The sequence below is a fragment of the Cyphomyrmex costatus genome, unplaced genomic scaffold (genome assembly GCF_001594065.2).
Source record: "Cyphomyrmex costatus isolate MS0001 unplaced genomic scaffold, Ccosl1.0 scaffold60, whole genome shotgun sequence".
Taxonomy (NCBI): Eukaryota; Metazoa; Arthropoda; class Insecta; order Hymenoptera; family Formicidae; genus Cyphomyrmex; species Cyphomyrmex costatus.
Genome location: NW_017280156.1, coordinates 209,529 through 335,075, shown reverse-complemented (window position 1 = coordinate 335,075; position 125,547 = coordinate 209,529). Strand labels below are relative to the sequence as shown.

The 125,547-nt window shown below is 34.7% G+C and overlaps 22 protein-coding genes across 29 annotated transcripts; 9 read left to right on the top strand and 13 right to left on the bottom strand.

The window, feature by feature from the left end:
• Nucleotides 1-14,804: 14,804 nt before the first annotated feature.
• Nucleotides 14,805-21,184, bottom strand: LOC108779536 (dual specificity protein phosphatase 15). Its single transcript, XM_018546964.1, has 7 exons — nucleotides 21,112-21,184; nucleotides 17,563-17,679; nucleotides 17,304-17,428; nucleotides 16,761-16,932; nucleotides 16,323-16,501; nucleotides 15,955-16,155; nucleotides 14,805-15,083 (listed from the first exon to the last, which is right to left on the bottom strand). The coding sequence occupies exons 1-7, from the start codon at nucleotides 21,130-21,132 to the stop codon at nucleotides 14,840-14,842; spliced, it is 1,059 nt and encodes a 352-aa protein (XP_018402466.1). The 5' UTR covers nucleotides 21,133-21,184; the 3' UTR covers nucleotides 14,805-14,839.
• Nucleotides 21,185-28,046: 6,862 nt separating this feature from the next.
• LOC108779537 (transmembrane protein 42) lies at nucleotides 28,047-31,816 on the bottom strand. Its single transcript, XM_018546965.1, has 3 exons — nucleotides 31,155-31,816; nucleotides 30,180-30,326; nucleotides 28,047-28,321 (listed from the first exon to the last, which is right to left on the bottom strand). Exons 1-3 carry the CDS (start codon nucleotides 31,272-31,274, stop codon nucleotides 28,172-28,174), a joined length of 417 nt encoding a protein of 138 aa, XP_018402467.1. The 5' UTR covers nucleotides 31,275-31,816; the 3' UTR covers nucleotides 28,047-28,171.
• A 1,407-nt stretch (nucleotides 31,817-33,223) lies between these two features.
• On the top strand, nucleotides 33,224-41,492 carry MYPT-75D (Myosin phosphatase targeting subunit 75D). 3 transcript variants are annotated; one of them, XM_018547031.1, is made up of 9 exons: nucleotides 33,224-33,580; nucleotides 35,465-35,728; nucleotides 35,814-36,116; nucleotides 36,350-36,492; nucleotides 36,593-36,718; nucleotides 36,894-36,969; nucleotides 37,042-37,259; nucleotides 37,394-37,556; nucleotides 39,740-41,492. In XM_018547031.1, exons 2-9 carry the CDS (start codon nucleotides 35,500-35,502, stop codon nucleotides 40,057-40,059), a joined length of 1,578 nt encoding a protein of 525 aa, XP_018402533.1. In that variant the 5' UTR covers nucleotides 33,224-33,580; nucleotides 35,465-35,499; the 3' UTR covers nucleotides 40,060-41,492. The 3 variants fall into 3 exon arrangements, with proteins under 3 accessions (XP_018402533.1, XP_018402531.1, XP_018402532.1); XM_018547029.1 differs by having other exon boundaries at nucleotides 39,737-41,492; XM_018547030.1 differs by lacking the exon at nucleotides 33,224-33,580 and adding an exon at nucleotides 34,258-34,290 and having other exon boundaries at nucleotides 39,737-41,492.
• Nucleotides 41,493-44,097: 2,605 nt separating this feature from the next.
• On the top strand, nucleotides 44,098-48,187 carry MsrA (methionine sulfoxide reductase A). 2 transcript variants are annotated; one of them, XM_018546930.1, is made up of 5 exons: nucleotides 44,098-44,227; nucleotides 46,312-46,470; nucleotides 46,564-46,684; nucleotides 46,981-47,117; nucleotides 47,787-48,187. In XM_018546930.1, exons 2-5 carry the CDS (start codon nucleotides 46,313-46,315, stop codon nucleotides 48,019-48,021), a joined length of 651 nt encoding a protein of 216 aa, XP_018402432.1. In that variant the 5' UTR covers nucleotides 44,098-44,227; nucleotide 46,312; the 3' UTR covers nucleotides 48,022-48,187. The 2 variants fall into 2 exon arrangements, with proteins under 2 accessions (XP_018402432.1, XP_018402431.1); XM_018546929.1 differs by lacking the exon at nucleotides 44,098-44,227 and having other exon boundaries at nucleotides 46,043-46,470.
• A 2,163-nt stretch (nucleotides 48,188-50,350) lies between these two features.
• LOC108779508 (cytochrome c oxidase subunit 5B, mitochondrial) lies at nucleotides 50,351-51,458 on the top strand. The gene is made up of 3 exons (XM_018546931.1): nucleotides 50,351-50,537; nucleotides 50,740-50,810; nucleotides 51,185-51,458. Exons 1-3 carry the CDS (start codon nucleotides 50,453-50,455, stop codon nucleotides 51,389-51,391), a joined length of 363 nt encoding a protein of 120 aa, XP_018402433.1. The 5' UTR covers nucleotides 50,351-50,452; the 3' UTR covers nucleotides 51,392-51,458.
• A 331-nt stretch (nucleotides 51,459-51,789) lies between these two features.
• uri (unconventional prefoldin RPB5 interactor) lies at nucleotides 51,790-53,693 on the bottom strand. The gene is made up of 6 exons (XM_018546928.1): nucleotides 53,549-53,693; nucleotides 53,204-53,453; nucleotides 52,982-53,128; nucleotides 52,765-52,912; nucleotides 51,993-52,689; nucleotides 51,790-51,918 (listed from the first exon to the last, which is right to left on the bottom strand). The coding sequence occupies exons 1-6, from the start codon at nucleotides 53,606-53,608 to the stop codon at nucleotides 51,805-51,807; spliced, it is 1,416 nt and encodes a 471-aa protein (XP_018402430.1). The 5' UTR covers nucleotides 53,609-53,693; the 3' UTR covers nucleotides 51,790-51,804.
• A 511-nt stretch (nucleotides 53,694-54,204) lies between these two features.
• On the bottom strand, nucleotides 54,205-58,186 carry LOC108779547 (beta-catenin-like protein 1). The gene is made up of 9 exons (XM_018546975.1): nucleotides 58,016-58,186; nucleotides 57,438-57,817; nucleotides 57,022-57,353; nucleotides 56,690-56,913; nucleotides 56,427-56,609; nucleotides 56,218-56,365; nucleotides 54,678-54,844; nucleotides 54,401-54,584; nucleotides 54,205-54,310 (listed from the first exon to the last, which is right to left on the bottom strand). The coding sequence occupies exons 1-9, from the start codon at nucleotides 58,043-58,045 to the stop codon at nucleotides 54,222-54,224; spliced, it is 1,737 nt and encodes a 578-aa protein (XP_018402477.1). The 5' UTR covers nucleotides 58,046-58,186; the 3' UTR covers nucleotides 54,205-54,221.
• Nucleotides 58,187-58,393: 207 nt separating this feature from the next.
• On the top strand, nucleotides 58,394-62,147 carry LOC108779526 (NADH dehydrogenase [ubiquinone] complex I, assembly factor 7). Its single transcript, XM_018546954.1, has 6 exons — nucleotides 58,394-58,666; nucleotides 58,873-58,980; nucleotides 59,066-59,347; nucleotides 59,428-59,544; nucleotides 59,622-60,184; nucleotides 62,077-62,147. The coding sequence occupies exons 1-5, from the start codon at nucleotides 58,400-58,402 to the stop codon at nucleotides 60,129-60,131; spliced, it is 1,284 nt and encodes a 427-aa protein (XP_018402456.1). The 5' UTR covers nucleotides 58,394-58,399; the 3' UTR covers nucleotides 60,132-60,184; nucleotides 62,077-62,147.
• Nucleotides 62,148-62,204: 57 nt separating this feature from the next.
• LOC108779495 (F-box/LRR-repeat protein 3) lies at nucleotides 62,205-63,642 on the top strand. Its single transcript, XM_018546917.1, has 4 exons — nucleotides 62,205-62,303; nucleotides 62,349-62,626; nucleotides 62,759-63,001; nucleotides 63,324-63,642. Exons 1-4 carry the CDS (start codon nucleotides 62,205-62,207, stop codon nucleotides 63,493-63,495), a joined length of 792 nt encoding a protein of 263 aa, XP_018402419.1. The 3' UTR covers nucleotides 63,496-63,642.
• A 681-nt stretch (nucleotides 63,643-64,323) lies between these two features.
• Nucleotides 64,324-66,422, bottom strand: LOC108779552 (transmembrane protein 185A). The gene is made up of 6 exons (XM_018546979.1): nucleotides 66,152-66,422; nucleotides 65,671-66,016; nucleotides 65,294-65,593; nucleotides 65,072-65,195; nucleotides 64,462-64,687; nucleotides 64,324-64,360 (listed from the first exon to the last, which is right to left on the bottom strand). The coding sequence occupies exons 1-5, from the start codon at nucleotides 66,187-66,189 to the stop codon at nucleotides 64,476-64,478; spliced, it is 1,020 nt and encodes a 339-aa protein (XP_018402481.1). The 5' UTR covers nucleotides 66,190-66,422; the 3' UTR covers nucleotides 64,324-64,360; nucleotides 64,462-64,475.
• A 2,044-nt stretch (nucleotides 66,423-68,466) lies between these two features.
• Nucleotides 68,467-69,573, bottom strand: LOC108779557 (mpv17-like protein 2). Its single transcript, XM_018546985.1, has 4 exons — nucleotides 69,465-69,573; nucleotides 68,950-69,386; nucleotides 68,676-68,801; nucleotides 68,467-68,574 (listed from the first exon to the last, which is right to left on the bottom strand). The coding sequence occupies exons 1-4, from the start codon at nucleotides 69,490-69,492 to the stop codon at nucleotides 68,557-68,559; spliced, it is 609 nt and encodes a 202-aa protein (XP_018402487.1). The 5' UTR covers nucleotides 69,493-69,573; the 3' UTR covers nucleotides 68,467-68,556.
• Nucleotides 69,574-70,592: 1,019 nt separating this feature from the next.
• RpL37-1 (ribosomal protein L37-1) lies at nucleotides 70,593-71,986 on the bottom strand. The gene is made up of 4 exons (XM_018546977.1): nucleotides 71,925-71,986; nucleotides 71,285-71,420; nucleotides 71,086-71,170; nucleotides 70,593-70,725 (listed from the first exon to the last, which is right to left on the bottom strand). Exons 1-4 carry the CDS (start codon nucleotides 71,925-71,927, stop codon nucleotides 70,674-70,676), a joined length of 276 nt encoding a protein of 91 aa, XP_018402479.1. The 5' UTR covers nucleotides 71,928-71,986; the 3' UTR covers nucleotides 70,593-70,673.
• A 460-nt stretch (nucleotides 71,987-72,446) lies between these two features.
• Nucleotides 72,447-74,194, bottom strand: eIF2Bgamma (eukaryotic translation initiation factor 2B subunit gamma). Its single transcript, XM_018546963.1, has 4 exons — nucleotides 73,512-74,194; nucleotides 73,131-73,437; nucleotides 72,673-72,908; nucleotides 72,447-72,603 (listed from the first exon to the last, which is right to left on the bottom strand). The coding sequence occupies exons 1-4, from the start codon at nucleotides 74,186-74,188 to the stop codon at nucleotides 72,447-72,449; spliced, it is 1,377 nt and encodes a 458-aa protein (XP_018402465.1). The 5' UTR covers nucleotides 74,189-74,194.
• A 2,520-nt stretch (nucleotides 74,195-76,714) lies between these two features.
• Trmt6 (tRNA methyltransferase 6 non-catalytic subunit) lies at nucleotides 76,715-78,455 on the top strand. Its single transcript, XM_018546962.1, has 2 exons — nucleotides 76,715-76,778; nucleotides 76,860-78,455. Exon 2 carries the CDS (start codon nucleotides 76,917-76,919, stop codon nucleotides 78,360-78,362), a length of 1,446 nt encoding a protein of 481 aa, XP_018402464.1. The 5' UTR covers nucleotides 76,715-76,778; nucleotides 76,860-76,916; the 3' UTR covers nucleotides 78,363-78,455.
• A 501-nt stretch (nucleotides 78,456-78,956) lies between these two features.
• On the top strand, nucleotides 78,957-83,990 carry stc (nuclear transcription factor, X-box binding stc). The gene is made up of 9 exons (XM_018546945.1): nucleotides 78,957-80,587; nucleotides 80,699-80,872; nucleotides 80,953-81,345; nucleotides 81,519-81,800; nucleotides 81,873-82,163; nucleotides 82,228-82,691; nucleotides 82,803-83,333; nucleotides 83,406-83,512; nucleotides 83,823-83,990. Exons 1-9 carry the CDS (start codon nucleotides 79,339-79,341, stop codon nucleotides 83,923-83,925), a joined length of 3,594 nt encoding a protein of 1,197 aa, XP_018402447.1. The 5' UTR covers nucleotides 78,957-79,338; the 3' UTR covers nucleotides 83,926-83,990.
• Nucleotides 83,991-87,219: 3,229 nt separating this feature from the next.
• Nucleotides 87,220-91,520, bottom strand: LOC108779514 (uncharacterized). Its single transcript, XM_018546936.1, has 10 exons — nucleotides 91,396-91,520; nucleotides 91,234-91,296; nucleotides 90,660-90,870; nucleotides 90,377-90,587; nucleotides 90,039-90,303; nucleotides 89,671-89,829; nucleotides 88,994-89,593; nucleotides 87,893-88,299; nucleotides 87,599-87,806; nucleotides 87,220-87,494 (listed from the first exon to the last, which is right to left on the bottom strand). Exons 2-10 carry the CDS (start codon nucleotides 91,259-91,261, stop codon nucleotides 87,265-87,267), a joined length of 2,319 nt encoding a protein of 772 aa, XP_018402438.1. The 5' UTR covers nucleotides 91,262-91,296; nucleotides 91,396-91,520; the 3' UTR covers nucleotides 87,220-87,264.
• A 1,050-nt stretch (nucleotides 91,521-92,570) lies between these two features.
• Nucleotides 92,571-93,033, bottom strand: LOC108779517 (transmembrane protein 203). The gene has a single exon (XM_018546940.1). It carries the CDS (start codon nucleotides 93,031-93,033, stop codon nucleotides 92,620-92,622), a length of 414 nt encoding a protein of 137 aa, XP_018402442.1. The 3' UTR covers nucleotides 92,571-92,619.
• Nucleotides 93,034-93,128: 95 nt separating this feature from the next.
• On the bottom strand, nucleotides 93,129-93,902 carry Rpp20 (ribonuclease P protein subunit p20). Its single transcript, XM_018546939.1, has 3 exons — nucleotides 93,657-93,902; nucleotides 93,361-93,529; nucleotides 93,129-93,293 (listed from the first exon to the last, which is right to left on the bottom strand). The coding sequence occupies exons 1-3, from the start codon at nucleotides 93,822-93,824 to the stop codon at nucleotides 93,178-93,180; spliced, it is 453 nt and encodes a 150-aa protein (XP_018402441.1). The 5' UTR covers nucleotides 93,825-93,902; the 3' UTR covers nucleotides 93,129-93,177.
• Nucleotides 93,903-93,987: 85 nt separating this feature from the next.
• On the top strand, nucleotides 93,988-95,919 carry CstF50 (cleavage stimulation factor subunit 1 Cst50). Its single transcript, XM_018546937.1, has 4 exons — nucleotides 93,988-94,163; nucleotides 94,352-95,255; nucleotides 95,371-95,464; nucleotides 95,581-95,919. The coding sequence occupies exons 1-4, from the start codon at nucleotides 94,093-94,095 to the stop codon at nucleotides 95,823-95,825; spliced, it is 1,314 nt and encodes a 437-aa protein (XP_018402439.1). The 5' UTR covers nucleotides 93,988-94,092; the 3' UTR covers nucleotides 95,826-95,919.
• Nucleotides 95,920-96,785: 866 nt separating this feature from the next.
• LOC108779548 (chromosomal protein D1) lies at nucleotides 96,786-99,665 on the top strand. Its single transcript, XM_018546976.1, has 4 exons — nucleotides 96,786-96,965; nucleotides 98,040-98,147; nucleotides 98,688-99,334; nucleotides 99,496-99,665. The coding sequence occupies exons 1-3, from the start codon at nucleotides 96,909-96,911 to the stop codon at nucleotides 99,300-99,302; spliced, it is 780 nt and encodes a 259-aa protein (XP_018402478.1). The 5' UTR covers nucleotides 96,786-96,908; the 3' UTR covers nucleotides 99,303-99,334; nucleotides 99,496-99,665.
• A 3,509-nt stretch (nucleotides 99,666-103,174) lies between these two features.
• Nucleotides 103,175-110,622, bottom strand: LOC108779572 (uncharacterized). 3 transcript variants are annotated; one of them, XM_018547005.1, is made up of 15 exons: nucleotides 110,533-110,622; nucleotides 109,327-109,424; nucleotides 109,041-109,239; nucleotides 108,705-108,960; nucleotides 108,371-108,509; nucleotides 108,078-108,244; nucleotides 107,607-107,990; nucleotides 107,328-107,511; nucleotides 107,149-107,215; nucleotides 106,847-107,063; nucleotides 106,322-106,462; nucleotides 106,185-106,234; nucleotides 105,994-106,096; nucleotides 105,670-105,900; nucleotides 103,175-103,973 (listed from the first exon to the last, which is right to left on the bottom strand). In XM_018547005.1, exons 3-15 carry the CDS (start codon nucleotides 109,233-109,235, stop codon nucleotides 103,297-103,299), a joined length of 2,811 nt encoding a protein of 936 aa, XP_018402507.1. In that variant the 5' UTR covers nucleotides 109,236-109,239; nucleotides 109,327-109,424; nucleotides 110,533-110,622; the 3' UTR covers nucleotides 103,175-103,296. The 3 variants fall into 3 exon arrangements, with proteins under 3 accessions (XP_018402507.1, XP_018402505.1, XP_018402506.1); XM_018547003.1 differs by lacking the exons at nucleotides 109,327-109,424; nucleotides 110,533-110,622 and having other exon boundaries at nucleotides 109,041-109,250; XM_018547004.1 differs by lacking the exons at nucleotides 109,327-109,424; nucleotides 110,533-110,622 and having other exon boundaries at nucleotides 107,149-107,212; nucleotides 109,041-109,250.
• Nucleotides 110,623-112,444: 1,822 nt separating this feature from the next.
• cib (thymosin beta cib) lies at nucleotides 112,445-125,202 on the bottom strand. 3 transcript variants are annotated; one of them, XM_018547007.1, is made up of 6 exons: nucleotides 124,984-125,202; nucleotides 115,250-115,396; nucleotides 114,723-114,836; nucleotides 113,649-113,762; nucleotides 113,223-113,336; nucleotides 112,445-113,140 (listed from the first exon to the last, which is right to left on the bottom strand). In XM_018547007.1, exons 2-6 carry the CDS (start codon nucleotides 115,377-115,379, stop codon nucleotides 113,112-113,114), a joined length of 501 nt encoding a protein of 166 aa, XP_018402509.1. In that variant the 5' UTR covers nucleotides 115,380-115,396; nucleotides 124,984-125,202; the 3' UTR covers nucleotides 112,445-113,111. The 3 variants fall into 3 exon arrangements, with proteins under 3 accessions (XP_018402509.1, XP_018402510.1, XP_018402511.1); XM_018547008.1 differs by lacking the exon at nucleotides 124,984-125,202 and adding an exon at nucleotides 115,472-115,555; XM_018547009.1 differs by lacking the exon at nucleotides 114,723-114,836 and having other exon boundaries at nucleotides 124,984-125,188.
• Between the last annotated feature and the right edge of the window lie 345 nt (nucleotides 125,203-125,547).

The following is a 125,547-nucleotide window of genomic DNA, read 5'->3' as shown; positions in this document are numbered from 1 at the left end:
CCCCCCCCCCCTCTATTTCTATCTCGATCTCTATACGTTCGCACATTAATACGATATATCTTTCCTATTATTTTCTTTCACCCATCATGCGCGAGAACGATGAAACCGATGAGATCGTATCATCTAGACTGCAAATTATTCTCGATCATTTCCAACTCGAACTAGTTCATATCGCTTATAAAATACTCTGTCCTTTTGCGTATAAATTGTTATGACTGTCGCGTACGCGAACGGAACGTCAAACTGTCAGAGAAATGTCAAAGAAAATATTATAGTTGAACTATCCGTAAAAACCGTACCACCGTTTTATTTCGATATACTTTAATGAAAGATCGTGACATTTTCATTGTGACAACATGAGGAATTATGCAAAACTGGAAACAAAAAAATATAACAGCTCTTTAACTTTGCCCGCAAATGCTACATTTCTCATTTCCCGGAATAATTTCCAACATAATTAAATAATTGGGGAACAATTTCACGAAACATTAACTCCTCATTTACGTGACGTTTCTGTCGCACGAAATCGCCGTGTATTACACACTGCGAAAGCCACTCGCAAATGTTTCGTCGCGACTTTTCATTAATCGACTGAGATTACGCGGGTATAATCATGAAAGAATCAGAAAAGAGAGGAAAACATTTTATCTTGGAAATTCCATCCGCCGCGTTTAGGCACCACTGCGCGTCGCGACGCTATCCACTTCACTTCACTCGCGATCTTTACCGCGACAATTTAACCGCCTCCTCCTCTCCTCGCCACGGAGAGAATGGCAGAAGGGTCGCGGTCCTTTGAAGTACGTTTCCCCGATAATTTGATCGCTCCCGCGAGACGCGATCTTTTCTCTTGCCTCGAATCCCACACCGCGCGCGGCATCGTCTATATCCGTGGCTGTCCACGCGTTTCTTCCTTTCTACCGCGATAGATGCTTCTTCGGGACCGCCCAGCAAATCGACCCCCGGAACCACGCCAGAATGGTCGTCTCTGACCTGACGATATAGACGTGGACCATTACCATTGACTCCTAATGCAATTACCGATAGATACGTCGTTTCGTGTTCACCGCGATCTCATTTGGCCGGGTGCTCCGACGCGCGACACGAACAAATGGCGTTGTTAAGTCACTTGGTCTTTTCGATGACTCTCTTAATGAAAGTCGGAGAGAACGTACGTGCGACCGAGTGAATGAATGTATATCGATCCGAATGTATTCCGCGTCAAGGATTAAACCTACAAACCGACAAATGTCATAAACGTAGCGCGGTCTTATAACGTTATCTAAGCGCGAGGGTATTACTCACAACCTTACGAGATATACGACTTTTATGGCTATAAATCGCAGGCCGATAACGCTATTCTCCCGCACCGCGCTAAGGTCGTAGCTATTTCTGCAGTTGTAACTCACTAATCCGGATAGAGACTTAATAAAATAATCTTCCGAGAATCATATCCCCAAGTATTTCCACGCTCGCGTGCCTCACAACCGTTTCCCCAATCTCGATTCGACAGAAATAATTACGCCCGCGGCTCGCGGGCTTTAATGGAAAAATGTCATAACGCGATGCAGTTGCAAATCGTTTTAATGCTATTCAAGATGGCGAGGCTCGCCTGTCACGCCCCAATAAACGCCAGACTGATTTTCTATGTTATACGACGCGATATCGTCAAAACATAAAATATTGTGTATATATACCTACACGCATGCGATAGCCTTGAATTGACGTTCGCGTGCATGCTCTCGACATATCGTTATACCGCCTGTCACAATGCTCTAATTTTTGCGCTGTCGCAAAACATATGGCTCACGCTTGACAATAATACGACGCGGTCATCTACGATATGTCCGCCAAAGTATTTTCCGACTTTATAAATTTTATTCAGCGAGCCCGGCGAAAAAAAAAAAAACCAATTTGAACGTCATTCGATTCGATAGTCCCGCAGAAAAGTTTTTGACGTTCAATAAATTTCGACGCGCTTTCAATTGCATTTATACTATATGTGTATGTATATACACATACGCGGACTAATATTCAAATTTCATTCGAAAGAATCCGTACGACAGACACGCGAGTGTAAAGATTTATCACATCGATCCGCATTGGTATACGCCAAGAAATTCCCGTGATATGAAATCGCCCGTGCTATTTTTACGGGATTTGTGTGCGCTAAATGAACGCGCAAAACACTGGATACATTAATGTTTGTGTAAAAGTGAATAAACACGTATTGATATTTATACAAAAGAACAAATAATAATGGTCGACTGTTTTCGCGTTACATCAGCATAACGCACGCTGGAAAATCAACAACGCCCGTCCATTTAGTTCTTTGTTTATAAAAATATGTTTCAAACGTATGCGTATTCCCTAATTATTTTTATAGGAAATTTATTCAAAGCAGGATGCTCGTTGTTTCCTGGTTTGCCAGCAGAAACCGCTCTGCCGAATTAATGCGGTACACTTTTGCAAGCGGTGGACGCGACACAAGGCCGAGAAGAACGTCGCGATAATATCTACGTCGTTAAAAAAAGAGACTGGTATTTTGCATAATGTTCAAAATATCGCGACGCGCACCATACGAGCGCCATACGCGCCGCATGTAGATGTTACGTGGAACACACGTACGATGCGCGATGTGACCCCAAGCGTGAAAATTGCAACGCGCAATCGGTTCCGAGGCGACGTTAAAAACGTCGGTATATATACGGGCGAGGGGTTTATCTTTCGACGGCTATATATGTAAATTTCAAGGATAGATTCTACCGCGCGCGCGTCGATGAATTATGTATCGACGATGCACACACGCTTCGTTAGTTTCGTATAGCGCAATTTCAAAGAGCGCCGGTCAATTTGTCGGTGCGCGGCATCAAAAATGTATGGTCCCGCTGTTGTTACCCGATGAATACGAGATTGCATTTGTGGTTTACAACAAATGACGCGCTAATTATAAATTCACACATCCCTAGAGCCGGATAACCGGCACGAGTGCGCGCGCGAGCGCTCAATGGCGAGGGATTATGACCTCGCGTAGTATATAATTCCGCTTTATTTATTGATCGTTTAATTATGTATCCACGAGAGACGAAGGGAGAGAGAGAGAGAGGGAGAGAGAGAGACCAACGAAAGGACTATCAATATTTGACATTGCACGCGTTCTCTGAATTGAAACTGTCATCGGACAGAATGAAATTGCAATTGAATCTTTAAACGACTACAAATCAAAGACTCGCGGTATATCTTCCCGATTTAATTACACAAATATCCCATATAATTATGGCATCAAGTAATTATTATTCGATGAGTGGACAAACGAGCGGAGAGTCAAGCGCGAACCAAAGTTCGGTATTACAATCATCGCAGGGATGGAAAATCTCTCTCTGGTTACTGAAACGGTAGCGGTGGCGGCGGCGCGGCGTGCGTGACAATATCGGAGATATTGCTATCTAATTAATCGACACAGTTAATTAACCACGCGCTCGACGTGCAAAAATATCTCCCTCCCGCGCGAGAACGGGAGACGCGCGAACGCGAACGCATTTCGATTTCGACAATACCGCCAATCACACCGCAGAAAATCAATTTTGACATTCGATCGTTAACGTTCGGTTGTATGGCGAATAAATCCGCTATTGTGCACGGCGGCGTGACCGCGCGTATGGTGTCGTCGCGTGCATACACGCGGATAATAATTCACTCGTAAATTGTAATTTCCCATTATATAACGCGCCGTTTAATATTAACGCATTGTTCGCGTTACTTCGCGAAGGAAATTGCGAAATGGTAGCAGAACGGCAATCTGGGCCGCGCGAGGAGCGCCCAAGATGAACCCGGTTAGCATACAACTTTTGTCGTCGTCGTCGTGTAACTTCGCAGAATGTAAAGTGTAAATTTTGACGTTACCATACCCGTTCCCGCCGACAGCTGTATGTGTTTTCTGCATAGTTCCTACCATCAACTTTTCCACTAAGCACCCGACGAAAGTGTATATACGCGAAATATAAATCTCTACGGACGCGCGCGAGAACGTCGAAGTGAAGCTACGAGGCGGGAGAGGGTGAAGGGGGAAAAGTAGACTAAAAGGAAGAAGAGCGAGTGGCAAGAACTTTAGCGACTTAACGTTGAAAGCTTGCCCTCGAAAACAAGTAGCGGGAATGTTTTATTATTTATACAGAGCGTACCATTTAATTACCATGCCTTTGCCGTAATGTTAATTGAAACGAAACTTAGACCAAGTGAATTAAGAGTACATTTTCCCCAGAGGGGATTTCATACAGTCACATAAGAGCCGTTGTCTGTAAAGAAAGAATTATTATCTCACAAAAGCTCACAAGTAAAACGAGGTTTATTTTAATTAATTAAAGAGGATTATACATGTTTACCTTTCGAGCCATTATTTTTTAACTACTGAATCATCCCTTCCCCCCCCCCCCCCCGTCTTTGCTGCAGTCGAGTTATGGTCTGATAACGATTCGGTACATCGCAGCCGCGAAGTGGAAAGGTCAGAAATGATATCCACGTTTCGAGTTGGCCTTCACAATCGCCTAATGCGATTCCGATCTAGGACGCATGGTTGATCATGAAGAGGAAGCTCCGTGCAAAGCGTGTATTCAGCCGTGCCGTCAAATACGATCATTTTGAAGGTCGTTAGTTTGAAATTACATTAACTTCTCGCAGAGAATATGCACGAAAGGATCAACGCATGAATGATGAAGATATATAGAATGACGCGTTAAATATAAAATAAATAAGAATATTTATAGTTTATTGTAAAAATATACACACTCTCTTAGCTCGTATGTGTGTGTGTGTGTATTTTTCAAAGTATTGTAACATTCCTTTTTTTAGATATGTAAATAACGTTTTTATGTAGCAGGCTGCAGTTATAATCGCCAGTTCTTTTGTATCGCGTGTATACATTATTTCTGAAGGTCCTCGTGTATCGTATCGCACTTATCGCCGAATCAGATTGTGGCGGAAGGGCAAAGAGAGAAGAAAACGTTACGAGGGTGGGGGGGGAGGGAAGGGGATATCACGCGGGCAAATTACTCGACCACTGAGATCGGATAATTAATGTCGTGCGACTCTGTACTACAAATATATGAACTGCTGGGTGGCGTGTAGCCTGCGGTGCCCCTCCCATGTATATACACGAACATGCCGATATGTGCATAGCTATTCCAATGTGATAATTAACAAGGCAAATCGATCGTCCTCGCTGTCGTTTTCTCACCTTGTTACGCGTCTCTCGTGTCTCGCGCACCGATACGGTTCATCAATAGACACGAATCCACAGAGGCCGTTCACAGGGTGTCGCGTGAGAAGAGCTCTACGCCAACGCCTTGGAATACGATAGTGATTGCACGTTAAAATTCACTCCGATATTTATCTTGACGTTTGCAGGCGTATACGATATTTTTGGATTAATTAAAGGCGCTGCGAACGAGAGAAACGGGGAAGATAGAAATCGCGTTTGTTGCAAATAAGAGCTAAATTTACAGCTCACTCATCGCCATCGGCGGATTATCGCTTATAGTTAACTGAAAAGCTTCTTACGTTTCGTATTTCACGTTCGCCATTTCTATATAGCGACGTCGCGATTAATTGGCGGACGCAGGCTCCGTAGGTCGCGCGGGCAACCATCACTCGCGGAAACGTCTACATTTCCTCACGGACACCCCGTAATACCTGTATAAACAGGTCATCAATCAAATGCATCAATCGATATTAACATAATTTAGTTTCATCATACAGATACAGCATGTTTGAAGGGCTTAAGGTTAACTACAACGCTAACGATAATCTGAATCCTTGTTTGTAGTATCTCGGAACTACGAAAATTGAACTAATTAATCACAGACCTTCCTCTATATCTATGTATTCATCCCGTATATTAAACAGAAAAGGTGATAGTGAGCGGTTGGTATGGATGAAAAGTATAGAAACTGCTGATCAAATTACCTTCCAAGTCAGGGCAAACTCATTAAAGTTAAATTAACAGAACTTTCACTAGTTATCGTGGATAGTTATCATGACAATGAAAGGAAGACGGAGGTGGAGAAATACTGTCGGTGCGATGGGAAGAAATGGTGGCTCTCGCTCACCAGGAAGGTGAAATAACTCTTCGACCACTTTCAGCGTGAACCAAAACGTTTCTTTTTGCAGCTTACAAAAATATCACATGGGTGGCCTTAAAATAACATTATCGGTGCAACGGTAATCTCGCGGTACAACAATTTATCGTACGATTTGTACGTCGCTTTCGCTGATTCAGACGAAGGTACGAGTCAACGTACGTCTCGAACATCCGCGTTCCATCACCCGCGATCAAATTGTCGCCCTACTTCTCTATCGCGGTCCTCTCATGTCGCAATTGAATGTCACCTAATCAAATGGACGTTACTGGTATTAGAAAAATAAATGTCGTGAACCTCTCTAATGGATCTCTAAGTACGACAGAATACGATGGGCGCGCGATAGCGCGCGGACGAATCGCACGATTTAATTCGTAGCAGTGTTAATAACGATCAAGCTTGCTCGCTAACATCTACGAGCGATAACCGGCGTCCCGCGATCTTCTCGCGCGATTTGCCGGCTCGCGCGGGCGTCGATAATCTCCGCTTATTGCTAGAAAATCACGATTGCACATGCAACGCCGAGCCGACGCGATGCTACATGCGATTATTCGCCGCACAGTAATGACCAGATAAATAAAAGTGCTGATTGCGATTCCCGACCGTAGTAAGTGAACCGTATTATTTTTATATTTAATCTACGTAACTACGAAATATATACGGTAATATTACTATATACCGTGTACTTCGTGAGGAGATTCGCAATAGAACATCTTTTCGAGGACTCTAAATATGTCGAGAATCTCTCTCCAAATACTTTTGCAATATTTTCTCGTATCGTTCTCTTATTTCAAAAGTGACACGACTAAAAATGTGATTTTTCGAGCTGTTTTATCATTGAATTAAATAAACGATATTCTGTCAACCATAAAAATTGGATCGATTTAACTTTATGAAAAATCATCACAATTCAAAAAGATGATTTTTTTAAGGATTGTAAAACGCAAGTGTCGAAAACGACATTTGATTATATTAAAAATATATTATTTTTGCCCACATGATTCGATTAGTCGACATTTTTCTATGAGGTTGAAAAATAGTTTGTTTTCTTTTCTGGGAAACTTAATTTTTTATTGTGTCACTTTTGAAGCAAGAAAGCAATATTAAATTTAGATGGAATGATATGAAATATTCAAAAATTTGCCATCGCGGTGTGAAAAAGCAAAGAGAGACTAAGATTTGCCATTTGATAAACGGTTTCTTCCAACAATGTGTCGTATTTGCTGAATCTCGTGAATCAGACAGATGATGGTTAAATTTCACCTGTACGAAATCACTCTCACAATCAGTCATCACTGTTACGTCGCATCGCGTCCAGCGATTCTTTTCACATTTCTCGCACTGGTCGCTTATCGGCCTCGATTACACGTTACATGTCGGAGACTTAGCTACCGTTTTAGCGATGCTTCAAATCGATAAGCTACCGATACTTCACTCCCTCGGCATCGATACCACTTTCGATGCTGCCAGAGTGTATCTACCTAGCTATCTACCTACCTATCTACCTACCTACATGTGATCGTTAACATTGACGCTGTAAAAAAGTAGAACCAGCTACGTACGTCGCCTATAGAAAGTGTGCGAGTCCGAGTCACACGGAGCGAGTCTCCTCGTAGGTTTCTCAAAAATATAGCGATCACAGATTTGTGTATATTCTCTATTCCTCTTGGGCCACTTCGTACGACTAACGGGAGCAACGGGAAGGACCGGAGGTAAATGAAAATCCCAGTGAAAAATAAATTTCCTCTCTCCGAGTTGGGAAAAGTCGCCTGTTCGCTCCGTGAGACTGAAACACACGCTAAATGCATAGATTTAAATTCTTTACGGCTGATCGCCAGCTCTCTGCGCTTAAATACATATCGATCTCTCGCATATCGTGGCCTTAAAAAATATATGTGTGTGCATGTGCACGCATATACATATGTATGTGTGTAGGTACGTGGATTTAAATGCGGATGATATGTACGAACACATCCTCGATCGCCCTCACATGCGCCCGATCGGCAACAGCCGACCGATGTTAAGATGCTTATGATTGCGGACTAATTATCGCATTTTTATGGGAAACATTAAACGAATGCGACATTACGGGTAAGTTTACGATCGCGATCGTTCACGTCGGAGATAGGCTTGACACTAAAGCCAAACACATGGCGCAGCTGTTTCACGAATGCGATTTCAACGGCAGACGTTGCAGCATTTAAACTCGGAATATTACCCCATTTTCTATGCTATACTTTCTCGTAAAACAAAAACCCGATTGTGCGTTCACAAAAAAGCTTGTAACAACGTACGTTATGCCCATTTTCTCGACAATCTATCTGTATAGGATTAAAAATTACCCTCTGCTCTTTTTCTGATTCACGAACAGAGTTGTATTTAATTATTGATCCTCTATATAAATAAACGAATTATTTAATCTTTAATTCTATATAATTTTGAGAAATCTTAATCAATTAGTTATAGTTCTAATTACTTTGTTTATAATACAGAAAGTGTCTCATATTTATCGTATAATATTTCAATAACATGTTTCTGAAGGTTAATTAAAGTACAAAATTATATTTTACGAAGTTGAGATAAATACTTTTATCTCTTAGCACAGATAAATATAAAATTATTTAATTAAATAACACACAAAATAATTAAATCTCTTAATTAGTCGAATATGAAGTATATACTTAAATCAGCTTTTTCCAAAGATAATATTAAGTATTTTTATTACGAATATAAAAATTGTACTTGCATAAAATTTATATGTATGAGAATCAATCACTCTTGTCACGTCTATTGTTTTTTCATTTGCTTTATACGACATATCAATATTTCCAATATTTTAAAATAAAATTTTTGCGCTAATACAATATTGAAACTAAATTGCCCATTTAAATATCAAATATTGATTTAATACGCTTATAAAGATTATATTTAGAAAATAGAATTTTTTAAATTTTTATTAAAACAGGTAAACTATTAAATGTTGATATATGATACTTTTATATAATATATTGGTAAAATATTAGTAGAATCACTTAATATTAATAAGTATACAACTTAATTCTCGCCCATTTTTACCGAGTTTCGATGTAAAAATATAAAAGAACGAATATTAACCTAATCAAAGAAATCCCTTTTACTTTTCACACATTTTCGCCATCTTTCAGGTAACTGTCGGAAAAAGGATGGTTATTTTGAGTCGATGATGAAAAAAATTGAAATTGCCATCACGAAATCTTTGGAACCACTTGTACACGTACTGTACGACACAGAGTCTTCGCCTAAAGCCGAGCGAATCATTTCTTGAGGTTTCGCGACATTTTTCTTTAGCTGGAACGTGAAAAGGAGGCAGTGTCTCAAATGCTGCTTTTCAAACGGCATAGTTTTCACTACTATTTTTTGAGGCTAGATTCGCAGCACCGATACTTGTTATACTTTATTTTAAAATTTGAGGATGAAGCTTCAAAATGACTGTATGGCGTGAAAAAGATTTAAATTTAAACAAGTTCTGTAATCGATTGAATATAGGGACCGAGAATTAGGTTGTAAACCTAATATTTGACATTTCATTATTCATTGTTGCATTTTAAATATATCGATACGTAATTCTGAAATAATCTATATAAAAATTTTTAACTAAAAGAAATTAATGGTATTTTCGAACAAAACGGATCTTAATGTTTAAATATTTCGGTGTAAATTGGTAATATCATATATTAAATTAAAAAGCAATTTAATAATACTGATATCAATAAACATTTTAAAAACTGTAAACAGTTTATTGAGAATTAAAGAATTTTATTCTACAATGAAATAATTATTGGATACCTTTTTGTTTAATTTCAAGTGGTATAAAGTGATCAATATATCAATATAAATGAATGGATTATTGAAAGCCTAGGATATATAAAATTGGCGCTTTATAAGAACGGATACAATTAATAATTACTCACATGCGGTGTCTTTAAATAATTTAATTGAAATCTGCCATAACTATGACTTACTTCCTATTCTTTTATGCTTGTTATTTGTACTTATATCTTAAGGTTTCCTAACTTTCTTTTCTTTACACAATATAATATAATATTATGTACGATTCAATATTATATACCACCTGATTTTTCAGAAAAAAGAGTATATACACAGAGAGACCAAACGCAGATTTAAAATTCTATTTTTAAAATATATTAGGAAGGAAAACTAAGAAAAAGTACATGAAAGTAAATAAATATTAACAACTTTTTACTGTGCTTATGGGCATACATAGATTTATTTCTATTATACGTGAATATACACACACGTGTATATATTTATATGTAATAAAATATACATATTTACAGAAATACATATCATTTTTACAAAGATCGTTCTATCTGCATTCGTGAGAAAATACCATAAGAAAAAAAAATGAAATTAACGTTACATGTTCTATCATAGAAGATTACTGCAGTATTATTTATCGTTTTTTATCCAACTATTGCTATGTGGAATATATTATAATTAAAATATTTTCTTTTTTATCTTATTTATGAGAGTGTAAAATTTTCTAAAAATTTAGAAGAGATTTGTGTAGCACTTCGCAATTGATATTCCATTAATGGAATTTAATGCAACACTAAAATAAATCAGTAAATAATCGAATAATCAATAATGCGTTGATAACAACAAACTCTGTTCTATGAGCTGTGTATGTATATACATTCTTGAATGTATAATACACCTAAATCGGTAAACGATTATATATTTTCCACGATTAAATATTTGTATTAATGTATTCCATCCTATCGTATTTATCTAATACATTAATTGATTCATTACCAAATAAAGTAAAAAATAATTCGAATCTTACCGATGTAATATGCATACTAATTATAAGTTGCAAAGTACAATATATAATTAAAATATAACAATAGTAATTTCAGAATAAATTCAAAATAATTCAAATTGCCAAAAATAATTACGCACGTTTCATTTTCTACTTTTTTAATTAGATATTTAATAAAATAATTGTATAACATTGCCAAAAGAGTCTTCTTGAGCGTAAATCTTTATAAAATTTTATAAATAAAAGTCCTTTTTTCTCACATTCTTACGTAAATCACTTAAATAAACAAACCAAATAAACAGAAGTAATTGATTAATTCCGCAAATAAACATGTACTCACCCTACAGATGCTTAACCGTCATTTAATACCTCCAAGGCCTTCTTTCTCGCTTTCCCTTATTTGTTCGTTGTCACTTTGCTTCTTCGGCACCCACACAACTTTAATTCACAAAGACACAGTTAATTACAATTGCACGCACACTAATCACCGTAATGTAACGACCGTACGGCACTTAAGGCAGCACTTCTAACATTAACTGTTCGCGACGAAAGAAACGACGCGAAAAGACTCGTTGCAATATTGGTTTTAGTGATACCTTCATATATATCTTTTATTTTGAACAACAAATAATAATGCGAGCGTTGTAAAAAGCGATCTTTAAATAATATTATATAAATAATTAATATTTAAAATTATTAATTTATCGTACATTTTAAATGATATTTGAAATAATAAATAAATGTATCGATGGTGTAGGAAAAAAAATAAAACAGAAAGTTCAATATTGCACATATAATTCGCGAAAAATGTACATTATTAATCAGTATTCAGACACATGGCTTTCTGTTAGTTGAAATCTGATCCGCAACTCTATCCGACGTGTACTGTTATATTATTAATGATAATAATTCGGCGCGATTCCAATTACAGTACATGAATAATGATAAAATTATACCTAAATCAGAGAATTCAACGTTCGATGTAAGATAAAGGTATTTAATTTTAAATATTATTAAAAAATAATTATCTCATCCGTAATATTACCATGGAGCAAGTTCTGCCATATCGATTTCTATGTTAAATTAAATGAATAAATTATGCATAGATTATTAAATATTTGCTTTAATAATAAATAACCATCAGTAATTATATAGATAATGCAGAAATTAATTGCAATTTCTAATAATATCTAAAGATAAAACAAGTAACTGGCGTCTTCTGACAATTATCGTGATCGTGTATATATTTCGAGAAATAACACAACGATACGCAAAAAGACGCATCGTGCGCTATCATGTGGCAGCTCGGCCAGCCGATATGTAAACAGAGCTTTCGCTGTCCAGAAATATTTAATGTATTATAAAATAAATATCGAACATTCTATCCTTTACATTTTAAAATGTATATATAAATATATATATATGTCTATAGATATGTACCTATGTGATATCTATATATAAGAAACTAAAAACTAAAAAGTGAAATCAATCGAACAGCAAGAATCAATATCACGTGAAAATGAATATACTAGATGATGGATCGATTACCGCAAACGTGCAAACGTTGCAGGGTACCATTAGTCAACTTGACTAACTTACAACTCGAAAATTATTATGACCTTGACATTTCAATACTGATATTTTCTCAAGAATAAAAGCGATTAAAATATTGTACGGTGATAATGAGACACTCTACATATATGTTACAATACTTCTTTGTAAAATATTGCTTTCTCTTCAGTTATTTCGTAGATAACTATGACTCTACCTTTATCCAATTCAAATTCAATAAAATTTGAATTCAACGTTGTCTAGTGATTTTAAAAGTTCGCTATTAAAGTTAAACGATAATTTATGTCCCTAATTACTCTGTTCCTTTTAATATTATATAATACAATAAAGTTAATGTTCGTTAATATCTTTTTAAAAAAATATTTTAAGAATTTGCTATTCCCCTGTAAGAGAGAACGTCCTTAGAATACGAATCCAACTTTGTTCGTGGATAGAATGCATGTTTCTTTAGAAAATGTAGTAATGCGGTAAAAATGCGGGTTTGATAGAATCGGCTGGTATGACGATTGCTTGTACACCGAATAATTTGTCGCAATGCATATAGCTTACCACATGTACGTGAAACGTACATGGGAACGATTTAAAAACGATCTACATTACTTTACCGTGCACACTAGAAATACTGAGGGGGATCGAAGCGACGTTATCTTAAATCTTGACTCATTCGTAAACAACTGGTGCTCGTGCTGACGAGACAACAACAACGACTTTGCCTAATGCCCTTACTACTTTATATATAATAATATAATTGCGATCATCGACGCACTTATAAAATTATCTGAAAGCCCTTCGCGCAACAATGTATGTGTACGTTTCCAACATGTGTGTATGTCTATGTATGTGTTTGTATATATATATAATTACGTATTTCTCCCTTTTTCTTCAACAACTTGTGATAAAACAGTGCGATCTCGCTAGAAAGCCAACAATCATATGGACGGTTGCGAACGAAATTAATGGAACAGGTTTGTGGAATGAAGATCTCTCATTTCCTAAGAATGTATTCGCGCAAAACCATTCGGTCTTCATAGAACTAATCTTGAATCGCGTATAGATCTGGAAGCAAATTGACGTTTCTTCTTCTTCTCTCTCATTCTCTTGATACTCTCACTCATTTCCAGTCTCACATACACACACACACACACACACACACACACACACACACACACACGCCGCAAGTTCTATCGAAAAATAGTCTTCAACGATTCTTCACTTTGCGCGATCAAGTTCAAAATTATCGATCTACGTTCGAGCGCTCGCGCATTCGATTATATGTGCATATATTTTTTTCCATTTTTATTAATCCTTTGGAAACATTATTGTAGATATTGCATAATTGCCGTTTTTTGAGCAATTTCTTTTCACAACCAGTGATTAGTTGCTAACGATTCACGCATTATCGAGGAAAAAATTGCACGCGGTGAATCGTTAACGAACGTGATTGAACTACGCCATAAAAGCGCGAAATAACCTCTCGCACTTAATTGCACGCAATTATCGTTGTAACCGATAAAGCCCCAAAGGATTAATTCCATGTCCCGAATGTGTCAATCTTTCCAATTTACTACTTTACCTCACAGATCGATCCATACGCGATCGTACCAATTCAACCCCCGTGATTTATTGTATTTAAATGACAGATTGTCAGAGAGTATCCGTCGATGTCCATTGCTCGTAGATATTTCTCCGTGAGAGAATCTAATCAGGACGAAGATCTAATTGTGTGGGGCGCGAAATTAACTCACATAAAACACTTTGTGTTTCCGTACGAGAAGAATCTCATCGGTTCCCATCCTATCCGCGGTAAAAGCACTTTCTCGCTGTATATAAGCAACAACTTGTAACAATGTATAAGTCAATATCACCAACAATTTCCAGCAACGCGTTACGTGCATTCGACGTATCAACGTTTCCCTCGCCCGCCAGTCCGACGAGCTCAACTTGTGAGCCAACATATGGCATTATCTTGCAAAATCACATAAATCATTATTTACCCGTGATAGTTTCTCGAGCAATTATACGTCTCACTAAATATCTCAAATGTCCCAAATGTAAAAAACATTCGCAGGCACGTCTTTGTATAATTCATAGATAAATATACCTTCTTCGAAACCTTTCCGTTCTCTTTTACCGGAAGTCTCTCTCCAAGACTCATCCAAATTGCTCCCAACGCCAAAGAATGATATAGCAATTACGTAATTTAATCTGCCGACGATGAAAAGCGCGTAATATTGGCGGTAAAATCCTCGAGCGGTTCGCCGATCTCCTTCGGTTATTCCACCAAGCTTGACAGAGAACCGCGTGACTCCCGATGCTACGTCATCGTCGAAGGATGCGATTCCGGTGGTGCCGGTAACTGCGGCGTCTGCCGACTCGAGAATCGCCTTGGCCAGCGTTGTGGCGAGACCGGCGGCGTCGGTCTCGGCGTGTTCGGCGCGGAACCGGCGGTCAGTCGCCAATTGCTACTAGAAAACGCACTCGATCTGCCCACGGCGGAGAGACTGGTGTTGCTGCTGCTGCAGGCAACCGCCGCCGAAAGATCCACCCTCGACACAGCCCTGAATAATCAACATTATTCAACTTTCGAAAAAAGGGATATTAAGTTAGGACTGTTTTTCGATTAAAATGAAGAAAGTTTGAGATGTACAAATTATATATTATATTAAAAGTTTTATATTTAAGCGAAAACAAGTGATGTTCACTTATCTTGAAGAAATATTAGGAGCATGGGAGAAATCAGACACATATAATGAAAACTGATAGATCTAAAACACGTTTATTGATAAAAAATTATTGAGTAAAGTATTAGAATATCTCGGAAAATAAGCAATTACAAGCACTGTATTTATTAATTGTTACTTAAATTATTAAGTAATTGATGAGCGAGAAGAAGAATTCGATACAAATCGTTTGATTTCCGATTTTAGCTTTGAACAAATACGTTTATCAAATTATATGTATTTAAATACTAACAATACAGTTTCTGTTGTTGAATTTTTAGGATATCTTAATGACTTTTAGATTTATTATTTTTGTCAACGATTTCTTCTATGTTTCCGATGTTTCTCTAAGATAAGCGATACACTTGACTTCGTTTAAGTAGCCCTTTAATATGATCTATGATTTGTAACATCTCGGAATTGTTTCATTTTAGCAAAAAAAACAGTCCTAACTTAATATTTTCCTTTCTAATCCTCAAGAAGCGCGTCTCAGTTTGTGACATCCGAAAACACGTTTATTTTCTTTCCTTTAATAAATAGTTTACTTTCTCTTGGTAAAAAAATATTGTTTTCTTCTCAATCTCATATTTTTACAAATACGACATTTTTATAAAAATAAATATGACAATTGAAATATTATTGTAACTGTAAGTTGTAACGCTTCAATAAATTATTAAATTATACAATTACGAGAATTTCTAAGATTTACCTAGAAGGTGGAGCGGATCCTCCGGTATAAGAGTGCAATCCTGCAGGTCCACTCCTCGGTCTCGATGTGGACATAACGCTAGATGATCTGTGCAGAGCCGGCGATGGTGGCGCGGATGGTAGCATCCGTGGTGTTTGCGGAGGTGTCCTGCCGGATGACACACTTCCGATACTGCTGGTGGATGACTTCCTTCTCAGAGTCCTGCAAATTTATATACATTTATTCTACGTAACGCTGTCTACCATATTCGTTTAATTTCATTGTCTATAATACATAATAACTTTTTGTAATTCTCATTTGTCACATTATACTTGGACAGGATAAGGATGTGTACAACGCTTTACAACTAAGATTTTCAATGTAATTACCTTTTAGTTGCCTGACGGCAAAGCCCGGTCGGACAAGTGCGTCCCATGGCACATTTACCCTCGCAAACCTCTTTCGCTAGAGCCAGTGTTTCGTAATTCCTCAGGGTGGATCTGCAGGCTTCGGCGTCAGACTCGGCGAGAGCGAGGCTAGGGAATCGCTCTTTCAACCTATTACGCTCCTATATCAAGATACAATACAATAGAAATCTAATTTGACGATAACAATATAAAATAACATCAACTGAACGATGATTTCTGTTCCGATCGAATTTTTTCTGACGCAGAGAAAAGAAGAAAAAATTGTTTACGGGAAAAAAGAGAGCATTACACTGTGTTTCAAAAGAAATAGATAAAGAAAAAGAAAAGAAAGTACTGTCCGAATTTTTCGTAACTACAAATTTGAGGAGAAACATCCTGTTTGTTTATTATTATACTTACGTCTTGTAAACGGCTAGACTCGAAATCCTTCAGCTGTTGTTGAAAACCAACATTCGGATTTGCAATGGAACGACCGACTCTAACAACTTTAAGCGCTTCTTTCCAAGATAGATTGGTAGTGCTCATGATATAGGCCACCGCTACTGTCACGCTCCTCGACATTCCTGCCAAACTGAGAAAATAATTTTTATATTTATGAAAAAATCAGCTTTTATTTCCTGTTTTAATAAATTGCAAATTTGATCAAATTTTTGAATATTGCATATTTTTTAAATCACTGGATATTCTTCCAATTTCCTCGTTGGCCAAGTTACTTGTACCTTCATTGGTGTTTAATTTTTACATCCTTTTTTTGCTTCCATTTTTTACTCGTTAACAAAATTTGCTTTTTAACCGATAATCATTTCAGGGAAAAAAATCGTAGATTCGATACTTTCATTAAAGAAAAATCTATTTTAAAATTGATTAAAAAATTCTGTATCAAAAAGGACAATCCAGCGATTTTAAAATATCCAACATATGCAACAATAAACGTATATCTACCAATGGATCAGAACGTTTCCGCCGCGAAGACGGGCGGCATGAATAAAGTCATTGCACAGAGAAAAATATTGCGACAAATTCTGATCGGGACTATCGGCAGCCAAGATACATAGATAATGCTTGTCCTGAAACGCAACCGAGATGTAGTATAATTGTATTTTTGCAAAGAATATGTAAATATTTCTGATTTGCCTTTTCGATAATTATTCGGTTATTCATTCTAAGATCGGTACGTGCTCTGCACATTATTCGTACTCACGGAATGCAAACGCCGAGCCGTGTCGTGAATAGCCAGAATATGCGTAATTTCGAAACGCTCCAACTGATCAGCGTCCTTACTATCCTGATAATTACCTACATAAAGACCAGAAAGCACCTGCAAACGAAAGCGCGAGGTAATTATATTTCGAGGCAAGTCTTAATTATACTTAATACTTGATATTAGATATTCCATATAATCATAATCAACTCATAATCGATTTAGAGTGTTATAAAGCGCGCTTCCTAAATCGTGACTTTAAATAAGTCATTGTTAAAATATTCTTATCCGTCCTTCTCTTTTCGACAGCCCTAATTTAAAATATCGAGCCTCTCTCAGCGTTTGTTTGATGAAAGATCACTCGACGAAGAAATCCAGGTCAGACCGAAGGAGAAAAAAGCAAACCTGCGTGATGGATTTGTGATGGCCGTCGACGGCGCGGTAATCTTAGATTAACTTACTGTTTGCAAATATTGAATTTCGATGGAGGGTAGTGTTTAAACTATAGCCGGAGGCCTACATTAGTTTCAACGGTATCCGCACCGTTTTTCTCGTTCCATGATCAATATTGATATAATTTTTAACGTCGGTTCAATTTTACACCGGAGGATCATCTTTTCTTTCATGTAAATGAAGCTCAGGGGAGTTAACGCGATGGGCGATAGGCAAATTAAGACGTCTAGAAAAGCAATCTGTTACGGCAATCTCTCTTCGACCGTTCGCGTGTGTGACATTTATTTTCTCGTCGCAATAGGCTACTGTGAAAACATCCATTCTTTCCCGGCGCAGATCGTTAGTCTCAGTTCCCCCGCGATTTAATTTCATTCGAACTTTTTTATGCGCGGTGATTACCCTCCCCCGTACTGTATCGCTGGTTCTGCTCCCTCCTCCTCGTGCGTTGATTTTAGATGAGAAAGAACGACCGGATCGCCATGAGACCACATCGCAGTCTCGCGATCGATCGATAGATCGGGAACAAAGAGAGAAGAAAACGTATAGAAAAAAGGAGAGCAACATATTGGTGAAGAGAACGAGTAATATTAAACAGGCTGTCGTGCAGCCTTCATTGTTGGCGACAAAAATGCAATTTCAATCGCTGGTGGTTTGGTGTGTTTGCGCGATTTACTGCAGCGTGCAGATAACATCGGGAGATCGATCGCGATCCAACTATCATCCACCCGGTGACATAGAAACCCTTCTCGTACATTCTCCGAGAAACATCTCGAACTTGACGTCATCCGTCCTGTCATTTCCGGCGTTCCGACTGCGGTCTTCATCGAGAAATATCACGGACGCGATTTTAAAGTCAGGCGAGATCGAAAGAATCAGACATCGAATGTTATTAAAGTTAAAACAGGCGGCCGAGAGTATCATCGAATCTTCAGTGATACATCATAAACGAAGAAAGAAATGCAGATGCCGAAAACGGGGCAATCGGAGAAATAGAAAATTGTCGTTGTTTAAGAGGAAAACAAAACCAAGAGAACTGAAAGGATCACCTATCGTAAAAAATCTATCTATTTCCGTTGACGTCAAGAGTGACAGGAATGTCCCTGCGAGTACTCTAAATCATACGTCGGAATCAACAACGGAAACTTCAACGATGCAGCAGCATTTCACGGATATTGCCTTTACAACTCCCATCGTTGTCCCATTGACGATTAACGCGATAACGATTACGGAAGCTACGAAGAACGCAACCCATCGGAACTTCTCCCGATACAAAATCAGATGCGTAATGAAAAATTGTAAAAGGAGAAAGATGAACATTATCGACGTACTCGATCAGGCATTTTTTCAAGATAATCTCCGGAATGTGACAGCTTCACGAACGGAGGCGACATCGAGTTCGCTGGAGAACGTGGATCATCGACCGATCGTGGAATAAGACGAGATAATTACAACGAGATATAATCACGGTATATCAGATGTATGAGCGTGAAATATATAACGTTGCTGTGTGTAAGATATATATTTCAAAATGTTGTATCGTAAATTTATAAGATTGTAAAAGAAACTTTGACACTATCATGCAAGACGTTTCGAGCAAAATATATCACGAGATTGTATATTTCGTCTTAAGTAGTTGAACATTTTGTAATGGAAAAAATAAAATTGAGACAATTGTCGATTATAAACATTAACTATATTTTAATTTGTTCTCTTTTGTTTTATCGCAACCGTTTTATACAATTTTGTATTGCGTCATTCATTTTGTATTGTGTCAAAAATCTTGTGACTAAATAATTGTATTTCTATAAATAAAGTTCTTATATATAAAATATTCTCTGTTCAATATCTGTATGCGGATCAAAAGGATTATTGAAGTTCATTACGTTTAGTATATGTAGACAATTTATATTAAAGCAGAATAAAATTCTATAAATTGGTTTAAAGAAGAAATTTGCATTAAAAGTTGCAACGAGAACGTGTAAGTCAAATTATCGACTGATCATTTATTTAATAATCCTCATCCTATATTTTATAAATCATAATCAATAGGGATTATCGCAAATGAAGTTTCATCTCTCCGCAAAGTTTCTATATCAGATTTATTCCTTCCGTTTCGCAATTACGAGCCGTATGATCGCGTCCGTTACCGGACGTAAAATTTTATTATTATCAAGCGTATTACGTCGGTCGTTATACTCGCGGTTACGACAGCGCTAGTAAGTCGTTATATTGAAACGCGTTTAAACAAGTTGTCGAGTAAGTAATAAAGGCGTGAAGTCAATCCTTCGGTCAGAATAGAACTTATAGTCACTCTATAAAAAGGAAACCCTCGTTGCTCCGAGAAAAAAAAGATACGTTTAACAAAGATCCATTGACTATTGTTTAGTAGTATTTACAACTCAAAGCGATAACAAACATATAATTAGCTCTTTATAAAGAAAAAATCACTTTGAAAGATTTTAAAAGGAATTATTAATAAGCAAAAAGCTAATTGAATCAGTATCTCTACAACGTCTTTTGATTTATTTCGTTTTGTTTAGAAATATTAATCTTTTAAGAGAAGTTTCTTCAGAAGATTGGATATTTTTATTAAATCTTTTGTACGAAGTGGCCAATTAATTGCTGTCTATTAATAGGTTAAAGAAGACGATACGAGATGAGTAGTCGAGACGACAGAAAGCAAAAGCGAACATTTTAAAACGCCTCGTGCGTCCGCGATAAAAAGCGGAGCTCTTAAATATTCTATCAATAGATAATAAGAAAGATTGATAACTAAAAGTGCAGGAAACAGAATGCAATATTATCGAATAAATTATACAAGGCTAGTTAAATAAATGCAAATTGAATATTAATAACGTTTCAATTTCTCTTTAGAATTTACGTTCATCAAAAAAGAACCAAAGTGATAAATATTTCATATGTTTCGCGAGAAGTGAGACGTCCTGTACAATTTCGTTTTAGAGACTATTCTCGAATAGAAGAGAACTTCTTGAACCCGATCTACGTTTCTGCCATGAAAAATGCATTCTCTCTTTCAGCTAAAAACTCGAGTATCGATCTGAAAGTATAAGTTTTCTTGATAAAGCAATTTCTCACCTTGTTCATGCCATTCCCCATGATGCCGGCGCAATGATGAGCGCGTTCTTTGTATTATCGTTGTTTAAAAGCGTGAGTTGTGCATAAATCCTCGTTCGGCCACCGTCATCCTTAGCCTCTTGAGTTTATTTCTCGACGATCCGATTCGATCCTCGTCGGCAAGGTGGAGATACAATTTGTCAAGCAACATCCTCGACGTATCGCGATCGAGTCTGTTAAATCGCCGCGTATTCGCTCGTATCATTTATACGCAGCGCGAAATTGCGTAAACCACGTGGCTCGATCGATCCTCTCTTTCGGTATTCGCAGAATTATCAGTCTCTCTCTCTCTTTCTCTCTATCTTTGTTTTTTTTCCGTCGCCTTGGTAATTTATTACCCTAGCACGTCGGTAATCATCGGTGATTTATTCCAGCTCGCTAACATTGTCATGCATGGCGTTATTCCGAATTTTCCTCTGCATTTGGAGAGTCTCGCCTATCGCTTTTGCAATCGTGCCTCTCGATAAGCTGCATCTGCCTACGTAACGCGAGGCTGCATTTCAAAGAAGAGAAGCACGTTCTGATTCTCAAAGCGCGAGCGCGCATTTATATTCACGTCTTGCTTTTTGCGGCCTCTTTATCGAACTCCCGTATGGTCGTCCCAACGGAGAGGATTCCATTTACATGCGGATTCAGTCTCGTCTGGCCTCGGGCGGCCATAGGAATCGAAAAGGGCTGCGTTTTAAGCAGACCTTTGGCGCGCCAGCGGAAGCGATCGACTTTTCAATACAAAGCGGTGTGTTGCGTAAAAAATAGAACCGTCTTTAAGAAGTTACCTGCTACGACGCCCTGCAAGAGAAAAAATATATCGGTTGAAAAATGCGTGGATTAGATACATGGCCGGCGCAGCGAAAATAACGATAGAAGGAATTTGTCTTGAGTATCGATTAGCGATACATGAGGCACACGACTGCCTCGTTCGAAAGAGGAAACGTGCGCTTATTCTTTCAAGAAAGTGGGACAAGTTATTGATAAATTGTCGTTGCCGCGTTTCTGACGTATGTCGCGTGATCTCGTCTTAAAAACAGGCAAACCGAGATTTCTCGAATGAACAACGACGACGCGCCTTTAAATTATGTGCGTCGCAAGAAACAGCTGCGTCATCGTATAGAATAGAAATAGCGGATGTCCGCAAAAAGTTATTATAAATGGCAATGAAATCCTTATTAAAAACTGCTGGCATTGTTACAGAAAATGGATAGGGGACGGGGGTTTAAAGAACGCGAGTTTATCGATTACCTAAAGATCAATAGATGGATTATAAGGACCTGGCAGTACGTTAACCCACTTTGCACAGCACAGTAGTATAGCCAGGTGCGCATATAATGCTGTCCGAGATTTAGTTGCCTTCAATGAACAAATTTCTCCGTACAGTATTTAAGTATAATAGAGACATGGTGCGATTGGTCGCACAGAGAAAATTCTGTTCACTGTCAGGGACTGTCGAGTCGAGACGACGTTTCTTGGCGGAAAAATAGCGCTTCCGTGGCCAAAGTGGCGCATATAGGAATAGACGTGTTTTGCTTGCACACACTCGGATCTGACAGAAGCGCAAGGCTGCATGCGTTTATGTAAATTCGAGCCCAATATATATTGGCTTGACGCTGACACGACGTATTTTGCCACATAACGGTGCAAAACATATTTTACGATGCAGCATGCGTTTTGATTCCGCTCGCCAAGGCGAGGCGGAACGCTTTGTTTACTCGGAACTGTTTGTTTTCGATGAAAATCGTAGAACGCAATAAAATATCAATGTAATATTGCGGTACTATACGATGCCGAAGAAATTTCGTGTTCCAAAATTTGAATTAATTAATTTGGTCGTCCGCCAAGAAAGAAGCTAATCGACGTGGCTGAAAGTTATATTAATTGCAACGACAATTCACGGACTCTTTACGACGACCTCGTAACTTGATACCACATCGCTAGTTAGTAAGTGAGTTAGTATGAGTTATCACTATATTATGAGTTTTAATTTATTGAAGCGCATGACCACACACAGGATATAAGCAATCTCAGAGTTAAGGAGTATAAGAGGAACTTGAATGTTAAAGAATTCTTTTTAATAAAATTTTGGAAAATATATAAAAATTTTGATATATATATATATATAAAAAGAAATCATGTTTGAAAAATATTTATTTATATTAAAACCTCTAAGAGATCCTTTTAAACGTAATATTAAATATCACAATTGCTCTTGCCGTTTTTTAAAATCTCGAATTAATACCATAAAGCTGTTAATTTAATATTTGAAAATTAAACACAGAAAAGCATCAAGATATATTATTTTCACTCTAAAAATATCATTTTATACGCATTAAAACTGTTGCCTCAAAAATAAAACATTGGTCATAATAGCTTAACACTCCATCGTGATGGGAAGCCAGAAATTAGTGATTGCAATATCGAAACAAAGTAATAATTTTTCATTATTTATCTACGTTATTTAATCTTTCATCAGTGTTCATATCAGTATTACATATTAGCGTTCAGTTCATAAATCTGTACGTACAAAGAGATTTACATATTAAATAGGTATATAAAATATGTGTAAAAATGCGAAAATAAATAGATATAATAAATATGTAAAAATGCATATTTTAATTTATTATAATAACAATTAAAGTTTACAAAATTCCCGTATCAGTTTGATCTAATAATAATCTACATATATAAAACGTAATTTATTTTAAAGAGAGTATCTCCATTCGGAGGGAGCGGAATCGATATTACAATCACTGACATAAATATGAATAACCTTCTATCAGGATATTCGATATTATCCAGATTTGTGGATATTTGCAACTGGGAATGCCGCTATTTTGCTACTGTATGAAAGTTATCAATTTGCCATTCAGATTCAAATGCAATTGCATGCGAAAATGCAGTGCATCCTGTGACGTTGACCTACTCTTAAAATAAAACTGCGAGCCGATACGTGTAGCCGGTAAATCTAACAAAAAAGTGTAAAAATCCAATCGAATTCATATCCGAAACGGATACCGTCATTCAAAAAGTTTTTGCGAAAAGCTCTTTTCCTCGTGCAGATCAATTGCATAAATTTAATTAATTATTAAAATAGGAACGTGTCAGAGACGCGTACCATAAAATCCTTTCGTCAATTATATCTAGATCAGCTGTTGGATTCCCTTTGATCTCGATCTTTGATCTCGTATAAAGCGCATATTGCAATTAGCCTGTAATCAAGCTAAAAGCTGTACGTATTATAAATGATGCAACAAATTTACATCTAGCTGGCTGATATTTCTCTCAAAGGGTCGGGACGAATGCTTTAATGCGAGAACGAGACGATGTTAGAATACTTATTTACGCACGTAATAACAGGGCGAGCTACGAAGATTAATAAATGAGATTTCATCACACAACACTTGGTTAAGAAACGCGTCTGTCCAAAGGGAAAGCTCCGAAAAGAGAAAAGATGAAGGAAGCATTTGATTCGAGAAACGCACCTGCACAATTCCACACTGATATCGCAAGAAAAAGATGCCGGGGAGAATCCCTTTGGGAGAGATTGCTCTGCGTTATCGCGGATTAGCTCGTTGCACTCGCGGGACGTTATCTCGTCTCTTTCTCCCTCCCTATATCTATCTCATTCTCTCATTCTCTCTCGTTCTCCGAGAGCAGCTGGTATGAACGAGAAATCGTTTGCACTTCGCTCAACTGCTTCCGCGAGGAGAAATTCCCGAGGCGGCCGATCGTAGCGGATCGCGCCTCTTTAATTCCATCGTTCGGTTACACTTTCAGCCTCGTCTGTCACACACCATTGCAGTAGATTGCACCGCAATTTGTGTGTATTCTCATCTCCCTCTCTTATTTCTCTCCCTCTCTCTCTCTCTCCCTCTCTCAGCAACTCGACGGAAGGGCGCGTCGTACGAAAACTGCCCCGCTCTCGGCGAGGTGCAACGTGTGAAGAGCGGACGCAGAGCTTTTCCTAGTGGCAAACAACGAGGGGTGAGAGAAGAGTGGAGAAAATGAGAAAGAGAGAGAGAGAGAGAAAGAGAAAAAGGCGGGGTGCACGCAAAGTGGGGGAAACTGGACTGCGACGACGAGGAAGGAACGAGGGAGGATGGCAGAAGAGCGGCTAGAGCAACGTGCAGGATAGTGGGGTAGATCCTATCGCCGCGCGTGAAAGCCTGTCTCGAATGCGCGTTTCATCAGTTCCGACATGGTTACAGTTCGTCCTGAGACAGGACTTCGCATCTGATACCCGAGGCGCACCTTCTACCACCGCAGACTTCAGAATCGGACGGGTAAAACGAACGAACGGGACAGATTCGTCGCAAGAGAACACGAGAACAGTTAGACACTTGGAGGTCGCGCACCTTGAGCTCTCGTATACTCCGAAGCACTATATTGCGATCGATTGCGGTGGGCAACGACTGTCCCGTCAGCGGGCCAGATCGGCGCGATGTTTCGATAGAGCCAGAAGGGACTATCGCAGGTCGTTCTTTTAAAGAGCTGTTCTCACCCACCGCACCGGATATGGAGGTGGAGATACGAGCGTCTAGATCCGCCGCCGTAACAATAAGCAAGGAGAATCATATCACTCTTTCTCACCCTTTCTCTTTCTCTTTCTTTTACGTAGGAGCCGACGCAGACGCCGCGAATACCCGACGTCGTCTTTCTCACCCCGTCCGCGGGAATCTGCGTCCCGTTCAAATTCATTGCCATGAGGTGGGCGAGGATGAAGGTGGAAATCTCGTAACAGATTTGTCGCGACGGAATAGGAAGGGGTAGAACGTGCGAAACGCGGTGGGGATCGGCAGGACCGAATTGAGACAGCTCGGATCCTAGCTCGAGATGAAGGGACTTCGGAACTTTGTCTTCGCGAGAGTCTGACGTCGTAGAGACTCGTGAGGATTTTTTTGGAATTTATAAAGATAACATCATCTTTCTTCCGGATCTAACCAGATCTTAGACAAACGACCGTATTTACAATCTTATTGTGAGTCGGAGGATCTTTAATTAAGAAGTGGATCTCCGCACTCTCAAGGATTTTAAATGAGAGTTTCTTCACCGGAAGATTAACGACTTCTTTGTCCGACCAAGGGCTGAAACTCCTCGTGATGTCCTCCTAAACTAGGAGACAGCAGCTACGCGTTCCGCAAAGTTACCGGCGACGCGTCGGAGGGGGTAATCCGCCCCTGGGGGTGAAAACGTCGAGAACGACGGCGTTGGGGCGAGCTCGCGCAGAAGCCGCTCGATAAAGGTCGTTCTCACCCCCTAGCTACCCTTCTCTTTCCCTCTCGTCCCTCGACCCTGCCCTACAAACGGGAAATCTAGTGTAGTAGGACTCGCACACGCCGGGCTACTGGGCTACGCTTGCGTCGTAGAGGGACACCGCGGTGTGTATAGGGCGCGATGCAATCCTGAATGAGCTTGCATCCCGACGAAACGCATTCTTTCCGCTGCTGGTGCATCCCGAAAAAGGCGAGGAGGTGGCATTGAAAGCGAGCGAAAGCGAGAAATATTTCAAGCTGCTTTCCATCAAATGAGAGATAACAATTTAATATAATTTCACCTTCCATAATTTTCTCATATTTATATATAATTACAATTGCAGTAATAACGTTTCCTTCCACAATCACGTATTTTCTTATCGATATACGTAAAGTAATATTTGCTTTCTTTTTTATTCGATATTTATCCTGTATGTTTGCTAATTGATGATAAAACTCAATATTCGCTCGTTCCAACATAATCCCGAAGAGAATAATGTTGAAAATCACGATGAACCATGTTGTACGCGAAAAAGCCAACGGCTCTCAATTTTGCGAAATTGGCGTGCGTGTGCGATATCATTCTGATAACTATCTCGATACCCGCGAGCGAATTAATGTCAACAGGGATCGATTGGTCCAGCGTCCGATTATAGCCCGCTATCACTCGCCGTATATTCATTCGCCGTATATTCATAGTAAATATATTTACATCCCGGGACATAAATATCCATCTCCGTCTTCATTACGCGTTACATCGACGTCGAGACCGCCACCACGGGCGTAACGTAATAATAACGATGTATAATTTGCTCTCCGCGTTAATTTCACCACGTTAATGCGTCAATGTGAAACATTACCCACTTGACAGCTCGAACGGGGAAAGGCTTCATGTTAGCACGTTTTAAGGGTGGAACAGGAGAAATATCTACTTCGTCATGCCTTCCTCGTCATCGTCATTTTACTTATTCATCGTTATTGTAGACATAAATATCCATTTCGTGCTAAAAGTGCTAAAACAGATACAGCTTGATCGTGGATTTTTCAAACTCATTTTAAACTCTGCGTAAAATCTATCCAATCTGCGTAAGTCTATCCAATCAGAAATACAAAATGGTTGGATCGAGCGAAAAATTAATATTTTACAAAATTTCTAAAATATTTTTCTTATGTTACTGCACTAAAAAATAATCTATTAATCTCGCGGTTCATTCTCAAGATTTTTTAAATTGATTGATCTTTCTGAAATATAATTTTAGAACAGAAGAGAATGGAAAACAATTCTCTTTATAAGTCTTGTAGATAATTTTATCCTCCTGAGTGAATTTCGCACTGCTGCGTTCGATGATCGATCTAATAATACATTACGTGGATACATGCATAATTGCATATTGTACGTCATCTAGTGTTTGGGCAATTATGGTACGTCGATACGCTCCAAAATTATATCTACTATTTATGCAGAAAATCACTATAGAAAAAATTGAAATATAGAATCTTTTATTTACAATAAAGATATATATATATATATAACTGTGCTTCACACATGTAATTATAATACTTAATAACGCCCGTAATAAATAATAATTTATCTACCTGCTCTTTGATACTTTCATTTTATATATAAAAATTTTTATCTTTCATAAATAATACAATGTATTTCCGACATAATAAATATATCTGTCGATGTCAATAATACAAAAATGGAAATAATCGTACCGTTGTAACATCACTGCAATCGCTTTTGCTTAGAATATAAAAGCGTCCATTGTCAGCTATTGATGTTTCAATTTTTCCTCGATGACGGAAGCGCTTTTTTCAGCGGGAACATTGCAGATCAACATCAAGCCGAGAAGTACCAAGGAAGCTCCGCACCACCAGGTCAATGAAGTGGATTCGTCAAATACGATGGAGCCTACGAGCGCCTTCGAGAAGGATATTTATAAAATTAGCGTTTCATAATCATGCGATCGGGATTTTGGATATTTTTATGATTGAAACCTGTGCCTGAAATAATACATTTAAATTTCAGCTTCCGAGTAGAAATGAAAAAACATAATAAGTGTACGAAACGTGGTAGATACAGAATGTTATAAAAAATATTGTATAAAAATATATTTCATATTTTTCACTAATTTTAGCCAAATTTCTTTTTATTATTACTATTACACCAAATTGGATTCATTGTGTAAAAAAAGTCTTCTGTTGTTTTCGCGCTTGAAAATTGCTTACGAAAGAAATATAAAATATTGGAGATCAATGTAATCAGCAAGCCACGTGTTTCATATTATACATATATATAGAGCAATATATAGGACAAACTATAAAATACAGATATAACTGCGTTTTTATTTCTCGAGGATCACCAATTGATGACGTTCTTAAGTTTAAAGCTCACCTATGTATATCCTCGCAAACCCAAACTTAATCTCATAAATACTTAATTTCACGCCGACGTAATCAATATATATACATGTCGTTTTACTTATAGCTATCGCGCGAACGGATTAAATCAATTTTCACGGAGAATTACAAAAGCATTCTGTCGTGTGACGTGTAGAATGATATTTCTACATCTCCGATCATTTCTACTTAACAGACTAATAAGACAAAATCTTGTTTAATATATGCTAATATTATAATATAATATTTCGCGTTCAGAAAGGGAGAGAATAGAAATAGCGAGTTTTTTTAATTCATCGATTGATCAATCATATTGTGTGCAAATGCAACTTTCACGAAACGAAATTACATTTGCGCACAATGCAATTGATCAATCGGTGAATTAAAAACTCATATTCGCGAAATGGTGAACGTAATTATTTCTATTATTCTAACAATAATTCTGGCGTAGCGCATTGTGCGGTGTATAATATATTACTATCGAGATTGCATTTCAATAGTGTGTATTATATCATACAATTCTCGTTCAATCGCCACGTACCCGTGCGCATATAATTACTATGGCCGCATTGTACACACTCACGGAATTGCGTCTAGTTTGCGAAACAACTTTCACTCTTTGCGAACCGACTCTCGGAAGTGTATCGGACCAGCGACTATAGACAAGTAATCGCTACCGACAAATGTCCTTCTGCAGATTATTTCCCTTCGCCATTTCATTCCATTACCGATGTTAAAACTTTCTCGAAAATATATATCTAGCCCGATGTCTCACGGCGATCTTATTTCTTTCTACGATAAACACGATGGATGATCGTCCTGACGCGACTTTAATTTCATCAGTGATGGATTCTCCAATTTGAAGCAGACATTTTCTTTAGAAAAAGGCTATTTATGTATATTATTGATCTTCAATTTCATTATTTTTATAAATTAAGAATTAAAATTTCGTTGAAATGGAATTCTATTAAAATTTAATTTAAAAATACTATTATACCATTTATTTACAGTTTATTAATGTAATTCTTTCAATGATGAATTTCTCAAATTTGAAGTATTAAACTTTCTTCTCGATGAAAAGTCATTAATGATATAATAACTATTTTGTAATTTCATTATATATTATATTATATCATTATTAAAATTGAAATATAATAGAATGTTCCTTGAAACTTCATTTGGGGAGAAAAACTATATTCTCTTTTTTCTTTATTTATTATTATTTTTAATTAATGTCTTGGGATTTTCGTTAAATAAAGTTTAAGTTTATTGAAGTATTTAATGTGAGAGATTAAAACTGTGAAAGGAAGGCCGTGTTAAATCGTGTTACCTAATAAAAAATATTATTTACGAGATTAATTATAAGATTTAACCACTCACCGAACAAATATAGTTTGTAGCTGCACTGGCGACCGTTATCGGCAAAGAAGATCCACTGGTATGAAGCGCTTTGACAAAAAAAGTGCATCCCACGGTGTTGCACACGAGCATAAAGATGAGAAGTACTCCTTTTAGAAACAACGATGGCTACCGCAAAAAGAAAGTAAACATGTAAACATTATAAACTTATTTTATACTTTTAATTTTAATTTTTTATAATTAGTTTATAATGTTAAATTTTTAAAATTTGATTTATTTTTAATTTCTTATTATTGTTTATAATCATTTGTTATTTCCACTTGTTTATCAATTTTGTTTACATAAATGCATGTACTTTTTTCTTGTTTCTATTTTCTTCAAATATATTGTTTAAATTTAATTTATACATTTATATAAAATAATTAAAATTATGTTATTGTTATCGTTATTATTATTATGACGTATAATGTACAGTTAAAATAGTTTTATAAAAAAAAAACACATTTCTTATTATTATATTAGATTATATCAATATGAATGAATGAAGAAAGCGATATTTTCGATGAAAGTGATGTTCATGTCTAATAACATTTTTGAATAGTGTGAATTTTACAACTTTCAGTTTAAGCATATTGTTGCACGCCAAGATCTGCTTTGACAGAATATGACCTTCGCTCATTTGTGTTAGATATTTCTCGGTGAATTTTTTCTTAAATATTCTTATTATAATTATACTTTTGCTATAAACACGTAATACAAATTAAAGATATTCTAAAAACCGCATTAATTTTTTTCTTCTAAAAAGTAAATTTTGCAAATAAAGATTCGCAGTCTACGCGAGCAATTTGACAAATCGATGACTTTTTAAAAGAAGGCTGCTGAAGAATAAGTCGAATTTTGCTAAAAGGAAAAGTAAAAAATAAAAAAAAGTGTCACTGACCCGTAAAGTTATATTTCTCCCTGTTTACCGACGATTCGAATCGACCGCCGACTCACCAATGACGATGCATCAGCGCCACCGGCGAGTTTGCCGAGAAGACTGCCACTGGTCGCAAAAATACCAGCGATAACCGCGAGATGCGCCCCGCTGCCGGCGCCACCGCCGCATTCTTCCATATCGATAAACAAAATGCACGTGGACGTCCGGGAATGTCCGGATGTCGCGGCGACGAGATTAGACAAGGTTGGACAAAAATGACAAGATCGGTGAGAGCGGCGTCCAAGGTCGTCGTTCGCTGAGTGGTACCACGCGGTACCCCGCGGTACCGAGAGTACCGTGGATGGAGACAGGTGGAGAACGGTACGGAATGCCGTCACGAATGATAAGATTCGTTCTTATCTGCTCGCGCCACCGCGTTTGAGATCACTTTTGTATGCAATGATGAGGCGAATATCGAGCGCGATCGTACGGTGTCACGGCCAGGAATGACTGTGAATCCCATCGATGTATATACTTACGTCATGATGAATCCGTGGCTGAGTCATCGGAGCACGCGCACCGATGATGAGGGCGCGCGTCTTCGGACGTACAAATCGATCTTAATTTATGAAAATGAAAAAAAATTCACGTTTTCTTTTTTATTAACGTAAAACTTCGATTTTAAATACATACGGATTTCATCGTTCCGAAACTCGAATCGCGAAACAATTACGTAATTAACGCGCACCTCTCAGTCGGCAATGTCATCCTTAACATTCTGACGTAATAAACCGTCCTACACGAATTGATGTAAAAATGCGTGTTTAATACCAGTTTCTAACAATGTGTAGTATAATGTTTTTATTTCAGTTCGACTACAATGATAGAAATGTTTATAACCATTGTGACTGATAAAGTTTCTTACTTTTGTTCATTAAAAAATTGTATTGTTTTAAATCAAATTTTGGTTGGAACAACAGAATGTTTGCTAACCAAATTTTTGTTTTAATCAAAATTTACTTGAATAAAAAAAATGCACGAATAATTTAAGCGTTTTTCATACGATATTAGAATTCCATTTGATTGGCATTAATTGTGTTTTACAGGAATGTAGTTGCAAGAGAAATAAATAGGACTATCGCGCATTATCATCTGCACGCGTGTGGATATGACAATATATTTCTGCGACGTTGATATCATACACATGTGACAGTGATAATTTCTCAGTAATAGGAAAACGTTCGTCTCATTCGTAATTAAAAACTGGACACTATGTGGAGTGACGAACGACTTGAAGCTTCGTGTGTCACATTATACGATGAGAAGATTGCGAGTTGGAGATAAAAATTTAACCAATCAAAATGAAATGAGATGAAATTAAAATTATCCGACTAATCAAACTTTTAATCTCTAAAATGTAATCTTCATTTTTACCAATTATAAATTATCTTTAATCTTGATTTAACTTGTTATATAATTTTTTACCTATCTTTTCCTCCGTTGCTAAAAATCAAATAAAAACATAAACTCGAGATTAAAATTAATCTACATTCGTCGAAACAGAGATCTAACACGTAATCCGTAATCTCGAATGCCGAATGCGCGTAATGTAATCCGGGGCTTAAAGTATGACTTTTAAGAGTTTAAGCCAGTTTGAAATCCAGCGGAGCGCGGCCGACTCACGCTTCGCCGATCAGTTCATCCGCGGACCGAGAATTCCAAACGATGTGAGAGAGCATCGGGAAGACTCCCCGTTTATCGACCAGCTGGCGCATAACGCAAAACGGTTACGCAATAACGTTATTCCACGGGCGAGGCGGAAGTGGCGCAGCGTGAGTATTGAGCCGATCGGCGGCACCGCCGCCGCGCCACGCCGCGCGCGTTCGCCGATGAGCATGCGCGCCTTCATCTCGTTCCCTCGTTCGCGATTCGAGCGAGCCGGAGCGAGCCGCGAGTTGCCGCGAGTCCGGTCGCTCGATCCGCGGGGGAAGGGCGGCGCGCGACGAGGCCGGCGAGGCCAGGCGAGACCAGCCGAGCGAGGGCCGCGCAGCAGGTGAGGTGAGGCGAGGCGTGCGCGAGCGCGATCTCTCGCAGGTAGTTTAAAAATGGCGACCGACAGGTAGACGTTTCCGCGGCTGCACGCGCTGGCAGGCACGGTGAACGCGCGCGAGGCGAGCGTATTTTCGCCACCGGCGGCACAGTATATATCCTGTCCCGCGAGACACGGCGTCAACGCGCGCGCGCGCCGCGCGTCCAAGGGATTATCGCGCTCGCTCGCGGATTATGCCGTAGATTACACGTCGCGGGTAGGCGCGAAGCGCGACGTGAATGAATCGCCCACCGCCGCCGTCGCTGTCGTGCGTCCGAGCGCCTCGTCCTCGCCGTCGTCGCTCGTTATACATTCCGCTGCAGCGATTCCGATCGCGGAGCAGATAAGGGGGAGAGGGAAAGCGGACCACCCGCACCGCGACCACCGCGTGTCGTGCCACGCGTTTATACATACGTAAGTAAGACCGAGATTTTTTTTAAAACAGGAGCTAGAGAGAACTGTGCGCTCGCTCTCTCTCTCTCTCTCTCTCTCTCTCTCTCTCTCTCTCTCTCTCTCTCTCTCTCTCTCTCGATTTTCGGCGCATCGCTCGATCGCGCTGATCCTCGTGTCCGTCCCCCGCGAGAAAACCTCTCTCCCCTTCCCTTCCCCCCCCTCCTCCTCCTCCTTTCTACCCGGAGCCTTTCTCACGTTCCCGTGAGATCCTGCGCGATACGCGCCGCGCGCGTCCTGGCCTTGATCGCGCGAACGGCTTCGGTTACCCTCCGAAAGCCGAGCGATGTAATTGGCAGGAAGTGAAGACTATCCTGCCTCGACGTGCTCTACCGCGTTTCTGACAGTTTCTGATTATCTCCGTATGTTGAACACGGTGACACGAGGAGAGGAAGGTGCGAGATGGATTCTGACGGAACGGAATATCACTTTGCGCCGAGCACCTTTCAACGGTGATTGTGCGCGAAGTAACGTGTAACCATATAGACGTCAGGCTCGATCAACAATCAGCAAGTCTTCTATATGCGTGTCTTACGCATCTTCCGTCTCATTGGATTGATTTAGAAATCGTGCGGTTGATTCGAATTGGAGTTCGCATTGGAAACTATGTGCTCCTTTATCTTAACAGTTTTCTAATATAAAAAAAAAACTACGTCGTTTTAATCTCTATATCGGTAAACAACTTCGGTATTTATTTCTTCCCGTTTATGATTGCTAGCGACTTTCTTTCGAGGAAGGACAAGAGCATGACATTTACGCCCGTTTTTACCAATGTAGTTTAATCTCGGTGCAATTAACTCTTTATCTTTTTCTAGTTCTAAGAATTAGAAAAAGATGAAAAATTAATTGAACAGAGATTAAAGTTAATCTACATTGGTAGAAACTGGCGTTATTGACACTTGTGTGTGCTAGGCTTCTGGTTTTTTTTTTATAAATTATTTCTGAAGTGTAAAACTTGCTTTGTGTGCCGAGATTGTAGAATGTTTAAATATGTACATTCTTGATCTAATGACGTAATGTATTACCTGAGATTAAGAACAGAATTTATTGCGGGTGTATGGTGTGTTACAGGCACATATAATCTGTACACCTAACAAAGATTTTCATTACATTGTGAAAGCAAAAGCATTTCAACAGTTTGTTTTTGAAAATATTATATTGTTATTCTATCTACAAGATATCTTTTTATATTCTCAAAGTAAATATATCATCATTTTTTTATGTATTGGGAAATATTTTTAGAAATACAGTCAAGTTTTAAAGGAACACATTGAAGCATTTAAAGTAAATCATTGCTTATTATTATTCATAAAAAGCTTTTTTAGCAGCAATTTTGGCACGAACATTTGTGTAAATATTGTATGTTTACTTACTTAATTACTTGATAAGTTATTGAAAGAACATCTGCAATAAAATATGCTATCATTCCCACCAGATAACTCAGGAGAGATCAATTAAATTACATGTGTTATTGAAATAAGGGAAATCCTAAATACAATAGAATGACATTTAACGTTTAAATATTTAAAAATTTTTAATTATCTGAAAATGAGACCTTGGCTTTGTAAACGTAAAGGTAAAGTCACTGGAATTGCATTATTTTTTCAGTCTTTCCTCTCAAATATCTTAATAATATGTTAATAAAGCAAAGAGCTAAATATATACTATAGTTAATCAAATCAAATGTGACCTACATTTATAACTCTTGTGTTTATTTTGAAACAAATTATTTTATTCTTTTGATACATTTGCAAAAAAAAAACGTTATATATCTGTGTCCTATATAAAATGCTAAAATGCTACATTAACATTTCGTGATGTTTTCTTGTTTTTTTTTTGTATGGACAGGTAAATATACCTGTAAAAATCACAAGCACGTAACAATGGAACATTCCGAGTTAGTAGCAGAGATGGTACACGTTGAAAGACTGACTACGCAAGAACGATTACACTTGGCACGTCATCGTAGACTTCAACAGTTAAAAGTATGGAGACAACGTGAGAAGGAATGGCTGCGACATCAAACTAGGCATACGAGCAATAAACGTCATATATACTTTAGCGATAGTGTTATGTTGTTAGAAGCTGCAGCGAGGAATGATATTGATGAAGGTAAAGAATTGTGTACATCTATTGTAATATTTGAAACATTTATACAATGTTGGAGACTTACCCATCAATATTTATCTCTTTTCAGTAAGAAGACTTTTGAAGAAGGGTGTAAATCCTGATTCAACGAACGAAGACGGTTTAACAGCACTGCATCAGTGTTGCATAGATGATAATGAGGAAATGATGAAGCTACTCATTGAATTTGGTGCTAATGTGAATGCGGAAGATAGTGAGAAATGGACACCGTTACACGCTGCTGCTACGTGTGGTCACTTGCATTTAGTCAAATACCTCATTGCCAGAGGTGCGAATTTATTAGCTGTTAATGCTGATGGCAACATGCCGTACGACATTTGTGAAGATGAAAAAACGTTAGATTGTATCGAAGGTAATAGACTTTATTAAATTATAATATTTTATTAATGATTTTACAATGTGTCGCCAGATGGCAAAAATTAAGATGCCTTCTCATACTCTATTCATCTTAATTTTACTTACTATACTAGATCTTTTCATTTCTTATCAAGAAATATGTATAATAAGGACTGGAATCGAACCCGAGATCTGCATATTACTAATCACTGGCATCATATATTTACATAAATTATATTTTTAACGCAGGGGAGATGGCAAGGCGAGGAGTCACCCAAGAATTAATAGATGAAACGAGAGCATCAACCGAGGTTCAAATGTTACGCGATTTACAAAAAATTGCTTCTTTGGGAGGCGACCTTGAATATAAAGATCATCAAGGTGCTACGCCTGTATGTATACATTCTTTATATAGATCTGTTAATTTAAGAAAAAATAAAAATTAGTAAATTATATTTGCTATATATTATTATATCGCAATTTTTATTATAGCTTCACATAGCAGCGGCAAATGGGTACTTAAGAGTAGTAGAATTTCTTCTTGACCAGCATGTATCTACAGACGTGGAGGACAATGATAAGTGGCAGCCAGTTCACGCAGCTGCATGTTGGGGACATGTAAGTTTAAATCTTTCTATTTATGTCACTATACAAATCACGGAATTGTTATAAATATAAGATTAAAATAGCAAATCTGTTTTCTCTTAAATCTTTTTTATGTAACGGTTATATATATTTATAATATTTTAACGTTTAAATATCGTTCTAAGTTAGATGCAATTTTCTGTTGCAGTTGGAAGTACTTGAATTATTGGTGCAAAACGGAGCAGACTTAAATGCAAAGAATAAACATGATGAAACTCCCGCGGGTAAGTAAGAGACTTACTCATCTATTTCGATTGTTTTACTTCTATGTATTTTAATATTTTAATATGTTATAGATATATGTGAAGATCCGGAAATTAGAGAGAGGATAGTAGAATTGAAAACAGAACAAGAGAGTAAACGACTTCGTGAAGCGCAAGGACGTAGGGTACGCAGATCGCAAAGCATAAACACACGAACACAAAGTGTACGTCGAACATCTATTCGAGACAAAGTTCTTACTACGAAAAAAGATGCCCAGGAAGAAGCTCGTTTGAGGTTACAAGCGCAACAGGTACGACAAAAACTTGAAAAAGTATATCTTATATATATTTCTCCTGAGAAATATATATAAGACCAGGTCTTTTAAAAATATAGTAAATATAGTAAAGAAATATCAAGATATATTATGCAAGATATTTTTTCCAGTATGTTAGCGTTCCTGCACCTAATATACCGCCGTTGGAGAACAGTACGCAGGAAGTAGGGGACCACGAGACTGATTCCAGCGCGCTGACTTCAGCGGTGCGGAAAGGTCCCGAAGGAAAAGATAACGAGTCTTTTCTTCACGAAGATGTTGATAAAGATTCAGGTACATTCCAAATGTATTCTTGCTTGCATTGGTTGTGGTTCGGTAGACTATTGTGGTAAATGGTAGCTTTGTGCGAAGAGACTTCCAAAAATATGTACCTCGATCGATCATGTAATTCAAGAATTGCACATTATACTTGTACGCATATACGTGTACATCATGCCTATTTATAAATCATAGTGCCAAAAATAGGAAAATTAACGCGAGCATGATACTTGAAGATTTTATATAAATTCTATATATATATGTGCCATATTATTCACTAAAAATGATAGAAAATTATTGTGACGAAAGAGGAGAAAATAATTGAAATTATTATATAGAACTATTGATCATACCGAGAGTATGCGGACAGTTTCTTGTTTAGTCTGACAAAAGCACATCTTTATATTTTTATATAATAAATAATATTTTATACAACAGAATATATTAAATAATCCTAATGGGTCAAATATACATATATATACATAATCTGCTAATTGCAAAATCCCATAAATGTATTCTCTGTCAAATTCATTGTGTTAGCTCAATTATTTACCAGCTTTTTCTTTTTTTTCCACTACTGCGTGTTCCTGAATAATTGCGAGGTTAGTTTTCTACGTCACTTTTCTATTTCTTTAATTATTATGATCTATACGATGCATTTAATTATGTTATCTTTTTCGTATCATACATATCACACTACGTCAAAAGTTATTTGCTCATGATGTACGTAAAACGTATATCTATGTGTGTTGCGCATACACAATACATTTTTTCTTTGGAAGTTGTTCTCATGTTAAAACGCATACATACACGTACACATTCGCTTAACATTCATATCGAATCTCTTTGGCAAGGCCTAAGTATGTACTGGCTTCCTTAGCGTATCTTTGTGGACCGTTTTAGCAAAGCTTAGCGGCCACTGAACGCAAGATAGAATAATAATCAAACGGATTGTGGTATTTATTGTAGGTATGTCAAATCGTTTCTATAATTTCTTACATAAACTGGAGCCTAATGCCCTAATCGATTTAGAGAATCGTATAATTATATTATATATCATGCTAGTAGGACGCACAATAAGTAGAATCGACAGATATTATTCTACATTCTTTATACATATTGTACCATGCGCAGGTTTCCTCTAGAATAAAAATATACAGGACGATTCTTGATTATATCATAAAAGCTACACCGAGAGATTACAGAAAACGTATAAAAAAGATATTGATATGTAATTAAGAATCGCACTATATATTTAGATAACCTTTTGGTAAACATTTTGTCGAATAATATCCTCGTAATATAACGGGCGGATTTTGAGCCTAAAGCATGACCTAAAATTGATCGCAGCTCTACAAATTTTTTTATGTATACCTGTCGTCAAGTTTTACACAATTCGTATTAAGATTGATAACGAATTCTCTACTAATCGATGAATGCTTCGTATCTATTGTATTATGTGACAGAGTAAGTAATGAGGGATCACAATACACTCCTCTTATTATTGAAGTAGTCAATTCGAAAAGTATATAAAAAGAAAAACATATCAGATATAGCGAAGACGAACCATTGGTGGTCAAATTACTAATGGATGCTTACATTTTTCTAGACGATAACAGTGCTCTAGATGAAACATATAAAATTATCATACCGTATTTCATTCACTAGTATATTACAACGCGCAAGTACAGTTAGATCAGTCATTCGTAGATTCAAATGTCGAAAAAAAGTTCCAACTGTAGTAAAATGCGAAGACGTACAGATATATCATAGTCGTTAAACACTCTTGTTCTTTGTGACAGCCGTGTTTATCATATTCTTCCTCTTTCTCTGTCTCTTTGATCTATCTCTTTCTCTTTCGTATTCATTGATTTTGCTTGCGTAAAACTCTCAACCGTTAAATCGTTTAGTCTCAATACTGTTTACGTACACACAGATGTGCACATGATGGTCCTTCTTGGTGCAATGTTTCCGAAACGCTTGGTGCTGAAAGCATGTCAGGCTTGGCGCATGAAACTCATAGTTGACACCTTTGGTTTTTTCTCCCTTTTTTTTTTTTAATTGTAATCGCAGTGCGCATAGGGATAGAAAATGGGGTTGAGGTGGAGGGGCGAAAAAGTGGTGATCGCGTCGATCGAAAAGTCGGCACGCTTGACGAGGAAGTAGCACATTGGATTTACGTGTTTGCCTGACAGCAGTGACAGGGTCTGACCCACTGGTCGGCAGCCAGCAGCAGTCACCGATTTACTCTACGGACGCCGACACCAACGGCAAGATCAACATACACGTGTCCGTTGTTTTCGTGAAATCCTTGTCGGATCTAAAGAAGAAGCGGGCGCAGAATCGGCATAAATCCAGCGGCTCCTTAGACGCGAACGGGAACGGCATCCAGATGCCAGTCTCGTCCATCTCCAATTCCGATCTCAGCACTGACGATTTCACCCAGCGCTTCACTGGGAACACCAGTGAGATCGTGAGCGATAATCACTCGGAGAAGAGCTGCTGCACTGTCATGTAACGCGCTAATTATATACAATCTCGTTTTCCTTGTCCTTGCCTACTGTTGTCTATGATGTCATCGGAGCTCACCGAAATCTTTCACACGCAAATATATATTTTCGCGATTATCTTCCAGTATTTTTTTGAAGACTCAACGCTGCGTTCTTGTACATAATTGTTCGAGTCGCGCGTTTAATCCGAGCCCGAGGGTCGTGATATTTTTTATTAGATATATACATATATATTTTCGTAGCACATATAGTGACATTATGTACATCACAGATAATATCCGCGGGAAGGCGTACTGACAGCTAAAATCAAAACAATTATCGGTTTTGATCGCGTGAACGTGTACTTAAATCAAGGTGAAACGTTTTTCTACGATTGTTACGAATTGAATCGCAGCGCTTGAACAAGCTCGGTATCAAGAACACCTTGTTACGATGACTAGAACGTGTACTTACATTTGTAGAAATATAATTGCATTTTCAAATTGTTTACAATTATCCAGCGCCTAAAGCGTTCAAGTATTGTACAGACTTTTATTTTATTTATTATTATATTAAAGACAATGTATAGATTATACTAGACAGATAAGAGATGAATGTCACAAATCGTAGATATTACACCTAGATTCGAGTTTTTCTAGTATCTCCGCAGACAGGTATAAGACTATCAAACATCTTCCAATATTTTTTATGAGACTCTAGGCTGTAAGGATTGAGTAGAAACTGTTTTTTATATCGATTTAAATATTATTTGTAAATTTTGATATGTAATATTTATCTATCTATTACAACTTTAGATCCTTCACTTAAATTCCTTGTTCCACATATAGCAAATCGCTATACATTACTGATTTACAATTTTGCACCTGTGTTGCGTCTTTGGCAACGCGTGAGACGTTCGATTTTAATTCGAAAATGCGTGCTGGAGATATTCCAGATATAAATACGTAAACTTTACTTCTTTTTTCGAAGTAGAGTTTACTCATCCTCGTATAACGAGGGAGAAATTTAGTAAATCAAAACGGTATAAAATTTTATTCGAAATCACGCATGTGTACGGGACCGTATATAAAACAATAATCTGTCCTGCCGAATGATCGTATTTTTTGTATACTTTATGTCAAACCGCATCCAAATTAGAAATACAAAAAGGGATCTTCGAAGGAAATAAATAGTACAAATAAAAGCTCATACATTCCTTCCGCGATGCATAATAACGTTGCCAAACTTTGTGCGGCTTCCGGCCTTACGACGACTGTCGCGTGACTCGTTCCGCGTCTTGCAATTACGTTAATCATGAAATTTCTAATAATAATCGCCGCTGATTATTCTAATTAAAAGTACGTAGCACACGTGCGATTGTTCATGCATGATTTGATTGAGAATGTCTATGGCGAAAGTTGATTTCAATGGCTGTATTTGAAATGAATTTATGTGACGTCTATCACCTGTTTATATTGTATTGTAATATAGTAACATTATATAAAAATAAAATTACTGTATATGTTATCTTTTATACTTTATACACTTTATATATCTTACATAACCCGCAAAATAATAATTTATTAACTTTTTAAGCTCAATTTGAGAACTTCAACGCTTTCCCAAGAGAACTGCTATTATTATATACCTATAAAATATTGACTTACGTTTTACATTACGATGTGATTTAGAAAGCGCGAATTAGAAAGGCAACAAACTGTTCGATAAAAAGCTGATAAATCATTTGCGAATTCATTTAATATTTATTTATTACTGTTATTTACACACACAAATTTTTCTGAAATCTACTATTTCTAACGCGCGTACGACTAGTCGTTTTTATCGAAGATGGAATTTTTATATATATGTATACTCTCTATTACGTAACGATTACGGCGTGTAATTATTCGCTAAAACGATTTGGTCTATTTTAACTACACTTTTCACGAGTCATTTTACTATTATCAATATAGAACTCTACTTGTGTCGAGATACATAACAGGTCAGGAACTCCAGAGTGACTGATAATGACAGTGATGGTGACACCAACATCTACGATGGCTTAGCGGCAACAAGAGAAGATTACATCAGTCAAGTGCCAATTGAGAACTGATTTAATCAACTGTGCATCGCTCGTCTTTCTGATGCAACCACCGCACTTTATTGAGCCTCATTAGAACCATAATTGGCAATAAATAAAGACATGATATTAAATGCTTAAATTTTGTTTGCTATTTGTATCTTTCATGTATTAAGTTTATTCCTCGGTGTATTATATTAATTATATTAAATTTAAATCATTCGCACATATTTTACCTCTTAAAAATATACCGTTCGGTGAAAGATAAACGAGTGGCAATCTAAATAAAAATTTTGAGATAATTTTACAATATCATAATATTGCTCGTGTCATTGCCATTACTCGATTGCTAATCTTTTAATTAAATGTATTTTCTTTATAGAAATTTTATGTATTATTTATATTTAATAAATACAGCTAAATGTTTGTTTCTCTAATTCGATATTAGATACCTCAAATAATCTTATCACATCAGAGAATCGCGTTATTTAAATAGAAAATTATATATTTGTACAATATCAATTCTCTGTGCAGGATTCACTACATATTGCGATGAAAGACATATAATTTAATACATATTTATATATAATAATTTCTTGATAGAATCTTTAATTATCGCTCATATAATCGTTTAATTAAATATACAATTTATCAAACCGACATATATGTATGTACATATGTATTTTCTACATATGTATATGTGTATGCATTTATACTTCATATATCATCTGAAGTATTTAATGTCAATCTAGATCCTTCAAATGATTGTCTATTCTACTTTTTTCTTAATACCTGACGAATCAAATTTGATAAAGCAAATCACGAGATCCAAATTTTTAAATTGTCTAAAAATATATGTTTGTCATGTTAAGTTCTAATCATTCACATTTATAAGAATTTTATCTTTTTAAATGATAATGTATGAAGAATCGAAAGAGAACACGGGTCATTTCTTAGAAGTCAGTAGGTACCTGTGAGAAATCACAGTCCGACGTCCTCGATAAAAAATATGTAACAGTTACGGGGTCATAGCGTCAATAGGTAATCGTATTCTAATTTAAACATGACAAATTTACATCAAACTATGACTTAAAATTCCTTTTTTTAAGTTAAAAAATGTATTTCCATAGGCATCAGGTTTATCAGATCATTTTATACTTTTATTTAACATAATAAAATTTTTGTCCCATATATTTTTGTATTATAGTTTATTTAATCTTTAATTGTGCATATACAAATATTTTATATTAATTATTAGCGAATAAATTACGTGATGAAAAAAATTATAAATTTACAATTGTAATAATTTTAATCTATCAGGATATTATAGACAATTTAAATATTAAAAAATTTAAAAATAAGAAATATTTAGTTATTATTTCTGTGACTATCAAGTAAGACTAGAAACATTCATATAACACTGTGATTATCTTTCTTTACATAAAAACTTATCTTGTATAATGCTAAAATATTTGGCTAATAAGCTTATCGATTTTCTTCTATTATCCTTTTAAAATCCATTTATATGTATAAATATTGAAATATATATTATATTTTATAACATTCTAACAAAATGAAATAAATCGACGATTACAAATTCCAGAATAATGAACAATAATAGCGTTTAGAAAAGTTTTTTAAATTTGGATATTGTACATATTTAAAGTAATAACAATGCAATATATTATAATAATCTTTACTCTAAGTTATAATATATTTATATTGTCATTTTTAAGTTGACAAGCTTTTGATGTTATTCAAAAATATTGTATTATGTATTCATTTTTGTCAAGTCTTTGTTCCGACATACAATAAGAGGAATGTAAGTTTATTCACATCTATTAAAACGCACGAGCGAATTGTACATTCGTCTTAGCGTTTACGAAGTGGGAGAATAAGAAGATGAGAGATGTAGCGGGGAGAGACATGCATACTCGAATAAAAACCGAATACCGTCTGTAGGACACGACAGTCGGTTTTACTCCAGTTACCTCGAAGAATCTAGAACTACTTGTTCCAGAAAGAAACATCATCGTATAAATCTGCAATCGACAGTGATTGTCCGATAGATCATCGCCTGAGCAGATCAATCACTAACATTCGAGTTTGCCGTTCAGGTAAAGTTAAAGTATTTAAAGGATGAAATTTAAAAATTAAATTTTGCTCTATTTTTCTGAAATATTTCGCAAAATTCCATGTAAAACGTTTCAAACACAATTGAGGGGGTAACCACTTAATAATCATGGGAGTGTTTCTCACAGTGTTTCTAAAATTATTCTGATCTCACAAAATCCTCATGTCATCATTTTGCAATCAGATGAAAGCGTTGTGTAATTAGATGAAATCAATTATAATTCTATAAAATCACTTGAAACCGTATGAAATCAAATGAAATTTGTAATCAGTGGGACAACATTTCAGTTAGTGGTTACCCTCTCGGAATGTTCGTTCGAACCCCAAACGGAGATCTTTGAAACGGCACGACGTTCCCTAATTAACGCGAACTTTTGTTTTATTGTATAAAATTTGATCAATTTATAAGAAGTACTCACACGTTTTTCATTATATTTCCACGAATCTTCTGCAAATAGGAAATATCTTCTCGAAACTTCAGCCGGCGAGTGAAAAAAGATAGGGACGGTTAGATCACAAATTTTGATTAACATGGGTAACATGTGTAAACCATAGACAAAGAATTCCAAATTATTTTGAGATTTTAGAATCTTAATTGTGATTTTGAATTCTTTCATCTTGAGCTCCGTCAGTAAGTCTTTTTTGAAGAATGGGAAGATGAAAGGAGGACGCATTATCTGGTCTTAAATATGATGATATTACTAATTGAATGAAATCTCAAGACACACTACACACTATCTGAAATCAGATTTGAAAGAATCTCAAGTAATAAGGTCATTTAAGAAATTAAATAGCTAAAGATTAAATATCTGTTGTGTTGTGTGATACGTGGCAAGTATTCATAACGTCAAAACTGGAATGTATACAAACGATTTAAGTAAAGATAAATAATTATTAAAAAAAAATCGCCTCTCTTGTTCTATGCAATTTTAAATTTACATCAAATTTTTACTGTCAACACTAGAAAAATTGACAAAATAATTCTCATAATTTATTTTATTCATTACAAGATTTTTTTTAAATTAACTTCTTTAATTCTACTATATATAAGTCTTAATAACAGTAGCGATATATCGCGATATACTTTTATCATTGAGCAGCAATTATATGGCAAAAAAATTACATAACACGATAATATATCTAATATACTCACACGCCGCGTCGTTGAAAGTTGTAGAATAGAAGCATTGATCTTTCGAAAATATTATTTGCAAAGAATTTCCAAAAGCCGAAATAAAGGAGTAATGATTAATTTATATAACAATTAAAGTCTAATATAATATTATCATTATTCAATATATATAAATTCATTAATTCAAAAGATATTATAATTTTGCTTTAAAAACCAAAATACTTATACAAAAATATTTTTACAAACTACATATACATTCGATAATAGGCTTTCAATAACCGATCATTTGGCTTAATTTTACATTTCTAAAATTGATTTTAAAAATTAGCGGAATTTAGACGAGTGAATAAAAAATCCATCTTGATCTACGTATCAAACATCCAAGTCACGACATTCGGAGAATTTATGATCCGTGTTATTGATATTCGCCATTTGATCCGCGAATCAATCAATTAATTTAATCAGTCGAGCAGGGAATTAGTCTTCTGACCTTCATTCTTCGCACGTGCACTCCACACGATAAGCCGACTCCCTGACGTTTCGCGCAATCATAGACACCCAGCACGTGCGCGTCCCCCTCTCTCGCACTCGTCCGCTCTAGTCCGCCACCATCCGCCACCTCTGGTGGCTCCAGGCGGCTCTGAGGCGAGCTCGTCTCTGTTTCAACTCAATATCGCTCGTCCGCGATACCGGTTTAACGCATGCCACTGTGCAAGCATTACAGAACGTGGCGTCGAGTCCATGAAAGTGGGCGGCGTATCAAACGAAAGCAAAATTGTCGAAGATGTTGCGATCATACCACATGATCACCGTTATGTTACTATACTTAGTCCGGACCGTTTTCGCGGACAATTGTTCCATTTTATCGTACCAATGTGGCACACATTTCACATGTCCGAGCATCTTTGAACGTAACAATATTTGTCCATTCAGCAGAATGCCGGAACAACTGGAGGAGATCAAAGGCAAGCTTGCCACTTTCGGCATGGGCTGCTTCTGGGCAGGGGATTCTCTCTTTGGAGTACTGCCAGGTGTCATCAGAACCTGTGTCGGCTACGCCGGTGGAACTAAGGAGTCTCCAGCATATAAGAACATGTTAATATTCCATTGCTATCATTCAATAGTTATAATAATGCAATTTGAAAGGTTCATAACATTATTTCTGACATTCTTTGCTTCTACTTGTAGGGGAGATCATACTGAAGTCATTAACATTGAATATGATCCAGAGCTAATATCTTACACACATTTACTGAGCTTGTTTTGGAACAATCATGAATATAGTCTAACAAAGAAGATTAAAAGACAGGTATATTGCTAATACACATTAATTATGTTTGATTACATTATCACTTTCAGTAAAAAAAATAGAATGACTTAAAAGTAATTTATAATTTAAAATAAAAATATTATTTTGGAGTTTGCGCGAAGTTATTAATACACCCTTTACAGGACCTGATTTGACAAACTTAATTAATTTATAATATAATATAATTCTTAAATCACTCTATTTTAGTGAATTATAAATAATTAAAAATATCATTCACACACACACACATGTCATTTGTGTACAAACTAAATACTAAATATTAAATTAATTTACAGTACATGTCCCTTATCTTGTATCACGACGAAGAACAAAAATTACAAGCTGAAAAATCTCGCGAGCAGGAACAAAGAAAGTGCGGGGAAGTCTTTGTCACAGAAATTCAGAAATTTTCTAAGTTTTATCCAGCCGAAGAGTAAGTGATATTGTCATTTTGCTTGTGCCTATATGTTGTTACTCTCTTCTATTCAATACTAATAGAATTTAATTCTTTTACTCTTACTCCATTACTCAACATTATTTGCTCTCTAACTTCTTGGAGTGAAATCTCTAAACAGTGAAAAAGTTGAGTCAATCTTGAGTGGTTCAATTTTCAGTTTTTAAGAATGAGCTTTTACTCTTCAGAATGGGATTCATTTTAAAAGTTTTAGAGTGTGGAGTATTCTGACAACGTTCATATCAGCTAATCTAGACTACTGATAAAATACATATTTATATTATTGTTGATTTGTTGTATAATATGATAATTAGATAACATAACAAAAATATTATAATACATATAATAGTAATATTAATTAAGTTATATACTAAATAATTAGCTAAAAATAAATTCAAAATAATTATAATTTTGCAATTTTAAATATTTCTAATATGATAGCATTTAAAAAATATTTTTATTGAATTTTCACAGATAGGCACTAATCAATTTATTGTAGTTGCATATATATGTTTTAACAGTTTTACAGACAGATAATATATAAAATTATGTAAACAATAGAAAAAATAAAATAATAAAATTAAGTTGCACAAACGTACTAGAAGACGAGACATGTCCAATTTAATCAAAAATTATGTATCTTTCTAGTTACCATCAGAAATATAGACTGCAGAATCATCCATGGCTGGTTGAGACAATAGGCTTCACACCAGAAATCTTGTGTGCGTCTCCACTAGCAGCCAAGTTGAACGGCTACATCGCAGGAGCTGGTACCCTCGAACAATTTGAAAGAGAGTTACCGAACTTAGAATTAAACGAGAAATCGGTACAATATTTAACGAAATATATTCTTGAAAATCAAGGTAGTGGTTTGTACTGCTAGCAAATCTAGAACAATGGGAACAAGGCAAATAATATTTTTTCCACTAATAGACATAGATTGGACATTTTCGATTTCTTTGTAAGAAGAATACGCACAGCCTGATATACACACGTACTACATACATATATTATATACATTATGTATTTATATATATATATATATATTATTCAACAAAAAATAGGGAACAAGATTGAAATCTTTACACACGAAATCTGTAATTTAAATGTCAATCACAAATGCCTTAAATATTTATTTACTTAATAGTTCATAAATATTTAATACCGCGATTGTATTTAATGTCCACCTACAGGCACTCGATTTTTAATATTAATAGCATAATATTATGATTACTGATTTGGGATTCAACTTTTTACTTGGTACCAACTTGATTTTTTAATATTATGGCTTAAATAATGAAAATTTGAATAAAATGAATAAAGATGGCTTTCTTTATTCATTTTATTTATTTCTTAACATAAACATCGAATCACTGACAATTTATTAATTATAAATTTTATAATACCAAATAGATAAAAGAATCAAATCATTTAATTAATGTCTTTCCAAAGAGAGACGCAATGTTCTTATTAGTCAAGAAGAGCAAGAGCACAGTAGTCCCTCGTAAAAAAGTACTACTAGTGTCACTATTAGTGCAATATGCAGAAGTAAATTCGCAAAAAAAATAGGATATAAAAAAATTTTGATTGAAAATACGAAATGATTAAAATAATTGATTAAAACCGATTTTTTAATTCAAATTTGTATTAAAATAATTTCCGCAAGTGCGGGAATGTGATTACTGTAAATTGCACTACTCCTAGTAGTGCCACTAGTAGTAAATTTAATACTGCACTTCTATACTACTAGTCATGAGTAGTGTTACTACTGATTACTACTCGTACCAACAGTGACACTAGTAGTACTTTTTTACGAGACGTAACTTTAAGAATGTATAATTTAACGATAGTACTCACTGAAAATTAAGCTATCTAGTTTCATCTATTGTGACAGAACGCGCTCAAAGGCAATTAAAGGCTGTGCGTTAATCAAAAATTCAAAGCTTTATTATAAAAATATATGATGTTACAAATGAATACAAGCTTCAACTTCTTTCTTCATTTTTATAGAGAGAGAAGTGGAGAAGAACTGCCTTTAATAACATCAGAAACAGTACCTTTTGTTTCGCTCTAACTTATTACATTAGTTCAAAACTTTTCGAAAAAGATCAGGCCTAGTGTCACCAACACATGTGCTGACTTATGCCTTTCTAGGAGTGGTTCAATTGTACACTGTTACAATTGCACACTGCCAATCACAGCGACTTCTGCGTAGAGAGTTTTTTATTTTTTTTTTTCCCAAGGCACTGTAATTGGCTTGTATGCAATTGATACACACTCTGTCCTTCTCGTGCAAATTTCAAGTTTTATTAGATTTTATTATAAAAAAAATTTTAGATGAAAAAAATAAGACTAAGGATTTTTTCACTAACTTTTGATTAAATTAATTGATGATCAGTTCACAAAAGTAACAGCAGTTTAATATATCAGAATATTTCTCTCTCTCTTTCTTTTTTTAGATAAACTGTGTTTAATTAAATTGGCAGTTGTAATGATTAAGTCAACCATCAATTAGCATTAATCGGAGTTGGTGAAAGAGGCTCTAAATAAAATTTCTATTCTGATGTTACTGTAAACATAAAAAAAATATATTTTATATGTATACAATTATATATTATATATATAATAAAAATATTCTTTTTTAAATAAACTGTTTTTTCTTTATTTAAATACTAATTTAATTAAATACTGTCTGTACGTCTTTCACAATCGAATCTTTCTATTTTTATCACGTTCACATATTTTTAATATTTTTCCAGTTCAAATTAAAACAATTATAATCATAAGAAAAAAGTAAATTATTTGCTCTTAACAAGTTAACAAAAATAGAAAGATATCTAGAAACTTTTCATTTCTTAATTCGTATAAATTTAGTTAATAATTGACTTCTTTAAAAAATTTCTGTTATTCGTATTTTGTATGAATTTTTGAATGTATTTTGTATGAATTTTTGAATGTGTGTATTACAAGACTCGATAATCGTTCAGATAATTTTAATTATATACTTTTGTATTAAGTAATTTATCAACAGAAATAAATCATAATTTAAAAAATTTAATAATTATTCGAATAATTTGAATATTTTTAAACAATATAAGTATCTGACATATCGGCTAAGTTCATTCGAATCACTCTTGTCAATTGTGCATGCTGCAACGCCCCTCTAGCGCCTGTCGCAGCTTGGCAGAAGCAGAACGATGGTCGACGATCTGCATATCGTTCGATTCGAGACTGAGATTTGACGACTTAACCCAGTCGGAGTCGAGCCGAGACACGGCTAGTGTAATATCTTCAGTTCTTCGGTATTCTGAAAAATGGCATGGTTATGCGCTCGTACCGTGCTCCAAACATGTCGACGGCGAATCTCTTATAGCCTCGCGTGCTCCCAAAAGAACGGATGTAATTATCGTTTCCGAGACGAGCTGCCGAATTGTCCATCCCGCAATAGATTTTTCACGTTTTCACATTATCTACATTACGTAATATTTTTCGTCCATCGATTTTGACTTTTCGGTCCTCAGCCGACGTATTGCGCGTGAAGAGAAAGAAAAGAAAATCCGGTCAACTCGTATGTATATCTCTATTTTTCTGTTTTTGACAGTTGCCGATCCGCTCGATCATGCTACAGGTTTGGAGAAGAGAGAAATGCTCGCCTATTTAGCCGGCAACGATGTAAGTTATGACATTTCCAGTTTGACTGGTACGCCTAAATATGCACGGGCATATTCCTCTGGCTTTGCTAAGCTATTGATATAATAATTATTAACGATATATAATAACAATTATATAATAATTATTAGCGATATAATTATTATGCTACAATATTAATGAAATGTTGTATGTGATAAATTTGGAAAAATAAACTCCTGATAAAGATAGTTCAAGTACCAAAGATAATAAATTAATATTATAATGAAACCATGTTTCTTTCATGATCATTTTTTATAGACTTGTGTATACTTTATCATCTTAATGTTTTTCAATAGATGTCACTGTGATAAATGTTAATATCTTATTGAAATATATGTTAACTTGTATCTTTTTAGGATCCATATAATATGTCGATAAAGCGGCGAGAAGTTAGCACAAAGGAAAATCCCAATATAGTATATAGCGCATTTGAAAGTCGCATAATGGGATGCATATGTGATGAGGATGCATTACACGTAAACTGGATGTGGTTGCATCAAGGTCCTCCACGTCGTTGCGAATGCGGCCACTGGTTCAAATTGGTTGAGAAAGCACCTATATAATATCTTTAAGAATGTGCGAAATAGTGGATTGTTTTCAACATAGAATTAATGTTACATTAGACAGTAATTATGTCTATTTCATTTACTACCATGTCCTGCCTCCATCCTATTGAAAAAATTAAATGGCTCATTTATTGTATGGAAATCGCAGAAATAAATATATTGTAAATATTATGTACATTATCCTGCGTTTTTTTTTTCTTGATGAAAATATGAACTCGTTACTCAATTTCGGAATATCACCGTATTATGTAGATTAGATTATAATCTTTATAAGAATAATAATCAAGATAGTTTCTTAAATGGCCTATATAATTGAAGTATAAATGTAATTTTGGAAAGTTATGTATTATAAAAATAGTTTTTAATTTCAATATATATATATATATATATATATATATATTTACAAGTCATCACTTTCGTCCAGCTCGTTCAAGCTTGAACTTACTCACAATTCTTTTTTCGTCTTTCTTTGTTGAAACATTTATAGGTGAAGTTTTACTTTCTTGAACTTTCTCTTTAATTACCTACAAAATATTTTTATTAGTATATATAATATATATACTAATAAATAGTACAGTATGATTGAATTTGCACTTACAGAATTATATGTAGAATGTTCAACATATTCATCTTCATCTTCTGTATCTGTACTACTCTCATTTAAAGGAGGAGCAACTTCATTGAAAATCATATCATTTGGAGATCTTTTCAAAATCGACTTAGGAGCACTAAACATTTTATAAATGTCTACTGGGCTTTGTATTTCTGTATTATTTGATTCAAGTAGATCTGGAGTATGGGATGAATGTGAAAATTCAATCCTAATGATATCATTCTTGTCTTCAGAGCTTTCATTACACGTATCATCTTGCTTCAGAGTAGAACAGACTTCTTGAGATATTGATTCTTTTGTATTGCTTTGGTCTTCTATGACACATGGCTCAGCAAATGATATCCTCCTTTGTTCCTTTGTATTTGTGTCTTTAGATACTTCCTTATGTTCAGGTGAACAACTCTCCTCCCTTATTTTCTCTTGGATAAAATTTGTAGAGGAATCAGACTGCTCATTTTTTGTAGTACTTATATCAAGAATTTTATCTTGAACTATATCAGAATTGTTACTTGATGTATCACTTGTAGTTCTACCCATTTGGATATCTTTTAATTTTTTCAATTCTTCTTGAATTCTCTCTGTTGTAATTTGATCAGAATCAGATTCGTCCTCCTCTGATTCATCATAAACTTCACCATCTTTCAAGTCATCACCATAATATACTTTTCGTTTGGCTTCCAATCTGCAATTGTATAAAACAGTGAACAATATAGATTATGACTCTCATTAAAAATAGTTTTAATTGTAACTGAATAACCTGTAAATTTCATCTTCTAATTCTTCTTCCACCTCTAATTCATCAAGTCTCTTGAAAAGATCTTCCTCAGTATGAATGTCAGTCTTTTCCTTTTCTTTTAACTTTGCTAATTTCTGACGATACTCCTTCTCACGTTGTCTATGTTGCACTACAAAAAAACATTTTAATTTTAATGTCTAACATAATGTAAACAAAGATATGACAAATTTCTAAATACTTTTCCACTCATCAAGCTTATTCTCAGTCCAATGTTCAACTATATCTTTTTTGTCTGCGCCAAAAATATCATGTTTCAATGGAACATATTGTCTCATTTCATACAAGTTTCTTTCAGTTTCTAAACTCTTCAGCATTTCATCCGCCCCTAACATAAAAAGCATATAACAGTTGTAATATCTAATAAAATTTTTTTTCCTACAAGAATATATATAATATTTACATGCTATTCTCCTGTTGCATAATGCAATTGCTTGTGATGCACTATACTTGACAAAATAGCCCTCTCCCAATGAAACCAAGATTTCATTAGTATGAGTTAATTTTCCTTTCATAAATGCTTGCTTGCCAATGGGTACCATACAATTCTCAGAAAGTGATAATGGATACACTTCAAGTCCCTCTATTACTTTTTTGTGCCTCTTTTTATAATCTGTTATTGCCTTGGTTCGTTTTTCATTTTCTTTAAGTTTCTGTAATGTATATATGTTTTAATTTTTTAAATGTAACAAATAAGGAAATCAATGTATAAAATTTAATTGAGGAACATAAGTTTATACAATCATACCTGTGCGATCACATTGTTAAGTAGTATGTGTTGGTAATTTTTTATTAGTTCAGACTCCATTGTTACATTTATGTTTAAACAACTTTTTTCCTTTCACTGTTTACTCGTCAAGTCGTCACCAACTGTTGCCATCACCTGTTTTGTATTTTTATTAACCTAACCTATTTCTCAGGGGTGCCCAGCTGTGATTGGTCAATTCCGTTAAGACTTCAAAACTTATAGAAGAAATACGACCAATAAATGAATGTAGCAAAATTAAAAAAAATTTTTTAAATAACGTTTGATATTAGAATTTTTTAATGTTTTTTTTTACACGGAAATAGTAATTTTCTTATTTTATATATTTATTATATTAATATTATATTTAGTAAATGATATAATGTTCATTAATCTTTTTTTAATTCTAAAATAGACTATATTTTTATATACACGGAGATTACATCCTGGGTCTTTTACAAAATATTTTTATAGATAACACAAACCTATGAATGGATTAGGATTAATTTCAAGAGTTTTTCATAAATAAAATTCTCTTCATTAACATACTTTAATGTATAATGGTGTACATGTATTTATTATGATTATTGTATTGTACATTACATAATAATATAAAGTTATTGAGTCTTATTATATTATTACATATATAACATTATATTTTAATAGAAAATACATATCAAAATTTATCAATTAATTGCAAGATATGTTGTTGCTCTGTTTCTTTCCATTCTGTGTCACCAGCATCTCCTAAATTACCAGCGTACTCTGGTTTTAAAATTAAAAATATGTAAATAAACACATTATTGATATAGATTTGTGATTAAATATGCCGTTATATAGATATACGTCATTTACCTCTCATGATGTGTCGAATTGCTTTAAGGGATGCTCTTCTTTGTCCCAAAATTCTTGCGACTCGTTGTTTGACTGCAGGTGGACAACCAGTGCAAGCTTCCAAAAGTACATAATCTACTAATTGTAATATAAATAACCCGCCGTCTAATCTTCTCAAGTAAGATTCTTCTTCGTCTTCATCCTCCTTGCGATATAAGTAAAAAAAAGTAAAAAACACAAGTTTTTAAACATTTTGTTTTTAGATATCTCTGTTAAATATTTTTAATTGTGTATGTACCTTTCCATTCCTTTCCACGTCTTCTACTTTTTCAAGATATTTAAAATGTAATTCCATTAATCTATCAACTTTCTCATAATCATTTTCCGTAAATTTACTAAGTAATCTTTGACGCTGTTGTCCTTTACAATTCTTCAACATGCTTGCTATGATTGAAATAACATGTTCTGCAAAATTACTTGGTTATTATTTTACTATAAATAATTAAATTAATTAATTTAAAAATAAAAAATACTAGAATCTTTTTAAGATCGTACAATAATAAACAAGAAGAAGGAAGCCAATAACAGTCAAAGCTGGATCACAGTGCTTATTATAATTATGTGAATTTCATCATGCTCCACATGAGGAGATAAAAGGAGTCATCATCAATAAGAGTACACTCGCTGTTATTGGTGCGATAAAATATAAGACATATTATAATAAAACTGAGAAACATATAAATACAATACTAGACGTTTCGGCCTGCAACCAGGCCATCTTCAGTAGTAGAATCGCAAAAATATCAAGAACGCCATGGGTGGATGGAACCAGTAGTCACTCTCACTGAAACGTCTAGTATCGTATTTATATGTTTCTCAATTTTATTATAATATGTTTTATTATAACACATTATATATATATATATTTATATATTATATATATTATAATATGTCTTATATTTTATCATACCAATAATAAGTGTACTCTCATTAGCCTCCTTATTATACTTGTTATTTGAAATTTTCGAGAGTCTATTTTTTATACGTCTGTGAAGCTGGCCCCTCATTGTCAAAATTTTGAAAAAATAAGCAGAGTTCTAGTTGCACCCCGAAGAGTTCTAGAGTTCTTTATCAAATTTTGGAAGAGTTCTATTGATTAAAGCAGCGAAAACACCATTTGAAATTACGGGGAGGCCAACTTCACGATTCTGCAACTTTGAAGAGCTATAACTTCTAAACCGTTCATTTTAGCACGTTGGTCTATAGAGGACAATCGATAGAACTCTTTGGGGGGCTATCAGAACTCTCAAGAAATCACCGGATTTCTGAGAAAAAAATTTTTCGTCTGTGGACTTCGAAGAATTAATAATCTGTAACTTCAAAGTACTATATCTTTCTAAATATTGATTTTAGAGCATTGGTTGTTAAAGATAATCGTTAGAACTCTTCGGGGGGTTACTAGAACTCGTATCAGATTGCCGAATTTCTTTAAAAAAAAAAATTTTGGAAATTCGGTGTTTTCTTGAGAGTTCTGATAGCCCCCCAAAGAGTTCTATCGATTGTCCTCTACAGACCAACGTGCTAAAATGAACGGTTTAGAAGTTATAGCTCTTCAAAGTTGCAGAATCGTGAAGTTGGCCCCCCCGTAATTTCAAATAGTGTTTTCACTGCTTTAATCAATAGAACTCTTCCTAAATTTGATAGAGAACTCTAGAACTCTTCGGGGGGCAACCAGAACTCTGCTTATTTTTTCAAAATTTTGACAATGAGGGGCCAGCTTCACAGACGTATTTTTTATTCATTTGTTTAATATATCGAGACTATGGATCTTCTAATACCTTCATGTTCTTCTGCAGTAAGCATTTTTTTTCTATTTTTTGTTGGAGTTTTCATAAACAGAGGAAATATAGTTCGCAATCCAAGAATATCTACAAATTTGCTACAGTTATCTTTTCCATCTGGGCCATTCATAGCATGATCTAAAACCTACAATATTTCAATTATAATAATTTATATAAATCCAACAAAACGTGTTGCAAAAACCCACTTTGAGAGATCCATTTCGTGACATCTTTTTTTCTCGCAACATTAAGTTCATAAGTTGAAGGCCTTCACCACGTAGAAATCTATCACGATTTACAGTAGCCATTAGGCTTGAACATAAAACGTTAAATAAATTTTCCATCATCTCTTGTTCCTCTGCAGTCTGTGGATCGTGTCTCTTATAATACTGTAAATAATCAGTTTTAAGACATTCAACTTGATAATATTACATGCAATACATAGATTTAAAAACATATAAATACATACAGCTAATTGTTGTAATAAAACATCAATTCCATCCAGATCACCTAAAAGAAGTCTATTTTCTGGCGTGTGTTGCAAAAGTATAGATAGAAGTTCACTAGCATAAAGTTTGTTCGCATCAAAAGGTGTTTTTGTTTTAATTCGGCGCAATAACCATTGCATTAGACCCTGTTTTCCTGCATCTGCACATAGGTCTGGTCTAAACTCTAGCAGGTTTTCAAAAATGGCTAGAAATAAAAAAAAATCATTGTTGAATTAATTCAATAGAAACATTGTAATTTGAAAAAAAAAACAAAAAATAATAAACAATATGCATTTAAATATTAAATAATTACCAAGTGTGTTGTAGACACCGTCGCTCTCTTCTTTTACTGTTTCATCGAGTCTCTCGAGATTTTGTACTAGAAGAGCACAAACTTGTTGCTCCAACAAAGTATAAATAAGTATGTCTGCCCCTTCTTGACTTTCGTGTAATATGTCTACATCAGTTAATTCCTGCAGAAGATCTACCACACCAACTGCTATGTCAGTATTTTCATGAGATAACAATTCTAATAAAGAAGGCACTGCGCCTAATTCTACCATCAATCCATACAGATCTGGATTGGTCGCTATGATATGAAGCTCTTGCAGAGTTTCATGCAGTTCTACCTCAGATTCCATAAATCTGCAAAGGTTCAAAGAAAATAGAATTATATTTGAGATTTCCTCGTGACACAAATATTTATGTAGTTTTCATGTGTTTACATACTTTTCTGGTTGATCTGGGAATTTAACTCTCATTTCCTGATTTCTCAGAGCTCTTTTCTCAAACAAAAGGATCATACGTTTAAGCGCTGCTTCGTCCAAAGCTTCAACTTCGGGAGCTTCAGTTTCCACATATTTTAGTATATCTTGCTTCTCTTTCTCTGTCAATTGTGGTTCAACAACATCGTTAGTCGGCGAAGGCAAAGCAGCTCTAATAGGCGTAGCAGGTTCATCGTTTCTAGACGGTATCACATCAAGTTCCTTAGGTTGTCGTTGACGTGCATGGTATGGCGTTTTTATCACTCTCTTTGGCTTTTTCGTATTTTCCCATTCATCCTCGTCGTCCTCGTCCCCTGCTGTCGGTCGTTTTGGTGTATTTGGAGGCTGTACATATTATCACCATTTAATTACTGTTATTTATAGCAAACGAAAAAGTAAATCGCAAAGTTAACAAAAAAATTGTTATAAGCCAAAAATTATGACATATAAATAAGAGGTTAAATTAAATATATCTATATATATATATATATTATAGAGAGAGAAAAGTATAAATTATACAAATTCTCTAATTCGATTATATACCTTATAAGATAACAGTTCTCCGATATCCATTTGTCAAAAATAAATCACCTATGTTTTAAAATTACGTTCAGGAGAATGTAAAAAATTTAAATTAAGTAGTTTTTGCGTCACTTTGATATTCACACTCAATTCAATACAACAGTAGCGGAGTTTTCTCAATAGTTCTCTTGCAGTTTCACTCTCTACAATTATTTCTTATTTCATGGGAAAAGGCATAACTTACCCTAACCTAACCTAACCTAATTGATAAACCTAACCTATACAGTTTTAAAAAATCGTGATAAAAATTTATGAAAATAATTTTTATACAAAAATCTATTATTGCAATTACATGAATTGTAATTGCATAAATAATTTATATACATACAGCGCAAGGTATTTAACATGATTGCGCTATCCCGATTAGCGCGAACTTCCTGTCGTTTATCGCAATTGATAAATTTGATTCGCTCGTCGAGCAGTTTAGAAAAGAAAACGGATTTGTACCGTCAATTGTATGCAAAAATCTTAGCATGCGGGCCCATAACGCTCGCAGAGTACATGAAGGAGATCTTGATTCATCCCACTGCAGGTTATTACACAACTAGAGATGTTTTCGGGCAAAGAGGCGATTTCACAACTTCTCCAGAAATCAGTCAACTTTTTGGAGAAGTATGTAACTCTTCGAACTGAAAACGATCTGTATTTATTTATTATATCAATGTTCTCACAAGAAATTATAAAATTAGCATTAACGTCCTTGTTGAAAATAATTCTATCTCCTCTTTTCTTTTACTCTATTTGTAAAAGACTTTAAAATTACCAAGAAATTATTGCTCAGAAATAGCTTACACAATTACATTAATTATTATTGATAGATTATAGCAATTTGGATAATTAATGAATGGAGGAAGATTAGTAGGGATTCTATTCAACTTGTAGAATTAGGCCCAGGAAGAGGTACCTTGATCAATGATATCCTACGGGTATATTTTCAATGTTACAAATCATTACAAAACATTACAAATCTAACATACATCTGTAAAAATTACAAGATGTCTCTTATTTTAGGTATTCAAGAAATTGAATCTTTCAAATAAGATATCGATTCATCTAGTAGAAATTAGTCCCGTTTTGTCTGCAATTCAAGCAGAAAAATTGTGCACAAAAAGCAAAAGTATTGAGCCAAGAGTCAATGAAAACCAAAAGAATTCTATTACGCATTATAGAGAGGGTGTTACGAGAGATGAAGTAAAGATATACTGGTATTATTCTATCAATGATGTTCCTAGAAAGTTCAGTATATTTATTGCACAAGAGTTCTTTGATGCTCTGCCAATACACAAATTCCAGGTATGGAAATATTGGACATTAATATTAATGTATTAAACATACAAAGCATAATTTTTACAAAAATCATATCTTAATTGTAGAAAACTAATAAGGGCTGGAGGGAAATCTTAATAGATATAGTTCAAGACTCAAAGGAAGAGAAATTTCGATATGTACTTTCGCAAATGCCAACAGCTGCTTGTAAAGTATACCTATCTGTGAGCATTTATTTATGTCGTTCTATATAGCAGCATTTAAGTTTAAATAGTAAAGTAATAAAAACAGTATTTTTTAGCCACACGAGAAAAGAGATCATGTAGAAATAAGTCCACAGTGTTCTGTAATAACAGATTACATGTCCCAATTTTTGTGGGAACATGGAGGATTTGCACTAGTGATCGATTACGGTCATGAGAGGGAAAAGACTGATACATTTCGCGCATTCTGCAAGCATAAATTACATGATCCCTTGTTAAATCCTGGAACCGCAGATCTGACTGCGGATGTTGATTTTTTATTATTAAAAGAGATTGCACAGAAAGATGATAAATTAATCATGTTTGGTCCAGTGACGCAAAGAAAATTCTTGAAAAGTCTTGGCATTGATTTACGGTTAAAAATGATTTTACAAAACGCTTCTAGTAATCAAAAAGAACACATTGAATCAGGATATCACATGATAACCGATGAAGATAAAATGGGAAATTGTTTTAAGGTGCTATCCCTCTTTCCTTTTGTTCTAAAAGACTACTTGAAAAAATGGCCTGTAGCAGGATTTGAAGATGATGATAAAACCAAATCTTGAACTTTTATCTTCAAATATGAAAGAAAAAGAGAATTGTATATTGTTAACTACAGGTAATTGATACTGTACAGAAAATAAAAATAAGTTTATATGTGAAAATAAAAACTGTTTAAATTTATTATAAGTACTATTAATTATTAAATAAGTTTAATTTTTCCAACTATAAACATTTTTATTATAAAAAATAATACATGATAAAGAATTTTTTTTCCACACAAATTTGTATTCTTTACTTTTTTATTTAAATCTTTACTCTGTAAAACTTGTCTTTCTAATTTTCATTGCTTATGGGTATTAATAATTTAGCATTTTTATTATATACGCAACAATGATATTTTTGACGGTGACTGTAACGTACGATTATTAATTATACATTGATACTGGAATAATCTGTCCTCTACGAATGTCAGAAAGACGTGAAGGGGCGCAAACGATCCATACACGTGAGCTTGGTAGCACGTGAACGGTTAGTGAAAGGAACGTCACGTGCAAGACGTTGATAACTAATTAAATAAGTAAACTGTTACCGGTTTAATAGTGATGATATTTAAAGAAGCGTCATTGCTGTTTAAGAAACTTTATCGATTCAATATTCTCATGCAAAACTCCATGGCGTGAATTAAAAATCACATAAAAATTTGATTTACATCTTTCAAAAGCGTGAATCTTTACCTTTAATGGCTTTAATTTACGTACGTACTTAATGAGTGTTATGCAATTTTTCTTTACCGAGTTATTCAACATTGAAACAAAAACAACTCCTTTTACATCTATATTGAATAATTCTATGAAAAAAATTGCACGAAAGGCAATTCGAAAAAAGGTAATTAAACGTAAAAATTCACTTTTTCGAAAGTTGTAAATAGAATTTGTTTGCGATTTTTAATTCAGGCCATGGAACTTTGTAAAATTCGTACAAAGATTTTAGATTTGACGGATTTCCATTTATATCCATATAGCTCCGTAAAATGGCAATAAAATCGAAGTATCAATTGCTATTCGTAAAAGTAGAGATTTTAATCTTTAAAATACTTTTTGAATTTTTTTTTTTTACTTATTTTATTGATTATTTTTGAAGAAGTTTACTCTTTTGAAATTTACCTATTTGGGGGTGGGGGGGGGAAGGATATAAAATAAGTGATGCTTTAATTTTGCTGTTGAGTGTATAATTACATCAACTTTTTTAAACTCCATCGGTTGGTTAATCACACAAGTTTGCAACTTGGATCACGTGTTTATCATGCTTTTCCCGTAGAGACCTCGTGTATAAGAATTCACATTTTTGCGTAAAACACGTGAACAGTGCGCGAAGAACATACGCGAGCCAGCAATCTCGGAAAGTCCTTGACCCTTTTCTTCGCGATTTTACTTTTACTTAACGTACCTCGCGTGCATGCCCTAGTCCCCACTTCCGCAAACTCCTTTCGCTTGTTCCTAACACTCATCTCAGTGAGTCGAGCTAGACCGTTTCACGGGGGATCATGGTTCGCGGCAGAACGAAAGAACGTATCTTCGGTTTATTATCGAAAACACTTATCGCACGAATATTTTTCCGGTGGACTCCAGAGTTTCTCTAATTACGACAGAACCGCTCGAATACCGCGTAAGATTAAACGCATTCTCTTAAATGAAATTAGTGTATTGCTATTGAAAAGCAGTTAAGAATATACAGCAGTAGTTATAAGCTAACGCCGCATTCAATGAGATTTTACTGGAAAGAATCAGTTAATGTGATAAATTATTTTAATTAATGATATTAAATTCTAAGGATGACTGCAAATAAAACATTTAAAAGTAAAAATGTACAATATATAAACGTCTCAGAAATTAAATTGCCCAGTTTTACATAACAAGATGAAAAGATTGAATAAAATACTCATTGATTCTCAGTGAAATTCTGTATTGTTATATATTGTTTTAATTGACGAAATTTTCATTGATTCAGTTTGAAAGAGTGGTGTAAAACTAAACGTCTCGATTTATTATCGCAAATGTTTGCGGTGACGAGCACGGAGAAGCTCGGGATCAACGATGAGCGTTTTAAATCTGCAGTGACGATTTCTAAGGCTAAAAATGTCAAATCCAGGAAGGATTATTATTGCGGTGACGAAAACGATCCCAAAGCATTACATCTTGTACGATTTAAAGGATTTCCGCGGCTATTGCCCGAAGGTAATTCGAAGACTACATGCTGTCATCGTTGGCAACGAATAAAAGTTAAGTTTGCGGTTTCATAAATTGCACATACATGCGCTTAGGAAATTCGATGTTTTAGGCATCCTCGCTTTGGCCAACTATTGTCGATGGCTTCGCGAATTATCTTTATCGTACGCCCTGCTGAGCGATGAGCTACTCTTAGCATTGTGTTCGGTAAAGAATATCCACTTGGAAACTCTGCGGATGGAAGCATACCCGGAAGCGAAGCCTTTTCCACTTGTTAGCGACAAAGCGTGGTCCGCGTTTTCAAATCATTTTCCTGACATAAATCTTGCGCTGTAAGTAAAAACAAACTATATACATAATAATCTTGATTAAGAATTATTACTATATATAATAATATATACTTGCGCGATGCGAATAAGAGTCAAAATAAGATCGCTGCAACTTTACTTTTTATTTTTCGTTAGACTATCTTACATGACCGACGATGATAATCAAAAATTACTTTTCACATCGCATATTCCCTTAACGCATTTGTATCTTGGCGACGCAACATCCGAATCGATGTCACGCATAAGCAAGCAATGTCCACGATTGATAGAATTAGTTATCGCCACATATGAATCCGGTCCGATCGATCGATTCCTGATTTCCATGGCCAAGAGTTGCTCGCACCTTAGTGCCGTCAGTTTGGGCGATTGTGAAATCACGTTTGTACTCATGAATATGCTATAACATTACTTTAATTTAATACTGAAATATCTTTATTAATTCAAATATATTGTAAATTAAAATTTTTTTTTTCATAAAAATATATTAATTTAAAAATAATAAAACTGTTACCTTCACTTTGTTCATCACTAATGTTTAATTTTACATTATCAATTTGTATAATTTGTCAAAATATATCAAAATCTCTATAATGTATCATTATTAATAGATATTTCAATATTGCAGCAATGATATGTATCAGAAACCATGCATTGCGTCTCTCCAACAAAATAAGAAATAATATCTTTATTCATTTTATAGCTGTTCTGGATTAGCGAAATTCGTTGCGCTGTGCGCACATCGTCTGCAGGTATTATACATTTTGGAAACATCACTGATAGAAAATGCAGACTTTGATATCGCTAAAGTGTCGACGAACTTATCCTCGCTCCTTGGTCGGACATGGGTACCGGAATATGTACCATTGTGGTAATTTCCTGAGAAGTGAAAAAAAGAGGTTTCAACGAAATTTACAGCCGTAACAGGATACATAACGAAATAAAATATTGACGACGTACTTTTCTATTTTTTCATAAATTACATGACAACTTACAAAGATTTTGTAATGTCGAACAAAAAATTCAACATATTCACTTTTAATGTTTATAATGCTTATAATATTTGCAGTAAAAAGCTGTTGAATAATATTACTAAAGTCAGAAGTCTCGATATTTCACATGCAATATTATTAAATTAGCAGAATTGCAGAAATTAATTGATCGTTGCTGTTGATACCAAAAAATAGAAACTTTATTAGATTATAATAGTATTTTTTAGACGTAGTATATATATAAAATAATGTAACGTTACTAGTACTTGTCTACCACTGTCGCGTATGGTAGACCCGTATAATATTCAATATCCATCATATGCAATATTATGATAATGAGTAACAGTCTGTATATACATTATTTCTACATTATAATATAATAAATGATTGGGCATTTAACATTACAATGTCCAACATTAACAGAAACATCACTTTTCTAATTTATAATTTGTCCAACCGCTCTTTTCTTCATTTTTTGACGTTTCCTGACAATGCTATTCTAAAGATGCGAGGTGTTCAGTCTTGTATCCCAGCCGACATATATAATCTGTGTAATTCGATCTCTGCTTAATAAGGCCTAGAATAAAGAAAAATAATGAAGGGAAAAATATAATATAACAATATTCAATTATGCATATTTAGTATTTAATATTTTAATAAAGTATACCTGACTATTTTATAATATATATTTGGCCTCTTTTAAGTCAGTTGCATTAAAAATAACAATTAAAAAATATCCGAGCTAACCCTGAAAGATAATAGAACGAGGAATTTTGAACACTGTCAATTTGCACTAAACATTGCTGTATGATGTAATACATATCTCAAATATATTTTTGTAACAAATACCTGTTTTGAGCCAATCAGTCAGGCATGTCTATAGAGATAATAGGCACAACAGGTTTCATTAGGTCGATTTTCTTAATAAGTTTCTCGCCTTTTTCCGTAATCATTGGCTCATTTGGTGGTTGATCGCGTTCGTCTCTTGGTTGATAAGAAATATTACCATATTCTTGAAGCAATGGACATAAACCTAGCAGGAAGTGACAAAAGTCTTTTCTGATACCAAACCACCCTAAACAAAAATTTCATCATAATAATGAAGTAATCTTATATACATATATTATATCAAAAGAAACAAAATAATATATCATTATCCTTTAGGATAACTTTAGTAAGCCTATTCAAAATTTAGCTTTCTCTCTTTCTCTCTCACTCACTCATGAACTAAATACTTCCATCTTTCTAATGTCTTGTTAAATGATAAAGATAGAAAACAAAAAGAATAAACACTAGAGTTCTGCCTAACAATTAACTGCTCTAATGTTTATCCTTTTTTGTTTTCCATCCATCTTGCTCAACGAGATGTGGGAACGTTTTATGTTTTTTTGCACAAGCTAAGTTTTGGACAGACTCTCTAAACTAATATTAAATAATAATCTACAAGATTATGCCTTACATCTATTTCCGCCTTTTGCACCAAAAGACATAAAAATAAGTGTCATGTGCGACAGGAGAAGTGGCATTGCCACCGTTATATAATTTATTGAAATATCTCCGTCTAATTTATTCGCTAGCAGTACCTAAAGCAGAATAATTTTTATCAAATAACGCTATAAAAAGAAAATTAAAATAATTACGATTTATTTAAGACATTCATAAAAAGATACACTAATTATACCTGAAATACTAAAATGGGAACAACGAGAAATGTATACGCTACTGCTGAGTGCAAGGAAGTCCGCCTCTGACGGGCATTGATCTGTGGAGTTCTCAATAAAACAGCAGCGAATACTATCGCATATAAAACAGCCACCAAAGATAAGCAAAGGAGTGCCCATAATGGCACAAATACAACTTCCCAACTCCATGTTATAAAACCATCTAATCTCAAAGCCAAAAAGATAAATTGCAATACATTCACTGCACAAAACAGTTCCAGTTCAAATGATCGATCATGTTTTACAGCCCAGATGCAAACCTAAATCACACGAATCAGAAAATGAAAGTATTCATTGATATAACTGCCAGTAGCAGTTCGAAGACATAATTACTTACAGCAATTGATACTATGGAGATAAAAATCAAAGGTATGAATACCAGTATCCATAAGTGTCTCTCTGATTCTAATTTGTCGCATACTAACAATTCAAACATCAACAAGATCAAATGCAATGCTAGAGTAATCAGCATTGCTTTATAATGTACATAGGCATCTCCTTCTAATCTCGCATGAGGATGCCTCCACCAGACATAGCTTCCAACTATTGCTCCTAGAATCACCATGCCTTTCCAAAACCATATTGGACTGAATATCGACCAATAACTCCATTCAATAAAACCGTCCAGTCGAAGAGCAAATAGAGATGTGAATATCATCAAACATGTGTGTACCAGAAATTTACTGAAATTTAAAATTAATGCATATGACAGCCATGTATAAGTATTTAGATTCATACTTATGTGAATAATTAATACGTCGTTACAAAAGTGTCCGTAATGAGTTGCCGAGTATTGTATTGAATAACATGGAAATTACCTCGGGTTGAAGTCTTGAAAAAGCGTTTGCAAATTCATAATTGTCGGAGCGGTTATGTAGGCCAATTAAACGAAGAGAGCCTTCAGGTGACTCGTCGAGTGGAGATGCATGCTACGTGGAGCGCACCGACCTCATTTGCCACGGGTACCGTCACGGAAAGACGCAAACGATGCCTCGTGCATCTGTATTCACGAATAAAATAAATCACTATTCGATATAACCAAAATTTCGAGCATACTGAAGTCAGCTAATAATCATCGGCTATTCCAAGTTCCCCCACTACTTTCCTCTTCCTTCCGGGCTCACACACTCACACTCTCTCTCACTCGCTACACTCACAGTTCACTAGGTATTTATATCTATATGGGAGATTCTTCGACTAAACTCCGATCAACTTACAAATTAATCAAATAATAATAATAGCAGTATTATTTTATTAATAATTATATAATGGAATTATTAACTTTTTATTGTTTAAGGTTTAAGTTATACACATTTAATCGCTTTAGACAATTTTGTCAGTTAAATTAATCGCTGATTGAATTAATTAACTTAATTATCAAATATTTTTATTAGCAAGAAGCATTAATTTTTTTATTAAAAACGATAAATTATATGTTGTTGAAATTTTATCCAAATTGTATCATATTTAATATTAATCGCTGATTTAATCGGAATTTAGTCGTCTTTCAAGTCGTCCTTCTTCATTTATTTCTAGTTTTTAGAAAAAGATGAAAAGTTAAAGTTGAAGTTAATCTACTACATTGATGGACACAATCATTCAATGCTCATTTCATTTAACAATAAGTATATTGATTAGTTAATATTTAAGACGCGATTCGAAGATTATATTGATGTAAGTACGAAGGATATTTATATATTGTTATCGCGGTGCAAAATTTCCAATCATATATTGATATCGCAGATAATTTATAGAAGTTGGAAACTACAATTAATTTATATATCATTGCAGAAAAGTGAGTGAGACATAATAATAATAAGTGACAATAAAAGAGCTGCATATACAGGATAAGTATATATGATATATCTTCTTTTATTTGAGATAATAATAATTATCGGCATAAATAACTTATTTAAAAAATGTAGATATCTTTACAATTGTTTTCTATATAATAATAATAATTTTATATATATCTTTATTTTATACAAAAACGTAAAGTTTCTCTCTAAATTCTTTGGGATAGATTCTCAGTCTTGAAAGAATGTGTGGTTCAATTTTCAATATTTAAAAGTCAGATTTTACTTTTCACAAAGTGAGATTGACTCTAAATTCAAGCTTTAGAGAGTTGTAAAAATCGTATTTTAATTCCAGGCTGTCTTATATTGTTGTTAGCGAAACAGAAAAAACAAAGGCAATATGCGAGTATAGCGGGAAACGCCAGCGAGGTCTGTTACAAAATCCTGTACTTCACACGCAAAATATTTTCGTCAATTATTTATGATTTCGTATCGCACGACGGTTGAATTTATTGTTTGTGTTTATATCCGTTAATCGTGTTTGCTCGTGACGACGTCCGACTGGTTAGAAGACCGTATAATCCCACTGTCGCCGAATGTCAAACAAAAGCTGCTGAACAAATAAATAAACTCAATGAGAGATTATTGCGCGTGATAAGACGATCTCATTGTGGATATGCGTTTTAGGATATGCGTCGTCGCGTGTCCAGAAACCACTTCAGTCGTCATTATTTCGCAACCATACGCCGCATTAATTCTCTCCACGCGCGTACGAATAAATTTACAATTCAAATTCAAGCTTGAATGTCACCAATAAATTTCCGAGTTCTCCATCAGATTTGTTCGTGTGTGAATTAACGGCGTTATGAGGTAAGAGATATCTCGCAAAGAATTCTCATTCTCACAGAAAAATAAACAATATATGTAACACGTTTAACAATTAATGTCACAACGTAGTTTCAAAATTGAATTTTTTTTTTCAACTTTAAGATAGTCACGATGAGCCAAGCAGAAGTTGCCATTAATAATAAAACTATTATTTCTTCGAAGAAAATCACCGCAATTATTGTAATTAATAAAAACCATCTTAACATTAACAGAATTTTAATTGTTATTGAATTGATAGTTTCTTGCACATTTGAACCAGGAACTACAATGGACGATTACTCGCATTTATTTGTCATTCTGATAAAAATCTTAGAAATGAACAAATAGATCGAATCGATAAGACATCGGAATGGGAAAATACGGTAATCTTACTCAGAAATTCTTTCTGACAGCATTTTATTGAACATTGTTATGATACAATTAGTAAAGATAAACTTATATATGCTTCCTAATTATTATTTACATAGTCATATCTTTTGTTCATACTGTCTCAGACTAGCCTTAGTCTGCGAAGAATTAGCCATGAGATGTTTATTTTGTCATTCGAAGTGAGCGTCCTGCGGATAAAGTAAATAATTATTACTACTTCATTGAGATAGCTCATAATTTAATAATATTTGTTTAATTGTAACTTGATAAACGTATAGGTAAAACTTACATATTTCATATATGATAGGAAAATGTCATAGACCATCGTCATAGCGTTTGTATAAAGTACCCGATAATGCAGAGGCACAAAGAAGAAATTAATGCATTGCGTAGGAGGCCAAAAGCAGCAATCGACCTGGCAGTACAATTTCAATAAGTTATTATATACATTATATTTTAAAAAGAAAACTTTCGATAACTGTTTTTGAATCTTAATTATTATACAAACACGCTCTTTACAGTTATTGAAATATTGATTAACGAGTATAGATTACATTCCTTACTTTCCACGTTTCGCCGAACTTTAACTTTAGCTCTTTACAGATTTCATCAATTTTGCGGCTCTCCAGAATCCCGAGGCCGACGAAAAATATCGTTAAACACGTGGGACTCGCAATCGATTGGTCTAGAAACGTTTTTTTGAGGACCGACTTTGCGTTCCTGCCTGGCAAAACCTTGTCTAGGAGCATATAGAACCAATGATGAAACGGACCTTGAAGCAGTCCTACAATCATCATATTCCTAGTCCTTATATAATCGTGTCCGTACGTGCTAGAAATTGCCGCCACCTTTTCATCTTCTGGTGACGCTGCTACAACGCTGCTCGGAAAGTATTTATGAGAACAATGCTTCTTCCAATGTTCGCTGCGCTGCTGGATCACATCTCCTGCTGCCATCATAAAACCACAACTCACAGTGTTGGTAACTATTAGATATTTACCTGCACAGCCAAAAATTCAAATTTCAGACAATCGAGCGGCTATTATTTCTATTATAAAAATAAAAAATGTGCACTTACCAAACAATAGCTGACGCAGAATACCCATTTGTATACAGAATTATACTATGTAAATCTTGTGAAAATTCGTTTGGTATTGAAACAAATTTTATATATGTAGTAGAAACGTTAATTAAATCGTTCTTTTTTTTATCAATTTAATTTATTAATGAGATACCTTTTCTTTCCTTTGATCAGCTACTTGAATTCTAAGTACGTTCTTTTTCTTTACATTTATTATTATTGAGCGAATTATCTTCTTAATTCCTTGGTGCTTGTGGAGACAATTAATTGATCTACCTTCTCAATCACATTAATGACATACCTTATCTTTCCTTTGATCAATTATTTGGATTTTAAGTGCGCTCCGTTTTTTTTAAATTTATTATTATTTAATCGAGCAAATCTTCTTAATTCTGCGATGCTTATGGAGACGAAACGTTCGCTGAATATTGTTTCGTGGCATAACTTTCAAATTGGCAAGTTGAAGAACAACGGTCTTCAAGTGCAGTATCGGCTGATGCCTAGATGCACAATGAAACTACACCAATCATCCGAGTTATCATCGTGTATCAAACGTACTGTTTGGCGAGATCGGTGGCTTGCTGAATATATGGGACGCCGCGATAATTAAAAATTCCGCGAAGATTGTACAAACGATATATAGACAATACACCTTATCTTTCTGATCGCGTATGTCTTCAAATTTTCTTGTCAGAGATGATATAACACGTAAGAATATGTATACAGTTTTATCAGAAGTTCATGTTTACAAATACTATTCGATGTATTAATAGAAAAAAAATTAGAGAAAAGAACGAAGATAATATACAAGAATGTATACTTTATTTTAAACTTTATCTTACTTATTTATCCAATATAATAAAAAAGCCTTTTAGAGTCAATAGAAGTTCTTAGTGTGTATAGAAATCAAGTTTATTTAACAACACAAAATAAACGTTTAAATTTATCCTATGTAGAATTCCATTCAAGAATGAAACTATAAAAGAATCACAAAAGTTTTGGATAATGTAATAAAAAAAAGTGCATGAAATTTAAAATATTTATAGTTAAAAATACTTTAGCAAAGTAAATAATTAAATAATACAATGTAATTATAATTATTTAATTAGAAAGAATTCTCAAATGTTAATTTTATGATTGGATTTTTTTATTGATAGTCAAAATTGTACAACTTAATTAGACAATAAGACAAAGGGAATCGATGTATTACTTAGCTGCAACAGCTTTGGGTTTTGGCAAGCCTTCCCTGAATCCATTCCTGTAAACACAAATAAAATTATTTATGTATATTGTATACATAAATTATAAAAAAAATTAGATATAAACGAAAAAAGTTAAAAGGACGTTGTAAGAGTCAAAAGAAATAATTTAAAACAACAATTAAAAAAGAAAAACGCATATATGTAATACATTAAAAATTAACAATATAAAAATATTTGTTTAAAATTCGAAAATGTACATTAAAAAATAACAATATTAAAAAATTAGATAATGTTATATCTCTTATTTAATAAAAAGATTTTTAAAAATATAAAAAGATGAACAGCTATTTAAAAATCTATAGATTTTTAGTTCAATTTAATTTGTTATCACATTTCTAACAGCCATTGTAGCTTACTTGAATTTACGGCGTACGATTTTAAGATGACGCATGCGACCAGTGCCAGTGGTCTTCCTCCTCTTTGCCTTGACTGACCAGTTATCTGTAGTCATCAAACATCATCAAATTAATATTTCTACATTAATATTAAATATTTAAGTAAACATAAGATTGTTCTTCTATGTAAAATATGTTATTTTACACAGCGGCAACTTACATGAACGCATTTTCTTAGCTGGATAGCCACATTGTGCACATTTGGACTTCTGGATGTGATAAGAGCTACGTCCACATCTTCTGCACAACGTGTGCGTCTTGTTACGCCGCTTACCAAAACTGGATGTACCCTTCGTCTGTGAACATTAACAGCTTAAACTATAACATCTGACTCCATATTATAAATTATAGAAAGATAAATCAATAATAGCACGATATAAAAAAGAATGATTTTAAACCATATTTATGGATAAATAAACGAAAGATAAATATTCGTCTGTGAACATGAAGAAAAAACTGTAACATCTGATTACATGTTGCACTTTATAGGAAAAAAATGAATTAGTGACGGTACGATATAAAGAAGGGCTATTTTAAATTATCTTTGTGGATAAATAAGTGAAAGATAAACATACTTTAGGAAATAAGTGATGTCAAAGTGTTATCACGTAAACATTATTATAACATAACCTGTAAACCGGTATCATGTCAGTATCATGCGTAACATTTTTCTTGTCCGATAATATTTAATTATGTCGGTTCTATGAAAATTAAGAACATCTTTTCCGCACCGATCAATCGACCGGCTATTAGGATCGCTACAAAATAAATCGATTTAAATAACATATATCCATGCTCACCATTTTAGATGAGAAAGCACTCCAAAAGAAGAAATAAGGGTGTACTGTTCCAAATCCGAAGTTCGGAGAGGTTCGGAATGTTCGGATTCCGATTTCCGAACGTTTCTTCGTTCAATCAAAATTCAACCAATAGGGAATGAGACATTTTTAAACGACCTCTATAGATGTCGATTGGAACTACTATAAAATTTGTACTCAAATGGTAAAGTTATTCAAAACAAATATAAAAATTAACTAAAATTGAATTAATTTTATTTATTTAGTAAACTAAATATTAAGTATCGATAAAATTTAAAATTTACTTCTCAAAGTATAGGAAATAAAATTTAACTATCTTGCAAAAAAATATTAATCTAAATGGTTACTTTAACAATATAAATATGAAATTACTGCTTACTTAGACACATTTTTATAATCTAAATAGTGAATTACAAAAGGCAACTTTGTACATTAAAATTTTTTTACAAATAATATAATTTAATATTTACAATAATGTATACAAAATACAAAACAAAAATTAAATTAAATTTCTATAAGTCTATCTGCATCAGTGAGTACTTCGTGAGAATGTTGACTACTAGATTTCACTACGTGTTGTGCTCCAACTACGCAATTCTTTAATTCAGTGCCTTCCTCGATGGTACAGCCATTACACAGTATGCAGTTATGTATAACACATCTGTAAAAAAAAGAAAAAACGACTTGTAAAATATATTAAACAAATAATTTCAATAACATTTTGACTTACCTTTGCTTAATAGTTACATGTCCCATTATCACGCTCTGAGATATTCTTGTTTTTGATTCCACGGTACTGTTAGGCCCGATATGATTACTTTTCAACCATGTTTTTTCCTCGATCAACGAATTATCGCCTATGCGACATTCTTGCATCTGTGTACTACGCACAGTCGCTGAGCTCGAGATACATGGCAACAACGGTAACTGATCAATATTTTTATCATCATTCCACCATTCTGATATCTGTGTATAGAATATTTCTTAAATTAGTTAAACTTAAAAAAATCTCTTAATTTATAATATAAATAATAAAACATAAACATATTATTTGCGATTCATAATCTACGAAAGCAGATGAGAGTTTTAGTAGATGACTCTCGAATTCTCGACTCTCTTCCGTGTATGTTTTTAATATATATTATTGCTTTATTATGAAGATTTATAAAATGAATAACACTACTCAACCTTAGCATTTGCAAGATGATACATTTGTATAGTATTTGCTCTAAGACCGAACTTTTCATTCGATACATGAGCATAACATCGAATTACATCCCCATTATATGCATCCTCCAAATCAGTATTATGATCATTGAAGGCTGACATCTTTCTTATCAGCTCATCTAACGGTTTCTCCAATGCAAAATGGAAAATGTCATCCTTCAAATCCATTTGTACCATAGACGTTTTATCATCTATAGACTGTTTAGGTCTAGACAATTGTTTACCGACTATATATGGCAGAAGCTCACCCTTCAGTGTTGTAAAATTTCTGAAAAACATTTTTACATTTGATTAGATTTACATTTAGCCTCTTCAATGTTTTGCCCTAATAAAATTACTGACTTGTTATATATTAAGAAATCTATCACCCATTTGTTAATGATATACAAATGTGCGTCCATTAATTTGGAGTGAATAGTGAAGCTAGCATGCTTTCTTAGCAGCCTCTGCGAGATGTTAATTGTTTCCTCAAAATCAGATGCAGAAGCCAAGAATACCAATCGTCCTGTATTATTGTCGATACCAATTAAGTCTGTTTCTGGTTTTTGTTTGTTTTTTAGACCTGGCGTTACGAAGTCGTCTGGCATTTTCGGCACAGGCAACATAAGAGCAGTTACACTCGCATTGTGTTTTCTGTATAAATTCAGAATCTCTGATAAATCCACATTTGTGATCAAATCGCAGGATATCACCAAGATGTCTGTATATATTTTTTCGTGAATGAGTCTGATAGAATCGGCCGTGCCAAGGTCCTCGGCTCCTGGAATTCCTACAAATTCTATCTTGATTTTCAGACCCAATTTATCCAATGACATTAACACATCGGATTTTGTTGCTTCAGCAATAACAACAATTGCTTCTTTGAAGCCCGAACGCTCAAGGATTTGTAAGGGATACCAGATCATAGGAACATTTGCAATCGGCAATAAACATTTTGGTTGGCCTGCTGTAAGCTCTGTCATACGGGAACCTTTTCCTCCCGCAAGCACAATAGCTTGGAATTCATTATGACGATTCATTTTTATTCTCTGTAATCATTAAAATATAAAACACATCATTAAACACTTTAAGAGTTTTGTTATAATTAAAAAAAAACTGAAGATTTTGTTAAATGTTAGACTTTAATTATTTTTCTTTTAGGAGACACAATAAACACAAGCATGTTATTCCATTATGTTTATTTTGTATTTTAAATAATTATATTAAAATTAAATTAAAAAATTTTATTTTTATTATTTATTCATTGTGACCTGATTCATGTTTATAACATTCTTAGAAACACTTTATTCTTGTTGTTTATCAAAATTAATTAAAGAAATTAGACTGAAGAAATTAATTAAGAAAAATAATTTTATTTTCAATTAAAAAGCAGAACTTGATGCTTAATAATATTTATGTAAATTTTTGCAAATATATTTTTCATTAGTTTCATAAACAGTGCACCAATTCAATTTGTTGAACTTGAAATCCTGTTTTCTAAAAGCTGGTATCATAGGGTACTTTGCATTTAGTTATATAGTAAACACAAACATTATTCTATCTTTCTTGATATTCCATGAGTAACAAAGATTGAATATCATCTTGTATCAAATAAGAAGCACCTTTCATGATACATTTATATCAAGCGTATCACTCAGAGTATATTTTGAAGGTTAGTATTAATGACAACTACTTACGATTTCATTCAGATTATTTTACTTCAACGCTTTAGGCACATCACTATGCAGAAGAACATAAAAACATGACAGGAATATGTAATTATGCGAATTGTATAATGTGACTACACGATTTTTAAAAGAATACAAATCAAACGATTGTTCCAGATTAATTCAATACAGTTCTACTGAGTTCTACAACCAAACCAGGACAAACCATGTGCTCATTGCTTACCTAACCTAAAATTGATGGCCGTTGACGACAATACAATGTATAGTGGAACGATTTGATGTTAGCCTGCATGTGACTCTACAATGCGCATGCGCAAAACATCTTTTTTCTTTTCTCTTCTCCTCAAAGTGAAAAAAAAAAGAAAAAAGATGAACTGGTGCAAAAGTTTAGTCAAAAACAAAGACATAGAGAATGGACTGCGCGATCCCGTATCTATGTAGTATCAAAATGTGTCGACGAAAATGAGAGAGAGGGTCCGTGGAAGACGGCCATCTCTATCTTTTTTCATTCCATGGTGTAATGGAAGAGAGAATGAGAGGGAGATGGCCGTCTTCCACGGTCCCTCTCTCTCATTTTTGTTGACCATTTTGACACAAGGATCGCGCAGTCCATTCTCTATGTCTTTGGTCAAAAAGAACAGACCTTATGTATGTACTATATATTAAAACAGCTAGTCCCACCTCTACCACTACCACTATAATGATCAACATGCAAAGACGTTGGTACAGTTTGATATACTTTGGTTACCATACTAGAACCACGTGCTAGAACCACGCTAAAAAATCGCTTTTTAGAGTTTTTATGCTTTGTGAATATTTTACATAAATACAGAAAATATGGAACACGTATTTACTCGTACAATTGAACCAAACGGAAACCTCATCACGGATCCATTGGGAAATATACTGGTTCAACAAAAATCTTGTAAGTGCTTTTACTTTGTCGTGCAAACATACATTTTTATGATTTAAATTATATTATAGCTTATGTAAACGTGTCTTTGTTTTTTATTTTTATACACATTTTAGCTATAATTTTAGATATTTTGGCCGTTTTTGTTTATATATTTAAATTATGTATATAAAACTGACGGAATGTAAACATAATCGAACTATACTCTGTTCAACGAGAGAACTTTAATATGCGCATAGGAGATAATATAAAGTCGTAATCACACTACAGACTCTCGATTCTGACCCCCGACTCCTGACTCAAGAGTCGATCGAATAGAGTAATTTCTATTCTCGAGTCGGCAATCTTCCAATGCAAATCTACATATATTTAATCATCGCGTTTTATTAAATTTGTCGCGTTCTGCGCATGCGTGACGTTTCCAGACGTTTCTCGTCATTTCTCGTCGGGTCGGAGGCTACGTTCGGGCAATGAAAATAGAATGACATAAATAGCGCTAATAGCGTTTCCCCGAATCCAGCCGGAGTCTCGAATACGACGAAACGTTGTTATCCGGCGTTTGAAAATTGTGAAAACAACGCGGTTATGACGTCACACCGTGAACGGAATGGCTCCCGCAGACAGAACGCACTCCTGTAGTAAGCAAATCAGCCAATCATAGTTGAAAATACGATTAACATTTAAAATTTCTTGGCTGTGGGTTGGTCATTAATCATAATGATCATACTGCCACTACTATTGGTGTGCTGCAGACCTATAATGGGCGCATTCAGCAGAAAAGAGCGCTACGAGAGCGCTCGCTGTTATTGGTATATTCTTCCAGATTTTAAATTCTGATTGGATGATCTAGAAGAATACACCAATAACAGCGAGCGCTCTCGTAGCGCTCTTTTCTGCTGAATGCGCCCAATGCAAGTAGACTTGAAGCATTTCATGCACAAACCTAACCCGAAAAAGATGAAAATGGCGGATAATGCGGATAGTACATGTGGCAACAGTTGAAGAGGGTGGGGTGGAAAACATTGAAAGGTGATATACTACTTTCTCGCTTATAGAAAAATAATCTGGAAAAATTAATAAGAATATGGTTAAAAAATGTGTAAATTATAGGACCAGACATGCAAATAATTCAAGAAAGGCCTAACCTGTAGAACAATTGAGAGTACAATGAATGCTGTCGTGGAAGACACGTGCGAGTCGGTGGAGGATGTGATCACAGTGGGCACCCACGTGATAGTCAAGAAACAAGATTTCAGCAAGATATACAAAGTGTCTGAGAATGGTATTTTAATGTTAGGAAAAAATCAAAGGGTAGAAATGCAGGAAATCATTGGCAAACCATTCTGGAGCACGTTCGAGATGATACCCTTGCTGAGCAACAAGGGTACTTTCACCTTGAAACTGACAGATGAAATAGAACCATGGAACGATTTAAAGGGCGAGCTGAGTGGTTGTGACAATCGTTCCATCACAGATGATGGTACATCCCAACGGCTGTCGAAGGAGGAGATCTTGCAGTTGCGGGAAGCCGGTAAGACTGGCAAGGAAATAATCAGTAGCCTCATTGAGAACAGCAAATCTTTTTCTGCCAAGACGGAGTACTCCCAAGAGAAGTACATCAAAAAAAAGAAACTCAAATATTTTAGGTTCCTGACAATACACAAGACATCTATATTATTGTTGCATGAAGTATACTTTAAAAGAAAACACGAGAAAATCGGAGGATTGAGAATGGATGCTCTGGCACAGATGTTGTCCTACAGCGATGTACAATCTGATGGCTTGCACCTATTATACAGCAATGGATTTCAAGGATTACCTGCAGCGGCTATGATCAACAGAATAGGTATGAACACTAGTGGTTATCTAATCAACTTACATCCTGGTAACATGCCTCAAACTACATTCATTGAAGCCATGAACTTTCCCGAAGAATTAAGAAACAGGCACCTTGCAGTAAATATTTATACTTTTTTGAGATTACATTATCAAGGTGAATCAAGCATAATAGACAATATTTCCAAAAAGATTGTTAATAAAGGCATTGAAGAACAAGATACTGAAAAATCGTCGGAAGAATCTGAAGGAGAAACTATGAATGACGAAGTATCCGAAACGGACATGGAAGTTTCAGAACTAGAAACTGAAGCAAAAGAAAATGGTACGTTTCTTACAAACGATACTAGAGAAGATACCAATACTTTGAAACGAAAACTCGAATCTGAAAAGCTCGGGATAGAAGCAGCGGAATTGAAGAAACCGAAGAAATCTACAAATCAATTAAAATGGTTGTTAGAAACAAAACGCGCTGTGGATTTATTAAGCAGCACGAAAGCCCGTGGTTTAACAATCGTAGCGAAAGAGCATCCTTTACAAATCGCAAACGCATTGCTGCCCTTCTTGGGAATCTCACGGCCGTTTGTTATCTTCCATGCGCATCGGGAACCTTTGCAGGAAACTTATGTGGAACTCAAGCAGAAACGCAATGTAATAAATTTGAAATTGTTTACGAACTTTTTACGTTCGTATCAAGTATTGCCCGACAGGACACACCCCGATATTTTGACGAATGATACCGGTGGTTATATTTTAACGGGTTACTTAGTTGAGTAACACATAAAAATTGTTTTTATCAAATTTTGACATGAAAAATTGATCCGTTTAGACTCGCATACTCAATACCAATGAAATACTAAACAAGTAAAATACGACATTAGAAAAAAATTTATAAACGGATTATAATTTTTTTACGCAAATATAATTCTATAATGTACATATTTTTGCGTTCATATTATTTTAGCCTCTGAAGCATTATAATAATTGCTCTTTTATATTTTATATCTTTTATTTTAAAAGAAAATTGTATAAGGATTGTAATAAGAATTATTAATATCTGTAAATTAAAAAAAATATTTTTATTGCAGTTTTCTTTTTGCAATAAATTGTAATATTAAATTTTAAATTCTGTAAAATTAATTTATCTTCAAACATTCAAAATTTTTTGCTCCTTTGTTTCTTTGAAGTGAATAATAAAATTTTACTTTGAATTTTTAGAGTATCTATTTTTTTTCTCATCTTTTCTATTATACACAAATCTAAATTTTTTAAAAATCTTATCGATAGAGTTAAGAAGATACATTTGTACTTGGATACGTAGTTCCGTTAATCGCAAGCTTCCATTAAGAGAGTGCTGTAATCGCTGCTAGACAGGAGAAGGTTTGCCAGAATTTCGCTCATAGCTATACTTGACTTTTTGCTGTACAGTGATTTGCAGTCTTTGATTTTTCATAGTGATCAATGGTGATTAACTTAAAATTTGCAAACGGTTGACAAGCAATAAAACACATGTCTTACCTTACGCGTAAAATATCTTTCAAATTTTTTTAGGTTAGGATAAGGTCGTTCTGGAAAGTACTTATTGAACGCGCGCGATCTAACGTAACATATTGGAATTCGCCGAAACAGTAATTTTTAATTTCCCCCCCCTTTTTGCGAGAAGGTTGTTCTTGGTAGATAAGAGACCCGTGTGCTTATCGCCATTCCTGACCCCGCGTATCGTGCAGTTTCGCATTACTGTGCAATTGCGGCGATGGCCACCTGGAACGGTTCATATCCGGAAGATCCAGGTTGCTTAGTGTACGCCGACCAGAATGCAACAGACACTACCGCAGGAAACTGGTCGTACTTCGTTGATAACAACACATACCTACAACGCAATGTATCTCAAATATCCGCGGGAAGTTACTATCCTAGAGCTAGGGGTGGTCACCAGGTCTATGAACAGAACGAACCAACAACGTCTTCTCACCAGGATGGCAGCCAGTATCCGTCGAATATGGTGTCTTTACAGAACAATGCCTATCAGAAACGTGTATTACCAGACACCTTGTCCGCAGATAATGCAGGAGCGTCGAACAGCTTCATCTCGACGTCGCACAACGCATCCTCCCGTGGCGGTTACAGAAGACCCAGGGGTAATCGGGTGGCCGGCAAGCATCCGCCACTGTCATCGTCGACGGGCGACGTCGTTCAGTCCACTGTAGTGAAGAACTCCAATTTACATCTTATAGCCAATGAATTTGTGCCGAATAATCAGGGCAGATTCCGAAAAGATAACAAATTCAAGAAGTACGATAACCCGAGTGGTTTCAATACCTTCGGGCAAGAATTCAGATCAAAGTCATCCCTGTCAGATAATAAAAGCGAAAGACATTACGACAACAGAAAAGATGCAAATTATAGACAGAGGAAGTCACAGGATATGCAGGCTCCATCGAGATCTAGCTACAGAGATATTCCTAGGACTTACAACACAAGAAACTATAATAAATTTCAGAATGGCAAGTATTACAATAGAAAGTATCAGTCAAATGTACCTTCTACTGAACAGAATGCTGCTAGAGAAGCTCGAACAACTATGACTAATGCCATTGATTCAGCTATGTCTAATAGTCAGGAAAATAAGTCTTTTGGTGAGGATATTCAAGAGGATGACTCGTTTTCGAGTACAAAAATCAATAGAAGCAAGGAAGAGGTTTTGACACAAGAAGATAACAATTCAGAAAACATGTCTTCAAGAAGTCAAGAAACATCACGAAGTGGTAGAGTTAAGCGATTTGCTAGTACATCCAATTATCATAGATATATTTCAAACGATATGCAATTTGAATCTGGTACCAGCCGTAAAACAACAGCAACGACAGCAAAGTATACACAAAGAAGAAACAATGAGATAAGTTATAAGGAGAAGAAACTAACAAATTGGAGAGATAAGTCAGAAAGTAATGAGACAGTGCATACATTTCAAGGAAAATATTTCAAGAAAAAAAATGATATTGGTATATTTAAACAATTTATCAAAGAGATCACATTATTATATAAAAAAAGAAATTCTATAATAAAGAAATTCTATAATGAAATAACTGTTACTTTTTGTATGTTCTTATTAGATGATGACTCGAGCCAGAGGGAAAGATTAACTGAGCAGTTGAACAAGGGAATATTGGAATGCCTGGTTTGTTATGAGCATATTAAGCAAAGCGATTACGTTTGGTCATGTAGCAATTGTTATCACGTATTGCATTTAAAATGTATCAAAAAATGGGCCAAGTCCTCTCAGAGCGGTAAGTAAACAGAACTTGCCATCATATATGCTAAATTATCGAATGTGCATTCTGATTTATCTATTTTTTTTCCTTTTTAGAGAATAATAGTTGGAAGTGTCCGGCTTGTCGAGATGTTAGTTTCCTCGTGCCTGAGGATTACTTCTGCTTCTGTGGAAAGATGAAGATGCCAGAGTGGAATCGCAGAGACATAGCACATTCATGTGGCGAGATTTGTGGCAGACATCTGTCCAAGAATAATTGTACGCACAAATGTATTTTGCTCTGTCATCCTGGCTCTTGTCCGCAATGTATAACAATGACAACCAAGTATTGCGGATGCGGGAAAACGTCGAAGATGCTTCTATGTAGCGCTCAACAACGGTTAATATGTGATTCAGTATGCGGCAAGGATTTGTCGTGTGGCAAACACACCTGTCAGAGAATATGTCATCAGGGAGAATGCGGGCCTTGCGACAAAACTATACAACAAAGTAATATTTTAATTTCTTTATTGATAACTAATATTAATTTTGAATTTAAGATAAATATATTTATACATATATTTATTTTAACATAAATATGTTGACAAATATTTTTTCAAATTGTAATAATTACAGTAGATAGCAACAGTATAATTATAATGGTTTTGTTTGATTTTGTTTAGTATGTTTCTGTAGTAAGAAAACTCAGGAGATACCCTGTCGAGTCAATGTCGCAGATACATTTTCCTGTGATAATACTTGTAATAAAATGTTAGACTGCAAGAAACATTATTGTCAGAAAGTCTGTCATCCAGGGTCCTGCAAACCCTGTTCTTTGACGCCTGAAAATGTTACTGTGTGTTGTTGTGGTCAAACACCATTAATAGAGAAGAGAGAGAGTTGTACGGATCCTGTGCCGACCTGCGATAAAATCTGTTCAAAGCGCTTGAAATGCGGCCAGCCTAGTAAGCATAATCGAGCTTCAGGTTTTATCATTACATAGACACATTAAATCAAATTTTTGTTCGTTTATGCAGGTAATCCGCACATCTGCAAGGCATTATGTCATGTAGGGGAATGTCCGGAATGTGACTTGAACACTGATGTCAAGTGTCGTTGCGGTAACATGGATCGCGAAATTGCTTGCAAAGACTTAATGAGCAAGGCCGATGATGCACGCTGCGAGAAACGCTGCAAGAAGAAAAGAACCTGTGGTAAACACAATTGCAATCAGTTGTGCTGCATCGACATCGAACACATCTGTCCGTTACCATGTTCAAAGACTTTGAGCTGTGGTCGGCATAAGTGCCAGGAAAGATGTCACATAGGTAAGTACATATCCACGATCAAAATTAGACAATATAAAGTGAACTTTTTTCTTTCCTCTGATAGGAAGATGTTCGCCTTGCTTGGAGAGCAGCTTTGAAGAATTGTATTGTGAATGCGGCGCCGAGGTGATTTATCCGCCGGTACCATGTGGTACGAGAAGACCCACTTGCAATCGACCATGTTCGCGCGAACACCTCTGCAACCACGAAGTATTGCACAACTGCCACAGCGAGCCCACATGTCCACCTTGCAGCGTCTTGACTCAGAGATGGTGCCATGGTAGACATGAACTCAGGAAGGCAGTGCCGTGCCATGTGAAAGAGATCTCGTGTGGTCTGCCGTGTAATAAACCATTGACGTGTGGACGGCATAAATGTATCACAATGTGCCATGCCGGACCCTGCGAGAGAGCCGGACAACAGTGCACTCAACCTTGCACTACAACGAGAGAACTCTGTGGCCATATTTGTGCTGCTCCATGCCACGAAGGCAGGTGTCCAGATATGCCTTGCAAAGAGACGGTCAAGGTAAGAACAATCTTTATCTTAAGCAATCATGTACCTGCGAAAGCCATTATCATCACTATGAAATTTCAACAAGTTTCGTATTCTGGGATTATATTTACGGTTACGTTGCAGGTTACATGCCAGTGTGGGCATAGAACTATGAGTCGTGCCTGTGCAGATAATGCACGAGAATATCAGAGGATAGCAAGCAACATTTTGGCTAGTAAGATGGCGGATATGCAACTTGGTCACTCTGTTGATTTGGAAGAAGTGTTTGGACAAGGTGCAAAAAAGCAGAATCAGTTAAAGACTTTGGAATGCAACGACGAGTGTAAGACAATAGAAAGAAACAGAAGACTCGCATTGGGATTGCAGATTGTCAATCCGGATTTAAGTGGCAAACTGATGCCTAGATATAGCGATTACATGAAACAGTGGGCTAAAAAAGATCCGTACTTCTGCCAAATGATTCATGACAAATTGACAGAGTTAGTACAGCTAGCGAAGACATCCAAACAGAAATCCCGGAGTTATTCGTTTGAAATTATGAACAGAGAAAAGCGTCATTTTGTGCACGAGACGTGCCAGCATTTTGGCTGTGAGAGTCAAGCGTATGATGAAGAGCCAAAGAGAAATGTTGTTGCTACTGCTGTAAAAGACAAGGTAAAATCTTATATGTCATCTTAGAACGATTAAAGCATATATTATCTTAGTAACGAATGTATCACATTGCAGTGTTGGTTACCAAGCTACAGTTTATTAGAAATGATACAAAGAGAGAAAGGACAAAGAAAGGTTCCAGGCCCGGTACTTAATACTTCGAAGGGAAATAACTCTACAAAGTAAGTAATATCTACACGGAAAGAATAATTTTACTAAATTACTTAAAAATTTAGCTAGATACAGATCTGAAAATAATTTTGTGACAACTAAATAATTATGTAGGACGCTCAAACTAATTGTTAAAACTTTTTGCAACATTAATCATGTTTCAATGTTCTACACAATAATTTTTACAATCTAATAAAATTATTTTCATATCTAGCTAAATTTTTAGATTCTTTAGCAAAATCGTTCTTTGCGCGTAATTATTAATAGTAAAATTAATAAATAAATCAACAAATTAATAATATATAATTAAATGCATTACAGGACTGTTTTTTCGTTACCTGTAAAACAGAATCAGCAATTGCTGCCATCGTCAACTCCTAAAACTGTTGACAAAGAAATAGATTATTTTGACTATCGAGATTAAATTATCAGTAACATATAAAAGACAACACAGGTTATATAATGTATATATCATAAACAGGGCTTAAAAAATGGGTACAACTGTAATTATATACATTTAATATTGTGATGTGTGAAATTTTCATGTGCTTGAACAGTTCGAACAGTATGAATTTTAGGATCAAACTTTAAGTTGTTCGGGTCGTTTGAGCTTAAAGATATTTGAATTGCTCTTGAATTTAATTTAGTTCCAAGGAACAAATTCATTTTCTGTTTGCAACAAATATTTTCGCTCAATTTTTTAAATGTAAAAATTATATATATATAATATATATATATAATTTTATATAAAATTATATATAATTTTATATATGTATATATATATATATTCGAGCAGTGAAGTATTCGAAACAAATAGAGTTCCATTTTAACTGTTCGAGTATTTCGATCGCACAATTTATTCGAACTTTTTGTCTTATTTTAATTAATATCATGATTTTGGAAATAAAAATGCAAGACGTGTATTAGATTATCAATTATCTCTCTCTCTCTCTCTCGTTTTTTATTTTTGTTTTTAACTATATAAATTGTAATTAAAACAAACTCATAAAATACTTATTAAACAAGAATATAATATAGCAATAACAATTTTTTATATGTTTTTATAAAAGATCTTGATAGGTTAATTATTATCTTGAAAATATCACTTTATTGTAATTTAGATTTATTTGCAATATACTTTGTTGAAATAGATATGAAGATGACATGTTTAGAGAAATGTAATAAAAAAAATAAACATTAATATACGTCTCTTGCTAAAAAAAAGATACTGTTTTTTCATTATTATTCAAAGACTGTAAAAAAAAATCGATTTTTAATATTTGAAAATGATTTTAAATGGCTTTCGCGATTGGTAAAATATAATCATATAGAATTTTGTTTATTCAAAATATACAGGTAAAGTGTGTCATAACTCCATTTTTCTTAATCTTTATTTCTACACAATTCTTTTTTTCAATCAATTGTTTACATAATTATTGATTATATTGATACCTCTTAAACAATATGGTAATCTTGAGACTAATATAATAAAGCAAATGATAGCCGTATACTACATTACTAACAAGACAATTTCTTATCACGGATAGAATATATAAGTATACAAAGTATCTAAAATTAACCGATGGAACAAATACTCTTATTCTAAATAAAATGATTTTTTGCTTGGTCAAAGCTATATATTGCTAAGAATAAAGTCAGTGCTGGATAAGTGCTATACGAAGTATAGACTATAGCTTTTATATTTTTGGGCGAGAGGTTTTGAAAATGTTTCCAAGATTTTCAGATATTTTTTTTATAATTCATTAATAACAGTTATAGCGATCAATCTTGATTGAATATGTATAATATTTATCATAACTCACAATTTCATTATACATACACATATTTAATGACCAAATAGTCATGTTGAGAAATTATTTTTAATTCAGATATAGAACAATAGAGAGCTTTTCTATTGAACAATAGAGAGCTTCTATTAAAAACTTTAGTAATACATCTTATATCTGTTATATAACTATTGAATCTGCGATATTACGATCTTTCATCAGTAAAAATATCAATTACATATATGTATATATCGTAATTTCAAGGTCCTTATCGATTTGATTAAAATGATAGTTGTTTATTATTGTACATCCAATTGTATATAAATATTTATCTATATCTATATATAGTTTTGTAGAAGAGTTTTTGTTAGGATAATAAGACTTTGTATCTCTTGTAAACATTTAAAATAGTTAACACGAGTATTTGGCACATGAAACATCAATGTTATATTTTAGATTACTACTTTTGTCATACTATATAAATTTCAAACAGATATTTACTCGCTGAGACCTTTTATGCTCTTGTAAGTATTACTACTAAATATCTCACTTGTTCTATATATATTTGCTTTTATAGAGAGGTAAATAGAGTTAGTACATAAATAGAAAGTCAACATTATTGAATATATATGTATATGCTTGTAATAAAGAGAAGTAAAAAAAGATACAAAAATACTAATACTAATATCGAATACAAATAAAATATCATCATGGTATACACAAGTACCATGTATAAGATATGATTTTAGCTGTAAATCTGTAAAAAATAAAAAAATATCACATTATAAATTAAAATTTATAGATAGGTGCATCAACATAATAAAATACTACCTATAATTATATAAGACATTGAAAGTACGATAAATTGTACATGATTGCAATAAAGCTATAATATAGCTGTTTTTATCATAAACTCACTTTTACAGTCTTTTATCTCACGGAATATAGTGTTATTTAAGCTTACATAAGCGTAAAATGGCCTCCTATTCTAAACACATAAATATGATATCACATGTAGGATCACAACACTGTTACAAATTCAACTTGCAAATAAGTCATTTATGTATTAATCATTGTTGTAATTTTGTTGAACATTTAGTAGTAGGGCACTTTGAGTCTGGGTTCGTACTTTTACTTCTAAGCATTGGTGCGGTTGACACACAGTAAAAATGCGTTATTTCACATATTATCGATAAACGTCACCTATTAATTTCACGTCTTTGTTTATATACAGTCCATTTTTCTTTTCTCTTTCCTTTTTTTGTTTTTTACTTCGAAAATATTCTTTCAAATTTTTTATATGTAAGTTAAAAAATGATATATATAGATATATTTGTTCAACAAAAAATATATATATGTATATGTATCTTTCAGAGAACATAGTAAAAATCATTAAATTAATTCATCAGGAAACTAATCTAATTTAAAAAATATATATCTGTGTGTGAGAATATGTGCATCGAATGAACACTTCGCATAAAAAGTGGTTTTTTTTAGAAATGCTACGTGACTATTGTATTATTAAATGTTATCTAAACATTTATTTCATGTTTAGAATGTTATACTCATCTATTGCTATATTTTCGTATATAGCAAATTTTTTGAGACTCCGTTTTTCTTTTTTTATTATGTAGTAATTACAAAAATGTCTTTGCATTGCATATATCTCTTTGACAGAAATTGTTACAATTCATACTAAAAACTACATACGAAAATAAGTTTTCAATCTTTATAATTTTTTTTTCAATTAAAAGTGAACTTTTAGTGAGCACACTTTAAGAAAAACAATGAACACATAAATTGTTGCAAATACTAGGAGTGATAAAATGTGTCTTTAAAACAATTACGGAATCATTACAAAAATTAATTTATCTAGAAAAAATAATATTAAGATCTGATAAAAAAATTAATAAAAATTTTCATTTGGCATCTTGATTTTTTTTGGATTATAATTACGCTTAAGTGGAACTATTGCTTCATATATAAGGATTATTACCTCGATTTATGCGCGGGGAATAATTAGGATAATTGCTCAGATACTGATGTCGTGGACTTACTGATGGCTGCTTAGTTATATTCGCCATAGCGCAACCCATCAGAAATTCAAATATCCTAGGTATCGTTTGATACAACAGCCACGGCCATGGAATGGGAAATTGCGTTGGTGCTGGTTCTGTACCGTATGGTACGGTTTCAGCAAAGAGTCCTAAAAACGAATTAATAGCATTATTTTATACATAAATATTATTTTATACGAGAATATTTTGTAATACATAAACTTGTTACTTATTATTATACTATTACAAATACCGTATGGTCCAAAAATACGAAAGGCATCCGTGACACATAGAAGAATCCCTAAAATCGCAGTAGCGCGTGTAACGTTTAATACTTTTTGCATCTGAGATTTCCTGGCAACTGCGGTATCCGCTTCCGGTATATGTAGCGGCGTATCAGATTTCGCACGATTCACATACGCGATGTGATTTAGTATCGAGTGAAGAGTAAAGTCCGTGCTCTGAAAATAGCTCCCCCCCCCCCCCAAAACCTATTTTAGATACATCTGCATTCTATGAGGATAATGGTATAGTAAGCATTACGTACCATAACTCTTGCTTCACTAGACGTATTTTCGGGAAGTAAGTTAGTCTCTGGCGTAATGTCTTCCGCATCTTCAATGTTCTTATCGTTCCACGATAAATTTTTTTTACGTACTTTTGGCTCTTCTTCTTTGCTCTTTGATTTTTCAGTCATCAGCGCTGCCTTTTCGCTGCAATCAGGATGATCTGAATCTGATTCAGATTTCTCCTGCACCTCCGTTTTAATAGGTACTATACTCTGAAAGTGTGTGGGACTTCTATCTAGAGTTCTGATACTGATATCACTGCTCCGGCGATTTATAATTAACGGTTTAATGTGAATGAATTCGGAGTTGCGTCGATAGGAACTCTCAGAATTTCTACGTGAGTCGGATCTAGGTGATATACCAATATCGGAATTGCGTCTTGAACCTGAAATATTGTTAAGCAATATAAAAACAAGATAAAATAAAAACAAAAATACAATTAAAAAAAGAATAGGACCTATTTTTATAGAATATTTTTAATTTACTTTTATATGAGCTAATATATACGAGGTCTGTCCCAAAAGTATCCGACCTACCTCCATTTTTCGGCGCTTGGCTTATTTTTCGTCATCCGGTTGGTGGCATCCTTCGAAGTAGTCCCCATTTGATTGAACAACACGCTCATATCGATGCTTCCACTTTCCAAAGCAGTCTTGAAAGTCAGTTATTGGAATCGCCTTTAGTGCATTCGTCGCATTGGTTTCAACAGTCTTCTTGTCGTCGAATCGGTGTCCTTTAAGCGGTGTCCTTTAACACAGTGTTGTACAGCTTCGCCAGCCTCCCGACGTAGCTCCCTGCGACTTTTGGCTATTTCCTCGATTGAAAATGCCGCTTAAAGGACATCGATTCGACGACAAGAAGACTGTTGAAACCAATGCGACGAATGCACTAAAGGCGATTCCAATAACTGACTTTCAAGACTGCTTTGGAAAGTGGAAGCATCGATATGAGCGTGTTGTTCAATCAAATGGGGACTACTTCGAAGGATGCCACCAACCGGATGACGAAAAATAAGCCAAGCGCCGAAAAATGGAGGTAGGTCGGATACTTTTGGGACAGACCTCGTATTTCTTTCTTACCTACGGGGCTAACATCCAGAACTTTGGGCAATTTAGGATGTTCGTCAGACGGCAACATTCTTCTGGGCGTTCTGTTACCAAAATCGCTATTCCTCCGCAGCTTGATTGCGAACTGTGAGCCACGATTCTTTTCGTGAGTAAAATCGGAGCATCGTCTTAGTTCCCTGGTGCTGCCTGTCGGCGAGATATTCTCTGAATATCGTCGTGGACTCTCAGGGGAGCGATTCCTTTCAAACTCCTCTCGCATTCTTGGCAACGGTCTGGGGCTACCTTCCGTTGTGCGTTTGCATTCTCCTGTATTCTCCTCATTTACAAATCTAACGCTACATTCCGAATTTCTGCGCGAAGATTTTGTGGATGTGTCGCTGCCTCGTCGACTGGCCATGGAGCTTCTACGACTCGGGCTGGACACGGTTATAATCGGCAGATTAACGGTTGATGGAGTAGGAGTGGGTGGTCTAACATAGACTTCCGGTACTGATGATTTTTGTTCCTGTGATGGTGATTGTACGGTGCATATAGGTATTGTAACATTTTGTATTTCCTTTTGCACTGGTCCTTCTATTTTGCACACCTTAGTGGTAATTGTGGCTAGCGATTCTGAAAACAGATCTCAATAAGGAATATGTATATTTCTGAATGATTTATGATAAAATAATATTTTTGTTGCGCATTACCTTCCGGAGGTGCTTCCTCTGCTTTTTTATTCGCATTTACTGGCTCGCTTTCCTCCGGGCCCTTCATTTTAGCTGGACCAAGTAAAGTAGGTACTAGCGCAGCAGCAACCGAAGTTGCCAGATTGCTATATGGTGCCAACATCGCGAGTTGCATGATACCTGAATCATAAGTAAATTTTTACGATACAATTTTGAAACAAACTCTGTATAAAATATGCACAAATAATAAAGAGGAACACGAGAAGGATAATCTTAATGTTCTTAAATAATGAATAAAAACATAATTATATAAAGAAAAATAACGGTAAGTATTTTAAAGAATAGAAATTACAAAAATTGATGCATAAATAAAAAAATCAGTAACCAACCTTTCTGATGTGCATTGGAATTGTCTCGTGTCAACATACTGCTTGGCATAGTCTGGAGCAAATGATCAATTTTATAAGCCGCGTGTAGGAAAGCGAAATACAAAAGAATGCTCCAGACAAGAAATGCCGCTTGAACCATGTATTTTGCCATGTAGCAATTGTGGGAAGATAAAACAATATCGCTGGCGATAACAAAGAAGAAATGTGCTGTTATAATGAGGCTGAGGCATGATTCCTTCTGTATCTTCTCTGGACCAAATTTTAACTGAAAGTGACCCATATGAAAAATGGTAATGCTTAACTATATATATAACTTATTTAATTTAAACGGTTAATACCTTTGTTAATTGCAAAAAAGCCAACTGTATCAGACAAAAGGCAGATGTAATGCATGGATATCCAATGTCCCATATAATTGAGCCAATGACTTTGGGCAGAATTTCTTTAAGATTATACGCATCTATGAACAAGGAAACAGCTCTTGATGCCCCGAGTAAACATAAGAATATATTAATCGTGGACATAAATGGCCTGGTTGATATAAGAGATCTAAAAGAAAAGCAGTTAAATAAAAACATAAAACTTTCACTGATATATATCAATGCAGGCGTAACAATGTACCTTAAATTTAGAATAGAGAAGAATGTGTAAAACCCTAGTACAAAGAAGAGGCATGCAAAGCTGTATGCATGTAACAGAAACGCCCATCTTATGTCTTGTTGTATCGCATTCCATGATGGTGCAGTGACCAGTGATTTGTTAAAGAGGAACGCAGAATTTGATGAATTTGACACACAATTCTGACCTGTGACTTGAGTTGTTGCGTTTATACCTAATGACAAAAACAAAATTAAATCTATATATATGTATGGATATATATGTATAGATATGTCTATATATATATATATATAAACACACATGACACACACATTATGACAAAACGTCATCCTATAAAGTTTACATAATACAAAACATGACAATATAATTTACATCGTATACTACATTATACTACATAAATTATAATATGTTTCAATTGATATAGCTTCCAATATGCTTCAATTCAACAGAGGAAACATGCTGTTAATATTTAGCGTATTATTATTTTAATATATCGGAACTTGATCGCGTTTTATATACAAAAATGGCACTTGCCGCCATCCTATGTGTATTAAAAGTTAAAGGTATAAAAACTAACCACCAGTCCAATTAGCCAGTTTATCCATAATCCCTTGATATATCCACAGCACATCACTGAATCCTGTAATTAAAAATCAGTCTTATGACAGACAATTAATGTGGCGTTTAATGTAGCACGTTCTGCGAACTTGTGAAATGTGGTAGCAGCAACAGGCTTTACCTATAGAATGACTTGATTCACGCACCCCTTCTCACTGAATACATCCACTGTCTCCCTTCAGTTAGGATTATTGATCTTAGCTGAAGAGGATTGGAGGGGGCACACATGCCCACATAAAGCACCTGGATTGCTGGTCAGTTGTTTATCTTTAGAGTTTAAATGGAGCAGTGTTAAATTTATCGGTCTATGTTATGTTATGATTCACAGGCTTGTTATTTTTATAAAAGGAAACTTCTGTCTTAGTTTCTATCGACATTCTCTAAGAAACGTAAATTCCAAGCGCTGCATGGTGGAATATTGGAACGTAGTGGTTAAAAATAGTTCGATAACGTATTAAATATTGAACTCTCATGAATAGTTCAAGTAAATCGTGCTCTGCAAAGTCATGACTTTAAAAGAATCGATTTCTAATATCAATTCTTTTTATTTAAAATAATTTTTTATAAATATAATTTTATTTAAAATAATTTTTATAAATAAATGTAATTTTTATATTAATTTTATATTTAAAATTTTATATAAATATAATTTTTTAGTTAATTAGTTAATATTCGATATTAATATACTGAATAAAATTAGAATATATAAGATGTAAATAAATTGAATTAAATAATTTTTTTCACGGATAGTAAATACTTACTTATAATTTCCAAATATTCTAAATAATTTTCATTTCTCTTTCATTAATTATCATAAATAACAAAATCCTGCAAATAATTTAAAAAATTAAGTGATAGAGAACTTGAGATTATCCATTATAATATAAAACAATTTAAATATATAAAACATTTTCTCATTTTAGAAAAAATAAATATTTGTTATCTTTAGTCACAAATTAATCCTGCTTATTATAAAACAACAATTTGTATCAACAAGTTTACATAATAATTTAAACATTAACAAAATATTAATTCAAAAAAATATATAATTTGTCAATATATTACTTTATCATTTTAATTAACATTTTTGTATCATAAATCATTATTCTTTTAAAAGAATATTTATTAAATTTGTACTACACATAACGTATTCTTACTCAGGAACAGCATAATACTAAATAGCAGGATAAAAATACAAATTTTTACAAAAAGATAAAATCCCTTAAATAATTTAATCTACATAAATTTGACAAAATATAGTATATACAAGTGTATTATATAATACATAACGTTCTCACAGATGATGACTCTGGAAGTAGTATACAGAAAGGTTCTTCTGCTTTTCCTAATGTAATTGACAAGCTCTAACAGCAATCAATTGCAGAAGAATGAATACAGGACTCAAAACTTCAGAATACTCCAATGTGCTTTGTCCAGAGAGTTTTTTACACAGAAGATACTTAAACACAAAGATTAATAATAATGATATTTGACTCCATAGTGCTCGCAAGATGCCTGCTCTAATCATTCCTTCCATATACATTCTTATAAAAATTATAGCGCAAAAATATGTATTTAAACCATCGGCTATAAAGAGCGGCGAAAATACTTCCCACCATCCTGACGGTCCCAAGAAGCAATTTTCATCTAATTTCAAAGCTAGCAATACAGTGAAGAACATTAAGGCGATTAAATTGATCCATATCTCAAAGATTGTTAAACCTAACCAGTGAACTAGTTCGTTTAAAGAGAAGATCATTGTAAAAAATTATATAATTCTACATCAACTATATAATAATAATAATTCCATTCACTCTATCATACATACTCTATCATTTACTCTATCTACACTTCTCTAATACTTAAACATATTGTTTTATAAAGTTTCAATATCAATTTGTTCCTATTTAGATCTTAACACAGCCACTGGAACTCTCCTAATAACGCGTATATGTATAGAAGAGTTTTGCCTATTGTTTATCTCGTTGTCCACATCATCGTTTAACGCTTCTAGATCATCTGTAATTAATAAGGCATCATTAAACTTTGTTTTAGTTCGATTATGTATACAGAAAAATGTATATACCTATTAAAGTAACAGTAGAGGTTTTAACATCAAGATCTAAAGTGTCATGATGAATTTCTTTCAATCGTAGAGCCAAGCTGACTGCTTTGCACACAGCAGCACCAAGTCCATGGATGACCAGCTCAGAGGCACCTTTATCGAGCAGTTTCTCACATTTGTACAATTGTCCCTTCAAAATATTTACAAACATCTGAGAAAGCGCAACGATATAGTTTCGAAACAAATGCGCGTTTGTTTCAAATCTACAGCGAAGAAGTTGCAACGATTGGAAGGTTATGATTTCATACACGAGGTACCTTGAAAGGGGTCTTGTTGTTCACGTAGACATCTTTGTCACTTGTAGCAAACTTAAAGGCCTGCCGCTTTCGTAGAGCGTGCTCGTTCAACGACAACTTTTTACGGCATTCACTCTTTTGTTCGGAGACGGTCTTATTTAATCCCTGATTGCTATCAACCTCAGCCATTCTGGAGTTTTTTTGTAAATCTGTGTCACGTGGAACTCTCACTCAACGACGCGCACCACCGATTGGTCACGACTGTCCGAAGCACCAATCAAACGTAAGCGATGCTGAAGCATGAGTATAAATGTGTTGGGTGACAACAACGCGACATAACCTGCAAAAAAGACCGGGGTCATCGATTAATAGGCAGTTTAAAATATTTTTTTAGACAGTTCTAATTAAACTCGTCAACATTCAGTCACCTTCAGGAAACACCGCAGGTCAGAGCGCAATGAAGGAACCCGAGGCAGACCCAAAGAACATCATAAAGAGTAGAGAACTGCTCTATAGATTGATGATCAGGTTGTTTATAATCGTCTCTTTTGCACGCTTTCCTCTGAATTCCGCTTCTTCTGTTAATATCCTCGTATAAAGCGCGATTCTTGTCTAAACATACAATGGCAAGTGTAATTTACAATTGTAGCTTTATCAGCAAGATAACAAAAGTGGGACATGTGCAATGAATTATCAAGTTATGTTGAATATTTCAGTCAGCTGTTCTATGATGGTCATCAGACTCTAGCTGTGCAGTTATCCAATATGATACAGGCAGATCCACCATGTCCACCTTCAGATCGACTACTTCATTTGATGTTGATTGGTTCTGTTCACGAACCAGATCGTACCAAGAAGGATAACAGCACTAACTTATCCTCATTTGCATCGAGTTTTGACAACACCTTAGGTCCTGGATTAGACCTGGAATTTGAAACAGAAACTCAGACTCAAGCTCCAGAACCGGCACAATATGAAACAGCATATGTCACGTCTCACAAAGGAAACTGCAGGGCTGGAGCTTTCTCAGCAGATGGTCAGCTGATAGCTACTGGTTCTGTAGATGCCTCGATCAAGATTTTAGATGTTGACAGAATGCTGGCCAAGTCTGCACCAGAAGAGATTGCACCTGGAGATCAAACTGGTGGTCATCCGGTTATAAGAACTTTATACGATCACTTGGAAGAAGTAACATGTTTGGAGTTTCATCCTAGGGAGCCCATACTTGTATCTGGCAGCCGTGACTTTTGTGTGAAGTTGTTTGATTTTAGTAAAGCCAGCGTTAAGAAGGCTTTTAGGACCATCACGGATGCAGATCAAATTCGATGTCTGTCTTTTCATCCAACTGGAGATTTTCTTATAGTCGGGACCAATCATCCAATAGTTAGATTGTATGATGTAAATACTGCACAATGTTTTGTGTGTAGCATACCAAATCATCAGCATACAGCTGGAGTAACGAGCATCAAGTATTCGCCAGATGCAAAGACTTATGCATCGGCAGGAAAAGATGGAAGTATCAAACTTTGGGATGGAGTGTCAAATCGATGTGTGAACACTTTTGCGAAAGCACACGATGGTTATGAAGTTTGTTCAGTGATGTTCACGAGAAATGGCAAGGTAGTAATTTTGGCAGTAACATTGCACAAGATTTATACATGTAAATTGCTGGTGGCAATCTTGTGCTTTATTCCCATTTAATTAATATTGATAATCATATAATTTTGGGTTTCAGTATTTATTATCTTCAGGAAAGGATTCCTTGATAAAGTTATGGGAATTATCTACCAGCAGATGTCTAATAGCATATACGGGTGCTGGAACTACAGGTAAACAACTATAAATGCGTTTAAGACATACTTGGAATACGTTTAGTGTAGTATGCCTTGTTAATATTATGATGATACAATCATGAATATACGACTGACTACATCGTTTTTCACAGGTAAACAGGAACACAAGGCACAGGCGATCTTTAATCATACCGAGGACTACGTGATGTTCCCTGACGAAGCCACTACCTCATTGTGTGCATGGAATTCTCGTAACGCATCAAGAAAACAGTTGCTGTCATTGGGTCATAACGGTCCTGTGAGGATGATCGTGCATTCACCAACCGCGCCTGCATTTTTAACATGCAGCGACGATTTCAGGGCAAGATTCTGGTTCAGAAGAATGCCAACACATTAACACGATTTACTGTTAAAATTAGTTAAAAAAACGCTGCGGAACTTTTTCTAATAACTTCTCTTTTACAGAGTACGTGGAGATAATGACATTTAAGATCGGATATATCAATATATTTACGAGAAAAAAAAAACGAAAAATAGGTATTGCGTATTTATACAACTTTCTATTTTATTTAGATCTTAAGCAACAAATTTCATTTTATTTATGTTAAAATGTATAATATATACAATTCTTAGAAACTCTTAGTAATTTCAACATTTACATTTCATATAATGCGTAAACAAACAAAAATTACATCTTTATTTCAAAGCGCAGCATATAAGTAATTAAAAAATCGTATATGATTATCTGTTATAAATCGAAAGAGAGAAAAACTAAGATAAAACGACATATGAATATATATTACGATATATAGAACGAATTTTGGAGCAGGTAAGTAAATGTAAGTACGCGTGCGCGATGTTAATTACAATACAATTTAACATTACATACAATATACGATTTAACACTTGTGAAAATTATTTTCAAAATTGATGGCGAGGGTCTTTATTCAAATTATCCCGATTTTAAATTCTACACCGGTATTCTACGCTATACTTTTAATCATTCTGAAAGAACATTGGTCGTACATTACAACGTAACAACAAACGGATATGATTTTACGAATTTAAAATATTAAAATAAAAAAAAGATAGAGAGTCATATTCAATATTCGATTTTGTCTTTTATCGTGTGTACACGGTATCGCAAGTTATGTAGAGCATTACTACTGACGTAAACGTGCTTCGTCCTTTTACAATAATAAAAAAAAAAGGAAAAAAATCGACGAGCGTGCAACGCAGAATACCGTCAGCGAGAATCTCAGCATCGGGGGATCGTGTGTGCGTCGCTACGCGAGTAGTTGATCGCGACGGCGCGGGACGGCGCGCCGAACTCCCGCTCTGAGGTTTGACGAGGTGTCACGTGACCCACGCTAACCGCCATCTTTCCTTATCGTATAAACAGTGCGACCGGGCGCAGCGCGAATTCTGGTCGTGGAATTGTGGATTTCCCAGTGTTTTTGAGTGATTCACACGTGAAGAGATGTCTGACGCAAAGACGGAGACCAAGAGCGACAACAACGTCGAGGATGCGTCCAAGGTAAGCGGGCCGGCGGGTACGTCAGAAACACCTTCGTCAAGCCGAGTTTTCATGCCGTGAGCGGCGTGTGCGAGACGGCAGAGTGCTCCCCTCCCCCGCGAGTACCGCGGTCGCGAGGACGCGTTCTTCCGCGCGTACTCCCGGGGCCCCCGGACGACGGTCAGGCCCGCGAGGACGCAGTGGCGCGTCGTTACGACGCGACCGCGCCATGTGGTGCGTCGGACCAACGAGCGCCGCGCGCCTCCAACGGACCGACCGGCCGCCCGCCCTCCCATCCTGCCTGCTTTTCTTCCTTCCATCCGGCAAAATTTTTCGTAGTTGCGCCGTACGTATGTACGCACGTTATCTCCCATCGTCAGCAAAGATGGTGGATATTCTTTTTATCGCGCGAACTCTTGCGACCGGAGAGGATCGCCCGCTCCACCGCTCTAATCTCTCTCTCTCTCTCTCTCTGTCCCTCTCCTCTCTTTCGCTCCTGTTCGTTCGCATGCCGTACAGCTCGGCGCCGCGCAAAAAGGCGGGAAATCGGTCGCAAGTCGCAACGTCGCGCCAGGAACTTGGGCAACGCGATGGCCGTCATCAGCGGGGACGCCGCGTCCACGTCCGCGAGACGCCACCGCCGTTGACGACCGGCCGGGAATCGCGCGCGCGCGCGCGCGCGCTCGCGGTGTAGAGTAGACGTTGGAGACGATACGGATGGGCGCACGGTAAAATGGCGGGAAACTTGAACACGACGTTAGGATCTCGGTGATGGTTCAATGGTCCTCGATAATCTTATCATGTCGTACGTCGTAATTATCATGTCATGTCGCGTGGTGTCGCGCGCCCGTCGCCCGCGCCTTCTCCGCAACTCTCTTTCTCGAACGATCTCAAGACGTCAAGGAGCGCGCGCTGCGTAAGCGTGATACACATATGTGTACATACGTTTCTCGCGAGGAAATATGAATATGTATGTACACACGTACAGTAACACATGCGCAGATGCTGCGCGCGAGCGCATGACTGTACGTGTGCGCGATAGAATGCATTCGTGATACGCGAGAGAGCGAATACATAGGAAGCTTGATTTTGCAGGAACAATCAACGGAGGAGAAACCGACTCCGACGAAAAACAAACGAAGCGGCACCAAGAGACTCTCCACTCTCGAAAGGACCGCTCAAGAGGGCGAGGCAATCTTAAAGGTGCGTCTCCCGACGGCTTGTGTGATTATCTAAAACAGGGGAAAACTTTTCACATCAGATCGAATCGACTTATCATACGTCCCAAAAATCTTCTCCGAGGTCTCGCTGGTCAAGGTCCTCGCCTCTGTCTCCCCTCCCATCCCCTCGCTCTCGGTTATTTCCCTCCGTTTTAGCCTTCTCCGTCGTCAACTTCGCCTGCTGCATACGTGAGCGTTATACGACGTCAGGAGTGGGGGACGTTGATTGGCCGGGGTGGGGACTGCAAGGAGGGAAATAAGCGCCCTCGGCGAGGCACGAGGAACCAATCGTTGCGTAGGCGCCAATTACAAATTGCTATCTATTGATGTTAGGAATGAACAAACATTAGTTTTAATTTTAATTTGAGCTGCGATAAAGATAGAATACTGTATCTTGCGATTTACGACTTAAATAAAACTGTGTTCTTTTCAAGGCAAAACCATTATTGATGTATCTTGAATTTTATTTATGTTTACTGTAGATACACTTGGCCGTTCGTTTTGAAATACTTGTTATTTACAGGGCATGAACAAATCGGCAGTCGGTGAAGTAGAAGGCAGGAGACGCACTCGCAGTTCAGCCAGAGGCCTAACTTCAACAACGCCAGTGCCATCGCCACCTAAAAAAGAAAAGAGGGAAACATCGACGCGGGGTGGTGGTGGTGGTGGTGGTGGTCGCGGACGTGGACGTCCTAAGAGGCAAGAAAAGAACAATGAGAACAACACAGACGATGAAACTTCCAACAACAAAAGCGAAAAACACATGGAAGAGGAGTCTACAAAGATGGAAGTAGTTGAGGAGAAAGAAGAAAAGGAGGAAAGTAAGACGATACAGAACGAAGACAAAAATGCGGAGGGTGCGGACAGTAAAGACAGTAAAGACAGTAAAGATAGTAAAGATGTTGAGAAAGTGACGGATGCCAATTCCAAGGATGAAAAAGTGACGGAGGAGTCGGAGAATGTGGTGGATGAAGCTAAAAGCACCGCTCCCAGTGAAGAAAAGAAGCAGGAGGAAATAAAGGACAGCTCAGATTCGAGTCAAGATGCAACGGACACAGCAGCGGAAGCGCCACCTTTATCATCATCAGAGTCCCAAAATCCCTCCAACACTGTTACTACTGAGGAAAATAAGGAATAACCTCCCTTCGCCTGTTTTACCACTACTTTTATGTAAGTATCTCACGTTTTTCTTTGAAATTATGGAGTCTTTCTTTTAAAATATACAATACGTAAATATAATGTAGTGTTATACTTTAAATTACATGAAATTATGCTTAACGTGTAATAAGTAGTCTGTGAATGATATTAACACGAGATTTATTTTACTATAGGAGGTACCAAGGCGGCGCACATATTGGGGTCACACAAATCCAGTCCCCCCTCGTCTATTTTAACTAATTAACACCTTCTTGTCGATCGTTGTTTCAACCAGCGCAAACTTCCTTGTTAGGATTCTATTTTTATTTTATCATTCTTTATAGATAATGCAACTTTCCGGAAAAACAACAAAAATGTAGAATTTGCTAGTACGAATTAGCGTTAAGAGATTGACTCATTTTCTTTCTCTGCCTATGTTATATACTATATTATTATATATTATATATCATTATATATTATATAATAATATTATTATTATTATTATATATTATATTATTATATATTCGTAGAAAAATATTGTAATCTGGAATATTCTGGAAAATTATAATCTAGGAAGAGATAATTAAATCGTTAATCTAGCGTTAATTCAAATTGTCGATGTAGTTTAATCTTGACTGTTATTATGCATCCATTTAAATAGTTTTTATGTCTTTTGAATCTTCATGTTCTCTTCCACATTATTACTAGTGCTACCTTTGAAACTCAAACTCTGTAAGGCTAATTTAGCCAGAATAATTTTTATTTAGCTTTAATAAACAACGTTTTTTGTGGTGTTTTGTGTAGCATGTATATTATATATTTATAATTTTATTCTGTTTTTATATCGAGTAATATAAAAATCTTGTCTTTGCGCTGGTTAATTACCGATAAGCAACGCAAGGTGTAGAGCATACGTTGTTCATGTACAATGATAATATTATTGTAAAATATATTTAATATGGACTTATATAGAGAGTTGTTTTCAAATCAGAGCTGACATCCGGGTCCTACAGTATAATGCCTACGATTCAGATCTGATGTGGAAGTAGCTAAAGATTAATTCGTACATAGCAAATTACTGTAATACCTTTATCGTATATAAATAGTGACTGAATGAAGTGGAATATATGAGAACTATGATGAAATGATTTCTCTTTTTCATGAATTAAACGGAAATAAAATTTCTGAGAAACGCGCGTTTAGCGTTATCTATGTTTTCCTCCCTCGTATAAGCATCTACTAATAAATTTTAATTGACTTTCTAATTTTTAACTTTTATCGATAGACGGACTAACATTTCAGCAGATCACGTGTTATTTTCTTTTATAATAAATAATCGAAAGAAAGATTGTTGATTTTAGAATTAAAATTTCTCACTGTTATCTCGTTCTCTTGAAATCATGACTTTTTATTGCGAGATCTTTCAGAGCATCCCTGTTTTTATTGGTCCAATATTAAATATGTTAATATTATTGTGTATTTGAACTGTGTAGCAAACTTTTGTACAGATAGATTATACAATTGATGCACTTATATTTAAAGGAAATCGCACACATCCGAGACACCAATAATACGCGAGTCTAATACATATATACAGTATGTAAAGTGTGTGCAATGAAGAAAGGGATTCTCGTAGAAATGCGGGGATCTTGCAATGAAAATTAATTAACAGTATATATTACGCGATGAAACTCGAAGGATTTTATTGGCCTTTAATGCCAAATAGGTCTTTGCCTATATATCAAATATAACAAGCACGAGAGTATAAATATTTCCTTGTAAGTTGCACTTCCGAAGGATTTATCGAAACTGTACGTTACGAAGGGACAGATCTTTATCATTCCATTTTTTTTTTCTTTCGTCAGATCAATGATGTGTCCACCTGAGATTTTCGATTGTAAATAGTGAAGATCAAGTGTAATATACGTGTAAATAGTTTAACATTAAGCTTCGTGTATCACACTGGACCTTTTCTTGATTACCTTGTGAAATCTCAGTTCTTATAGAGTGCCTCTAGCGTTAGCACGTTGTATAATATACGAGCGTAGAATTCCGGCGATTAAAATCAAAACCAAGCCCTGTAATAGCGAGTTTACTACCGCTTTGAAGATGTACCGTAGAGATAATTTTTTTCGTATGTATCTTTATGAGGGAAAATATTGTACGGTTCGATATTAGAATTTCTATAAATATATGCATATATAAGAATATCCAGTTTCGTTGACGATCAATCACTGAATCACGTTTGTCCATACCAAACTTTTTTGTTTTAATATTTTATGATGGGTAATTTAAAAATGTATAGTGTATACCACACCGTTTATATTATATACATCACTAAATGTATCACATATCAGTGATATATGTAATAGGTACATGGATTTTATAAATTTTACCGTTTTTGTTCCAGTGAATATTAATTAGTGTAACAATTGCGCTTTGAAAAAGCCTCAATAATCTAGCTTTCTTTGATCACATAACATTCCGAAGATTGCGTGATATTCTCGAAATTCTCTTAGAAAGTTCAAATAATACTTCAACGTGCTTGCGTTTACATATGTAGCATCATATCGATTTATTCATCACACATCAGTCATAATCATGAAGACATGTTAATTCTTTGTATAATTCAAACATGATTTGTTTAGTAATATTCGGTTATGATAATTTGAATCTAATCCTAAGCCTTCAAAAAATGTTTTTAAGTTTTGATCTATTTAAAATGCGAGCAAAACCAAAAAGATATGTATGTGTGTGTGTATATATATATATATATATGTGTACACACATACATATAAATTATAGGTATGGTGCAACCAAACACATTTACCCAATCTGAAATTGAGAACGCAACAAATAAAATAGATTTGATTGATCTTTCTGCATTATTTATTTGAAAAAGATTTAGCAAAAATTGTATAAAGGTTAATATTAAGTAAAAATTGTATAAATGTTGAAGAACTTTAGTAAACTTAATATTATTAATGAATTACAAGATCTTAACTTACACTATATATATATATATATGTATTGATTCTTAAATATTCTAAATACGTGGATTAAGCCTAGGTACTTTTTATGAAATAATTAAGTTTGTCGTGTGTGTTTTGTGTGTGAAAATGAACGAGGCTTGATACAATAATCCTAATAGGATAAATATCCAATTCACTCCATTGAAGATAATATTCATTTTATTTACGATATTTGTCGATATTTAAGAAATATGAATTATAATTAATAATAACGATATATATATTGTATTTTCTAATGATTCAAAATACCGATAAACATCGCTTTCTAACCAAATATAGAATATTTCTGCAAGGAGAATAAGCAAAATAGGTATGTTATTGTTGTAGTTTTTGATAGCATTATAAATTTTTTTCTTCTTAATGAAAAAACTTATGAATAATATTGTAACTGATCGAAATTTAGCCTTGCATACGTATTCTTTTCTTTTAAATTATATCTATAAAGTTTCAAGTATTTCAGTTTAAATTTCTTAATAGATTAACTATTCATAAGATTACGTTTTTCTTACGTTAATACGTAACATATTAAATGAGTTTGCATATACAGTTTATAAAGACTGCATCTTAAACATTTTCTATTTTATATAATAACATATGGAGTTTTGTACACGATATAGAGGAAACTTTGAAAAGTCATAGCGAACAATCTTGTCGATTTCTAACGAGAATTGCAAGTAGTTAATTTTGCTCCATATAGCTGTTTTATTTCTAAATTTTTTTATATGGTTACTCTAATTACTAATTGTAATTAATCTTAATTATCATTTATTTTTAACTTTTATTACGATGTATTTCGTATCTTATAATTCATCAGTCTTCAAAATCTTAATCTTTACGGGAAACGTTGATATTACAACACTAATATTATTTTATATCATATTAATACTACCATATTATAGACTTTTTAATTATTATTGCAATAGAAATTTAATCTTAATTATCAATTTTCAAAATATATGATATCTAAAGCGAACCTTTTGGAACGGTACATTGTCCGTTAGGGGACGATTCTACGATCGGTGCTGGACTTGGATTTGGAGCAATGCATGGAGCAACATAGGAAGATTGCGGTCCCAAGGTCGGATTCCATTGTTCTTGCATGTGTTGCGATGGTGACGGTACAGCATGATATTGCACCGACTGCGGATACATCATCGGCTGCGAGTATATTATTGGTTGGCCGTTTATTGATGAGTGGCCTGGTGGATAAGCTTCAGTCGTTGAATAAAAATGCTGTGGGTACGACGGAGGTACAGCTCCGTTTTCAGATGCGTCGACGTGCTGAGGTGGTAAGTACGATACGGGTAAGTAGTTGCCGTTTCCCAAATAGTATGAAGGATTCCCCGAATTACTTTCGCCCGTGTAGTGTGATGGAAGTTCATGATACGGGATTATTTGGTTTGATGCGGTATACTGCGGTGCATAACCGTTTGTTGGACCAGCTACCATAGGTGCTATTTGATGCGACATCGGATCCCAATGATGTTGCTGCGATTGCATATGTGATATATGCATATCGTGCCTTTGTGCATTGTACGGATTTACAGAACCACTCGGTATTGTCACGCCATATTGATGACCCGAGTATTGCATGTGCGCTGATCCGCGAGCATTTTGCTGGCGATTTCGTATCTTATTGCCTATAAGAGAAAGTAAAATTAAGAAAAAAAAAATTCTCACAAATTTCAGAGTTCTGAGTAAAACTGAAATGAATAATCAAGCATGTTTTTAGAAAAAAATGTATATACAATGATAAAATATATAATTAATCAAGTTTTTTTTATTTTCTGACTTACCCTTCAATTCCATTTTTATTCGTAAAGATTTTATACATATAAAGGATGTATATGCAATCAATTTAACAAAATAATTATTGTAAATATAAAATAGAAATTATATGTTCATCGAAAATCATAAAGTTTTATCAAAATACATCGAGTGTGATTTAATATATTCACTTATAATCCTTTTAAAAATTAAAATGTAGTCCATTAAAAAAAAAAAATTGTTTTTAGTCGAAATCGCAATGGTCTGTCTAGAAAAGATCCAAGAGAGTGGCGAATTCAAAACAATATACGAAAAGAAAAAATAGAAAAACGACCAAGCAGATTAAATTAATAATTAAATAAAAAAATAATGAAACAAACAAACGCAGATAAATGAAGTTAAAATAATAAAAAAAAAATTCAAATATATAAAAATAAAATCAGAAATATATAAATATATGTAAGCTCAGAAACACTGATTCGAAAGTAACTAATGATAATACGCAATGTATCTTCTACCACAAAGAACAATTGTCATTAAACACAGTAACCTTTAAATAGGTAACCATAACATCCATAACCATAATATAAAAAGTGTTGCCAAGATGCTTAAAGTTTTAAAAGACGCCACCGTTATTTTTATATTCCTCTCTTTCATGAGAGTACAGATAATGTAAATTAATATAACGTACTAGTAAAAAAATATTAAAAAATTAAAATTACATTTTTTGGAGTGCTCTAAGTATCTGTCCAACTTTCTATGAAAGATTTTTAAAACTACTTGCCTATTTGCTCTTGTTAAAGATTAACGGTAAGGTCAAAACATAAATATATTGACAACGATTTGTTTTCAAGTAGAAGATATATCACCTGATATTTATACATGTGTTATTAGTTATAAGTCTCCTTTACTACTTTCTTGTTCTTTGTTCGTGAATCTATCTGATTTTGGATCTTTTCTAGTAAGTTATAATTATATCTTAATTACTAAAATTTTAAGCGTTCATTGTTTCTCATTTGCTTACTTAATTTATATGTTATTAATTACTAATTAATGTAATTATTTTAATATTATTTTTACTATCTCTTGTTCTGAATTTGTCCTTGCTTCTCTTTTTTCTAGATGTAACATTTCAATTTCAAATTTACTTTGCTTTTTGCACACAATTCACGTTCATGTACAAAGCGTTGGGAATCTATCTCATCACTGGTATTTGATGCCTCATTGTACATTAACAATTTTGCATATCATTAATAAGACGATTTACTTCCTCTTGCATATATTGCATATATGGAATATCTATCAAAAAATTGTATAAGAGTTTGTTTCAAATTTATGATAAATCTTTCATATGAATTTTTATTATTCTATAAATTACTCATATGAGCATTTGATGGAGCATCCAGAGATATTGCATGTGTGAATATCTTAGTTTCTTCTTTTTCTTAATCTTTGAACTTTTATTTCGTGTTGTAAGAAACGAATCAAAGTGAGTATTTCTTCAATTTTAATATATTATTTTATATACTGCAAATTTATTTCCTATAATATTAATTTAATTTTTATTACCTTTAACAGTTCCAGTTTGCTTTCCTTTTTGTTGAATGTAATGTGAGTCTTTTCCGCTCGAATTTCTTGGTCCTTGCTTTGCCTGATTTATACTTTGCACACAATTCGTGTTCACATGCGAAGTATTGGGAATCTCAGCACTGATATTTGGTCTATCATTTAACGAACAATTTTGCATGTCGTTAACAAGACGATCTACTTCTTCTTGCATATATTGCATGTATGGGCCACCTATTTAAAAATTGTATACAAGCTTTTGTTTCAAGTTTCATCAATAATTTTTTTAATATAAATTTTGCATGAATATGTTTAATGATGAATTACTGTTCACAGCATTTGACGATGCGCCTAAAGATTGCATGCCTTGATGATTCGATCCATACATTATCGGTCCGTAATACGTTGGATTTACAGTACGGAAAGTGTCCTGTGTGCAAAGAATTATATAATCATAGAATTTAATATATAATAGATGATAAATTATAGTTACAATTATTTTTCTTCTATCTACATACCTCCAGATGCAACAGATGTAAATTATAAAAGACATTCGATGTCAATGAATCTAAAAGAAATGTAAAATACAAATCATGTTTTTTTTATAATATCAATATAGTAAGTATAATATCAATATTAAAATGTTAATACTTACGATCTATTTGACTGGGGTTATGTTCCCCAGTTATCGAAAAATTTCCTGGTACATATGGATAACAGGGATATGCATTACCGTTATTTAAAGGAACGTAAGATATATTTGGGTTGTCATAGATATTTGTTTGTTGTGAGTTATCTACAATTAACATAAAGTAGATTAATACATATTTCCAAATTAAAAAAAAATTAAAACTTGCATATCCAAAATTGCCAGTAAATTAATTTAATTTGTAAAAAATTTATTTGTTGAAATAATTGTGTACATATAATCCGACAGGCTGTTTTAGTGCCAGAAACTGATATTAAATATGTTAGGGTTACATCCCCAAACGTCCTTTCCGAGGAAGATCTTACTCTATAAGATATACTATAATAATAAAATATGTTACATGTAAGTACTATATATTTCCAGTAAAACTTTCCTCTAAGAGGACATAATTCTTTAAATATAATATATATATATATATATATACACACATGTATATATGACATAAAATGTTATTTATTTAGAAATAATTACCATTATAAGATGAATAATAATTTTCATTTAATACTTTTGGTTTGGAAGATTTCTGAAGATTATTGGATTTGTCAATCTTCCTTACAGTATTGTTCACTCTCTTAAATACTGTATGCGATTTTTTATATTCTTCCGTCATTTCCTGCGTTACGCTGTTTGACACTGTGGACTGTGAATTGTCGAATGTAGTTGTTACAGGTAAATTGTTAGCCTCTTCCTATAAACCAAGGAGAAAAATATGTTCGTTTTTATATTTTTTTAAGAATTTCAAATACAATGTTAAAATTTTACAATTTACTTACATTTGTTGCATGAATAGAAGAATCTTCTGTAGAATGATTTTGTAATGCGAAGTTTTGATTTGTTCTACTAAAAATAAAATCATTACACTTTTAAAAAATCCAATTTATTACAAAAATGCAAAATAATACTATCTTTTATACGATTATAGAATGTAGACAATATATCCTGAGATACATACGGAAGTTCATCATGACGTTCGTCAAAGCCATTTTTAGTAACGTTGATATTAACATCAATGTCATTATCATCAACGTTATTTATTGATATATTTTTATTTATATTATTTGATTTTTCATTTGTTATGACTATGGTGTCTTTTCTCTTTCGTGAGAAAGAATTATATGGTTTTTTCCATCGTCGATCTAATTAGTACAAAATAAAGATTTGTTATATGTATGTGTATAAATATAAATGATATAAATATTGTATAAATGATTTAATAATTTAATAAACTAACTTGAATCCACAGTAACTGAATGATTTCTATTAACTGGTACCCAATTTTTTTGTCTATTTTTTCTTATTAAAGGTAATGGCTTTAGAGCATCATATGGAACAAATTTTTTTTCTCCTAGGTCTTTAATAAAAACTAGAACTGGCTCCTTCTCTGTATTCATTTCTTGTATATAACCATGAAGCCAAAGAGGCCCCTGCTTCAATTTTTGTTGCTCAATTTTATTGTTAGTTTCGCTAGTACTACATTCTGGTAAATTAACCCGTACATTCTTATTGTTATTTCTGTCACATTGTTGTAGATCGTTTATGCTAATCTCTATCAGACATTTGCCACCGACTTGTAGTTCATTACTGTTGTACCTGTTCCAGCCTGCAGATTTTACCTCTATACACACAAATAATTTTAATTTTAAATATTTTACTGTTATTCTCTCTCAAAAAAGAAAGTAGAAGTAAAATTTCTATAATATACCTCGTTTCAATTCATGCCATATATCTAATTCTATATTACGATAATAATCGGGAGCCAGTGCTTTTGCAACTTTATAAGGAATAGGTGCTCCTTTCCAATCAGATTGCGCTTCGTCCACGTCACTATGTTCATTTTTTACCTTTTTGTATAAATCTTCAATCAATTGCCTGCAGAAATATATATCTCACTTTTTAGAAACAATCTACATTTTTTAATATAATTTAAAAACTTAATGCTTAAACCGTAATTTATTATAAACGCAATATACTTTGAGGTCTGATTAAATAACTTACTCCCTAATATCAAGATTTCCCTTCTGGAAAAATTTGTCATGTCTAAGTACAGGAGTTCGATTATGTAGCATTCTATCCGCAACAGTTCTTATGTTAGGTATTTGATACATATACCTATATACAACTTCATAAACAATAGCTACCAAAAAAAAGATCATAAAGAATTTATATACGACGCACGGCGTGTATCAATAAGACTTGTTTTCACAATATGTGGTTATCTAAAGACAAAAGTTGCCAAAAGATTTATCAGTGAAATTTATTCATTTTTGGTAACCTTTAATCTTTAAGTAACTCTATATTGTGAAAATGGGGCTAAGAAATATCTACGTACATTGGCAGTATGCAGCTGATTGTACAAAAGCCATCGGGTAAACAGGCTCATATTGTTTTGGCTCTGTATGACAAAGCAATATAACGCCTTTTTTAAAGCCGTTATTAGTAACGTTTTCGCATATCTGCTTCTCTCCAACGAATATGATTATGTCTCTCTTATACAGCAAAGACATGGCATGAATTTCACTCGAACCTCCCCACTCCGTAAAACATTGCATTTCATTCAGATAATAATCAAATGGCGTTGATACAGACTACAGAAAAAGTGAATAGAAAATAATCACCAACATACCGAGCACCTATTGAAATGAGATAATCGCATATAGATACTTACATCAATGAACAAGTGTCTCTTCTTTTTCATAAATTCTATACATTCCTTTCTTACTCTTAAATGATAATGTTGTGTATGGTACACTTGTTCGCTGACTGCCCTAAACAAACAGGTCGGGTCTCTAGGAGTAGGTTTCCTGAAGTAACCCTCTTTTGCCAGCCACTGATCCACTGGTTCTTGTGTACGTTTTGACATCTCTCTAATCGACATTATTATTCAATATACTGCTACAGATATATGCTAACAAAGTGTTGTATTTTTTTTTACAAAATTGTCTTCACATTACCTTTTTATATTTTTTTTACAATATTAGATAATGTAAAAAATATTCTTTTTCTATGATATCCACAGGATATTCCAATTTAAGTGGCTATTTTTTATTTTCTAAAAAGAACAATGATATAAATTATCAAAGAAAACAAATTATAACAAATACAATTTGAATAATTCCAACCAAATCTTTCTACTTATATTTTTAATGATAAATTTTGAATTTATAACAGTTGACTTATTTTTTATTATTAATAATATAACAACAGTATTTTTAAGAACATTGAGTTATATATATACAGACTTGTATAATTTATTATTTTTTTATATTTATATATTAAATTATACTATTTCACTAATATATATATATACATATATATGCATATATCTATACAACCACTATTAAAATAAAAGATAGTAAATCTTTTGCTTTAATAAAAAATAGTAAAAAATCTGTCAAATACAAAAAAAATAAAAGACAGAAAATTGGCATAAATTTATAAACAATGTTTGTGCATAAATAAAGTATGATCACAGATTACAAAAAATTGTATGCTGCAAAACAACAATATACTAAATTTTGTCGAAATCATAAAGGTGGATCTGCTACAGTCTAATAAAACACTGAGCTAACACGGATAAAAACAATTGAAAAAAAAACAAGATTTTTTCCGATAAGATGCGAAAAAATATCTGAGATACGTAAATTCTAGTAAAACATTTATCCTTGTTGCTCATGAAATGTTAAACAAGGACAATTGATATATCATGCACATCATGCATAAAACACACCTGGCGATCTAACGCAAATAAAAATAAAAAAAAAAGATGGAGATGCGAAAAAAATACCTACCACGCGTAAGATACAGATATCTTAACTTATCGGAAGAACCTTACGCGTTATCGCGTTGCGACAAAGGGACGAAGAAGCGGTGTGTTACAGAGAACAATGGAAGACGCGATCGTACATAGATCGAACCATTTACGGATAATCGAACGACGAAACACTTCACGGGAAAATCGACCAGCCAATTCTTTTTCGACTTCCGCTCACGAGATCCAACATTAATCGGATGCGCAATCGGAAGAAAAGATCTAAAGAGGGGAAGATAGGATGCCATCCCGAGGGGCATAGTCGAAAGATATAAAAAGCATAGTTACGACAATCGAAAGAAAGCTCTCGCGAGGAAAATCCGTAGGAGACAAAAGAAGATGCGTTCACCTTATTCTTCTTCACCTACTCCCTCGACAAAAGTAGAACGGTATCGCGACTCTCAAGAAACAACGGCCATTTGATTTTTCAAACACAGCATGCGTGATATACCGCACTCGGTCCTTCTTGATCTTCCCTTTTCACTACTTTTCACTTTACCTCTCCCTTCCCCCTCAACAACGCATTTTGTCATGAGTTCACCAATCCAATTCGCTACCTGTTGCGCACGTGCGTATATCGCGGTCGAGTCGCGGGCGATTACTTGGCGATTGATGTTTCGAATTCCACTTACGGCAAGATTTGATTGCGATGTTCGAAATATCGCGATTAAAGTGAATCGAGCGAAATTATCGTGAATCGATGAAGGGGATACTTACGTTCTAACTCTTTGTTCGTCTCCGTTTCACGTACTTAATGACAAGAAGATATCGTCGAATTTAGGCGCCACATCGATGATTGATGTCGTTGACGGAAACTCCCCGTCGAAATCGACAACTCTGGTCAAAAATCATCAAAATGAGAAACGTGTTCTGATTGATGTGGCTGAAAGTTGCAACACGATTGATCGACATTATTAGAATGCTAACCAATCACAACTTCGAAGTCATAGGCAACCTGAGCTAGTAGATAGGCGCCAAATTTCAATCGATTAACTCCTCTCATTCTAAAGATTGCGATTTAGTTCTACGTAATTCATAAATATTCTATACAGTTTATAAATATTCCAATGCCATTTAATTACGTACATTAATTAGTCCACGTCATTGGATCATTCAAATTCTGTATATTTCTTTTCTTTAAAAAATAATAACACCTAACTATATAGATTTGTTCACATGCTTGCACTTTTTACACTCAACATCTTTGCATTCTCTCTTTTTAATGCCAAATATACAGGGTGGGGCATTTAACAACTTGTAACACTTTAAATGCCCTATTCTGTATATCTCCCATTTTAAGTTGAAGTTTTTGAAGATTTTAAACAACGCGGACAGACCGACCTATTAATTATCTCTATCCATTCCTTTCTAAAAAATCTATCTTATATATATGTAAGAATCTCAATAATTTTTATATGTTTATATAAGTTATAAAAATTAACCCGACATACGAATAATCTATCGTATATAATAAAAATAAAAGACTAGAAAATTATTATGTGTACTATATGTGTTCATATATAAATATTAATCTTTCACGAATATTTATCCTGTTATTAAAAAATGCAATACATATTGTAAGATGATATGAAAATGATTCTCCAATAAAAAATCGATTATTCTTTCAAATCCTTTTGCAATACGTTTTATATAAACAATTAATTTAATTGGCATTTTGATCATTTTGTAAATATTAAGTTAACTGTAATTCATTTAATGATCGGTTTTGCAGATCATCATATATCATTATAAATTGTTATAAAAAAATTATTTATTATTATAATAATTCTAATGATAGTCACACATCCTGCATTTAATATTAAATGCGGTTAGCTTTTAATTTTTAAGATAAAATTTATACATAACAAAAATCAGAAGCAACTAATATAATCATATTTTAGTGCTAAATGCAATTATAAATACACTCAATAGAATTTCTGTTACCTACATATACGGATGAAAAACGCGCGCGCGCGCGCGGAAATATATATATATATATATATATATAAATCCCTTTTAAGCTAATAAAATTTAATTAGGGCCAAAAAGCAGACCATCACTTTTGTACAAATTACTTTTTTTTTATTCTTCATAATAATTTCGTCGAAATGACAATGCGATGTATACGAAATATTAAAAAAGTACAATAGCCCGTTTATACAAAATATGATTTTTACAATACATAAATACAAGATTGACCACTGTGTACTTCCGCAATGTCTGCTGTAACGCATCAAATGCAATATCACCGACAATTTTGCTTGTTATATTGAAAATAATGAATATATTCGCGCGTACAGTTCTTTCGATATAAAAAAACTACATTCTCCGGCGAGGAGATGACGATTCCGTGCAACGTTTCGCGATCTGTCGAATTGGATCATCGTCCCTGTTTTGTAAATAACAGAATTTCTAACTCGCTACATTTACTAATCTTTTTCTTGCCATAAGTCTTTCTCTCTCTAAGTAGCCGTATCCGATTATTTGGACAATGTATTATTTGTCACGCGTTTAGCAACAAAACAAAGAGTAGATGTAACGAGAAGGCAAATTAGAGAAACTTACAAGAGCTGTGTGAAAGTTTGCTCTCATTCTTGTCATTGCCTAATCGTTGTCAAATTGTCTTTTGAGGCGGCTTAGTACCAAGGTAGGACAAGCAACAGCGGTATCGTCATCGGCTACGTGATTCAAACATTACACGTTTTTTATCAAAAGTTTTCTGATCTCGCCAAAAGAAGAACGCCGAAAAATGGCGATAGAATAAGAATATAATCATAGCATTACGACTAATATAGTGCTTCGCATTCGCGCTTTTTTTCCTTGGCAATGTATGAATAATTGTTATAAAATGTCACGGATATAGAAATTGGAAGAAGCGACGAGTCGTGCCGTCCCCGTTCCTTTCCTTCGATTTCGTGTGGCAGCTTTTTAAGCAGCTATCTTTTCGGCATCGATCGCTGAAACAATGTTGCTTTGGTAAACGAAATGTTATTTCGAACAGATACAAGAGCATAAATTGAGGATGTACAGTGTACGAACCTTCTTTGGTGGGCAGAGGATTTTTCTCGAGGGTTTCCGCATGTTTCAATTTCGCTGGATCGAAATTTTCGATACCGGAGATTAATTGTTGCTTCCCTTTTTCTTGCTGGATCGCTGCATAAAAAAATTAACAAAATCTTATTAAAATTTATAATTATTTCATAAAATAATTATATCACTTGTAAAAAAAAATCATTTTATTTACTATATTTCATGATATGACTTTATCAACAATAAAATTTATCAACAATAAAAATAGAACGGAACGAAAACTGCTCATTGTTTAATTAAAAATCAATTTTCAAAATTTAAAAATTACAATTTCGTAAGATAAATTTCTACTCGCTTTTAATTCATCTGTGATTTTAATGGAGTTGAATTATTCTGTGTACATAAATCAATTTAAAAGCCTGACTTATATCATACCATCTTTATCGGGTAACGGGTTCTTTTCCTGCGTCTCGGTGTGCTTCAGACTTGCAGTGTCAAACTTTTCGATGCCGGCGATCAATGTTTGCTGGGTCTTCTCCGCTGCGACGTCTAAAAGCAGATAAATCATATTTAAAAAAAAATGATGGATAATTTTATGCAAGCAGAATCAAAAATAAAATATCTCGTTTAAGTGGCTATAGATTTGCTATATCCAACTAGGAGCGTGACACAAACGGATTAGCGAAGAATAAATTCAAACTATTTGCGCGATCGATAAACAGCCCGATCAATCAATAATCGATACCGTTTGTCGTCCTTCCTCCATAAGGTACGTGCTATTAATATCGTGCGCATTCAGGTGCTCTACGCATTTTTATGAAGCAAAATTACGTATTACATTTGAACTCAAGTTAAAATCATGAAAGTTTCCGTAATGTCTTTTTACTTTAAAGTTAAAATACGATTTATTAATGAATTATATTTTGAATTTATCCTTCTCATATTAGATTAACTTCTTGCTACAATATAATAAAATATCCTAGAATAGTATATCTGATTTTAGTTTTAAGATTCTATGATTAAATTCTATAATTCCATTATTTTACTCCACATTAGATATTTAAATCCTGAAAAGTCTTGTATTTTCAATAATTTATAAGTCGACTTTTCAGTTGAGAAGTTATCGATTTCAGATTGCATCAAAGAATCCATATAACATGAGAGTAGACGAATTTAGGAAGACCTGCATAAACATTGCATAAGAATTATTTATGTTTTAAATCTGTTTTAAATTTTGTTATAAAATAGTATAGCAAGAAATTAACGATAAAAAGCAATGTGATCCCAGAATGCTATCAAAACCACCAGTAAAATTTTCGAAATAAAAATTGTATTATTAAATTATTCTAAGAGAAAGCTTTTGTAGGTGAAAGATTTTCCCGAAGTTTCCCGAGAAGCAAAAGCGACAGTTGACTTTCCGCTGCCACCATGAATAAGCTCAAGGAAGTACTCCTCGCAGGACTGAAGAATGAAATTCCAGAAATCCTTCCTGTCTTTAATGAGCAATACCTTTGGCGTTAGGCAACACAATCTTCTCTTTCGTGTCTGCGTGCTTCAATTGATCTGCCTTAAAAGTTTCCACGCCATGTATCAACTCAGAATGTTGCCGCTCCTGTCGCACGTCTACGTCAGCAATTCACATATTTTTATTGCAGCTATCGCTTTATCAGAATATTGCACTGGTAAGCTTTGCGCTCAAATCACTTCTCTTGGTTTAATATTGTAGTTTGCACGAGTAAACTCAATATTTTCTTTACTTTCTTTACAGCTCGCATTTAATATTAAACGCGTCTTACTTTCATATAAACATAACATTTTAAATACTTTTAAATTAGAATAAAGAAAAAAATATCAAATACACACAACATTAATCATACATATTAATCAAATATATTAGGAGAGTAGTGAAATTAATAGAATGCAAAAATATAAAAATATTAAATTTTAAATAAGTTACAAATATAAATGAGATAATTCGATTCACATGAATTAATTTCTAATAAAGTAACTGAGATATATCCTTGATATTCATGTACCTTCGGCGGAGGGTAAAACGTTCTTCTCGGCAGTAGCGGCTTTCTTCATGCAGCCATGATTGAAACCTTCCAATTCGCTTTTCAGGTCTAGAGCTACTTTGGGCAGGTCTTTCAACGACGGACTCGACATGACTTATATTTCTTGATCTGTAAAGGAGAGATAATTGTATAAGATTAATCATCTTCGCTCAACGATGCATCTTAAAAAATCAAAGTTCATACAATTCTAATTATTCCATTTGCAAGTTTCTAATTTTTCTAATAATATAGCAATTTTATTGATTGATTCAACTAGCTAGACTAACAATATTCAGATATATACAGTATAATATTTTATGTAGATGTGCAATATATGATAATTTTATTAAAGATTTTGAAGAATTTAAAATATCAAATCAAACTGTTAAAAAATGTCAATGTGTAAATAATTAAAATGTATGTTAATCTGAAGTACGTCGTTGATAGAAATTATACGTAATACATATCTCGAATAAGTGATCGTGTTTTCTTTTTCTTTTAAAATATATACATATGTATATAAAACACAAACATAGAAAATAATATAAATTCGTGTTTAATATTTTTTCTTAATTTTTCGTCAATATTTAACAAGCGATATATACATCTCTATATATAATAATGATGTAAAAGGTGTCTGTGCAAGGTGTACGAGCACCTGCTCGTAACGTAATCGATTTAACTTCCTGGAAGATAGCGGAACACGGGCGATATTGCACGTGTTATTAAGTACGAGAACCATTTCCACGTAAAGTGTACAAAGAGCATCGCTTAACAAATATGAGTGTATCAGCGAGAGACGGATCGCGTAGTTTCCAATTGTTAGCGCGAACGTGTGTCGTTTTCTTTGTTAAACCACACCAACAATCCGCGCACTGACAACAGCGGCTGCTACTGAATGCCAACGAAGCTGAAGCCGGGAACGAAGTTATCGACAACGACGTCGGAATTACATATCGCGTCGTCATGATATAATATAAATACAGTAAAAATGCAACAATACTTTATTTATGCTGAACATTATTGGAATTTCGTAGACTCGATACACTTTAAGAGTTTCCTCTTTTTAAATTCAAAAAATTGCGACCAAAGTAAAATACATCATAGATTTTTTAATTTGCTCGTTTCTTCTGTAATAACAATAATAACACTTGATCCCGTTAATTTAAAAATAAGATTTTATAAAATAAAATTATAAGGATCTTACACTCTTATGTTATAATTTGAGAAAAAAGGGAAAAGTTATAGATTTAGAAAATTATTACATAAAAAGTATGTATCTGATTTATCTGCAAACTCTCGCAATTCTCAATCTGTGAATTTATGTATCATGCGACGGAAACAGCGGTCGTTCCTTGTTTCCGGTCTCCGTTTCCTTCTAGCATATTTCCTTGTCACTTCTCCCATAAGCACGGCAACAACTTCGTCAGCGTGAAACTGCATCGATATCAAAGTCACATGATTATTAAAATAAAAAATACTTGTCAGATAATTTGTAAAGATGAGAAATATACAAAAATTAAATTATTTAGGACAGCAAATAGCGCAAAAGCGATCATTACATGACAATGTTTGATACATATAATGTTTTAATGATTAATAAAATCTGACAATTTCTATGTATTTGTATTAACGAATATTCTCGGTCGAATTATCTCAATCTTTTACTTTACTTCATGTTTCACGTACAAAATATTATGCGGCATTTGATTTCATCCGCAGCCATCACTCGTTATTTACGATAATGACGCATACTACTTGACTAAGAGGAACACTGATAAATATTTTACGTTCTTTCTCCATGTCTTTCCTCCAAATAACGCAACCATATTTTCATAATATTACATTACAAAGTTAAATTAAAGCTGCGCATATAAATCGAATAGATATATTATAATTGCAACATGTGGTCATACCAATTATTAAATAAATATTTTAGAAAGGGAACGAACGATTTTCAAAAATATCTCAAAGTTTCAATAAATTGACATTATTTTTCACATTAAATAGCAAATGATACTTTCGGAAGAAAGAAAACGTCCGGCAACTGACTCGGATCAGACGTTACTCTGCTAATAATTGATAGTTATGGCACGAAATCAACGTCGCAACATCGTCTGATTATGTACATACACTTCTGTATCATATGTATGTACACACAACTTATATCGAATCCAACTGGCGACGCATTTACGCGCTAAACTGTCAATGACTCATTCCTCGGATGCCCCCTTTGTCCACCCCCTTTCACCAAATAGGCTTCTCAGCAGCGATTGTGCGCATTCAGGCAGACTTAAAACTTTACATGACTCAACGAGAAAAAATGTAAGAAAAGAACGCAATACTAATTACGCTTACGTGGGCGATCGGTATTGATTTGCGTTTAACTCCTACGTGCTTTTTTTCTAATCGTATTATATGTTCTGCAATTTATGACGAAACCGATTTTTTTTCTTTACATTGCACGCGTAGCATTACATTTCCTGTGTGTGTATCTGGAAATAAATCAAATTAATATTCCAATATATGTAATATAACATTTGTATTCATATTAATTCATATTAATTATATATCGTTCATACAAAAGAAAATCATTAGTATCTACATTAATTAAAATATTGTGTGTGTATTTTTTTTTCTGTCGTATATGATATTATTTGTATGATACAAGCCCGTTGAAAAGCAATGACGATAACATCGAATTGAGAGTAAACTTGCAGATTCAAAAGAGAAGCGGAGAGTAAGAAAAGGTTTGCATTCCACGTGGGTGAAGTCACGGGGACGTCGGATTGCTAACCACATTATCGGTATACGGCACGATTGTGCAATATTATATGAATGACAGTGCAAGGTCATCAATTTTGTGCGACTTTTTTCCACGAAGCTTTTCAAACGACGATTCTAAGGCGAAACGATTTTGTAAAGCGAGTGACTGAAAAGCTATAAAATAATATTGTGCAGTGATAAATTTGTCAAAGATTTGCGGAAACATTTGAATCACTAGCAGCACAGTATTTTCTCAAAGTTATAATGTTTCAAGTTCAGTTATATTATGTTGAGCGTGTAAAAAATACAGACAATGCTGATAAAAAACGAACCGGTCTCTCGGGCCACTCATCTGACTTTTGGCTCCAGGACGATACGTTCCTGAGATCGTGAGAGAGGCTTTCGAGAGATACGTTCAAACGGTGGGTCAGCATCGACAAGGCTGTGTATAGGTCCTTATATGGTAGCCGGTCGTATATGCCTGTATATAGGGAGTGCTCGAAAAAGAGGCCGCATACGCAACAGAGAAGCAGCGGGAACTCACAACACATATCCTTCGCGTATCAGCTAAATTCTTTTCTTTTTTTTTTCTCATTCTTTCTATATGCCTGTGTAGGCGTAAGAAGCATACGTGTGTACATACACAAACACGAGGCTCGTGTGCTTGGCTGCATGTAACGGTAAGAGACGAGGACGAGATCTCGATTGTCCGTAACCACGACGAAGCACGGCCAGATAAAACATAAATTCTCTTCTTATGCGGTGGATTATGTTTCGCGAATCTAACGCTAGACTATAAACAGGACAGAGAGACAAGACTGCAAAAAAACGATTTTCGTTCATTAATATGCGTAAAACGGTAAAAATATATTTGTATGTTCTCTTAAATATCACTTAATCTATTCAGGACATCGATCATGAATAGTGTTGCTACGAGATGAATCATTTTTAAATAATAAAAATCGATATAACTCGATGTAAAATGCGATTTATTATTTCTTATAAAATAGCTCACCTTTTTCTATACGTTATTAATTAAGTTTTATTGCGAGAATCGCTTAAGCTCGTCGCATTTAAGATCGGTAAGAAAATGAACGCTTTAAGATAACAAGAAGCGCTGTAACGCAACGACCGTTAGTTCCATTTAATTGAACATCCGTAGATCCTAGGTGAGCCGTAGCGAACAGCCAGACGGGATAAGCTTTTTATTGGTTATTATGCAAACTGCAAACGGTGGTATTTAATGAGGCGAGTCGACGCGAGACGACGGCGACGATGCTCGCACAGTGGAACTCAGATAAATCTTGGCTTGATCTTCTCGAGTGTAGTACTCGCGAGGTGAAAAGCGAGCCTCTGCGCGAGAAGTTAACGAGGAAACTAGGTTGCCAATGCAGCCGAGATGCGCCAGCAGCTAGAAACCGACGACGGTACAGTCATCGAAATAGATTAGGCATCCAGACTTATATTTCATACGAGTGTCGTACGAATGCCTGAGGCACGATTTCCAGTATTTTATCTTGAAACGAGGGAAGTATGGCTCTAGGTCGTGCATCCCCTCATTAATACGCATGGCCTGTAAATATTTTCCAAATGTTAAAAACAATGGCGTTTGCTAAATTGATCTAGTCTTGCCTTAGAAACTTAACAATTTAATTGAATTGCTGATACAGATTCATTGAAACATTTTCGAATCATCGAGAAACAACAAGTCTCTTCATTCATGTTAGAGCTTATCTCATAACGAATTTAAGGATCAGAAATATTTCTGCATCATAGACTCTGGAGTAGGCAACGGTATAGAAAATAGCTAAGTCAAACGAGTCTAATGTCTAATTTTATCAATACAGATTTATCAATACAAGGTTTTTAACTTACTCTTTATCTTTTTTTCTAATTCTTAGAGCTGGAAAGAGATAAAAAAAAAATAAACCGAGATTAAAGTTAGTAGAAATGGACGTAAGAGAGAGTCATACTGCGCGATCGGGTCTAAATCCATCGAGGCTCTGTCAGAAACGACCGCTAGTCGAAGGAGTTTTTTCGCGACGACGCATTGTCGTAAGCTCGGTCCGCGGAACGAGGTCCTACGGTCGCTGGCTAACGAGTTCGCGCTGGCTGCCAATTAACTTGGGCAATCGTATTTAATGGTAGTAGACTCTCTGCTACCGGCTCTCGTCTCTTTCGCGCCACGCGTCCACACGTGCAACGACGTGCAAGCGGGTCTGTGTGTATCGATCGGCGGTGTAGGCTCCAGAGAACGGCAAACACCTACGCACGTATGATACCCACGTGAAAACCACCGACTACATTCGTATTTGTAACTAGAGAAAAACGTTTTACCGAGCGACGGTGACCGTCGAGCAACCGCGATTCTCTTTCTCTCTCCCTTTTCTCTTTCTCTTTCCAACTCTCTTCCGTGCGACCGTGACGGCTAACGAACCCTGGACGCGCGTATCGTATCGAGCGGTGGCGCGTACATACCAGGGACGTATATAGACACGAGACCGTATTATTGTATGTACAAGTATCGTTCGAATAATAGACGTTCAGATATTGAGTCTCTTCTGCATGATTAGGCCGATTCCTGATGAACAACTGAAAGGAAAGTTCGTTCCTCTGGGTCTCCCAAGCTGAAACACTTGTCAGGACATATTGGCTACGATCGGCAAAATAAACATTCTGCTGGACAGTGCCATCGAAATGGTTGAAAAATTGTCAGAATGGTCAATTACGCATGTAGCGCTTACTTGATATTTGATATTCTTTAGCTCAATGGAATTTCCACGAGGACATTTTTTTCACTCAAACTGTGAGTGTGAAGTTGCGAGAAGTTAAAGAAGACACAACTGAAACATTAACTTCTTTTAAAAACTAATCTTTTTTATTATATTACATTTTATTAAATTTAAACAAAAAAGGAAAGAGTTGAGTATTATAAATAAAAATTGTAATTTATTTTTCCCTTGTAATCGATATTGAAATTTAAAAAACACAAACTAAATACATGATATACGTATTGTTATCCCTGAAAGGATATACTTAATGTTCATTAATTGAGTTAGCCAATCAAATTATCGTCCTGAATCTTCTCGCCAACAGTCACATAGTGCATACAGGACAAACACACATCGAGGCATCCCTGGTGCAGCAAACATCAATTAGCGCAAACTTAGCTCAAGTCGTCCTCCTATCATGTGGTATCATGCGCGGTTATGGCAACGTACGTGAAATCACGATTTAGAAAGAAGCATTGAGCTCGTTAACTCGCGCCACAACTTCCTCGGCGTTGCTCATTGTCGGCATGTATGCACTTGGAGTCAATTAAAACCTGGATCAGTTGTTTGCTAATGTATACCCGGAAGTTTATATTCCACGAAGATAATAAAATCTCCAAGTTTTTCAATGTGAAAAAGCGTATCATATATGAGTCTCAAGCGTGAAACAGGCTTTTTGTAAATTTCTTGTTTTTTCAAAAAAATAAAAAAAATTTCTCTATTTTTTTTTATCAAAACACCCGATTAGTTTACAACTTCATTAATATTCTCCACTTCATTAAAATACCCGCTTAATTTACAACCTCATCAATAAATATTCTCTGTCTTCTTTCAAGCAATCGCGATCAGTATAGCTGCTATTATCGTGACATGTGCTATTCGATACATTCCCAGAAGCGCCGTTTAATCAGATCTGATTCGATGATCGCCGGAAGGCGAGTCTTCCGCTTTCCGATAGCGCTACGCGGCGTGCTAATATTGACACACACACACGTAGACTTATATTCGCGACGCATGAATGAGTGTAGGGCGCAAACGCATGCACACACACACACACACACAGCGTGGATGCGTTTGTACGTGGATGCAACAACGGGGGAGGCAGATCCGAGGTTGCGCCAGGGGAGCGGCCGGCTCATAGCGGTGCCAGCGGTGGAGGAGGCGGTGGCGGCGGCTGCCGCGGCAGACGGTTTCATCGATTGGCATTGCCGGCATCGTCCGGAGGAGAGTGTGAGCGGGGTCCGTGAACTCCGTACTGACGGCGCATCCCGGTTTTCATGGTCATGGGTAAGAGGGCGGTTGCCCTCAACGGAGGGCCGAGAATCACGTCCTTCGCCTCGCGCGACTCGTAATGATGATCGCCGTAACAATGTGTCATTTATATCGCGTCACTCGAACGAAACGTTTTAGAGCGTTCCAGTTGGAAACATGCGGTTCAATACGAATTTGAATTTCAAAATCGAGCCGGAATAATGTTATGCCTATAATACACTTTCTATCCATTTAATTATAAACACATGAAACGAACTGAAGAAGAAATAAGACCACTCATGCTATCCGTTATACAAATGCTACAAAGGAAAATGAAGGTATTGTCCGTCTGATGTATGGCGAGATGTAAGAGAAGATTCTGATACATGCGTTCGCCTAGTAACGCCACTGCTCGTGAGACAGAAATGGTCTCGCGATCTGGGAGACGCTAATCGCGAGCGAGCTGAGCCGGGTAAACGCAATTCATGACGGAGTTGCGCTTATTCAGAAGCCCCCTCGTTCGCCTTGAAACGAGCGCACGCTCGGGACATGATAAAATGCAAATGCAACGCCCAATGACGATTCTCCCTTAGGAAAACGCAAAACACGTGGAAATTGCCACGATCGAGCTTAATGCTATAAATAATAAATTAATTATACATAATTTCGAGCCGAGTTTTCTTGGATTTAAGAAACGTATGCGATATTAAACGTGAGAATTATAACAATCCCATGGTATAAGTTTCTTGGCGCTAAGTAAACTTTATCAAACATTGCATCTAATATCTATACTAATTAATTAATTTAACATTTCATGTAATATCTACGAATTTTAAATTAAAAATAATTAATGTTCAACATTATATCTTCAGAAAATGTTCTATGGTGATGAAGAATCAGCGCTAAATGTGCGACATGCTGAGGGGAAAATGAGTACTGAACTGACGACGACGAGGAAAACGCATATGCGTGTTCCGCGTGCGTTGTATGCATCTGTCAAAACCACGCCCTTATCCCCATCTTGCTGCCCCGCGCTATTCGCCTATGTATAGAGAAACAGTAAGAAAGTTCCCCGACAGACTTTCCACGATCGAAGCGATCTGTCTCGTTTCGAAAAAGCGATTAAATTTAATTGTAGCAGCTCTCACATCTAACACTTATAATTATTACAGACGTTAAAAGTTGAATTATATTTTGGAAGAAGTTTCTCAGAACAAATAGAAATGTACGGCAAAAGGCAAAATATGATTAGTGAAAGAACAGTAAAAATAAAGAAGAATCATGGACAAATATATGAAACAGAACAGTCGATGAATCTTAATAAGCTTGCTACACGTCTAATTTTGCATTTGATACTTGAAACACACATTCGGGAAGTACAGTATCTTCAAATTTTATCTTGATCACTCTTTCGGAACATTTTAAATTGTGCGCTTCAATTGAAAACACTATAAATTTGCGCGATACAATTCACTCGTTAATTCAGACTCATTAATTTGCGTCTGTTAATCTTATCGATCCTCATGCATATACATTATTACAATGAAATATAATACGGTATATACGAGGTATCACCAGTAACACGTACATAAAAGAAATCCCTGTCGGTGTGCGATAAAAGGTCTAATTCACCCACGTTTTAATAATAGATATTTTACGCTTGCACTGTAATTTTAGGAAAATACACGATAATGGGCATCGTTTATGGTAACGATATACTCGTATAGTAGTTTTTTTTTTTTTTTTTTACGATGGAACGTTGATTATTAAAACGGTAAATGACTCATTCCCGTTTCGTTTGACTCTCCGTCATATTCCACGAAGAACATCATTAATTTGCGATACCACCGCTCAATTATGGAGACAAATGAATAAGAAAACGTTGTTTTTTTTTCTGCAAGAAAGAGACTCTTTCGACCACACCCCAGGTCCATTTTCGATCGCGACGAAAGACCGATCGATATCTTGATGCAAGCCCGGTCGGTGAAGACAACGTATAATTTCGAGATAATTTATTATATGTTATAGTCAAGGGAAATCCATTCTGTTATCAACAATATTCCTATTATAACGTATAGGCATGAAAATTATTTACCTATAAAGCGATAATCAAATTTAAATTTACCACGCGCTACCAGCAGAATGGAGCTCACGCCGAAACGTCGCGTTTCAATTATTGTATGTATGAAAAAATATAAACGGTTCGACGTTGCTTGTTTATATCAAAGCGTGAATTCGATGATAATTATAACGAACTCTATAAGCGTTATACGAAGGCCCCCACTGTTACTGAGATAAGTTAACTCGCGTAGAAGTTATCGAACGAAAATCGTAACGCCGGGAAATCGTGATAACGTTTCGATTTATGAAGCGATTCCGTTGACTCACAAGATCGAAACTATTTTTAAATCACTATTATCCTTGGAGAAAAATCACTCATCAGCTTCGCCAATTACAGGAACGCGAAATCTCTCAGCTGAGATATTTCACAAGTGAAGAACCGATTGCAAAACGTTTCGCCGCTTTACGAAGGATAGCACCGAAAGCACCACTGTACACAGGGTGTCACGGTTCCTCGATTCGCAGATTCTCACGCCAGTCTGAGATGTCAATTCTTTCTCACTTCTGCAACTTAATATGCGAAAGAGAGGACGGCAGGCGATGAAAGGAAGAAGGGAAAAATGCTCGCTCTCGCTCACCGTGAATTTTTTGGGAAAGTGAATTTTTTTTTGGAGAGAGCGAGTAACTTCATTAAAGAATATCGCGTATGGGAATCCGGGAGAAGTTCGAAATGTCTTCAGAGGATGTTCCCTAAATATTTACAATTTCAGCCGGTTGATTTTGCTCGCCTTTAATCCGCCATTGGACGCACATCGCTGTGGGGAAACTACGGTAACTCTGTAACTCCGCGACGAAGGGTGCACTGACCTGTCAGTTGACGCGTGCAGTTTCTAGGGCGCAGGCAGGCGCGGACACTGTCGAACAGCAGACGTTGTTCAAGGGCAGGAACGAGACGGTACACTGACTGACCGGTTGGTGCTTCTGCGACACGTAACACCAGGTAACAGCGTCAAACAGCGCCCGTCGCTCATCCCCCTCTACCCGCAGCCTCCCCTCTTAGGATGACAGGCCCCTCTCGCCAGGATCGGCGCAGAAAAGGATTTGATGAAGTGCCAGCAGAGTGCCTTTCAATGCCATTAATACGTCCTAGAATAGTTGGATAGTTTATAAACAAATAATTCAATGTAATAATAATAGCATTATACAAAAAAAGAAAATTTTCGGTTTTCTTTATTATATTTTATTTTAGATCTGTCTCACCTTAGATCTGTTATGTAGAATGGATTCTTTGTAGGTAAACTTTATTATATACATTAGTCGTTAAAAAATGTATTTTAAATGAAACATATATATATATATATATATATATTTGAAGTTTAACAAAAGTGAAACTTTTAGTACAGTCCAGTACAGCGATAAAAACAAAAGCAT

Excerpts from the sequence above, each read along its gene's own strand:
- MYPT-75D (XM_018547029.1), top strand. The coding sequence starts at position 35,500 with ATGGAACATTCCGAGTTAGTAGCAGAGATGGTACACGTTGAAAGACTG. Across the intron at positions 36,719-36,893 it reads CAGCTGCATGTTGGGGACAT|TTGGAAGTACTTGAATTATT; the intron begins GTAAGTTTAAAT and ends TTTCTGTTGCAG. Across the intron at positions 36,970-37,041 it reads ACATGATGAAACTCCCGCGG|ATATATGTGAAGATCCGGAA; the intron begins GTAAGTAAGAGA and ends AATATGTTATAG.
- LOC108779552 (XM_018546979.1), bottom strand. The coding sequence starts at position 66,189 with ATGAATTTGCAAACGCTTTTTCAAGACTTCAACCCGAG. Across the intron at positions 65,594-65,670 it reads TCTCCATAGTATCAATTGCT|GTTTGCATCTGGGCTGTAAA; the intron begins GTAAGTAATTAT and ends CGTGTGATTTAG. Across the intron at positions 64,688-65,071 it reads TGCAAAAGGCGGAAATAGAT|GGTGGTTTGGTATCAGAAAA; the intron begins GTAAGGCATAAT and ends ATTTTTGTTTAG.
- RpL37-1 (XM_018546977.1), bottom strand. Across the intron at positions 71,171-71,284 it reads AGCTAAGAAAATGCGTTCAT|ATAACTGGTCAGTCAAGGCA; the intron begins GTAAGTTGCCGC and ends TGATGACTACAG. Across the intron at positions 70,726-71,085 it reads ATCGTACGCCGTAAATTCAA|GAATGGATTCAGGGAAGGCT; the intron begins GTAAGCTACAAT and ends TTGTGTTTACAG.
- cib (XM_018547007.1), bottom strand. The coding sequence starts at position 115,379 with ATGTCGAGTCCGTCGTTGAAAGACCTGCCCAAAGTAGCTCTAGACCTG. Across the intron at positions 113,763-114,722 it reads TGTGTTGCCTAACGCCAAAG|ACGTCGCAGCGGAGAAGACC; the intron begins GTATTGCTCATT and ends ATCTGCTTTTAG. Across the intron at positions 113,141-113,222 it reads TCCTCTGCCCACCAAAGAAG|CGATCGATGCCGAAAAGATA; the intron begins GTTCGTACACTG and ends ACATTGTTTCAG.
- CstF50 (XM_018546937.1), top strand. The coding sequence starts at position 94,093 with ATGAAGGAACCCGAGGCAGACCCAAAGAACATCATAAAGAGTAGAGAA. Across the intron at positions 95,256-95,370 it reads TGTTCACGAGAAATGGCAAG|TATTTATTATCTTCAGGAAA; the intron begins GTAGTAATTTTG and ends TTTGGGTTTCAG. Across the intron at positions 95,465-95,580 it reads TACGGGTGCTGGAACTACAG|GTAAACAGGAACACAAGGCA; the intron begins GTAAACAACTAT and ends CGTTTTTCACAG.
- LOC108779517 (XM_018546940.1), bottom strand. The coding sequence starts at position 93,033 with ATGATCTTCTCTTTAAACGAACTAGTTCACTGGTTAGGTTTAACAATC.
- LOC108779514 (XM_018546936.1), bottom strand. The coding sequence starts at position 91,261 with ATGGATAAACTGGCTAATTGGACTGGTG. Across the intron at positions 90,871-91,233 it reads ACTGGCTAATTGGACTGGTG|GTATAAACGCAACAACTCAA; the intron begins GTTAGTTTTTAT and ends TTTTGTCATTAG. Across the intron at positions 90,304-90,376 it reads CTTTTTTGCAATTAACAAAG|TTAAAATTTGGTCCAGAGAA; the intron begins GTATTAACCGTT and ends GGTCACTTTCAG.
- eIF2Bgamma (XM_018546963.1), bottom strand. The coding sequence starts at position 74,188 with ATGAATCGTCATAATGAATTCCAAGCTATTGTGCTTGCGGGAGGAAAA. Across the intron at positions 73,438-73,511 it reads GATTTCTTAATATATAACAA|AAATTTTACAACACTGAAGG; the intron begins GTCAGTAATTTT and ends AATGTTTTTCAG. Across the intron at positions 72,604-72,672 it reads CATGTAACTATTAAGCAAAG|ATGTGTTATACATAACTGCA; the intron begins GTAAGTCAAAAT and ends TTTTTTTTACAG.
- LOC108779537 (XM_018546965.1), bottom strand. The coding sequence starts at position 31,274 with ATGGAAGAATGCGGCGGTGGCGCCGGCAGCGGGGCGCATCTCGCGGTT. Across the intron at positions 30,327-31,154 it reads GCGCTGATGCATCGTCATTG|CCATCGTTGTTTCTAAAAGG; the intron begins GTGAGTCGGCGG and ends TTTTTGCGGTAG. Across the intron at positions 28,322-30,179 it reads CTACAAACTATATTTGTTCG|GCGCTCGTAGGCTCCATCGT; the intron begins GTGAGTGGTTAA and ends TCCTTCTCGAAG.
- LOC108779508 (XM_018546931.1), top strand. The coding sequence starts at position 50,453 with ATGGCATGGTTATGCGCTCGTACCGTGCTCCAAACATGTCGACGGCGA. Across the intron at positions 50,538-50,739 it reads GTGCTCCCAAAAGAACGGAT|TTGCCGATCCGCTCGATCAT; the intron begins GTAATTATCGTT and ends TGTTTTTGACAG. Across the intron at positions 50,811-51,184 it reads CCTATTTAGCCGGCAACGAT|GATCCATATAATATGTCGAT; the intron begins GTAAGTTATGAC and ends GTATCTTTTTAG.
- LOC108779526 (XM_018546954.1), top strand. The coding sequence starts at position 58,400 with ATGATTGCGCTATCCCGATTAGCGCGAACTTCCTGTCGTTTATCGCAA. Across the intron at positions 58,667-58,872 it reads TCAGTCAACTTTTTGGAGAA|ATTATAGCAATTTGGATAAT; the intron begins GTATGTAACTCT and ends TATTATTGATAG. Across the intron at positions 58,981-59,065 it reads TGATCAATGATATCCTACGG|GTATTCAAGAAATTGAATCT; the intron begins GTATATTTTCAA and ends CTCTTATTTTAG.
- Trmt6 (XM_018546962.1), top strand. The coding sequence starts at position 76,917 with ATGAATGCTGTCGTGGAAGACACGTGCGAGTCGGTGGAGGATGTGATC.
- uri (XM_018546928.1), bottom strand. The coding sequence starts at position 53,608 with ATGGAGTCTGAACTAATAAAAAATTACCAACACATACTACTTAACAAT. Across the intron at positions 53,129-53,203 it reads ATGCAACAGGAGAATAGCAT|GGGCGGATGAAATGCTGAAG; the intron begins GTAAATATTATA and ends TTTTTATGTTAG. Across the intron at positions 52,913-52,981 it reads TAAGCTTGATGAGTGGAAAA|TGCAACATAGACAACGTGAG; the intron begins GTATTTAGAAAT and ends GTTTTTTTGTAG.
- MsrA (XM_018546929.1), top strand. The coding sequence starts at position 46,160 with ATGTTGCGATCATACCACATGATCACCGTTATGTTACTATACTTAGTC. Across the intron at positions 46,471-46,563 it reads TCTCCAGCATATAAGAACAT|GGGAGATCATACTGAAGTCA; the intron begins GTTAATATTCCA and ends TTCTACTTGTAG. Across the intron at positions 47,118-47,786 it reads AAGTTTTATCCAGCCGAAGA|TTACCATCAGAAATATAGAC; the intron begins GTAAGTGATATT and ends GTATCTTTCTAG.
- LOC108779495 (XM_018546917.1), top strand. The coding sequence starts at position 62,205 with ATGTCAAATCCAGGAAGGATTATTATTGCGGTGACGAAAACGATCCCA. Across the intron at positions 62,627-62,758 it reads CCTGACATAAATCTTGCGCT|ACTATCTTACATGACCGACG; the intron begins GTAAGTAAAAAC and ends ATTTTTCGTTAG. Across the intron at positions 63,002-63,323 it reads TTGGGCGATTGTGAAATCAC|CTGTTCTGGATTAGCGAAAT; the intron begins GTTTGTACTCAT and ends TTCATTTTATAG.
- LOC108779572 (XM_018547003.1), bottom strand. The coding sequence starts at position 109,250 with ATGTCGATTAGAGAGATGTCAAAACGTACACAAGAACCAGTGGATCAG. Across the intron at positions 107,512-107,606 it reads TTCAGTTACTGTGGATTCAA|ATCGACGATGGAAAAAACCA; the intron begins GTTAGTTTATTA and ends TGTACTAATTAG. Across the intron at positions 106,097-106,184 it reads TACATCTGTTGCATCTGGAG|GACACTTTCCGTACTGTAAA; the intron begins GTATGTAGATAG and ends CTTTGCACACAG.
- stc (XM_018546945.1), top strand. The coding sequence starts at position 79,339 with ATGGCCACCTGGAACGGTTCATATCCGGAAGATCCAGGTTGCTTAGTG. Across the intron at positions 82,164-82,227 it reads CCAGGAAAGATGTCACATAG|GAAGATGTTCGCCTTGCTTG; the intron begins GTAAGTACATAT and ends TTCCTCTGATAG. Across the intron at positions 83,334-83,405 it reads CTACTGCTGTAAAAGACAAG|TGTTGGTTACCAAGCTACAG; the intron begins GTAAAATCTTAT and ends ATCACATTGCAG.
- LOC108779547 (XM_018546975.1), bottom strand. The coding sequence starts at position 58,045 with ATGGATATCGGAGAACTGTTATCTTATAAG. Across the intron at positions 56,610-56,689 it reads TTTTATTACAACAATTAGCT|TATTATAAGAGACACGATCC; the intron begins GTATGTATTTAT and ends GATTATTTACAG. Across the intron at positions 54,585-54,677 it reads ACGTGGAAAGGAATGGAAAG|GAGGATGAAGACGAAGAAGA; the intron begins GTACATACACAA and ends TTATATCGCAAG.
- LOC108779536 (XM_018546964.1), bottom strand. The coding sequence starts at position 21,132 with ATGGGGAATGGCATGAACAAG. Across the intron at positions 17,680-21,111 it reads TGGGGAATGGCATGAACAAG|GTGCTTTCTGGTCTTTATGT; the intron begins GTGAGAAATTGC and ends TTTCGTTTGCAG. Across the intron at positions 16,502-16,760 it reads AGTCTAGCCGTTTACAAGAC|GAGCGTAATAGGTTGAAAGA; the intron begins GTAAGTATAATA and ends ATCTTGATATAG.
- Rpp20 (XM_018546939.1), bottom strand. The coding sequence starts at position 93,824 with ATGGCTGAGGTTGATAGCAATCAGGGATTAAATAAGACCGTCTCCGAA. Across the intron at positions 93,530-93,656 it reads ACAACAAGACCCCTTTCAAG|GGACAATTGTACAAATGTGA; the intron begins GTACCTCGTGTA and ends AATATTTTGAAG. Across the intron at positions 93,294-93,360 it reads CTCTACTGTTACTTTAATAG|ATGATCTAGAAGCGTTAAAC; the intron begins GTATATACATTT and ends TATTAATTACAG.
- LOC108779557 (XM_018546985.1), bottom strand. The coding sequence starts at position 69,492 with ATGGGTATTCTGCGTCAGCTATTGTTTG. Across the intron at positions 69,387-69,464 it reads TCTGCGTCAGCTATTGTTTG|GTAAATATCTAATAGTTACC; the intron begins GTAAGTGCACAT and ends TTGGCTGTGCAG. Across the intron at positions 68,802-68,949 it reads AGTTCGGCGAAACGTGGAAA|GTCGATTGCTGCTTTTGGCC; the intron begins GTAAGGAATGTA and ends TTGTACTGCCAG.
- LOC108779548 (XM_018546976.1), top strand. The coding sequence starts at position 96,909 with ATGTCTGACGCAAAGACGGAGACCAAGAGCGACAACAACGTCGAGGAT. Across the intron at positions 96,966-98,039 it reads ACGTCGAGGATGCGTCCAAG|GAACAATCAACGGAGGAGAA; the intron begins GTAAGCGGGCCG and ends TTGATTTTGCAG. Across the intron at positions 98,148-98,687 it reads AGGGCGAGGCAATCTTAAAG|GGCATGAACAAATCGGCAGT; the intron begins GTGCGTCTCCCG and ends TGTTATTTACAG.